The 144,179-nt window shown below is 40.5% G+C and overlaps 1 protein-coding gene and 1 pseudogene across 5 annotated transcripts; both read right to left on the bottom strand.

The window, feature by feature from the left end:
* Nucleotides 1-29,070: 29,070 nt before the first annotated feature.
* Nucleotides 29,071-122,820, bottom strand: ATOSA (atos homolog A; the record flags this gene model as incomplete). Of its 4 annotated transcripts, none has more annotated exons than XM_080708272.1 (12): nucleotides 29,071-29,224; nucleotides 30,440-30,639; nucleotides 33,037-33,105; nucleotides 37,955-38,113; nucleotides 39,342-39,450; nucleotides 40,466-40,545; nucleotides 43,215-43,328; nucleotides 47,544-49,383; nucleotides 51,351-51,476; nucleotides 51,747-51,949; nucleotides 53,036-53,220; nucleotides 122,745-122,820. In XM_080708272.1, 12 exons carry the CDS (start codon nucleotides 122,758-122,760, stop codon nucleotides 29,071-29,073), a joined length of 3,255 nt encoding a protein of 1,084 aa, XP_080564398.1. The 4 variants fall into 4 exon arrangements, with proteins under 4 accessions (XP_080564398.1, XP_080564396.1, XP_080564397.1 ...); XM_080708270.1 differs by lacking the exon at nucleotides 122,745-122,820 and adding an exon at nucleotides 96,220-96,256; XM_080708271.1 differs by lacking the exons at nucleotides 33,037-33,105; nucleotides 122,745-122,820 and adding an exon at nucleotides 96,220-96,256.
* LOC308271507 (S-adenosylmethionine decarboxylase proenzyme 2-like) lies at nucleotides 55,489-59,456 on the bottom strand (annotated as a pseudogene). The gene is made up of 2 exons: nucleotides 59,373-59,456; nucleotides 55,489-56,454 (listed from the first exon to the last, which is right to left on the bottom strand). The product of its transcript is annotated as an S-adenosylmethionine decarboxylase proenzyme 2-like (transcript).
* Nucleotides 122,821-144,179: the final 21,359 nt, after the last annotated feature.

Here is a 144,179-nt window from a genome sequence, read left to right as displayed (position 1 = left end):
AATGTCAGTTGGCCCTTTGTTTTTGTTACCTTTAAGATTCTCTGCTTGGCTTCCACATTGGTCATTTTGACAATTATATGGCGTGGAGATCCTCTTCTCCGATCCTGTCTAAAGGGAGTTCTATAAGTTTCCTGGATCTGTGTATCAACCTCTTGCTCTAAATTTGGAAAATTTTCTGCTATTACTTCCTTGAAGAGATTGTTGATCCCTTTGGTATCACTTTCTTTTCCCTCCTCTATTCCAATTATTCTTAGGTTAGCTCTCTTAAGATGGGCCCATATTTCTTCAATGTCAGATTCCTGCTGTTGGATATTTTTTTCTAGATTAGAAACTATGCATTCATTTTTGGATTGCTCATCTTCTAAGAGCGAGATTCTGTTCCCCATGTGGTCTAATCGGTTGTTTGTGTTTTGAATTGAGGCCTTTACTTCATTAATTGCATCCTTTATCTCTTTTTGGCTCTCTCTGAGTTCTTTTCGAAGCACCTCTATTATTTCTACAGTTATTTTCCTGATTTGATCTTCTAGAAATCTCTGATTTTCTGTTTTATCGGGTTCTGATGTTGTGGGGTTGTGCACATTCATTACTCCAGTGTTATTCCTCTTTCCCATGATTTCGGAGGTTTGTGCCTTCTCTGGGTTCTTCCCTTGGGTCACTATGGCTTCACTTAAGGTGCTCTGGATCTCGAGTCTGTATTATCTCAGACCCCACTACTCCTTTACTGGGTTGTATCACAGAGTCTCCGACCCAGGGAGTCGATAGAGGCTGCTTTAAACTATGGGGGGTGCCAGGTTGCACGTTCTCCTATGGTGTGATATCTCTGCCACCACCACTCCCTCACTGGGTCAAGTCCCAGGAGGCCCAATACTGCGATTTCTCCTCTGTGGCCCGCAATTTGACTCACTGTTCTTGAGTACGCAGATGTAGCTGTACTGGACTCGGTGAATTCACTGCTGCTGCCACCGCCGGTGGCAATATGGCGCCTCTGCCACGCCCTCGGCCATGAGGCTGGCGTATTTTTTCTTCTCTGGTTTTGATTTCCACTCTGAATCCCTGCAGCGTGTGCTGAGCTCAGCCACTGGGAGCTTTAAATGCTGTCTGCGCCGAAAGATCCCGCCTGGCTGTTCCGCAGCGGCTCTCCTGGCTTGCTGTAGCCGTCCGTTGAGTTCGCCGCTGCCGCCGGCAGTATGGCGCTGCTGCCGCATCCTCGGGCGCGTGTGTCTCCTCTGTTGCCCTGAGCTCTGTTCTCAGTCCGCTTTCTCTCTGGAGCCTGGTGGGTTTTTTTGTTTTTCTGGTGATGGTGTTTTCTGGCTATGAAAGGCGCTCTTTTTGTGGTAATGGAGATTGGTTGTTAGCGGGACTCTTAAGCCCCGCTTTTCTCGGTCGCCATCTTCCCGGAAGTCTAGAATAAACTTCTAACAATGTATGAGTTTCTTTGTGTTTTTATTGATGCAAAATAGTCTGACATCATTATGTAAATCATGTTGACAATGATATATATGCATTCCATGTTCATAGCGATGGAAATTCTACCATTGACTGTGTATACCTGTGAATATCTGGGTACTCTTTATGGGGAGGCAGGATGAGTACCAAGTATTATGTGCATATATATTACTGTAGTTCTCTAGTTTCAACCACTTTGGAAAGATACCCAAGAACTAGTTTGCACTCCTACCAACAGTGTAGAAGAGTTCCTGTTTCCCCAATTCATTGTTATTTGACTTTTTTATGATTGCCATTCTGATTGGGGTTAGTCTAAGTGTAGTTTTGATTTGCGTCTCCCTGATTGCTAATGATGTTGAACATTTTATTATATATAATTTGGCCATTTGTATCTCTTCTTTTGTGAAATGTCTACTTTATTGGGTTGTTTATCTAGTGTAAAGTCTTTTTTTATGATACTGGGGATTGAACCCAGGGACATTGTACCTCTGGGCTAATCCTCAACCTTATTAGTTATGGAGAGGCTCACTAAGTAGCTGAGCCTGGCCATGAACCTGCAATCCTCCTGTCTCAACTTCCCAAGTACTGGAATTATAAGCGTGTGCCAGCTAGTATAAATAACTCAAATTCTTTGTATATTATAGATATTAGTTCTCTGTCAGAAGGATACTTGGTTAAGATATTCTACCATTCTGTAGGATTTCTCTTTAGACTCTTGATGGTTTCCTTTGATGAGCAGAAACTTTTTAGTCTGATGCCATTCCACTTGTAAATTCTCGTTTTAATTTCCTGAGCTTTGAAGGTTTTGTTGAGGAAGTTACTACCTGTGTTCATTTGTTGGAGTTGAACCTATGTCCCCTTCCAATAGCTTCACAGTCTCTGGTCTGATTTTCAGGTCTTTGATCCATCTCAAGTTGATTCCTGTGTAGGGTGAGAGGCAAAGATTTAGCTCCATTTTTCTACAAATGGATAGACAGTTTCCCTAGCACCATTTGCTGAAAAGGCTGTGTTTTCTCCAGCATTATGTATTTGGCCCCTTTGTTGAAGATTGACTATACATGTTTGGATTTGTTTCTGTTTCTTTTATTTTGTTCCTGTTTTGTGCCAATACCGTGCTGTTTTAATTGCTATAGTGCTGTAGTATAATTTGGAGTCAGGAATTGTGATGCCTCTTGTATGGTTCTTATTACTGAGAGTTGCTTTGGCTCTTCTGGACCTATGAAGAATGACTGGTATTTTGATAGGAATTGTATTGATTCTGCAGATCACTTTTGGTAAAATGGCCATTTTGATGATATTTTTTCTGCTTATTCAAAAGCAAGGGAGATCTTTCCATTGTCCAACATCTTTGTCAGTTTCTTTCTTTACTGTTTTATAATTTCCAATAGAGAACTTCTACCTCTTTTGTTAGGTTTATTACTTAGGCATTTTATTGGTTTTAAGGTTATTGTAAACAGAATTGCTTTCTGTATTTTCAGATAAATTGGTTATTATTTGTGTTACCACTTTCAAATGGGCACCTCTTTAAATCAAACATCTTTGGGACTCTTAAGTGACTTATCCATTGCTTTTGTACTTTAAAACTTTTTGAGCTGGGCGTGATTCCACATGACTGTCATTCCAGTATTTGGGAGGCTGAGACAGGCTCTTGGTTTGAGGACAGCCTCAGCTACTTTGCAATTCAGTGAGACCCTGTTTCAAAACAAAGAATAAAAATAGGGCTGGAGGTGTATCTAGGAGGTAGAATGCCCCTAGGGTTAATCTCCAGTACTGCCAAAAAAATCTTTTTGAAATTATGCAATGAGCCTGTAACCTAGTTATGATCGAAGCTTGAATTGCAATGGACTTTTCCCTTCAAAGGCCAAAATGAAGAATGTTTGGATCCACTCATAATTCTTATGAACACAGACCTCTTAAAATACAAGGGAGCCGGGCGTGGTGGCGCACGCTTGTAATCCCCGCGCTTGGAGGATCGCGCAGGTTCCAAGCCAGCCACGTGCGCTGGCTTAGGAGACCCTGTTTCCAAATAAAAATGTAAAAATAGGTCTGGGAGTGTAGCCCGGAGGTAGAAGGGCTTCCAGGAACCCCAGTACCACCAAAAAAATAAAAAAATAAAAAATAAAAAAAATACAAGGGATATTTACAGTAATTCACAGTAAAACTCTTCAATCTTTAATGTAAAAAAATACAAAGCAAAATTCATGACTGGAAGGATATTGCTGTCTAGTGTTAAAATGGATCATTAAAAAAATTGGAACTAAGTGCTAAACAGTGAAATATACAATAAAATGGGAAAAAGCAGCTTTCATAAAGAATGTCAACATTTTCTTTCATATGGCTGCTTCAGCTAAAATATATTAATGTGACCATTTTGATAAACTGGGTTTGCTTAATATTTACAAAAGGCCAATCATGTAGAATTTTACATCTTGCACTAGCCACCACATAGATTTTTAGTCTAATGCCCCCTCCTCAAAGTTAAAAAAACACTGATGAATGCTTATGGCCAGGGATATGGATGCTATAAAAATGATACAATAACACACTCCTTTATAAAGTACAGTTAGAGCTTCAAAGGTGGCAACGAATCTTATTTTACTCCTGGAAAATGTATATGTGCCTGAAGTGCATGGAGACTGTCTTTTGTTTCTCCATATAAAGTTTATGACTGAGATTTCTAGATCTATGAAGAAGTGATTCAGGATTTCTAGGTATTTCAGTATATTTTTTGAAATTAAGACAGCACATTAGGCTATTGTGATTTTTTTTTAACCTCACAAATGCAGTTTTCTGTTGGGCATTAGTCTGAGAAATAGCCACATGATACTTTGCCATGTTTATTGTGAAGATGGTTAAGAGTCAAGTGGCCTCTTAATTTTTTCTCATATTTCAGCATTCATTCATTCATTCATTCATTCATTCATTCATTCATTGCAGAATGCTTATTAAGCCCTCAGAAATAGCTGGGCTTCTATTGAGCAACCTGTTTGTTTTTATATCATGAACATTACAGATTCTGTCACTGACTGTATTTTCCTTTTACATAAACTGCTAAAAAGCTCGAATTCAAATCTGACAAGGATATAAGAACTCATGGCACAAATATTTTTAAAAATTAATCTCAAGGTCTGGCATAACTTTATTGAAAGATAAAATTCAGTGAACATGAACTATGTATTTGGAGTTTCTCAGTATAACGAGATTCATATAACAAGACAGGTAACAGGTATTTTATGCATTTTTGAATAATATTCTATATATTGAATATAGAATACTAAACTTCTAATTTCTAAGGTTACAGATTGTAGCCATAAAACCACATTTCTCCACAAACTAGAGAATTGTCTCGCCTCAATTTCTGGCAAGAAAGATGGTTTTCTATAAATTCCAATCATATCATATGGTTTGGTGTGAAATGAACTATCCAGATGCATGAAGCTAATTGCTTAATAGCTCTACTAACATATGCTTTCTGAAAAATGTATACACACACATACAACAAATGTAATTGGTGGAATCCTTTGCTTAAAGGCCTTAGTAGAAAGTTGTAGGCAAACCAAGAAATGTGCATATAGAATTATTCATTTATTCTGCCCTTTGAAGAAAGTGCATGGCAGTATTAATTCATCTCAGAAAGCTGACTGGCTATTTTTTATTTAAAAGCAAATTCATCTGGTGAATAAATATGAAATGTGTTAAGTTTTACCTGTAGGATGCAAAGGTACATAACAGGTTCTCAAGTCTTTACCCAAATCTCAGCATGGAAGAAAGTTGTCTGATCAAAAGCCATTCTTAGAAGTTGGACATAGGCAGTGCTCTATTTTTAAGTACAAATATGATGTGATTGCACAAATATACACTTGTTACTATAAAGAATAGCATTCTAAATACTTTTAAACACAGAAATGATTTTAAAAATAATTTGTTGCTTCTTAGTTGAGTGATATAATGCTGTAGTTTTAAAAGTTTCTGCCTAGGGAGCAAGAAATCAACATAAGTATCTCAGTTATAGAATAATCATCTTCCTCATGAAGTTTCATGAAACAACAAATTCAGTATAATGGTGTCAAGATCCTCTTATTTCTTTCTGTATTTCCCAAAATACTTTGCACAGTATGAGGACATTTATATTTTATAAGCATTTATATATAATTAAAAAGCTTCAGAAATTATATTTATTTATTTATTTATTTTATTTTATTTTTTATTAATTTATTTTTTAAATTGGTGCATTGTAGTCATATATCAATCACATTGGAGTACAAGACTTGAGAGGATATACAAGCACACATCATCCAATTAGCCCTCCTCCAGCCCCCATCCCATTCCCTCCCCCTCCCTCCATCCCACGCTTCTTTGGTGATTTACTTTGATACATTTGTTTATGTACCTCCTGCGTTTTAAAGAGGCTCCGTCCTCCAGCATTACATACCCTCTGATTGGTCACATTAGTTGCTTCACTATAGGGCCCTTTCTATAGCTCAACCTCTTCCTGTTGCCCTTTTCCTCCTAGTTATTGCTGATTAAGAGAAGCATCTGATTTATATTTTCTGCGATATTTCTCTGTGCATGCTGCGTTGCAAGTACCGATCCCACTCTTGATGGTCCCAGTAGTGGCCTGGCTACTCAGTGGACTGATCCAGACCTCGCTGGCTCAAGCAGCGGCCTTGCCTCATGGGAGGCCCCAGTTCTGGTCTCACTGGCCCCTGCACCTGTGTAACCCCTAAGCTGGCTTTGGTCCCGGCCTTGGAGGCCGCAGGAGTGAACTTGCCTCATGCCAGGCTCCGATGCTGGCCATTGGCCCCTGCACCGGCCTAACCCCTTGGCAGGATTCCAATCCCGGCCTCGGAGGCCCCAGCACCAGCCTAGCCTCACGGCAGGCTCCAATGCCGGCCTCGTTGGCCCCAGCACCGGCCTAACCCCTCTGCAGGTTCCGTTCCCAACCTAGGAGGCCCCAGCACTGGCCATGTCTCACGGCAGGCTCCGATGCTGGCCTCGCCTCACGGCAGGCTCCGAGGCCAGCCTCGCTGGCCCCAGCACCGGCCTAACCCCTCGGCAGGCTCCGATCCCGGCCTCGGAGGCCCCAGCACTGGTCATGCCTCACGGCAGGCTCCGATGCCGGCCTCGCTGGCCCCAGCACCGGCCTAACCCCTCGGCAGGCTCTTATCCTGGCCTCGGAGACCCCAGCACTGGTCATGCCTCACGGCAGGCTCCGATGCCGGCCTCACTGGCCCCAGCACCGGCCTAACCCCTCGGCAGGCTCCGATCCCGGCCTCGGAGGCCCCAGCACTGGTCATGCCTCACGGCAGGCTCCGATGCCGGCCTCGCTGGCCCCAGCACCGGCCTAACCCCTCAGCAGGCTCTTATCCTGGCTTCGGAGGCCCCAGCACCGGTCATGCCTCACGGCAGGCTCCGATGCCGGCCTCGCAGGCCCCAGCACCGGCCTAACCCCTCGGCAGGCTCTTATCCCGGCCTCGGAGGACCCAGTACCAGCCTTGCCTCAAGGCAGGCTCCGATGCCGGCCTCGCTGGCCCCAGCACCGGCCTAACCCCTCGGCAGGCTCCGATGCCGGCCTCGGAGGCCCCAGCACTGGTCATGCCTCACGGCAGGCTCCGATGCCGGCCTCGCTGGCCCCAGCACCGGCCTAATCCCTCTGCAGGCTCTTATCCTGGCCTCGGAGGCCCCAGTACTGGCCTTGCCTCACGGCAGGCTCCGATGCTGGCCTCGCTGGCCCCAGCACCGGCCTAACCCCTCGGCTGGCTCTTATCCTGGCCTCGGAGGCCCCAGTACCGGCCTTGCCTCAAGGCAGGCTCTGATGCCGGCCTCACTGGCCCCAGCACCGGCCTAACCCCTCGTCAGGCTCCGATCCCGGTCTTGGAGGCCCCAGCACTGGTCATGCCTCAAGGCAGGCTCCGATGCCGGCCTCCCTGGCCCTAGCACCAACCTAACCCCTCGGCAGGCTCTTATCCTGGCCTCGGAGGCCTCAGTAGTGGCCTTGCCTCACAGCAAGCTCCGATGTCGGCCACTGGCCCCGGCGCCCGCCTAACCCCTCAGCAGGTTCCGGTCACTGTCTCTGTGGTTATTATTTCAAAGGTTCCAGGTGTAATGTATCAGATCTCTGCCTCCCCCGAGTATTGGCCACTAGCATTGCCACTGCCTCCACCGTTTCAAATCCTTCCCAGGCTCTTTTTCCACTCTGAATGTTGTCCAGTGTTCCTAAGCATGCGTGATGGTAGTATTCGACATTTGGTGTAATTTCTCCAAAAAAATTAAGTTGGTAAGATCCGGTTTCTGCTTCTCCTGAATACAAGTCTCCACCACCATCGCGGAGAACTCTTTCAACACCACATTTCTCCTTGGTCTCTGCGAAACTCTCTCCTTATATGTGATGTCTGAGATTCTTAACAATGTAGAGAAATAGCAGTCCTCTTTCACGGCGAATTTTTCCATAAGTTCCAGTGCATTTAGATAAGTTTTGTCTGCATCTCCAGTGTCCTGGCATCCATAACGGCTTTCTTACCTCCTCTCCGATATTTTTCTTTATCTTTTTCTGTTCTGGGCCCGGTTTCTCCAGGGGTCTGGCGTGCTACGCGCAGTTCGGCCCAGGGCCCAGGGTCCCGCGACCCGGGCCCCGGCTTTTGTGCGCTGCGCGCGACCCCCGCCCAAAACCCAGCATCTTACTGGGCCCGGTTTCTCCAGGGGCCTGGCGTGCTATGTGCAGTTCGGCCCGGGGCCCAGGGTCCCGCGACCCGGCCCCGGCTTTTTAGAAATTATATTTAATGTTTGAATTTCATTGTATCATCTTTTGTCTCCTCAAATTCTAGATAAATTTTATACTATCCTTCATTAAATAACCAATACTGTCCATATTATTGGGAGCTTCTTTTCTCGTATCTGGTTCATAGAAATACTAGGGCTAATTTTAATGTTTATCTGTTTCATTCCCCTGATCTATTTTAGAATATATTTTCACATTTAATAGATAATATTTCCTCTTAACAATTACTCCTTGGTTCTGAATTATTATTTTGTAATTAGTAGTATTATTACATATAATAATTATAGTAATAAAATAAGAAATACAATTTATAATAAAACAACTATTATACTTATATATAATAATTTTATAATTCATAATAATGCATAAATTAATAATTACTCCTTAGTTCTAAATCCTACAATTTTAGAATAATATCTTAATCTTCATAAAATAATTCCATTATAAATTTGACCATTATGCTCAAGTTATACCTATACATGTCATCTTTATAATATTGTCTTTCAGAAGCATCATATTTTTTATTTTTATTTTTTTGTGGTACTGGGAATTGAACCCAGGGACATTCTACCTCTGAGCTACACCCCCAGACCATTTTTTATTCTTTATTTGGAAACAGAGTCTCACTGAATTCCTTTTTGGGACAGAAAGTGAATCATATCCAGAATTTGGCATAAGAACTATGAGAAGAAAAACCTCTAGCGATACAGAGTGATAGTCATGCATTTACCATTAAGTATGAACAAACTGTTCAGTTTTGGAAACTTTACTTTTCACCAGGGCAGTGATATAACAATTTTTCCACAAACATAATATTTAAAATAGGAAAGGAGAAATAAAGTCTTCTTAAAACAGCAATGATAGCCGGGCATGGTGGCGCAGCATTTGGGAGACTGAGACAGGAAGATTGCGGTTTGTGGACAGCATCAGCTAGTAAAGGCAAAAAAAAAAAAAAAAAAAGGCCTTAGTAACAAAGAAATACATATGTCTTTTATATTAGAATTTGATTTTTTTAAAGTAGTGATTAAGTGTAGCATGTTTCATTACCACTTAGAAGAGTACCAGTCTTTTATTCTTATCGGTCTTGTTTTTTTTTTTTTTGTTTTTGTTTTTTTGCGGGTCTGCGGATGGAACCCAGGGACATTCTACCTCCGAGCTACACCCCCTACCCTATTTTTTATTTTTTATTTTGAAACAGGGTTTCACTGTGTCGCAGAGGGCCTCACTAAGTAACTGATGTTGTCCATGAACCTTGATCCTCCAGTCTCAGCCTCCCAAATGATGGGATTACAAGTGTGTGCCACCACATCCGGCAGTTTTTTTTGGTGGTACTGGGGTTCCTGGAAGCCCTTCTACCTCCGGGCTACACTCCCAGACCTACTTTTTTACATTTTTGTTTGGAAACAGGGTCTCCTAAGCCAGCGCGCGCGGCTGGCTTCGAACCTGCGCGATCCTCCTGTCTCTGCCTCCCAAGCGCGGGGATTACAAGCGCGCGCCACCACGCCCTGCCACCCGGCAGTTTTGATATTTATAACTGAGTCTTAACTATGCCATTATCCATGCTTCTGATATCATTGGAGCCTGGAGATTTTTGGATTCATCAAAATGTATGAATTTCCTAGGGCAGTAGGAATAAAACCAACATGATTTTGTCTAAATTATACAGTAGAGCATCAATATTGAATGAGGTTTCTCTGGCTAGGTCTAAGTTATGTTGGTTCTCTTGGAACATTATAAGGTATTATAACATTATCAGATAGTTTCAATGAAGTAAAGGTTGGTCAATTTATTCTGTTAATGTAATCATGTTTTCTATTTTTATAACAACCTTTCAAAGAAATTGTATAAAAATTTTCTGTAAAGTTCCTATTTGATTTGTGAAATCAAGCTACCCTTTGAAAGCATATAACTAATTTTTTTTTTTTTTTGGTGGTACTGGGGTTCCTGTAAGCCCTTCTACCTCCGGGCTACACTCCCAGACCTATTTTATATTTTTGAAACAGGGTCTCTTACGCCAGCGCGGCTGGCTTCGAACCTGCGCGATCCTCCTGTGTCCGCCTCCCAAGCGCGGGGATTACAAGCGTGCGCCACCACGCCCGGCTCATATAACTAATTTTTAAAATATTTTATATTGGCTGTTTGGATGCCCACCATCCTACCTTATTTATCAACGAGACAAAAAAACATTCAGCTCTTGCAACATGCAAAGCAGTATGCTAAATGTTGGGAATTTAGTGGTATTAATGAATATAATATGGAAAATTAACATTGAGTACAAATCAAATCATAGTTAAAGAATTTATGTTCTTTTCTAAATAAAATACTAGGCAACCTGAAAGTACTATCAGAGAGTTTATAGCAGTGTTTAAGTATACAAAAGGACTTGATAATAGGAGTTAATAGGTTATTATTTTTTTTGGTGGTACTGGGAGTGGAACTCAGAGGCTTTCTACCTCTGGGCTATCCTCCCAGACCTATTTTATATGTTATTAGAAATGGGGTCTCACTAAGTTGCTGAGAGCCTCACTAAGTAGCTGAGACTGGCTTTGAACCTGTGCAACCCTCCTGTCTCAGCCTCCTAAGTGCGGGGATTACAAGTGTGCGTCACCACGCCTGGCTCAATAGGTTTTTTTTTTTTTTAAATAAACTAAAACAGTGGCAATAGATATTTTGGAATGATTAAAACTATTTTTTTAACTTTACAATTGCAAAAGTAGGGCATGACTAATAGTTTTAAGAAAATATTTAAACATTCAAAGGTATATCTAGGAATAAGTAAAGTCCTCTCTCCCACTGGACTACATTTATTCCTACTAGTGTTAACATAATTTTGGAATGAGGTCAAACATTTGGGACCACACTGCAGTAAGAATACTACACCGGCAGTAATCCTTCCTCAAATGATAATTCCAAATTGAGAAAATAAAACACAATTAGAACTCGTATCATATCATTATGTCCTTATGTTCACATTAGAACATGATTTTATGAAATTTGCTGAGGTAGAAACTAATGCAAGAGGAAAATGTAAAGAGAGTCTGCATGATTACTCTTCCCTCTCTGACTCCTAAACAACAAAGGTGACAGTGGGGAAACTTTTACAGAATCTTTGCTTCTTTCACTTCTGAGATCCTATCTTTAACTTCCTGTGTGCCGCATATATTGTTTTAGCCTTAAAATCTTCAAGACCAAAGTTATACCTTGGTAAGAAATCAGATAAGTAAACACAATGCATTTGAAAGAGAAATGCTCATCATGTAAAGTAATTACTGGAAGGCAATTAGTGCTGCGATTCACAAACTCATATGGTTAAATGGATACATGGCAATGGAATATGTTACTTAATTGTTAAGTTACTGTAGAAATTAAACTACTAAAATTCTGATGTCAGAGTCATTGTATATTTATTATACAATAAATATTTGGAATATTTCCATTTATCAATAATGCCATCTGTCCTGTCCAATACAAACGGACTCCAACCCATATGGTTATTTCTCCCATTGACTACTCTGATGAATGAGGTAGCAAAACCACTCATAAAACCATTATATTCTGTGACACTGTCATTAAAAAGATATGGAGAAAGGAAAAATACAAAATGATACTTAATTTAAAACTGTCAAGTCAAGTTAGTAAAGTTTTAACAACCCACATTATGATTCTGAAATGTATCAGCATGTTGAAAAATGTTGCATCAGTCCTGTGCTCTCTTAACACTGCCAAGGAAAACCAAAAGACTAAAAAAATTCTGGAAAGAATAGCTTATTATGATTTGTTCTGATTTTTATTATTCCAATAAGAATATACTCAAATATCCCTTTAGGCATAAGTGATTTAATTAAAACACCTTTCTTTCACTTGTAGACTCTACCTTGTTAGCCAGTACAGTGCCAAGAAGGCTGATCCATGAACAAGGTGTTTCCAGGTCATTCATCAACAAGCAGCTGTGTGGATCACGTTTAACCAAGAGGAGCACTAAAAATTCTGCAAATGTGCAAGCACATTATATAAAGAGAATTTTCAAGTTTGGGGCACTAATTGTTCTGTTATTTTTCTAATGCCAGATTATTTTAATTGGACCCTTATAATATATTTTAGCATCTGGTAGTGTAAGACTTTCTTATTGTTCCTTCTCTCCTTCCCCATATCCCTCTTATTCCTCTTCTTTTGGCAAAAGTCTCCAGGCTATTTTTTGCCTCCTTTCTTCCCTTTCAGTATCCTTGTGTCAAGTTCATTCCCTTAAGACTTTAATAAAGTCAAATTTACTTTTTAAGTAAAATTGTAGAAAACAGGTACTGTACAAGGGTCTTTTTTCCATTATCTTTTTAAATTGGTTACTTCTGAGAGAAGATAAAATATTTTTCATATTTCCTTCCTATCTAGCAATATCACTAGAACTATTAGTTTTACTGATGTTTTCTGGATATGCTAGGTAAATACTATTAACTGCAATTAATAAAGTCTTTTGTTTATCAGAAACTATTTTGTATGTCTGTAGGATAATGAGATGTTCCAACCTCAAACCTGGGTGCTACTCTCAAACTTCAAAACCAGAATCCGTGTTATATATTATAGAAACATAGAAAGATATGGTCTTTTAAAAAATATTCTTAGAGAAATAAAATGAAACTTATCCCAAGTGAAAATAATTTCAGAAAGCTTATAACTGCCTCCTCATTCCCAGAAAGTAGAGTATAACATATTGACAGAAATATTTCTAAAAAGAGTTTTTTCCAAAAATTTTTAAGAACTCTGCACTGCTCTCAAGAACTCTTAACTTATTGCTTTGGGGAATTAAGATAAAGTTAGTGACGTCTATAACTTTCTATTAAGCAATTTTTTCCCTCAATTGTGCACAGCCACTTATGAGGCAGAATGTAACAGCCCAATCCAACCTTATTATGTCAGATTTAGTTCCAATTCTTATAAAATGCACTAGGGACTGCTTGATATTGTCTGAAGAAAACCTTTTCATAAATCATTCTTTTGTAGGTGAGAAGAACCTTTTAATATGTTAAGTTCTTTGGCCAAGATCCAGAGCAACATATTTTAGGGTGTGGCTTAGAAGAAAGCCACACAAGCCTTCACTGTGCAGGGCACTAGTACAACCTGCAAGACAGAAGACGTCTCTAACCTAAAACAGGAAAAGAAAATTAACTTCTGATATAAAAAAACCACTTCTCTTCATTTAAGCCATCTCCTAAGTTCTGATTTTGCAAGAACTGAGAAAATAATACTTTCATTGTGTGGTATTCTGGAGATTATATCTATATTAATAATTAATATAGATCACTAAATGATAGTATTATCTAAATTGATTTTCACCCCATTCAATATGAACCAGCTCTAAGTAATTAACCACTATGTTTGTTTTGTAGGACAAAATAATATAAAATGGATATATATATATATATATATATTACTGCATCTCAAAATAATAATTTCTGAGTGTAAATAATTAATACTTCTATAATATCATACCACAGTTTTAATTCATTGGATACAGATATCATTAAAACAATATCCTTGAAAAACACTCAAAATAAAATTACAATATAAGATAAGGACCTTCTAGTTGTGTGTCCCTGCATGGGCCCAATAGAGGACAAGAGGACAAAGGGCTGAGGGGTCTGAGAATGATTTCAAATATATGTCCTTAAGTTGAAAATGGATTTGCACCTTATTCATTTAATAAACTAAAAACATGAAATTTTTGGCTCTTAAGGACATGAATAGATCACATTTTTCTGCACATAAGCCACTATAATTGCACATAAATAGATGAGGCCTTTTTACAAGGCATCTGCTTATTTTTTCTTTTGAGACATTTGCTAGATGTTGCTCCAAAAGAGCAAAAAGGATAATAAAGTCTCTTCACTCTCTTCTGATTTTCATTAAAATTCTGTGATTAAGCTGTGTTTTTTTTTTCTTTATTGGAAAAAGAAAACACGAACTATTTAGTATATGTTGATGCCAAATACAGAATGGTGAAACAGTAAAAACTTTTTTTCCTTTTTCATCCCCAGGGTGCATAAATTCTTTAATAGCAACTTTGCTGAACTTTAATATTAACTAAAAATTCTTCAGTATTAAAGTACAGTGAGAAGAAATCTCAGTGCCTAGAAGACAAGGCAATCAAACCATGTGACAGTCCCATATGCGACTCCAGATCTGTCCTCATAACTGTCTGTAGAGCTCACAAGAGTCACACATGTAGCTATTGGAAGAATATCTTACAAATTTGGCACACAAGTCCTAAGATTAGCAGCTGAAGAGGGGGAGGAGGAAAAGAAGAACATAACAGATTAACTGACACTCACCCACTGTCTATCCAAATTGTTTGGAATGTTAAAAATACTGTTTTGATCAATCTATATATCTATATCTATATAGAGATATACCCTCAAATTGAAAGAGAAATTCAAAACATGTTGTGGTTGATAGAACTAGTGGTTTTTAAAAAAACAGTATGAAATATATGTCACTGAACAAGGAGGTCCAGCCAGCTCCCAAGTGGCATGTTAACGTGATGGAGATCAAATCCAGAATGCTGTGAATCAAGAGGCATGGGTCTGTTTTTACAGAGGCCTGTGTCTCCCCACCCTGTTTGCCATATATATATGTATATATGTTTATATATAATAAAAAATTTATATATATATATATATATATATATATATATATATATATATATATATATATATATATATATATACATACATACATACATACATACATATATATTTTTTTAAACCAGCCTCCAAAACAGGTAAGCATTTAAATGTCCTGGGAGTTACCTATGTAACATTTGACCACCTCTTCCCTTTATTAGGCCTTCAGCTCTATGATCATCATCCATGTTAATTACTTGACAAACAGAAGAGCTGTTCAGCTAGTTCACTTCTCCTATTCTTGAACAGATTGTTTGAGACATAATATAAATACTAATTAATGATAAAGTATCTGTGTTTTGAAATATGGATGAAGACAGCACATTTTAGAAATATGCTCAGTTAGATCTTATACAACAAGCCCTACTGGTCATATGAGAGGTCAGAATATAGCTCAGAGACATGAGAACAAAATTGGCAGTTTTTGGCTCCAATTCAGCAGAAGGCTGTGGATTACATTTTTTTTTTTTTAAATAGGGGGACTGGCTTCCTTTTTAACCTTTCTTTCTGTTGAATTGGAAGAGTTAAAATAAAAACCTTCACAGAAAGATGGTGAGAAAAACAGAATTTTGCCAGAGGTAAAGTTGGTGAAATAAGTCTCACTCTAACATTTTTCATATGTGATTAAGGGTCGATATCTGTAGCAAAAGAAATACAAGCAGGTTGAATCTGATCCAATGTTAAGTGTGCAAGCTGACTCAAGATCTCTGTTCCAAGGAACTGGAAAAAGGTCATAATCCTGGGCTGTGTCGGGAGCAGAGCTCTTGCCTAGTATGTGCAGGCCCTGAGTTCAATCCCCTAATCCCCTGGGGTGGGAGGGAGGGAGGGAGGGAGAGAGAGAGAGAAAGAAAGGAGGAGGAGGAGGAGAAGGAGGAGGAGGAGGAAGAGGAGGAGGAGGAGGAGGAGGAGGAGGAGGAGGAGGAGGAGGAGGAGGAGGAGAGGAAAAAGCTTCATTTAAATTCCAAATGGTTTGCTAGAGACTTGGTGAGGGGATTGAGACTGAAAAGGGAGGGAGATGCAGAGAGAAATGCACACACACACTCACTCACACCCTTGCACAGAGAGAGAGAGAGAGAGAGAGAGAGAGAGAGAGAGAGAGAGAGAGAGAGAGAGGAAACGAGCGCAAAAGGAGGGGGAAAATTAATTTTCTATTAAAGAGCAAGAAATATTATTAGGTCTAATTACAAAAGTAATTGAAATAATATTCCTTGTAGTAAGAGTGAAAGCCACTGCCAAATGACTTACAGATAAATACCGTCTCCTTAAAACCTTTGCGCCATCTGGTTTCTGACGCTTTGCTCCTTTAATATACTAGTTTTTGTGTTCTCCTCTTATTTTTATATCTAATGTAAAGGCTTAAAGAGTTTTCTAATTCTTTGAGCTTCAGTAATGGCAATTTGTTCTAATGCCAAATAAAGGAGAAGAGGATTATCTAAGATAAAACATGACAAAAATAATAAAAATAAATAATAATTTCTTGTCTCCCCAAAGACAAAGTTTACATTCCTATGTAGCATAAAGCTAATCATGGTAATTCACTTATTTATTTAGGAAACTTTAACTGAGTGATTATATATGCCAAGCACTGAACTATGGAGAGCACTTATGTCTACTGATGATATTCTGTGAGTAGGACTGATGGCCTGTGATTTTTGATTGGATGCATATTTAGTGATACTAGAATGGAAAGGGTGAGTTTCTACTTTGATCTAGAGGTATAATTTGTAAAAGTGATGTGCTAAAGTAAAATATTTTCTCTTTAAAATCTCATGGGATCATCAGTGATTTTTGAGTCAATAAAAATTTAGGGAATAATGATGTTAATTTTAAAAAGATTAATAGAAAAATAAAATACAAATAAATGCAATTTATTTGCATTTATCACCACCACCATATAAATTAGGCGTAATACTTTACGATGACAAAAATCATTGGAAAAATAGGCAGAAATTTAAGATGACTGGTTTATGAATAACTTTGAATTTTCATTTTACCTTTGATCCATAGCAAATATCCAAACTCCCATGTTAACAGTAGGTTTTCAAAAGGTACAGCAATGTCTTCATTAAGGTGGAACTCAAATGTGGTTATAATCCTTAGCTTGAGATTGGCATGCTAGAGCCATTTTAGCACTTGTGTGCCCAGTTTGCTGCAGTTATGGCAAAGCCACACAGCAGTAGAAAGGATACAGTCATTGGATTGTACTGCTCTTTAGAAAGCTAATTAGCTTCAAGTGCAAGCTACTTTATGAACAAAAATCAGACAAATCAACTATGAGATTTCAACTGAATCTCAAATATTTCACAAAAAGTGATATATTGTTAGTTCAAAGAGAATAAAACACCTGTTTCAAAGAGTGATTCAAGTCAATACATAATAAGCTAAATCTTCGTTATGAATGCATTCTGGTTTCTGAATGACTGTTGCCCTTTCAGAGGGCAAAGTGCACAAAAGATTCAGTGACCTTCTGACTTGACAGTTAAATAACTATCATCATGTTCAGTCAATGTAAAAAGCATGAATGACAATTTGCTAATTGGCTGCCTCTGGTCAATCAAGTGTACTTTTGACTTTAATGAGAACTTTATCAATTAATTTTTAGGGAAATAAAGACCTTTTGCTGATTAAGTTAGAAACATTTTTTTTTTTAAGTACTGGGGATGGAACCTAGGGGCATTCTACCTCTGAGCTACACCTCCAGCCCTATTTTTATTATTTATTTTAAAACAGAGTCTCACTGAGTTGCAAAGGGGCTCACTAAGTAGCTGAGGCTGTCTGCAAACCATGATCTTCCTGTCTCAGCCTCCCAAATGCTGGAGAAACATAATTTTCTAACAGGATAGTGCAGCAAAGTGGCAAACTTTTAATAATATGATAATATTCTCTTTTTCAGACCCTCTTACTAGTTAGCATTGTGACACTGAATGCTAGATCTGTGACTCTATGTGTAAAAGCTTCTTATTTAAAAATGCCAAGCTGTATAATTCAGTTACTAAAATAAGAACTTCTGATGTTTATTTGAATTGAAAAAGTTTCATGTTTCCCTAAAATCAAGAGTACATATTAAAATTCTAGAGAAAATAATGAAATTTTCTAGAGGAAAATATTGGAATTTTAATTTGAGTGTATTTTTTATGGCCACTACTAAGATGAAGGTAGCTAGTTTTCTAGGGCACAATTTTTTTTTTAACTAAAAAGAAAGATTTCACTATTGGCTTTCATGAAGACATGAAAAATGCTCTTAGCGAAGGTTCACTATATCACAAGAGAAATGGTCTGAAGTCACAAAGTGGACTGTTCTCTTCTGACCATGGTCAATATAAAGTAGTATTCTTTCATGTGTTCTGTACAGTAGGTAAATACTGTGCTGAAATGCATCCAAGATATGTAGGAGCTTCTAGAATTTCTTTCTGTTTACAATGTATGATGTCTGAATTGGCAAAGAAATGCTATCATTTTAGAATAAAAATTTATCATTTGCTCATTGTCTATAAACATTTATGATTTTACCTGTCTGAAAATAACTTTGAATACCTTTGGCTCAGATTGAAAGTATATGTATTTTATATAAGAAAGGAGACATAATTTCTTTAAAAATAGTTAAAAGGCAATAGCTATGTATCTTTAATAACTGTTTCATGAGGCTTTTAATACAGATAAATATACAAATATGTCATACTATTTTAATACATCATTTTTACTCAGTATAGTGACTGAAAATAGAATATTCTCTATATTTAGATTCATAATGAGAAGTATATAGTATTCAAAATTGGAATTATTGTCATGTTGTAGCAAGTAATAAAAATATGTTTTTGGATGGTAAATAAAACAAATCTAAATCATAAGAGGAACACTGACAGCGTCCAGGGCAGTAGATGCTCAGATTATACTACAGTGTCATCAGTATTGTTTAAAAAACTACACAGCACTGCTCACATTTTTCTGCTGATGAGATAACAGTTATCACCTAGCTGTATTTCTCAAAAATAAGGCAATTTGTTGTGGAGAGCCATTAAGGTTTTCCCCTAAAAGAATATTTTCTGACTCAGCTGACTGTCCTTTGCCCAGAGTCAATAAGGTTTGGGGTCATAGAAGGTTAAAAGTAAACGGTCTGAGAGAAGATCAGTTGGTGATGTTCAAAGTAAAAGGTCTGAGAGAAGATCAGGTGATGGCAGGAGGGTATTGATTAACCTACCTGTAATGTATGTGCTTTGGATTAGTTTCTATTGTATTCTGGTGGTGATAGCACAAGGATATTGACTGACCCGTATCTGTACAAATTCCCCAGAAGTAGTAGTCAAATGGAAAAGAGAGAGAGATGATATTGACCCAGAAGTAGGCATCAGCCAGTACTACATTTCCAGCCCTATTCTTTTTTCTTTATTTTTAAAAAAACAGGATCTGAATAAGTTGCGAAGGGCCACACTAAGCATCTGAGGCTGGCCACAAACCTGCGATCCTCCTGTCTCTGCCTCCCAGGTACTGGGATTACAAGTGTGGGCCACTATCAGATTCTCTTAAGTATCCTATCCATTTTCTGGGTCTTAAAGGGCTTCCTCCCTACCAAGTCTAGACTGCTTATCAGATTCTAGACTCCCTGGTCTGGGTCTGACCCACTTGAATGGCATACATTTTATAATCTACACTCATAGATTTCTTTTTTTTTTTTTTTTTGCGTGTCTGGGGATGGAACCCAGGGGCATTCGACCTCCAAGCTACACCCCCTGCCCTATTTTTTATTCTTTATTTTGAAACCGGGTCTCACTGAGTTTCAGAGGGTCTCACTAAGTAGCTGAGGCTGTCTGCCTCGGCCTCCTGAATGCTGGGATTACAAGCATGTGCCACAATGCCCAGCTACATAGATTTCTATTAGCATTTCCTTTTTTTTTTTTTTTTTTGCTTTGATATCTACTTTTGCTGCCTACTGTCCCATCACAAACATCCAGAACCAATTTCTTTTTTTTTTTTTTCAAGACTGGGGATGGACCATGGAACCCAGGGGGTATTCTACCTCTGAGCGACACCCCTAGCTTGGTTTTTTATTTTTTATTTTGAAATAGGGTCTCACTCACTGAGTTGCAAAGTCTGAGGCCGTCCTTGAACAGCGATCCCCATCTCAGCCTCCCAAATGCTGGGTTATAAGTGTGAGCCACCACACCTGGCCCTGTTTATTCTAAGAGTGTGGGAAGGAAGGCTTTTTTTGGTGGTACTGGGGCTCCTGGAAACCCTGCGCGATCCTCCTGTCTCCACCTCCAAGCGCAGCGATTACAAGCATGCGCCACCACGCCCGGTGGAAGGGAGGCTTTTGATGCGCTGGGTCAAGTTCCCAACAGCCGTCCAGTGTGATCCTGAACAAGGTGATGATAAGCTCAGACAAGGCTCAAGACAGCTTTCCCCTCCTCCTTGTAGACGTAGAGTTAGAATGGCAACTGCCTGGCGGCGAATTCACCAAATCACATGAATCTCATCCACCCTTGCGGCTCCGCGCACGCGCCGTGCTAGAGCCAGAGGCCGAGCGCGGGACCAGGTGGTCCAGGAGCCCGCTGCACGTGAGACTCCAGCAGAGGGGCCTGGACGTGGAAACCGAGAGGCAACTGGAAGAGGAAGAAAAGACCATTAGTGAAGAGCACGGGTAGCTGGATGTGACGGAGTGGAGAGAGGGTTTCATGACAGAAGAGCAGACTTGCTCGTGACGTGAAGATCTTCTGCACGGAAGAATGGCGTTCGGAGGATTTCATCCCAAAGTTGAGAAATGAATGCTTCATTTGACTGCCAAGAAGGGAGGAGGAGATGAAGATATAGATGGAGAAATGGCTAGAAGACATGAGACCTTGGTCAAGGGGACAACTGGGAAAAAGTTTGCCAAGAAAGAGAGACCGTGCCAACGATGAAGATGAAAACAGAGGCATAAAACCAAGTAAAACGAAGATGATTTTTAAACCCCAAGGTTAAAAGGCTGCTTGGGAAAGCAGAGTTCTTGAACTCATTCTAGAGGCATCTCTGTAGTCGGCAATGCTATAAAGAAACATGTCCACACGGTGTACTGAAACATACAAAAGTAGCTGGGCGTGGTGGGCACCCTTGTCATCCCCAAGCTTGGGAGGCTGAGACAGAGGATTGCAAGGTTCAAAGCCAGCCACAGCTCCTGACAGGCTTTCAGCAATATTAATGAGAGCCTATTTCAGCAATATTAATGAGAGCCTATTTCCAAATAAAGTATAAAATAGGTCTGGGAGTGTAGCCTAGAGGTAGAAAAACCCCTGAGTTCCACCCCCAGTATCACCAAAAAATAAGAAAATAAAAAAAACAAAAAAGGTCAATCACTAAGCCAAGCATGGGAAGGAGGGATGGGGAGGGAATGGGGCAGGAACTGGGTAAGGGCTAATTGGGTGAAGTGTGCATGTATGTCTCCACTATCTTTTATCCCATTAAGATGTACGATTACAATGCACCAATAAAATTTTTTTAAATGTGTAATTTTGGAAACATGCTGGTTTTTTTTTTTAGAATTCCTGTGTTAGCATTTATTTTCACATTAAAAAAATTTTTATTGAACATACATGGTATACATTTACACTATTCTTGATGCTCGCTCCCCCCTCCCACCCCCGTTTTCCCTTCCCCCCTCCCAACAATGATGTCCTGGGTAACCATGCCATATTCATAATTTTACACATATTCGGATGTGGACCCTTGTTAATCAAGATCAGCCTTCATCCTCCTCTATCTTTCCATTCTAGCTTTGCTGGCATTTCCTCTCCATTATCTGGAGTACCACTGGTATCTTCTAGGTTCCCTAGTTTGGGCATATGAGAGGAAACATATGTACCTTCTCCTTCTGTGCTTGGCTGGTCTCACTTAACATAATGCTCTCCAATACTTTCCATTTTCTTGCAAATGGTATGATTTTGTTCTTCTTTATGGCTGAGTAGAATTCCATTGTGTGTATTTCCCAGTTTTGCAATCCATTCATCTGTTGATGGGGACCTGGGTTGGTTCCACATTTTGGCTATTATGAATTGTGCTGCTATGAACATAGGTATGTATGTGTTGCTATAGTTCTCTGAATTCAACCCTTTTGGAAAAATACCCAGGAGTGGTAGGGCTGGATCGTATGGTGGATCTATTCCTAGCTTTCTTATGAATCTCCACACGGATCTCCATAGTGGCTGAACTAGTTTGCACTCCCACCAACAGTGTAAAAGAGTTCCTTTTCCCCCACATGCTCGCCAGCATGTATTGTTATTTGATTTCTTTATGCTTGCCACTCTGACTGGGGTTAGATGGAATCTCAGTGTAGTTTTGATTTGCATCTCCCTGATGGCCAATGATGTAGAACATCTTTTCATGTATCTATTAGCCCTTTGTATCTCTTCTTTTGTGAAGTGTCTATTTAGTTCATTTGCCCATTTCTTGATTGGGTTGTTTGTTTTGCTAGTGTAGAGTCTTTTGAGCTCTTTGAATAATCTGGATATTAGTCCCCTATCAGAGTGGTGGCTGGTAAAGATCTTTTCCCATTCTGTAGGCTTCCTCTTTAAGTTATTGATGGTTTTCTTTGATGAGAAGAAACTTTTAAGTTTGATGCTATCCCACTTGTTAATTCTTGCTTTAATTTCCTGAGCTTTGGAGGTTTTGTTGAGAAAGTTACTGCCTGTGCCAATATTTTGTAGTGTTGAACCTATGCTTTCCTCTACTAACTTCACAGTCTCAGGTCTAATTTCTAAGTCTTTGATCCATCTTGATTTGATTCCTGTGCATGGTGAGATATAGGGGTTTAGATTCATCTTTTTACAAATGGATGGCCAGTTCTCCCAGCACCATTTGTTGAAAAGGCTGTCTTTTCTCCAGCATATGAGTTTGGCCCTTAGTCAAAGATTAATTGACTAAAGATGTGTGGGTTTGTTTCTGTATTTTCTATTCTAATTCACTGGTCAGTGTATCTGTTATTGTGCCATTACCATGCTGTTTGTTTTTTACTACTATTGCTCTATAGTATAATTTGAAGTCTGGGATTGTGATGCCTCCTGCATGTTTCTTATTGCTGAGAATTGCTTTGGCTATTCTGGGTCTTTTCTTTCTCCATATAAAGTTCATGATTGATTTTTCTAGGTCTCTGAAGAATGTCACTGGTATTTTAATGGGAATTGCATTGAATCTATAGATCAGTTTTGGCAGAATGGCCATTTTGATAATATTTATTCTGCCTATCCATGAGCATGGGAGATCTTTCCATCTTCCAAGGTCTTCTTCAATTTCTTTCTTTAATGTTTTATAGCTTTTGTTGTAGAGGTCTTTTACATCTTGGGTTAGGTTTATTTCTAGATATTTTATTGGTTTTGAGGTAATAGTGAATGGAATTGTTTTCTTTGTTTCTTTCATCGTGGATTCATTGTTGGCGTAAAGAAAAGCCATTGTTTTCTTTAGGTTGATTTTGTATCCTGCGACTTTGCTGAATTTGTCAATCAGCTCCAGAAGTCTTTTGGTTGAGTTCTTTGGGTTTTCCAGATAAAGGATCATGTCATCTGCAAATAAGGATAATTTTAATTCCTCTCTTCCTATGTGAATTCCTTTGATTTCCTTCTCTTGTCTTATTGCTGCAGCAAGGGTCTCAAGGACTATATTGAAAAGGAGTGGTGATAGTGGGCATCCTTGTCTTGTTCCTGACTTTAGAGGAAATTCTTGCAGTTTTTCCCCATTCAATATAATGTTGGCTTTGGGTTTACAGTATATTGCCTTAATGATGTTGAAGTACATTCCTTCTATCCCAATTTTCTGCAGTGTTTTTTAACATAAATGGGTGTTGGATTTTGTCAAATGCTTTTTCAGCATCTATTGCTATGATGAAGTGGTTCTTGTTCTTGGTTCAATTTATGTGGTGAATAACATGTATTAATTTACGTATGTTGAACCAGCCTTGTTTTTCTGGGATGAAACCAACTTGGTCATGATATATTATTCTCTTGATATAGTTTTGAATGCGTATAGCTAGTATTTTGTTTAGAATTTTTGCATCTATGTTCATTAAGGATATTGGTCTGTAGTTTTCCTTTCTTGAGGTATCTTTATTTGGTTTGGGGATTAATGTGATACTGGCCTCATAGAAGGAATTTGGGAGAGTTCCATCTCTTTCAATTTCCCGGAACAAGTTCTGAAGTATTGGTATTAGTTGTTCACTGAAGGTTTTGTAGAATTCAGCTGGAAACCCATCTGGGCCTGGGCTTTTCTTTGGTGGAAGAATTTTTATTGCTGTTTCTATTTCTTTGGTTGCTATTGGTTGGTTTAGGCTTGCTATATCCTCTTGGCTGAATGTAGGTAGGTTAACTGTGCTTAGAACTCTATCAGTTTCTTCCATGTTTTCAAGTCTATTGGAGTATAAATTTTTAAAGTAGTTTCTGATAATTTTTTGAATTTCTTCACTATCAGTGGTGATATCTTTTTCATTTCTAATTTTGATATTTTGAGTTGATTCTCTTTTTCTTTTGGTTAGGTTGGCCAGGGGTTTATCAATTCTATTAATCTTTTCAAAGAACCAACTTTTTGTTTTATTGATTCTTTGAATTTTTTTTTTGTTCTCGATTTCATTTATTTCTGCTCTAATTTTAATAATTTCTTGCCTTCTGCTGGCTTTGGGAATACACTGTTGCAGACTTTCTAGGTCCTTGTGTCATTAGGTTCTTTACTTGGTGGTTCTCTGTCCTTCTTATGTGGGCACTCAATGCAATAAACTTTCCTCTTAATACTGCCTTCATAGTGTCCCATAGATTTTGGTAGGTTGTGTCTCTGTTTTCATTTGCTTCCATAAATTTCTTTATTTCTTCCCTAATTTCTGCTCTTACCCATTCATCATTCAATCTCCATGTATTTGAATAATTTCTTTTGAGTTTCCTGTTGCTGATTTCTACTTTTATTCCATTATGGTCTGAAAAGATGCAAGGAATTATATTACATCTTTTGAATTTGCTGGCACTTTCTTTGTGTCCCAGTATGTGGTCTATTTTGGAGAAGGTTCCATGGGCTGCAGAGAAGAATGTGTATTCTGTAGTTCCTGGCTGAAATATTCTGTAAATGTCTATTAGGTCCATTTGGTTTACGGTTTTCTTTAGTTCTAAAGCGTCTTTACTCATCTTTTGCCTTGAAGATCGATCCAGTGGTGGAGGGGCGTATTAAAGTCTCCCAGAATTAATTATTGTATTTGGGTCTATTTGGGATCTGATGTCCATAAGGGTTTGTTTTACAAATGTGGTTGCACCCACGTTTGGGGCATAAATATTTACTATCATTATATCTTCTTGGTGTATTGTTCCTTTTAAGAAAAGGAGGTGCCCTGATTTGTCTTTTCTGATGTGTTTTAGTTTAAAGTCTGTTTTGTTGGATATCAGGGTTGCTACCCCCCTGCTCTTTTTTGGTCTCCAATAGCATGGCATATCTTTTTCCATCCTTTCACTTTCAGTCTGTGAATGTCTTTGGCTGTGAGTTTCTTGCAGACAACATATATTTGGATTATGTTTCTTAATCCACATTGCCAGTCTATGTCTTTTGATTGGTGAGTAAGTCCTTTGACATTAAGAGATATTATTGAAATATGATTTTTGTTTTCTGCCATTTTATGTTCTGTCTACTATTGGATGGATTGGTCTTTCTTCTTTACTTAAATGGCCCACTTATTGACTTCCTCTTATCTGGTTCTGAAGTCTGCTTCTTTTTTCTTCTTTATGGTCTTTTTTTAAGAATTTTCTCTAGTGTAGGCTTTGAATTCATGAATTTTTTAAGATTCTGTTTATCCTGAAACACTTTTGTTTCCCCATTGATTTTGAATAGTAGTTTTGCTGGGTAAATAAGCTTTGGTTGGAAGCTATTTTCTTCCAGGGTCTGAATCATGTCATACTAGTCTCTCCTAGCATTCATGACCTGGGTTGTATATAGTCTGGGGTGATTCTTATTGTTTTGCCTGTATATGTCACCCGTTCTTTTGTTCTCACTGTTTTTAGGATTCCTTCCTTGGCCTCTATGTTGGTCATTTTAGTTATTATGTGGCATGGGGAGGTCCTTCTTTGGTCCTGTCTCAATGGAGTTCTGTATGCCTTCTGGACATGAAGATCCAAGTCTCTTTCCATGTTTGGAAAATTCTCTGAGATCATTTCTTTGAAGAGATTACGGATGCCCTTGGTCTGTACCTCTATCCTTCTTCAATGCCTATTATCCATAAATTAGGACGCTTCATATTATCCCATATTTGCTGGATGTGTAGGTTTTGTTGCTGTAAAGATTTCTGTATATCGCTGACCGTGTGCTTGGTTTTGGATGTACTGTCTTCTAATAGTGATATTCTGTTTTCCATTTCATCTAATCTTCCAGAATTTCTTTCTATTGCTGTCTTCATTTCACTTATTGACTCTTTCATTTCATTCCAGACCTCTTTCTGATTCTTAGTGTTTCTAACTCATCTTTCATCTCCACTAGACTTGTTTTAAATCCTTTCATCATATTGTAGATCAAGATTCGGAACTCCCCTTCTTGCATTTCTTGAAGGTCAGTATTCGTGATTTCTGTTGTTTCTCTGCTATTCCTGGTTCTCATATTTTCACCATTCTCAGGCCTGTTCTTCTATTGTCTTCCCATTGAAGTGGTACGGACTGGGTGATGGTGGAGTAGCTGGCAGCCCAATCAGAAGCTCTGACGGGCTGGTAGTTCTTCCGTATCTGGTTCTCCGGGAAAAAAGCAGGTCTATGTCGGGGATCCTGCAGGTTTCCCAGTGTCTCTGTGAATGCCTCTTCTGTTGCACCAACAGTGCAGCTCCGGGGTTTGGCTAATCTCAAAGTTTGGAATGTCAAAGCTCTATGATCACTTTCAGACTCTTAGACAGTTCACAGGGCTGCAGTGTTGCCGTTCCCCAAAATCCTTTTTAGGTCTGTGGTTCGATATGTCACCTTTTGTGGGTGTTGTAGAGACTCTCGCAGGTTAAAATTACTGATTTTTTTTTTTTCTCAGTAGTTGGGTTGGGCCACGCCTTCTCCTGGCTGTTCCTCAGATCCTCTGGATGGGACTGCGCAGGTTTGGGCCTAGGCCAGGTCTGTGCTGGGGTCTACAGCTGTAGCCTCTGTGAAGATGCTCCTCCAGTGCTGGGCGGGGGCTGTGCTGGAGCCTGGGGCTGCTGCCTCTGTGAAGGTGCTCCGCTGGTGCTGGGTGGGGGCTGTGCTGGAGCCTGGGGCTGCAACCTCTGAGAAGGTGCTGTCTGGTTCTGGGCCGGGGCTGGGCTGGGCTGGGGCCGGAGATGGTAGCAGCCCAGGGGGCTCTGGAAGGAGCGGAGCCTGAGCCTCGGGGCCCCAGGGCGGTTTACCTGCAGCTGTCAGTCAGGCACAGAGGTGATTCCTGGGTCTCTGAAAGAGCTTTAGGATTTTATTGCCACGTTGGTGTATGTCAGGTCCCGGGGCTATGGTTTGGGCTGGTGCTCTGCTGGTGTTAGGTGGGGGCTGTGCTCAAACATGCTGTTTTTGAAAGAGATGCGATGGATGTCATACATCCTTTACCTGATGGTATTCAGCAAGAATGGGGTGCCAACTTTGACTTCCAGGCCTACATAGGCACATAGTCGATTTCTAAAGGTTTGTGCTTCTGTTTTTTTTTTAATTAATTGTGTCAAGCAAATTCTTAAGTTCATTTTGTAATCAAATGTCATGAGCATTTATTTACCACAAATAAACCTGCCACTCCAGCCAAAGTATTTGTATACTACTAGGTCATGTCAGCTCATGGTATTGTGTTTTTTCTTTAGGTATTTAATTTAAAAAAATGTTCTATAGCCAGGTGTGGTGGCGCACACTTATAATCCCAGCATTTGGGAGGCTGAGACCGGAGGATAGTGGTGGTTTGCGAACAGCCTCAGCTACTTAGTGAGCCCCTTCACAACTCAGTGAGACCTTGTTTCAAAAAATAAAAAAGACGCTGGGCGTGGTGGCGCACGCTTGTAATCCTCACGCTTGGGAGGTTGAGACAGGAGGATTGCACGGGTTCGAAGCCAGCCTCAGCTACTTAGTGAGGCTTTCAGCAACTTAGTGAGACCCTGTTTCTAAATAAAATATAAAAAAAGGTCTGGGAGTATAGCCCAGAGGTAGAAATCTTCTGGGTTCTACCCCCAGTATCACCCAAAAATAAATAAATAAATAAATAAAATAAAAATAAAACAAAAATAAAAAAATAAAAAAGACTAAAAAATAGGGATGGGTGTAGCTCAGAGGTACAATGCCCATGGGTTCTATCCCCAGTATCCCCCAAAAAAGTCCTATAATAAAAATCTATTTCCACAATAAATAAATATCTCATCTATAAATAACAGTCAAATACACATCTTTTAAGTTTTTTTTGTATATATTTACAATATAAATACTAATTTGTTTTCAAAGTACATATTCTTTCAACAACTAGAGAAAGTATCTAGCATGAGACAACAATTTAACACCTGTACAGTAATGATTAAGGAAAAATAGAACCATTTGGGGGATAAGGAACCCTGAAGGGAATACGAGTGGGCATGGTGAGCTGAGCCGCAAGGGACATGTGAAGCAGCGCAGGCCACACCGCGGGTGAAAGGACTGCGGGGTGCGAGAGCAGCCTGGACGGAGTCTAGTAAAAACCAGACCCACGAGATACAAAAGTGCACATGCTGCTCGCATGGCGCGTCAATCTTAGAGAAGCTCCACATTTCACCTCATCTTCAGTAGCTTCAAGGAATATCATTTAAAACATATCACAGAAGAAAAGACTTGTGCATATATTTCAGATTTCAACATTAATGTCAAAAATACACATTATGATTTTACATAGGATTTGTGCTACATTAGAACACTAAAGACAAACATCACTTGAGCATTAAGGAAAACATTAAATATTAAATAACTAATAAAATGTGTAAACACTAATCTAACCAGGGATTTTGTTCTTGCAACATGTCCAGTGAAGTGGTTTCAACAGTACAAAAAGGGTCAGGACATGGGTGTTTCCAGTCTACTTGGAATACGTGGATCTCACTTTAGGAATCCTTTAATAAAAAGTGGTCCAGGGTAATAGGAGAGGACCCACTCTCCTGATTGTTAATTTGGTACACGCCATTCTACACAAATTTTTACTTTCAAATTTGAGTACTGAGCCAATACTTTAAACTGTCGCTCCTTATCAACATCTTGGTGAAAACTGAGGGTTTGTTGGTGATTCAGTGTAAGATTTGAGTTCATACGCAGCACCGCTATCAACCTCCATTGACTTTCTAGAGAACAGGAGCCGTACATCTCTATGGAGGTAGATCTTTCCAGATTTAGAACTCTGGAACCTAAACAAATAAACAAAAAGATTAATCATTTCAGGGAAGGAGTCTTTAAAATAAAAAAAAAACTTGAGTAATTAAAATGTGAAAGTAGGAAGAATTAATCTTGCTGCTATACTAGATTAACACTAACTCTTTTATTTATTTTTTTGCAATACTGGAGATGGAACCCAGGGGCATTCTACCTCCAAGCGACAACTTCAGCCCTATTTTTTTTTCCTTTTTTTAAAAAACAGTTGCAAAGGGCCTCACTAAGTAGCTGAGGCTATCAACAAACCACAATCCTCCTGTCTCAGCCTTCCGAATGATGGGATGGCAAGTGTACACCGCCATGCCCAGCTATATACACTAACTCTTATACATAATATATATATATTATGTATATCCCCAAGCACGGGGATTACAAGTGTGTGCCACCACGCCCAGCTATTCATAATATTTAAGGTCTTAAATTGTCAAGCCGGGTGTGGTGGCGCACGCTTGTCATCCAAGCATTCGGGAGGCTGAGACAAGAGGATCCAGGTTCACAGACAGCACTCAGCTACTTAGTTAGGCCCTTAGCAACTGAGTCTCATTCTGTTTTAAAGAATTAAAAATAGAGCTAGGAGTGTAGCTTGGAGATAGAATGCCCCTGGGCTCCACCCCAGTACCACACACACACAAAGTCAAAGCGTGTGCTTCTCATCTAAGTTCCGTTCCCTATTTCCTACGCACGCTGCGTTCCTTTTCAGCAATGCCTGAGCTGCTGCTTCTTGGGAGGCCAGGTTGCCAGGCTCAGTACATGGCCTTCTCCTCACCCACAGTGCCAGGTTTCCGCTCATGCCAGCCAGTCCTCCTGCCTCAGCCGCCCAGGACTGGGATCACAGGTGTGAGCCACTCTTCTAGGCATGGCTAGTTCAAACTGATTTCTGCTCTGGGTGTAAAATATAGAACTATGGATGGCTGACATTACATTTCTTTTGGTCAGCATTGCTTAAAAGTGTGTCTTACTGCCTCTGATATAGTCGGATTTGTTTTGACATAAAATATTTTAAGGAGCTACCAAGGAAAGCATGCCTAACTCAGTATGTAATAACGCTGAGGGAGGACCACATGCTTTCTGGAGACTGGCACAGCATGCAGGGTTCTGAGGCTGGGCAGAGTCCAAGGGCTTTGGTCCAGCTACAGTCACAGGGTTTTAAGACGCACTAAGCCGCCGATCTTGGAATGCAGTGACAGTACCTCAGATGTATGAGGTAGCGCAGCAGTCGTTCCTCTGCGTGGCGCATGGCCTCTTTAGTAACACTCCTCTTCATCTCTGGTTTAACGGGTACAGAAAAAGTTCTTTGTCGCAGGAACGTCTGATGGTTGGCTGGCATGTCTCGCAAGTCATAGATCACCACAAACATCTTCACCACAGTCTTATTAGGATTAAATAAGGTCTGAAGAAACAATATAGAAAATATTGTTTAAAAAACTGTGGTTAGCGGATGTGACTCAGATTGATTGCGCAAATAATTAAAGAGGCTTTTAATAATAATTTAATCCCACTGGATATAACTCAGTTTCAGGGACTAAAGTTTTAAAATTTGAAAGTTTGTAATATTAAATATTCTTTTAAAGGCTCAAATTATTTTTTACTTTATAATGGTACAAGTTCCTGTAATAAAATCTTTAGTCATAAACTTCACATTAATAATATATAAGCTATAACTTTCACTTATATATATTTTAAGATTTAGTGCCACTAGATTAAGAAAAACACATCCTTACTGGGTCAAAATATTCTCATTTCCTTATTTCAAACATTAGCTTCACTGAAGACTATTAACTGCAAAATGCTCAAAGTGGAATTTTAATTTTTCTCACATTTTTACAGTGAGTAAACAACTTTTAAAATAAGAAAACATAAGCTCAGTAAAATAAGAAATTTTGGTGTTTTAGGTAGCTGCAGTTATTATAAAATTTAAAATGAAAAAGTGGAAGTCTAAAAGGAGAGATTTTTCTATTTGAATTATTTTGAAATAAGGCTTATTATTATTAAATCCAAAGTAGGCCAAATAATACTTCATATTCTCAGACTTGGAATAATTTCAAATTTTTTAGTGACACTAGGGTTGTTTTTTAAATTCTCAGTATATCATGATAGACCACAATATGTAATCTTAGAGAAGAAAAAATTGAACTCAATTGGTATTTGGCTATGAATAATTGAAGGAATGGCATTTTTAAAAGTAATGATTTTTAAACAAAACCCCAAGCTACTGATCTGACTTTAACCAAATTACCAACACGTCAATAGGTAACTTGGTGCCCAGGCTTTCAGAAGCTCATCCGTGGCAATGGACATCACTCACTGAATCAAAATGAGAAGTATATCAATATTATGATCCAGATTCTGCATTCTAGTGAGTCTTAAGATTAAAGGCTAACAACATTCAACAACCATGACAACTAGCAAGCTTGGAGTTCAAACCATGATTATTCATAGTTAAACCATATCTGGAATAGAAGATGTATCCAAATTCCATATTTGAAATTAACCACTGGCGTCAGCAGCCTCCAAAATGAGAAGTGATATGCTGCCTCTGGGTGAGTGCCTCATTATTTCGACAACAGCAGCTGGCTTTCCAGGGACCCGCACTTTCATGCACTACGCACCCAGGGGCAAGAACACAGATTGAAGGGTTACTGCTCCCTTCATCCAAGTCCATTCATATACAAGTCATTCTTGGATGCAGTGGTTCTTCCTTAAGAAATGCACATATGGCACTGTGCTGTCTAACTCCTGTGGTACACAAAATCAACCAATGTGCTCACTCCTCTCCATGCTAGATCAATGGTGGTAAGCAGAAGTATGTGCCAGAGCACTGAACACTCTGAGGCCAAGCATCTTAAGAAGACCTCTTGGAGCCGGGCATGGTGGCGCACACTTGTGATCCCAGTGCTTGGGAAGCTAAGACCAGAGATCACGGGCTCACGGCCAGCCTCAGCTACTTAGTGAGGCCCTGTTACAAAGTTAAGAGCAAAAATAGGGCTGGGGTTGTAGTTCAGCGGGAGAACTCCCCTGGGTTCAATCCCTAGTATCGCATGAAAATAAGAAAGCCTTGTTGGACTAGACTAGGTTCTGGGTGTAAGGAACGAGCGTGAGAACACTCTTTTCCAGTTTGCAAACTCCATAAGAGACTTGAGGGCTTGCATGATTATTCTGGAGCAGAGTTGGAGATAAACTCAGTTGGAAACTGGTCTTGACATCCTATTATGTTTCTGAGTACCCTAGCCCATGGATGCGGAAGGGGTTCTCCTGAGCCAAGATATAATCTACACTCAGACTAAAGGAATGATGTCTTCTCTGTCCTGACATCCTTAGAACAACACTGCTCCCAGGTGTGTTTAACTCATTAAATCAAGTTACAAGTCATTACACTAGGGATAATTTTATTTCCCAGGTTTTCTCACCATGGCAATACTAATATTTAGGGCCTCCTTATAAACAGGTCAGTGGCAATATGGCTTTATTATATGGAACAGAAGGCACTGGCAATGCTAGGCCCTATTTATGCTGAAAACAGCACTACTTAAGTTATGTAAATGGCCAGGAACTGTTTTTCTAAAGCAATCACCTTGATCAGCCTATTAATGCTTTCCTTTTGGGGAGGACCCCAAATGGTCATTCCTGGGGCAGAACACGGAAACTCCAAATAAAGCTGCAGCCCCGCTGTTACTTACCAAAGTTGTTGCAGCAGCAGCAGCAGCAGCAGCAGCAGCAGGAGAAAGGGCTAAGTTCTATATGTATGTGAGAGAATGATTATTGCAATTGTAGACTATAAAACACATACCACTTGTATTGTTCCTGAAGGAGGTACTCGATAACCCCTTTTACCAAGGGACTCTAAAGTAATCACACCCTTGAAATAAAAGAAGAAAAAATGAGTAAGTGTGTATGAAAGATGAAAATAACAGCATATCACGTAGTTAGTGAAATTTCAGAATTCTATTCCTATGGAAAAACATTCAAGTTAAATTAAGAAATACATTCTTATGTATGAAATAGTGAGGTTTCCATCCCTGAAGAAATAATGTAACGTTCTTCCCAAAGTTGCTACAATAAACATATAACATCAACGGCTACACTGCTGAAAATTTCCACTGAGTCACAATATATGAAGGTTAAGAAGTTTCCTAACCAAAATGGAAATAAAGCAAGTTATAGGATTGTTCCCATGTATCTTTGGAGAGAGGAGAAATGAAGAAGGAAAACAACTTACTGGTTTTTGAGCAGGGAAAAAGTATGGGTTTGCCTTTGTCTTGGCCAAAGAGTAAGTTTCAGTCAGGGAGTTAGAGTACATTTCTGAATCTCTGGCCACAGCCAGAGAGGGGCAAAGGAAGCACTCGCTGAAGGAAGCAAGAGCATCGGCTGGTCAGCAACTTTCAAGACTGGTTTGCTTTACATAAAATCGCAAAACTCTATTTTCCAAGGATCGAATGTTTTTCAGAAAGAACTGTTTGTCACGTTGTGTCTTAATCTGGGTTTAATAGGCATTGCTTTTTAGAAGTGCATTTATTAAGGAATTTAAGCATCCAAATTGGTTCTATATCAGAACACAATTGAAAGTCTGAGGGCTGAGGTTCACGTCAAAGGCAAAGCTGTCCTGGAGTCGTTCTCCTGGAGACACTCAGGGAGGGCACGAAGTCCTCTAGTCTGTACTCAAAGGATGCTCCTCTGACCAGCACCATCAACATCGCTTATAAACCTGTCAGGAATGTAGAATGTCTGGCCTCTCCTCAGCTCTATCAAGCCAAGTTCTCATCCCAACAGGATTTCCCAGATAATTTCTTATGTACATTAAAGTTTGAGAAGCACTACTCTAGTGTGGAGTAGCTCTGCTGAGAAGTCCTGACGATGTATGGAAAGTATAAATTTAAATGAGGTCAGGTCAGACTGAAAGTATAAAAGCTCTCAATGACCATCATGGCCAAATGACCACAAGCTGTGATAGTGATAATTAAGTCTTAGGCAGCTTTATACATAATTAATGCTTATTTATTTAACAGGGTAATGCTTTTCAGTAGTTAAGTAGAATAACTACATGCTCTACATTTAATGATTCTATCATTATACATTATATGTACCAAAACATGTTAACCTCATGTAAAAGTAAATATAAAATAGTACTATCCCATTAGGTTAAATCTCTGTTGGGTTTAGAAGTTACTGGGTTTGGAAGATAAAAATATGTGGAAAAAGGTAAAGAAAGGGTGAGATTCTGACATATGAATCAACTCCAAGTCCACAACACTTGACATTAGAGGATTAAAGTAACATATTAGTAATAGGAAATGTCCACGGAAAGGGGCACTGAAGAGACATACGTGGCTCTTAAGAAATACAATTCATCACATGGTCATTTAAAGTACGAAGCAGCAGCCATCCACCTGCAACCCCAACGAAGACAACAGTGACGCTGTCCCTGGATTTCCCACTCAGTGTACTGTAGGTATACCACTTTTTAAGTATGAACAACGCATGGATATTTACATGAAAATGGCACGGTATATAATACTCCCTCTTCCTAGTTCCAAAAGAAAAAAGTGAAATATCCCCAAATCACAGCTACTTTTAATATGTTACTATAGGCAATACATAACTGTCCTTCCTTTCCACCTCTCCCCCTCTATAAACACATACAGGAAAACTGGTAAGGAAAAATGATTACCATGCCTATGCTGATTTCTTTTAATGCATGTAATTATGATAGCTTTTAGAATATAATAATAGTAAATAATCAATTTAATTTAAAAAGACCAGATTTCTGAGTTTTAAGTTTAGAGCAACACTTTTTTGGGGGGAAGGCATTTGACTCTAGCAGCACTTTACCACTAATTGAGCTATATCCCCAGCTATTTTTATTTTGAGACAGGGTCTAAGTTGCACAAACTAGCCTTGAACTTCTGATCATGCTGCCTCAATCCAATATTATGCCCAGCTAGGGATAACAGTTTAAAAACAATTTCTATTTTCTTCTTTTTGCAGCCCTGGAGATTGAACCTAGGGCATTGTGCAAGCTAGGCAAGCACTCTACCACTGAGCTACATCCCAGCCCAAACAATCATTTCTAAAGTAATGTAAGAACAGTAATAACACTGGCAAGTTAGAGATTTTATAAAGGGACTAGGAAGTGTTTTGGAATTCTCTTAATAACATTAAATTAACATTAATTTATCAATTTTATTATTTAACTATTCAGGATATTAATATTTATATCTAGGGAAAGTTGAAAATATGTAAAAGTGGCCAGACATGGTGGTGCACGCTTGTCATCCCAGCATTCAGGAGGCAGAGACCAGAGGATCTGGTTTGCAGTTCGCAGACAGCCTCAGCTAGTTTGTGAGGCCCTTCAAAACTCAGTGAGACCTTGTTTCAAAAATAAAAAGACCAAAAAATAGGGCGGGGGGTGTAGCTCCAAGGTACAATGCTCCTGGGTTCAATCCCCAGTACTATAAAAAAAAATACACACACACACACACACACACACACACGTGGAAAACTGAAAGAAGTATACCTTAACTTGGATTGCGAAGGGATGAATACAGGGCCCTGTGAATACAGTAATAATGCAAGCCACACCCCAAACTTGGTACTGGCACACCCGCTCTACTTACTTCTGCCTGGTCTTAGTATAGTTTCTAAGTAGCTCAGTGCTGTAAGAGCACTTTGAGAATATTTTTACCACTGACTCCCATTTGGGGGAGAGGTATTATATAGCTTTGAGTGAATCATGAAAGAATTATTTAATGAAATATCTTGTATCACTTCTAGAGTGGAAAGATAAAAATTTTCCCTGCTAAAATTTTGCCTTTCTGATCTCATTTGTACAATTCATGTGAATCTCAGTTTTGTTGCTCTGTGATATATGACATAATCAGTCCTCTGAAAGCAGACTGATCTACCAAAATATAATATTTCCCAAAGAACAAAAATCAACCTTATTAATTTACAGTAGGAAAGACTTTTTCGGTCTAAGATTTAGACTGGGTCATCTGCAAAAGGAATCTATTTCTAATACATAAGTTGATGTAGGAAAAAAAAAAACCCAGATAACTGATTTTAAGATTATCAAAGAAAAGAAAGTCAGGGATTCTTGAAAAGATAAATTAATTCAGTAACCTTATTTATATCCTTTCCAATATCTATATAAAATCTGCAATTGTGTGTACTTTTGTACTTTCTGGGGACAAATTGACAGAGTTTTTTTTTTTTAATCTCCTAATCATTCACTTTTAGATATCAAAGTCGGAGAGTAGTGATACTTTACAGCATAGTTCAAATGATCCCTGCCTCATGAGTTTCACTCAAGGATGTTTTACTCATTTTTCAGCCAATTTATCCTTTTGTCTCTAACACATCCTAATGGCCATTAGGCGCTCTATTTACTATTTACTGACTATAGTATTCTATTTATTTATTTATTTATTGGTTCTGGGGATTGAACCTAGAGGTATTATATCCCCAAAGCTACACCCCCTGTCCCTTTTTATTATGAAACAGGGCCTTGCTATGTTGCTGAAGGTCTTGCTAAGTTGCTGAGGCTGGCCTGGAACCTGCAATCCTCCAATCTCCACCTCTTAAGTACTGGGATTACAGGCATCTACCTGTATCTTAAGATCACAGCATTTAAGACGCTATCTTTCCATTCTCTTTTACTGTGTGCAAAGAGATTATGCAAGTGATAAGATTTCTTGATGTTCTAGTAATGCAAAATGGGCATCTTTGCAGCTATATTTTACGTTGGTAAGTATTTCAAATGCTAGGCATTTACTCTGGTCCTGCACTTGTTTCAGCGGTACCTTCCACAGATACTTCCCCCCAATGATTGTGAGAATATGGGTACATCTCTGTATGGTAAATGAAAAACAGGTGTTATTTGTGCTCTCTGGGCAGGTCTGAGAAGGGGAAGGTACCTTTCTTTTGATGATAACCAATGTTGTAAATTTTCTTGATTATGGCCCACAAGAGTAAATATAATTGGGAAAGAAACTGAATAAATGAGCACGCAGAACTATAGGTTTTCTATAAAGGATGGAACACTGGTCAGATTCTTGATAAAAGCTTCTGTCTTTAATCCGGGCGTGATGGCGCACGCCTGTAATCCCTGCGGTTAGGAGGCTGAGACAGGAGGATTGCACAGGTTCAAAGCCAGCCTCAACAGCTTAGTGAGGCTCTCAGCAACTCAGTGAGACTCTGTTTCCAAATAAAATATAAAATAGATCTGGGAATATAGCCTGGAGGAATAAAACCTCTGGGTTCCATCCCCAGTACCACCACCAAAAAAAAAAAAAAAAAAAAAAAGTTTTGTCTTTAGAATGGAGTAAACCTCAACAACTTTTTTTTGAACAAATGGGGCCAATAATGAGTAAGTCATATTTATAAAGTTTATCTTCCCTTCTCTGTTGTTTCTCAGTTTACATAGCAGTACCTTTTCATGGCTTTTATTAATAGCAAAAGACAATGTTAACAGGTGGGAATGGGGAGCAATTTGGCCATGTAAGTTAGTATTCTTCAATAAATCACACACAACTACACGCACAGTTTTAGCACCATTCTCAGATGCAAAAGAGGGTTTCTGTTTTTTAGTTAGTCTGTATTCAGTACTTGATATTTCTTAGAATATGCTTTACACTTTCAAGCACTGTACCAAAACACTTAAAGTGTTTAAGTTGGCTGACTACAACAACACATATTTGAAAAATACTTGCCATATAAGGAGAGGGAGCATTGTCATCTGAGACACTGTAGAATGACACTTCAACTGGAAGAGTCAAGTGAGTGGGGCAGAAAATACCACTCGCCCCAACCTCAGCAGTAAAGCCATCTACCACGCCGAGAGGCTCTAACCGGTAGTTCAAAACAGACTCCTGGAAGACAAAATAATTTGTTAAATTATGAAATCTAAAAATAAATCTAGAAAAGTTTCACATTCATTTCATTTTTTATTTAAAAATATATCACTGTTCTTTCTAGCACTAGAAAAGTAGTTTTTGCCAGTGTCATGTTCTCCATCTGACTTGAAATCAACTCCATTTCCCATCAGTCTTCTGCCCTCCTATAAAGTTTCTTTTCCTCTCACTACTCCAACCAATGCTGAACTCTCCTCAAACTTCACCAGTAGTGATACCTAATTGTGCAGTATGTTATTTTTACATCTACAAGTCAAATATGCTCTACCAGAGAAGTATGTTTATCCCTCACAAATCAAATTCACTTTAAAAATGATATTTACAGGTTCACATTTATGGTTAAATTTATTTCTAATTCAAGACAGTTAGCCAGGTGGTATATGCTTGTAAAATCATATACTTAGAAAGCTGAGGCAGGAGGATTTCAAGTTCAAGGCCAGCCCAGGCAATTTAGCAAAACCCTGTCTTAAAGTAAAGGCTGGGGATGAAGCTCCACGGTAGAGTGCTTGCCTAGCACGGGGAAGGCCCTGGGTTTAGTCTCCAGGACTGCATATCAACCAAAACAAACAGTCAAACCCATGACACACTTGATCCCAAATAGAAATGTCCATATTAAATAATTACATGTATCAGAAATCCTTAACCATTTGATTTAAATAACTTTATTATTTTAGAATAGATTCAGATTTACAGGCAGTACAGAAACTTAGTTTGCAAATCAATTTTCTTGACCATAACGAGGCTCGGATCAGATGCCATCACCTCCTGGGTCTGGGTGTGCTGCCCAGTTGCTCACGTGTTTATTCTGCCTCAGTCTCCCCGCAGCTGAGACCACAGACATGCATCACCATGCCCAGCAATCAGGGCCAACTTGACCAGAGAGATGTGGCCAAACCTCTCCTTTTAGCTAAAATGAAGATGCCTCCCTTTCAGACTGAGGTCATCCAAGTCTTCCACTTCCTTTACCACTACACAATTCTCATATGTCATTGCAAACAATTATCCCAGTTTTTTCTCATGAAAATAAAACAAAACAGAATTTTAAAAAAAGGTAATTCCAAGGCTTTGGAGAAAGACAGTTGATTTATCTATCTCCTCCTTTTTATAAAGAAAGTTAAAGACAAAAATGATTACCTGGCTTAGTTTAAGAAACTTCAACTCTTAAAATAGTTTCAAAACACATTACCTCAAAATTTCCTAGGAGACTAAGACTTGTTATAGGTGGAGCACTTGAACTCAAAAAAGGCTTTTCATGAATATCTGGATCATCTTCAATGTTGAAACTTGGTTGAGGACTATTAAAATATCAGCAAAACAATACATTAATCATAATTTTTGTACAGAATTAAACTAGACGAATCTGAACAATTTTACTCAAACTACCACAATAAAATTAATGTAATTTCAGAATATAAAACTTCTGGTTTAAAATCTGGTTTACACCTTATATTTGTTATATAAATATATTTTATATTTGTTATATAATATATTCAAAAATAATATACATAATATGCTAAAAGGTTCCAAGGTGGAATTTACAATATAAACAGTGGTAGTTACTGGAAATATACACTAATCATATTTCTAGATCAATCTTCACTCCTGCCTGCAAATGAAAGCACAATTATGTGACTAAAGAATAAAATCAGAGGACTGGAGATTGAGCTCAGGGGTAGAGCAGTTGCCTAGCACATCTGAGACCCTGGCTTTGACTCCCAGCATCATTAAGACAAAACAGAACAAAACGCCAAATAGAATCTGAGTGTTATTTGCCAACAGGAAACACACTGCGAAGGCTTCATTCAAATAGTAGAAAGTAGAGTTATTGATCATTAATGCACTTAATGTTAAAGCCAATGTAATGATTATGCTGATCAAAGTACGGCCGTGACTCTCTCGATTTTTTCCTTAACTGTGGGAGAATGATGTTATATGAAAATAAGACTCCTGTTACAATTTTGACTTTTATTTTTATTATTTATTTATTTATTTATTTATTTATTTATTTATTTATTTGCGGGTCTGGGGATGGAAGCAGGGGCATTTGATCTCCGAGCTACAGCCCCTGCCCTATTTTTTTATTCTTTATTTTGAAACCGGGTCTCACTGAGTTGCAGAGGGCCTCACTAAGTAGCTGAGGCTGTCCGCGAACCTGGATCCTCTGGTCTCAGCCTCCCGAATGCTGGGATTACAAGCGTGTGCCACCACACCCCGCTACAATTATGACTTTTAGAGTCAATATTTTTTATGTGAAAGACCAGAACTTTGTGAAATACATACATGCATACAAATAAATGTTAATATAAATACCTTCTAGATGATAAGTTTTTCAGATGCAGCAATGAAGAATCCAGATCAAAGCAACCTGATTGTGTCTTTCTTTGAGGAACCTAAGGCCAAAATAATCTTTTGTGACATCGAAAAAGACTAATTTTTCTTGAATTGAGACAAATTTTAAGAAAAAGTTATGTATATATTTAAAATAAAATAATAAAACTGTAACCTGACTTCAAACAATGCTGTTTTTTATTACATTTTTATTATGTTATTTTGTTAACTACTATGAAAAACTCAGATAATTAATAAAAGTGCTTTTACTAGGTTTTGAGTTTTCAGGAAGTGGAATCAGTTTTTTCCAAAAATAAATCTTACATGGAATTCATATGTATATATGTACCATTCATTTTTGTTATTAATAAGATTTTTTTTTTTACTTTCTATACTACCATATTTTGGGGGTAGAGAATACTTATGGCTTTAAAATAAAAAAAGAAAAATAATTAACTAGAGCTAGAGACCTGGGGCCCTGCCAGCTCGGCCTCCTTTGCCCATCCCAGGCACTGCAACAGCTCCAGAAAGCCTACAGCTTTATATTCAGAGCACACTGAAATATTCATAGCCTAGATTTCCAAACACCACTGTATACCAGAGTACATTTACAACAAACGACCACATACCTTAAGATGTCCTAAAAATAATTTAAATACCCAAACCTGAAATAAAGGTAAAATATACACCATAAAAGCTAATTTTATTTCTAGAATATTAAATATATGTAAAATATCTGTTAACTAAGAAGAGACAGATGATACTGGAAACTCTAAAAACATTTGGAGAGTTGAACAAGGGTGTCATGTTATTTACTGTAGTCAGACCTGATTTGTAAAACTTTCAGTCCAAACATGATTTCAGTTCTGGAGAGTTCCCCACCTCCATTCTTCTAATGCCGCCTTTCCTTATTTCATGTAGAGCGTCTCTGAGAACACCCACTGGACTCAGCATGCGCACACCAACGGCCTCCATGGTCTTGGTCTTTTCCTTTCTGTGCTTCATTCTTGTGCCTAAGTATTTGTCTACTCACCCAATTTGATCCGGTTGATTCTAGTCTACTGTTTCACCCAACTGAATGTGTATACACACTTCAAATGTATTTCATGCCCAGAATTCCTATTTATTTTGCAAGCCCACGTGTTCTTTCATTTCAATTCCCTGCCCCTGCCTTCGTTTAGCCCCAGAACGTTTAAACAGAATTATTTGTAACTCCCTTTCAGGGTGCTCTGGTAACAGGCTCCTGTTATAAAAATTCTCACATTTCTTGTTTCTGATAAGTCTTTAAAGGTGCTATATAATTTTTTCCTCTGAGATGATCTTCAAAAAGAGGTAATTTTTAAGAAAATAAGTCCTTAGTGCCCTGGGTTATAGATGTGGGATAGTTTCACATTTCCTCTTCTGGTACACAATAGAGGTCCGAATTTAGTTTTATGGGTATTTATTTTATAGGATCTCATAGATAGGATAATTCAGAACCCCTACGATGAGTGGGTTAGGTTTCTTTTGGGGGCTTCCTTACTCACCTCCCTGATACATGTCTCTGGGTAAACAAGTGGGTTTCTTTCTTCTCTTCCCACTGTCTGCCTCTATGAAGGGTTTAGTTTTGGGTTCTGGCTATGTTTGGTGCAGAGTTGCAGCCCTGACTTTTGTCCTATCAGGGCATTAAGCCAGCACTGCATTAGGTTCAGATAGCCTAGAGGGCTGTAGCTTCCCCCAGTCAATACTCAGGATTGATCTTTCTTATTGTTAGACTCTATCATCTATTTAGTCTACTGTTTGATTGGAAGTCTACAGAGGCTGAGACAAGAGGATCACAATTTTGAGGCCAGCTTGGCAACTTAGCAAGGCCTTGTTTCAAAATACAAATGGGTAGAGCACCCTGGGTTCAGTCCCCAGTACCAATCCCCACACATATGAAAACAGTCTGTAGAGCTTTTCACACGGCAGCACGATACTGATAAATTGTTTCCTGATAACATGAACATTTTGAAAACACCTCACAGGTAGGTTGCATATTCGGGATTGTTTTAAATTGTTTAAAAGTTCAATTCTCTAAAATAAATAGCTAAAGTCCAAAGTATAAACTTAAATTCTAGATCTCTTATCAATAGTTATTTTGAACATATGCCAGATATACAACAACAAACCTATCGTAATTTCGTAGCAAAATACACAGGTCTTAGTTCTGCTGTGATACTGACTGCTGAGCCTCAGCTTTACGTGAAATGGCCGCCAGACCAACTAACTACGAAAGCTTCCTGTGTACCCTGAGTGGTGCTGGCCAGCATCACACCAGGGAACATGTCCTCCTTACTATTCCAAACGAAGAAACCGAGGATCTGAGATGATCGCTTACCTAATGTCACAAGGCTACGGTAAAATTGGCATGACTGCACAGTACTTACTGAGATACACACACTATTAATATAAATCCTCTAGACATCAGTGGTTTTTTTACATTTAAATACAATAAAAATGTTAGGTAAAACAATTTCAGGAAAAAATTTAATCCTAATGCAATAAATTTAATTTCTATTCAGTTTTAGTCTTTGTTTCTATTATTACCTGGCTGTTAAATGTACTAGTAAAAATGAAATTTCAAACTAAAATCTGATTTCAAAAGCATTTAAGTATTTAAGTTTTTTCAGTTAAAACTTGAATAATATTCCCTGCACATATTTAAGAGGTTTGCAGGTTTTCAAAGTGAGATAAGAGAAAAACTCCTTACAGGACTTGAAAGAAGAGGCAATCCAGTCTGAGGATGGAAGGCTCTGGTCGAGGTCCCATCCAGGGAAGGAAAGGTATGTTTTCTCCAGGCACTTGCATGCTTTAGTGTAGTCCTCTGTAAAGGAAAGACTCAGATTTTAATGCTAATATTTAAATACCATTCAAAGGTCATTTAAAGGACTTTTAAACTTTTTTTTTTTTTACTTTATATTTTTGGTAGTACTGGGGGTGGAACCCAGAGGCTTTCTACTTCCGGGCTATACTCCCAGACCCATTTTATATTTTTATTTGGAAACAGGGTCTCACTAAGTTGCTGAGGCTGGCTTCGAACCTGTGCGATCCTCTTGTCTCAGCCTCCCAAGCGTGGGGATTACAAGCGTGCACCACCATGCCTGGCTACCTCAAGTTTTAAATTAACTTGCTACACAAGTTAATGAACACTCATGCTAAAATGTGTGCAAAAATTTTATAGCTTTTAGTTTTTACATTCATTTTATAGCTTTTAGTTTTTACATTCATTCCTAATGCATTTTGAAGTTTACATTCCTGGTAGAAGCTGGTAATATCTCCAATTTTATGTCTACACACACAACATTCTAATTGCAAAACAATATATAAGGTTTTGTAATATGCCAAATAAACACAAGTATTCTAAATTATACCCAAATACAACTGCCTTACCAATATGTTTGCTCAGAATCTACATCTAGTAAGTTACTATTTATTTTAATTTGGAAAAGACAATTACAGGTAGAAAAACTTAGTACAATATGTACAATATTCTAAAATATAAAATGATGTTAATATTAAGAATCATTTTCAGAGGATTTCATTTGGTGACATAGAAACATAAGAAATGCTATAAATCTAGAAATGCATATAGTATAGTCACAGCACTGTTTTTGATAGGATTCAAGAAATAGACAAGCCAGCTGTGCCTGTAGTCTCAGCTTCTCAGGAGGCTGGGGCAGAAGGAGGGCATTAACCCAGGAGTTGGAGGCCACCCTAGGCAACAAACCAAGATCCTGTCAAAAATAAATAAACGTGGCTTATTCTTAAATTGTTGGTGAGATTGCAAATTAGTGCAACCACTTTGGAAAACAGTTTGGAGGATCCTCAGAAGAATGGGAATGAACTTAACATTTGATCCAGCAATACCACTTCTGGGTATCTGCCCAAAAGAAAGGAAACCAACCTACCAAACTACTGCATGTGTATCTATGTTCATAGCTGCACAATTCACCACAGCCAAACTATGGAACCAGCCAAGATGTCCATCAACAGATGAATGGATTACAAAACTGTGGAGTATGTACACAGTGGAATTTTACTCAGCCATAAAGAAAAACACAATTACATCATTTACAGGGAAATGGATGGAACTGGAGGACATTATGCTAAGTGAGATTAGTCAGTCACAAAAAAATAAGAAATCAGATGCCCTCCCTAATAATGTGGAAACTAGGGAGAAAAAAGGTCATAGGATAAACTCTAGACGAAGGAGGAGAAACCATAGATGAGTAAATAAAGCAACCTAACTGGGGGAGACGGGAGGGGGGAAGAGAGACAGTCCCTAATGTACATCATGTACATTCACAAACACAGCAAAGTCAGTCACTAAGCCAAACATGAGAAGGAGGGGGGAGGGAATTGGGGAAGGGCTGAATGAGTGGTGTAGTATGTCTCCACCATCTTGTACTCCATTAAGATGCATGACTACAATGCACTAATAAAAACTTTTAAAAAACTTTTAAAAATTGGGCAAATTTATATCCAAAGATTAGAACTCATAAAGGATAAAAACATAAATTAAAATTTTAAGAAGACAAACTTACATCCTGGTGCTACCACTTATTAGCTCTGTAGCCTTGGACGAGTTACTTTATCTCTCTCCAGCCTGTGGCTGTCATCTGTGCTTGGGCACACAGCAAGTGGTGAAGGATTATATTTTTAAAAAGCACATAAAAAAATGTAGTACCTTGAAAAATACTATGGCCAGATTAAGCTTTCCTATAAGGTACCAAAACAGACCAAAAGGGGAGACTAGGAAAAACAGACCAAAACGGGTAATATTCTTTTATTTATCTTTTTTTTTTAAGATGAGGTCTCATTAAGTTGCCCAGACTGGCCTTAAACTTGTGATTGCCTCTACCTCCTGAGTAGTGGGATTACAGGTATGTTCTGCTGCAGCCAGCAAAAAAAAAAAAAAAAAAAAAACACCCCAAAAACAATATTCTTTAGGCCTGAGCAAGTTTTTGTGACGATTTATAGTTTTAGGGAATCTCTCTTGTGTGTGTGTGTGTGTGTGTGTGTGTGACTTGGGATAGAACCCAGGGGAATTCTATCTTCAAGCTACACCCCCAGCCCTATTTTTTATTCTTTATTTTGAAACAGCATCTCACTGTGTTGCAAAGGACCTAAGTAGTAGTTGAGGCTGTCTGTGAACCGTGATCCTCCTGTCTCAGCCTCCTGAATGCTAGGATTACAAGTGTGTACCACCATGCCCGGCAGGGAATATCTTTTAGATAGTACCTCAAGCTTTATTAGATATTTTAAGATCTATTATTGATCATTACAGCTCTGAGATAGGCAGAGGAGATTTGGCATCCCTGTGAAATTGAGATGGAGGGAGGTTTCCAGAAGTTCTATAACTTATTCAGCATAACTCAAGGACTACATTGTGAAGCCAAAACTGAAAATAGGTTTTTTGGCTAATAGCTTAGTGATTCTCTTTTGGATAAGCCAAAAATCACTAACTGAGGGATGGTATAACGAAATGGGTACACCATGCACATAGGCTAGAGCTGCTAACAACAACAACAACAACAACAACAACAACAACAACAACAACAACACACGAGTTCAACGGGACTTTTATTTTCTTTGACTTCTTTTATTCTCCACCAATTATTCATAAACACTGAAATTAAAAAAAGAGGAACAGGAAAAATTCGAAGGAGCCAAGGATGTGAATAGTTCACAGATCCTGATTCTGGTCAGGTAGTACAATGAAGCCTGGATTACAAGTCAGGAGGCTGGGGTGGCGGGCTGGGATGCCAGCTCAGCCACTAAGAACTGCATAGCTACTGGAGCATCAGCCAATTCTCTCTCGGCCTCAGGCTCCTCGAATCTGTCCTACCTCTCGGACAGTGAGGTTCCAAAAAGATCCAAGTGTTCTCTAGTCATGTGTTGCAATGGAATGCAATATATAAAAACATACAAAATCAAAATATGTTATACATATTAAATAACATTCATTCTCCTGAATCCACAGACTAAATATTAAAACCCTAGTTTATTCTGAATATAAGAAAAAGTAATAGACCGGGTATGGTAGGGCATGTCTACCATCTCAGTACTAGGGAGGCTGAGACAGGAGGATTTCAGGTTCATGGTCACTCTCAACAACTCAGCAAGACCCTTTGCAACTTTGTGAGATTCTGTTCCAAAATAAAAAATTAAAGGGCAGGGGTGTAGCTCAGAGGTAGAATGCCCTTGGGTTCAATCTTGATTACCCCCCCCCCAAAAAAAATACCAGGAGAAGAAGAAAAAGTAACAGATCTTTTAGAATGTGAAAGAGGGGAAAGAACAAAGCTAAAGGATCTAAATATTAGACCTACTAGATTATGAGAAAAAAAAATATTTCCAAGGATGGTGACACTGGCCTGTATTTCAAGGATGGTGACACTGGCCTGTACTGTAATTCCAGTGCTTGAGAAGCTGAGAAAGGAGGACTGCAGGTTTGAAGCCAGGCTCAGCAACACAGCGAGATGCTGTTTCCAAATGAAAAGTAAAATAGGGCTGAGGGTGTAGATCAGAGGTGGAGTGCCCTGTGTTCGAACCCTAGCACCATGCGCAGACACACCCACGCACACACCCACGGACACACCCACACATACACACACCCACGCACATGCGCACACACGCACAAATGCGCACATGCACACACATGAACACATACACGCACACGCACACACACACAATAATGCCATAATATCATTCTTTAAGGTACTACACCCTATTTTTTTCCTGGCCTTGAATCTGATTCTCCTGTCTCAGCCTTCCAAGTACTAGAATTATAGGCCTGTGCCATCACACCTGGCTTATTCCCTATTTTAAACCACATGATCTTTGTTTATTCTATTTACATAGCATTTTCTCTTAAGAGAGTGTTATTTGTGAAGAAGTTAATATTTCTGTAGAAGGTTTATCACAGTGTGTGTTCTATTGATAATGAACACCTTGGGTCTTATTACTAGATGTCCTGTGAACAAAATAAAAAGTCATTACACACAGCTGAGTTACATTTGAAATGTGAGGTGTTACCTACCAACAACTCTGCCTTGTTCAGCCGTTCACACATCGACAAACAGCCTTTCAGATGCTTCCTTTGAGAACAGTTCTGAGGTTTCCCATCAGCCGAGTCTCTCTCATCCTGCTCATTTTCTAACTTGTCTGTTTTCGTGTATTTGAAACCTTCATTTTCTTTACTGAGATAACTGTCCATACTATTCAGCTGAGTACTTTGTCCACATGTCTTTGGCCATTTTGAGTCTTCATTCAAGCAATTATTTTCATACTTGTCCAAATATTTAGACATTTCCAATATGGCAACTTTTAGCTTAGAATCATTTTGTTTTGAATTATCATATTGAAGATTGGCAAAGGATCCCATGTTACAATTTTCATTTTTTACTGTTTCTTTATTCTTACTTGTGTAAATCTGTTCATCAATACTGTTGCAATTCAAACACTGTTTATTGATATTGTTGCTAATTTCTTGCTCCTTAAAATGTGACTCAGAATTTGTATTTTCCAATCTCCTTATCAAATCCCCATTATTTTCACTGCAATGAGATGTATTTGAGGAAGTCAATAAACTAGTAGCCCTGTTCTGTGTCTTCTGATATGCACTTGGGATGATTTGATGAGGACTGTTCTGACACTGACTTCTGACTTGAGGTTTCAAAGAAGACGTTTCTTTACTACTGCATTTCAAAGAACTATAGGATTCATTAGATATTAAGTTGTTCCCATGACTGCTGTCTCCTCCTAACAAGGAAAATTTTGTATGAGAAATGGAAACAGAAACATCATCCTTATTCCTCTTCAGTAAGTTTTTGTCTTCATATGAACTCCTGAATAATTTAGAAGGAATCGAGTTGGAGTCACGCACGTTGAATGATGGCCGAGGAATATGTGATGCTGTTGGACCGATGTGCTCCAAGTGATGAGCGATTCTTGCAATGACATCCTGTCGCTCCTGGAGTAAAGAGCCTACCAAAGGGTTCGTCTCTCCAACAGACTGACGAGAATAAGGACTGTTAGAAATGCAAGTTTCATTTTGAGGAGTTTCTGGTTTTACTTGAATATTCCCCTCATTGGTATCTTCGGAGGAGGCAATCTCGGGACTACCAAAAGAAGCAGAGAAAGTTTCTTTACATTTGCTCACATTTTCATGTTCTTGTGAAACCCGGTAAAGTTTTGAATGAAGGGAGCCGGACTCTCGAGTAGTAAATGGATGTTCAGAGACACGGGAAGTGCTTGGGTCACAATGAATCAAATGCTGAGCGATTCTGGCGATAACTTCCTGTCGGTCCTGGATCAAGGAGTCTATTAGAGGGTTAGTCTCACCACCTGACTGCCAGGCACTCTGGTGGCTAGAGACACGAGAATCAATCATTGAAAATGACTTTAAAGTTCTCACTGATGCTTCATGTGACTTTAAATCTATACCTCTGAAGCCCAGGATGTTGGCTTGAGATGCCCCATAGTCAGATTTACTGCTGGTACCTGGATACAGTTTGACATTTTTAATGGCTGCATTATACTCTGGAGTTGTGCCCTTTTTTACATGTAATACACTTTCAGGTGCCATGGTCCAAGCTGTTTTGCTACACAGATGCCGTGAACTGTTTGGACTACACTGTTCTGCTTCATTGGAACTGCGATGTGGATGAGTTTTAAGTTCATGTTCTTGAATCCTTTTCTCATAAAGGCTAATATTAGTGTGAATACTGCAGGTCAAAACTGGGTAATTAGATTGCCTGGGTAAGGACTGAACACTGACTTTCAAGGCCACATTGTGAGAAACGTTGGGAACAGGAAACACATGTTCGGTTGGAGTCTGTGAGAAATTCCACTTTAGGTCCACATCAGCAGCACTGACTCTAGAGTCAAAGAGGAAAATACGGAATTAACAGATTAAAAAAGTTCTATCTTTATCACTGTATATTATTTCAAAAATGTAAAGAAGCCATATACTTACATTTGTTTGCATTAATGACCATAAGGTTTATTTTTAACCACTTTACCATGCATATCATTCTGATAAAAACATAGTGGTGTAAGATATTATATTTGAAAGAAATGATCTTTTTAAGAACATCACACTGAGGGTACTGTGGTGTACAACTATAATTCTAGTACTTAGGAGACTGAGACAGGAAGATCCTAGGTTCAAGAACAGCCTCAATGATGTAGCAAGACTCTTAGGAACCTAGCAAGAACCTGCTTCAAAACATAAAAGTAAAAAGGGCTGGTGCTGTATCTTGGCTGCATTCCTGAGTTCAATCTCCAGTAAAACACACACACATACACACACACCAAAATACAAAACACCAAGTTGGTATATATCTGTAATTCTAATACTTGGGAAGCTAAGACAAGAGGATAACAGATTTAAGGCCAGTCTCAGCAATTCAATGAGATCCTTAGACGCTTAGTGAAACACTGTTTCAAAATAAAAAAGGGGGGAATTCAGGATATAGCTTAGAGGTAGAATGTCCCTGGGTTCAATCCCCCGTACCACCAAAAAAAAAAAAAAAAAAAAAAAAAAAAATCACCAGAACACTGGATAACTTAATCTTCACACTCAAAAATAATATAATTTAAAAGCATTTGTCAAAATAGAAAGAAAAAAGGACTTGTTATTTATTAAGAAAGTAAATGCATTCACCTAATTTTATTTAGCAAGATAATTAAGAGAAACTATATAATGGCCACCTACCTATAGAGACAATTAGTTGTTTTACAGATAGGCTATATATTTATATACAAACAAACATGTATGTGTTATGTATGTGCATGCATGTGTGTGTCTGTGTGTGTATATATATATGTGTTTATATATTTTTATTTGTTTGTTTTTTGCAGTACTGGAGATGGAGCCCAGAGGCATTCTACTTCAGAGCTACACTCCCAGCCCTAGTGTTTTTTGTTTTTGTTTTTTGTGGTACCAGGGATGGAACCTAGTTTTTATTCTTTGTTTTGAAACAGGGTGTCACTGAGTTGCAAAGGTCCTCACTAAATAGCTGATGTTGTCCAGGAGCCACAATCCTCCTGTCTCAGCCTCCCAAAAGCTGGGATTACAAGCGTGCACCACCATGCCCAGCTTTGTTTTTGAGACAGAGTTTTGCTATGTTGTCCAGGCTGGCTTTGAATTCACTGGCTCAAGCAATCTTTCTATATCAGCCTCCTGTGTATCTACGACTACAGACATACACACCACCATGCCTGCTTATGTTCATTTTTTTTAAAGATGTTAAAACTTAAGATTGACCCTGGAGTGGTAGTACATGCTTGTAATCCCAGTACTTGGGAGGCTGAGGAAGGAGGATTGCAGATTCATGGCCAACCTCAGAAACTTAGGTCATCCCCAACATAGTGAGACCATGTTTCACAAAAATAAAGATGGGGGTATGGCTAGGAGGCAGAGCACACCAGGGCCAATCCCCACATGCACACATGCGCGCACACACAAGCTCAGAGGCAGAACACACCAGGGCCAACCCCATATGCGCGCGTGCGCACACACACACACACACACACACACACACACACACACACACAAGCCCGTAAGGTGTCTCCACTTTACAGTGGTATCATTAAGTCCATTCTAAAGTATGCTTGGAATTAAGTCCATTCTAAAGTATGCTTGGACTATTTGACACCAAATATAATCCAATCAGCAAAATTCTTAGCAACTCAATCTAAATTTCTCTAACTTGTTTTGAGAAAAACCTCATTAAAGTATATCTACACATATTTCAAAATGAAGGAAAGAAACTATCTTAAAAGTACCATTTGGTAAGTTAAACAATGTGGCGCACACCATCCCGTTTCGCACTAGACATACCTGTAGAGAATATTTCTTGGAACAGCACCATGAGAAATACTCAGCCACGCACTCAGCTGGGAGAAGAACACAAAGGAGCGGACAGCCAGCAGGAGCGCCTTCTCTTCTACAGCCCGCTCTCCACTCCTAGGGAAGGCACAGAGCATCAGCTTACTGTCAGCAGGGAGAGGACTGGAGTCCAGGAAGACAGCAGGGATGTGTGCTTTCAGGAGCACAGAAATGCATGTCCCAGTGTCCTTAAATTTGCACTCATGTCAAACAAGTATCAACCCTCTAAGTTTTAAGTTTTACTACATAAATAGAGGGATGCGAAGACATGTCACAACATTAAAATAACTTGTAGGAGGCAGTGGAAAACTTTGTCAGAAACAACTTTAACACAGCCCAACAACTTACTGTCGAGGCACGGGTTCTAGGGTCCACCTTTCCAGCAGCAGTGCGTCCTGCTTGATCGCGGGATCGTCCAGGTCGGTGCCCTCTGCGGTGGGCCCCCCGTCGCTGTAGCAGCAGTCGGGCAGCAGCATCACTTCCACCATGACCGGAAGGTTCTTCTTCCACAGCAACGTGACATCAGACCTGGTTCGTCTGGCTTGGCGACACTTAGAAAAGGAATATGAAAATGTCTTAACCTGCCCAACTTTTTATGTAAGCTTGAAAACTGTAACTGTCTAGTGGATATCATTATGAGAGATGAGTCACCTACTGCAGATCTTTGCTCAGGCTTGGCTCTTGAGATTTTCTCATTAATGTACTCAAGCTAGTGAGCTCTAGGGTACAAGATTACTACTGACTATTTATGATGCAATTTTGTTGGGGAGGATATCTTTGTTCTGTCTTGTGCAAAGACAAACAGACAAAGAAACTGCCATACACAATGTCCGACAGGTGTCTGAGTTGGCCCAGCTTTGCCTAGTTTGTTAATTTCATCACCCTTTCACAAGAAAGATTAATTCTTAAATCTGGAAGACAAAGCTATCACAACATTATTTTCAGCTGGCCGTAGTGGCCCGCGCTTGTAATCCCAGCATTCGGGAGGCTGAGACCTGAAGGATCATGGTTTGCGGACAGCCTCAGCTACTTAGTGAGGCCCTCTGCAACTCAGTGAGACCCGGTTTCAAAATAAAGAATAAAAAATAGGGCAGGGGGTGTAGCTTGGAGGTCAAATGTCCCTGGGTTCCATCCCAAGAACCGCAAAAAGAAAAAAAAAACCCACAAAACATTATTTTCATTAAATACTCAAAATACGTAAGATTCTTTTTAAGTATAAAATTTGGACTACATTTGAGGAAGTAAAAATGGAGAAAAATTCTTAAAGCAAATTGTACTCTACATACCAAAATACTTTAATAGTATTATTCTAAAATATTAATGTAGGAACAAGAATATTTTCTTTTTCTTAAAAAAATACAAGAGACTAATGGGTTAACCCATCAATTTACTGACTGGACAAGAACACAAAGTGGAAGAGCCAGGGCTAAGACTCTACTTTAAACATAAAGAAAACTGAATCATAACAAGGATGGTCAACTTGAGACTATGAGAAGGCAGGTGTGGAACTACTCACCTCCCCGGGACCACACGGCCACCTGCCCTCAAGAGCCTCTGTAAGAGCCAATTTTATATTTAAATGTGGAAATTATAACTGTAATGAGGATTCTAAAAGGCATCCAACACATGGTTCTCACCTGGGCCAGCTCGTCACTGCATTCGTGCTTGGTAGTTACTGGGTGACGAGACTGTGCTGGAGGGCAATGGAAACTTTCCGTTCGACCTTTTACAGAACATTCGGGTGTTCGTCCTTCTGTTATTAACAAGGCCAAAGAGACCAAGAACTCCTCGGCATCATACTCAAAATATTCATCTAGAGTATCTGGTAAACAAAAAAGAAAGTTCTGTATCATGTTCAAAATATGCATAACTATAATATCTTATTTGTACAGTGTCAGCAGCTGAAGGCCTCTGTATGTCAGGCAAGCTCAGTGTCCCTGGGCTATACCCCTACCCCTAAAGTTCTCTCAATATAACTCATCTTTGGTGCCTAAAATAACTAATGTCACATTACATACTAAGAGTAAAACTAAAAATGAGACATAGTAAAACCTTGATTCACAAAATATACAGAACTATAGATGATGTGGGATTCCAAATTCCTGTTCAACAGAATTGTTTAAAGTTATGGCATAAAATTGCTTTTACAAAAACCCCAGTTTAGCTGAGCGTGGTGGCGCACACTTGTAATCCCCGCGCTTCGGAGGTGGAGACAGGAGGATTGTGCAGGATCGAAGCCAGCCTTGCTGGCTTAAGAGACCCTGTTTCCAAATGAAATATAAAATAGGTCTGGGAATATAGCCCAGAGGTAGAAGGGTTCCATCCCCAGTACCACCAAAAATAAAATAAAATAAAATAAAATAAACCCAGTTTATATAAACTACTTAAGATTTAAGAAAACATTTATCATCCTAGAAATACTCAATTTTAATGTCAAGTACAATAGTTTTTTTATTTTTTGTTTTGTTTTGTTGTTTTTGTTTTTTTTTTTTTTTTGGCGGTACTGGGGTTCCTAGAAACCCTTCTACCTCTGGGCTACACTCCCAGACCTATTTTTTATACTTTTTTAAAATTTGGAAACAGGGTCTCTTAAGCCAGGGCGGCTGGCTTTGAACCTGCGCAATCCTCCTGTCTCAGCCTCCCAAGCGCGGGGATTACAAGCGTGTGCCACCACACCCGGCCAGGTACAATAGTTTTAATACAAAATATCGCTAATGGTGAAAAGGTTAAAAAGTCTTATATGTCCCATTATAAACTAAGATGTTTTATTGTTATTATTATGTATTAGAAAGAAAGTGCAGGCCCCACTGCCATCTCTTCCTTCGCTAGTTTCTTGCCCTCTCCCAGCACCAAATCTGCGACATGGACGATCACAGCCTCGGGGTCCTGCTACCAGTTACAAGGCGCTGGCAGCTTCAAAGGAAAGCGTGCGAATCAGGGAGCATCAGAAGGGCTGGTGTGCAGTACAAGGAGCACTATATTTGATATTACACAGTTCTAAACACTCTAACCTATCAAGGTTTTCACTGAGTTGTGGTGACTTAAAATTTCTCACAAGTGCTCTAATTTTTAACTCAAGTTTATTATTTTTATTTTTGGTGGTACTGGGATTCCTGGAAACCCTTATGCCTCCAGGCTACACCCCCAGACCTGTTTTTATATTTTTTTTATTTGGAAACAGGATTTCTTAAGTCAGCGAGGCTGGCTTCAAACCAGCACGATCCTCCTGTCTTTGCCTCCCAAGCGCGGGGATTACAAGCGTGCACTACCATGCCTGGCTACCTCAAGTTTTAAATTAACTTGCTACACAAGTTAATGAACACTCATGCTAAAATGTGTGCAAAAATTTTCACTTTTTTTTTTTTTTTTTTTTGGTGGTACTGGTGGTGGATCCCAGAGGCCTTCTACCTCCAGGCTACACCACCAGACCTATTTTATTTTTAATTTGGAAAGAGGGTCTCACTAAATTGCAGAGGTTGGCTTCAAATCTGCGATCCTCCTGCTTCAGCCTCCCAAGTACTGGGATTATATGCATCTGCCATCATGCCAGTTTCTTTGCAATTTTTAAAAAGTTCTGATCTGTCACTGAAACAACTCACAGTGTATATATTTCATAATTTTTAAATTTACTTTTGGTACTGGGGCTAGAACCCTGGGGTACTGTACCTCCAAGATATAACTCTGCCCCTTCTTTTAAAATTTTGAACAGGGTCTCACCAGGTTACTGAGAGCCTCACTACATTGCTGAGGCTATCGTCCTTGAACCTGTGTCCTCCTGTCTCAGCATTTTTCTTTGAACTGTTTTCACAAGAGTTGTAAAGTTTCATATAGTAAAAAGTTTTTTCCCCATGCACTTCGATTTCACAGAAAGAATGGCACAGTTTCTAAACAGGAGACAGCACTAATGCGAGCTATCGAACTCCTTGATCTAATAATGCGCCCTTCACAACGCTCACTCTGCCTGAGGCCTAGGGCTTTCTGCAACTACAAGCTGGTGGTCGTGGAAAGCGCGCCCAGTATCGACACCTAGTTAGCAGCCCCCACCGTCTATTTGTGTTCTCTTTTTGCATCTTTTCTTCCTCTTTCTTAATCAACTTTGCTGTTTCCTAGCAGAACTGGTAAAAACAAAACGGCAATCATTGAACAGAGCACCCTAGCGATCAAGACATTTAAAACTCTCCATCTCCTGGGGTAAAGAGCCCTGTGTGACACTGAAAACTCTAATTAACAAGGTGGCTACACATTTTCCTGGCTTGAAGCCTTCCACAACCTTCCTGATCAGGTAATCACAGGAGGTTTGACTTAATTTTCCTTCAACGCTAACATAAGAAAATTCTGGTTCTGGGGTGATGTGAATAGTCCAGTAAGTTCATCTGATTTCATTCCATCCATCGAATACCCACAAGTTGACCAGTGTGACATCAAAGGCAGATCTGGGATCAGGTCATAAACTCCACTCCCACGAGGAACACCCTTTGCAGTAACACCATCTTCCATGCAGAACTGGTCCATAACTGCTGGGTCAAGCTCACTCATCAACATTTCCAGGGTTGATTTGGTTGACGGATTACCTGACCCTTTGGAAAATCCAGAGCATCCAAGCACCAACAGTCAGAATCCACCTGTTCCATACAGTGCATTGCTCCATTTGGGACAACTGCTTCAGAAGCTCATGTCTTCCCGGAAATTTCAGTGTGGGTGCCCTTGGGAAGAAGGCTTCACGAAATTCTTACGAGAATAAAAGAAGCTTTGAACTGAGTCAAACCCACTGTAATCCCTAGAAAGCTTAAATAGAGGAACCAGTGCTTTCAGCAAGAGGGTGGCACCACGTGTCTTCAGAATGAGTCATCTCTTGGAGACGAGCAAGCTACTCTCACTGAGTGCATGAGCGTCCTGCTCGTCAGTGTGGGTCACACTTGCCACTGACCACTGCTCGTCTTCAGGAGTACATCCCACTCAGGTCTTGGGATAGTGCGGAGCTCCCTGGATACTTGGCTTGTGTCTGGTGCACCTGGCAGAACCAAACCTCCAGCAGCTTCTTGACCCCTTTGAAAAACTGCAGCTTCCATCACTCATGAGACTCGTGAACAACCAACAACCACAGAAAATCGACTAAATTAAATCTCTTCTCCAGCCCCTGCTGCCGCCACCACCGTGGACTGGTCCAGCCGTGGTGCTGAGTTCAGGTTCCTTTTTTTTTTGCTATAATTTTATATTAACTTTGTGTGTGTGTGTGTGTGTGTGTGTGTGTGTGTGTGTGTGTGTGTGTGGTACTGGGGTTCCTAGAAGCCCTACTACTACTACTACTACACCGGGCTACACTCCCAGACCTAATATATATATATAATTTTAAATTTGGAAACAGGGTCTCTTAAGCCAGCAAGGCTGGCTTTGAACCAGTGCGATCCCTCTGTTTCTGCCTCCCAAGCGCGGGGATTATAAGCGTGAGCCACCACGCCCGGCTATATTACTTTTTTTTTTTTTTTTTTGTGGTACTCGGGTTCCTGGAAGCCCTTCTACCCCCAGGCTACACTCCCAGACCTATTTTTACATTTTTTTTTGGGAAACAGGGTCTCCTAAGCCAGCACGCGCGGCTGGCTTCGAACCTGCGTGATCCTCCTGTCTCTGCCTCCCAAGCGCAGGGATTACAACCGTGCGCCACCACGCCCAGCTGTATTACCTTTTTTATTTTTTATTTTTTTTTTTTGGTGGTACTGGGGTTCCTGGAAACCCTTCTACTTCCGGGCTACACTCCCAGACCTATTTTTATGCTTTTTCATTTGGAAACAGGGTCTCTTAAGCAAGCGCACATGGCTGGCTTCAAACCTGTGTGATCCTCCTGTCTCCACCTCCCAAGCGCGGGGATTCCATGTGCGGCACCACGCCCGGCCTTTCCTGCCTTTTTTTTAAGTGAAAGTTGAACATGAGTCTGTTGGAAATAGAGGCAGATACAGTTCAGTCTCCTGGAGTCCGCTGCTTTCCTGTTAGAGAGCAGAGTGAGCACTGGCCACATGTGGAAGCCCGTCTCTAGGTACTGGGGTCACAGGTGTGCGCCGCATCTGGCTAGCAGCGCCATCTGTGGAAGCCCGTCTCTGCGCTCTAGGTACTGGGGTCACGGGTGTGTGCCACACCTGGCTAGCAGCGCCATCTGTGGAAGCCCGTCTCTGCACTCTAGGTACTGGGGTCACAGGTGTGCGCCGCATCTGGCTAGCAGCGCCATCTGTGGAAGCCCGTCTCTGCGCTCTAGGTACTGGGATCACGGGCGTGTGCCGCACTTGGTGAGCAGCGCCTATTTTCAGCGCTTATTGCACTGTACTGGGTGATGGGGACAAAGAGTTACAATCAAAGGCTTTATGATTCGGAGACTTTAACAACAAACAAAACAGCACAGTGTGAAATGGGTAGGAAGTACAACTTAGAGAATTTATGCAGAGAAAGTATGAGAAAGAAAGGACTGAGACAGACTATGAACAGACTTAAAGGTTAGGATGAAGAATGCCTATTTTAGCATCAGGAAGCCTATCAGAAGAAGGAACCTTGGGAGCAAACTTGATTGAACTGGTATTTTAAGACCTTTCAGAAAAATTTCTCTAAAATGACCATCTGCAATATGTAACATGCCAGCCAGCACTTAGCTAGTAAGCCATCACTGCCAAGCACCACCACATACTCCCTATGTATCATTTAATTCTCAGAGCAATTCTGGAAGACAGGACGACACTTCAATTTCTAGGTAACTGGCACAGAGAAAGAGGAAGTGACTGGCCCGAGGTCACCCAGACAGAAGCAGCAAAAGCTGGAGTTGGAACCCAGTTGGCTTCAGAGCTGCGGCTTTTAATGACATGCACTGTCTTTCACCATGGCCTTAAAACCACGCTTATGAGCCGGGCGTGGTGGCGCACGCTTGTAATCCCAGCATTCGGGAGGCTGAGACCGGAGGATCGTGGTTCGCAGACAGCCTCAGCTACTCAGTGAGGCCCTCTGCAACTCAGTGAGACCCGGTTTCAAAATAAAGAACAAAAAATAGGGCAGGGGGTGTAGCTTGGAGGTCGAATGCCCCTGGGTTCCATCCCCAGACCCGCAAAAAAAAAAAAAAAAAAAACACAAAACAACAAAAACACGCTTATGTGCTTCAATGCTTATTTTGAAATATAAATGACAACTATATAGCTCAGATACATTTTCTGGTTGTTGTTGTTACTGTATTGGGGGTAGAACCCAGGGGCTTTCTACCTCCAGGCTATACTCTCAAACCTATTTTTATATTTTACTTGGAAACAGGGTCTAAGTTGCTGAGAACCTCACTAAGTAGCTGAGGCTGGCTTCGAACCTGAGCAATCCTCCTGTCTCAGCCTCTCAAGCGCTAGGATTACAAGCATGCGCCAACACGCCTGGCCTAGTTCAGATACATTTTAATAATCAGTTTCAGTACTTATATGATATCATGCCTATTGGAACAGAAAGGAGGTCTCCACTTTCCTCCAGGAATAAAATCAGGCCATGAATCAAAGATTTCCTGTGTCCTTCATAAAGAGGGAAACAAATGACACACGCAAGAAATTTGTTCCATCCATCCCTGGTGGGCTTCGAGCTCTTCCAGGCATGCCATGAGTTACATGGCATGAGTCTGGTTCCCAGGAGGGTCTCTGGGCTCATCGCTCCCTCCCCCAGAACGTGGGTAACCCTAGAGAGCTGAGTGCTAGAGCAATGCCAGGACGTCAGCTCTGCACGTCAGTGTCGGGGTGGTCCACGGGTTAAGTGACCTCTCACAGCTGGGCACTAGTCTCTAGTAAAGAACTACAGGTGTTCCTTAACTTTACGTCATTATGATTTTATTAATACCTGCATAACAGTAGAACTCCTACAGTATGGGTGTTTGCTTAGATCACTGTCCTCACACGCGCCAAGTTTAGGGACCGCTGCTGAGGAGCACTACTCACTTGGTTATGGCTGCTGAGCACTCAGACCACTCACAGGGACCCTAGTCGCACTTAAGGTACATAAATGGGAGCTCTCATCTCTCTTGTGAAGAACCACATTGGAAAAGATGCTCTCCATCATCGCACAGAATGCAAGCTATTATCAAAAAATTGGCTAAAAGAGTAATTTAATTATTCTTGGGTTCTAAAAGTAATGGCATCAATATACCATACGGGGAAAGTTCTGGTCTTAAAATGAGGAGGCCCGAGTTCTAGCCTCAGTTTTTCCAGGTCATCGTCCAGTCCCCAACCAAGGTAACAAGATACACTTAAAAAATCCTCAAGCTGGCCAGGCGTGGTGGCGCACGCTTGTAATCCCCGCGCTTGGGAGGCAGAAACAGGAGGATCGCGCAGGTTCGAAGCTAGCCCCGCGCGCTGGCTTAGGAGACCCTGTTTCCAAATAAAAATGTAAAAATAGGTCTGGGAGTGTAGCCCGGAGGTAGAAGGGCTTCCAGGAACCCCAGTACCACCAAAAAAAAAAAAAAAAAATCCTCAAGCTGGTAGACAGAGCCACTAGATACAAATGATAACGCACTATGATAACCATTATGCAGAGGTCAGCAGTGTGGGCTGAGACAGCAGAGACAGGCAGCCACGGTGTGGGCCGTGTGGTGGAGGACAGCGAGAAGGCTCCCCAGCAGTGGGCTGCTACTCAAGGCAAGACGCTCAATGTTTCCTCTGTAAAATCAAAGCTGTACCAGCCTGAAAAAGTGTTAGGAAGACCACACAGGTGTGAGCTTTAACCACCAGCATCAGAAGCGCACACTCTGGCTTGCTCTAACAGCGTGACGTGTGCCTCAACCCCATCCTAGCCAACAGGCGCCAAGCAGACCTACCTCAGCGGGCTGAGCTCCCTTCCCAGGACGCTGGAACCAGGGCTCGGCTGCCCACTGCACCTGAGGCGAGGCAGTGTATGCTCGGAGCCCTAGGATGCTCTGGCTATGCAGTAGCAAAGCAGCAAATAAAACAAGACAGACCACAATTGGCTACCAAATCACCCCCCAAAGATAGTTGCCTGATTTTCTGACAATGTTCCAATCCCCCATGAGGCCTATTAGAGAAAATTCTCATCCCTACTAATCAGTTTATTTAAGCTTCTTCAGTGGGTTATTTGTAATCACAAGACTTTCATTAAATGTACTGTTTTGGAATTATAGAAACCACTTGTCTAAAATAAAATATTTAAGTCAGGCATAGTGGCGTGCCTGAGTCCCAATCCCAGATGCCCGGAAAGCTAAGGCAACCTGGGAATACTCATGGCAATCCTAAGAAGTGTAGTGAGACCTTGTTATAAACAAACAACTGGATGAGAAGGATGACTTGTGTCCCAGCAAAATTCCTGTGCTGAGGCCCTGACAACCATGCGCCTGCTTTGGAGACAGAGCCTGAGCGGGATCAAGGTAAGGCAAGGTGAGGCCCTACTCCAACTGAGCTGGCAGCCTTAAAGACCCGTCTGTATCCCCCTTCCCTCCTCAGGATTCCAAGATGTCAGCAGGCCCTGCCGACACGGTTAGGGCTGCTCTCTCCTGGTGCATCCCTGGAGGACAAGCCATGTGAGTACCTGGGGTAGGCAGCTGCCTGCAAGCCAGAAACAGAACCTCACCACGACCTGGTCAGGCTGGCATCTCACCTTGGACTTCCAGCCTCACAACTGTAGAAAATAATTTTTTGATGATTATGACACCCAAGTCTATAGTAATTTAAGGCAGCCTAAGCAAAGTTATACATTGAGGAAAATTAAAACTTCAGAAAGTATAACTATAGTCTGCCTATAACCCCAGGTACCTGGCAGGCTGAGGCAGAAAGATCTCAAGTTCAAGGCCAGTCTAGGCAACTGAGGGAGACCCTGTCTCAGAATAAAAACAAAAATAAAAATAAAAAGGGCTGGAGTATAGCTCAGAGGTAGAATGCTTGCCTATCAAATGTGAGGCCCTGGGTTTGCTCTCCAATACTAAAAGAAAAAAAATTTCTTTAAAATATTAAACAGATTTTTCTAGTTAAAAAGTAACTGAAAAATTAAAAAGATTCAGAGAAAAAAAAGAATAAAATAAAAATAAATTACATTACTCATGAACACGTAATGTTAACCTTCAACCTTATATTAAGCAAAACAAATGAGCAGCTGCCTTCCAGTGCCTCCCCAGGCAGAAGTGCTATGGATTAGTTGTGGTGCTGCCGCTCGGGCAGGACGGGGAGCTCAGGCTTGGCTCAGCTCCCTTCTGGCACTGAGATGCCTAAGAAAGCTGGTGCCCAAGGGCAAAAGCCTGCTAAGAACCAGAAGGCCCACTTCCTGCCTGGTGATCCTAAGGTTCTGTCCCCATCAAACTGGCTTCAAACAAAGGCTGTGACAGATTTAACAACCGAAGCTGTGAACCCAGTTCTGCTGCACCTCCGTCAAGACGGGAGACTGAGGCTAAGTGCTTCCCAAGGTCCTAGGATTAAAAAGAATGGTATGGATTTGACTTCTACAATATTAAAGAAATCTTAGAGAAATGAAAAGAAGAAAGTTAATAAAGAGAAAAAAATGAAAAATACGTCTTTTTACTGCTAAAGATTATGAGGCTGATAAATAGTTGAGAGACTTATTCAAGATCACACCATGCAAGATGGCAACTAGAATCCATATCTTGACTCCTGGCTGGATGCATATTACTGGTTATAAACTAAAATGATAAAACCTCCATGATCATCATTTTCTGGAATTCTCAAGACTACCTTTTTTTTTTTTTCTTTTTTTTGGGTGGTACTGGGGTTCCTGGAAGCCCTTCTACCTCCGGGCTACACTCCCAGACCTATTTTATATTTTTGAAACAGGGTCTCTTACGCCAGCGCGGCTGGCTTCGAACCTGCGCGATCCTCCTGTTTCCGCCTCCCAAGCGGGGGATTACAAGCGTGCGCCACCACGCCCGGCTCAAGACTACCTTTTTAATAGAGTTTACAAGTGACAAAGAAAAGCCGTCACACTGCTTTGTAGTCTGGCCTTATATTTTTAAATGATTATCTATATGCAAAAATATTTAATACCTTTTAAAAATACAGTGTGCATTTTGTGAGGAAGTAAAGAATAGTCAAGACAATTAACTTAATTGTTTGGGGGAAGTTACTACATTTTCTTCCTTCTCCATGATAGCTTGCAATAATCAAATCCAGTGGCTTTTATGTGTTTCTAGGGCTGGGAACGTGGCTCAATGGTAGGAAACTTGCCTAGCATACATGAGGCCCTGGGCTAGATCCCCGGTACCTCAAAAGAAACAAAAAAGCAGACTCATGGATCTCCAAATATTCTTTAAAGGGGACAAAAAAAAAGAGAACCTGGAAGCAATTTCCATTATTTATAAAAGCCTATCAGATATCAAATCTATTAAGGCTAAAAAGATAATACATTTCATATACAATAAACAGGTTACACTATACAGCTTTTTTTTTCTTTTCTTTTTTTTTTGCAGGTCTGGGGATGGAACCCAGGGGTATTCGACCTCCGAGCTACACCCCCTGCCCTATACAGCTTTTTTTTTAGTATATGTTTTTTATTTTAATAGACACATAATCATTGTATATATTTTTGGAATACAGTATGATAATTCAATACATGTATAAAATGTGCAATGATCTGTAAACTTATGTAATCTACACTTTTCATTAGTATTAATCAATTTTTTAAAATATAAAATTAAATTTGTAAGAGAGTCTATAATTATTTTTTTGGTAGTACTGCAGATTGAACCCAGGGGCATTTTACCTCTGAGTTAATACTCTCAGCCCTTTTACTCTTTGTTTTGGAAGCAGGGTCTCACCAGGTTGCTGAGCCTGCTTTTATGTTGCTGAGGCTGTCCTTGAACCTTCGATCCTCCTCCCATCTCAGACTCCCATTACAACTAGTTCCACCAAGCTGGCTAACAGGTGCTTGATTCTTTGAAGGCACACAACTGGCTAACCACGTCTACATCAGCACCTTAGGAACATCTAACCGGGGCATTAGCAAATATAACTCTCAATCTTGTATCCCGAGGCCTAGCTAAGTCATTCCCTCATCAAACTGTCTTCACTCTCAACATAGGTATTTCTTCCTTTTTATGGCACTGGGGATAAAAACCAGGGCTTTGCACATGGTAAACAAGCATTCTGCCACTGAGTATCCTCAGCCCCCGGATAGCTCTTAAAACTACTTTTAATCACTACCACTAGCCAGGCCTGGTGGCACGGCTTGTAACCCCAGACATCTGAGAGGCTGAAGCAGGATAACTGCAAGTTCATGGCCAGCCTGGTGAGACCCGGACTCCAAATTTGAGAAAAAAAAGGGAGAAGGGAACCTGGGGATGTATGACTGCCTAGCAAAACACCACCACCACCACTCTACATATCCTAAAACAGTATTTCTGTGCTGAGAATTACGGTAAATTACCAGGTCAGATAAAGGAAAAAGAAAGTGGGAGCCGGGGAGAGCCGGGTGTGGTGGCGCACCTGTAATCCCAGTACTTGGGCGGCTGAGACAGGAGGCTCAGTGGTTAATGGACAGCCTCAGCTACTCAGTGAGGCCCTCCGCAACTTAATAAGAGCAAAAAATAGGACTGGCGGAGAGTGAGGCTTGGAGGTAGAATGTCCCTGGGTTCCATTCCCAGTATTACCCCCCCAAAAAAAAAGTATTAGGGGAAGATGGTGAAGAGGGGAGGGGAGGGGGAGCCCCCTGTGACTTGTTATTCTTATGTCTGCAAAACTATAATACATTTCCAAAAGCCCTAGCAGAAAGCGGCTTACACAGCACTAGGATCATCAAATTAAAAGTGACAAAAAATAAACTTTTTTGAAAAAGCAATTTTGAATAATATAACATTTGGATAATATTTGGTTGTTTTGATCACTATCTCCCTAGAAAGTAAACCAAATAAACTCCAAAACCATGATTGGAGCTCACAATCCTTTGGATGACTCAATGAATTTAGGCAAATGTGTTAAATAGTTAAAGTGTGTGTGTGTGTGTGTGTGTGTGTGTGTTTGTGGTGCTAGGGATAAAATCCAGGGGCCTTCTACCTTCGGGCTACACTCCCAGACCTCTTTTATATTTTATTTGGAAACAGGGTCTCACTAAGTTGCTGAGAGCCTCACTAAGTAGGTGAGGCTGGCTTCAAATCTGTGCGATCCTCCTATCTCAGCCTCCCAAGTACTGGAATTACAAGTGTGCACCATCACACCCAGCTTTTTAAATAAAATTTTTGGAATAAAAATTAGAGCTAGTAGTTATCTATTAATTGTATACATAACCACTACACAAGTATTTTAAGGAATACTGCAGATTATATAATAGCATTATTAAACACATAAAATACTACACTACAAGTACTATATGACGATAACTTTTAAGAATCTATTAGAAAAATATCTGAATTTTAATAAAACATAATATTTCAATCACAGTAGTAGTTAGAAAAGTTGCGCAGTTAAAACAGAAGAGAGCAGAATTTACTGAAGGTTTTTTCTCAGGCTTCTTTTTCCATTTCATATCATGGTAAGAGGGGCTAGGAATCTCTCTGCTCCCTTGGCAGGCTTTAAAAATAATTAAAACAGAAAATATAGCAGTCCAGACCTGGAAAAAGATTCTTCTTCTATTCCCCCCTAGATAGAGCTCTGAAGTAGCTCTGAACTAGCATGGGTTTCGATTCTAAACCAAGGGCCCAGAGACACCAGTAGTATGTGTACCTGAGAGTACGAGCTTAGAAGAGCTCTCCACTAGGGTATCTTGAGAAGGAAGAAATGACTGCAGGCTCTCTCCTAGGGTTCCCTAAACTTCTTCTAAAGAGCAGCAACTTGTACACTCTCTGGCTTCAAGAATCCTGAGAACATGTCTAATTCAACTTGATCCCTGGAAAGTGCTCATCAGCCTGTCTTTGAACTTACGGTGATGAAGAATTTAGTTCTCACATTAGTTCATTTCATCTATGGATCACTCCAACTCTTCAGTTTTCCCAATGCCTATGATGTTCACTTTTCTTCTTGGACAGAGAAGATGGGGAATTTTAAGAATTTGGTTAAACTCCAGGCCCTGAAGGGCTACTTCTAAAGAGGAGCAAGTCAGCCAGGCATGATGGGCACGCTTGTAATCCCAGGATTCAGGAGGCTGAGACAGGAGGATACGGGTTCACGGACAGCCTCAGTTACTTAGTGAGGCCCTCCATAACTCAGTGAGACCCTATTTCAAAATAAAGAATAAAAAATAGGGCTGGGGGTGTAGCTTGGATGTAGAGTGCCCCTGGGCTCCATCCCCAGTACCACAAAAAAAATTAAATAAATAAAAAAAGTAGGAAGTCCAGTCATAGCTGCCAGTGGGACTGGTCTGAACACAGCCCTCACTGAAGTCATGAAAGCAGACGGTCACCAGAACCAATCATTAGTCCTTATCTATCTTATACCCCAATACAGATTAGTCTTCCTGAAAATCCATTCCATCACAGTCCTCAGAATCTGGTTTTTGTTGTTTACAGGCCCCTAACTGCCTAGTGAATCCAGCATAAACTCTTAAGCTTGACACTAGGGCCAGAGCCGCCTTGTGGAGCTAGCGACTGGGCCGAGCAAAGGCAGTCTCTGGCGTGCAGCCGCTCTCAAGTTACCCAGCTGACCCGTCTCCACCAGGTCTCTCCAGCTCGTGTCTTACTGATCCCCGCACGTCCTCTCTGTTCCAGCCAGATCCCCGTCTCTACCATGCTCTATTCATTTCCCGTGTGTTGTGGCTTTCTTTTTCATCTTTGCTTTTTTATTTTGTTCTTTCTCTTTCTTATTTTTTTATTGCTGCATTATATTCATACATCATATTGGGGTAAAAAACTTGTGTGTAGAGACATGCACACATCACTGATTTAACCCCTGCCCGATTCTCACCCCATTCCCCCCCTCCCTCCCTTGCTTGGCTTAGTGGTTGACTTCGATATGTTTAAATACATTGTGTGTTTTAGAGATTTTCCTCTTCCCCCTCCTTTCTCCTCCTTTAGGTTGTCTTGTTTGCTTCTCCATAGGATTTTTTTTTCATCTAGAGTTCCTCCTAAGACCCAATTCTCCCTAACTCTCACATATTAGGGAAAGCATCTGATTTTTTATTTTTTGTGACTGACTAATCTCATTTAGCATAATGTCCTCCAGTTCCATCCATTTCCCTAAAAATGATGTAATTGAGTTTTTTTTTTTTTTTTGATGGCTGAGTAAAATTCCATTGTGTACATATCCCACAGTTTTGTAATCCATTCATCTGTTGATGGACATCTTGGCTGGTTCCATAGTTTGGCTATGGTGAATTGTGCAGCTATGAACATAGATACACATGCATTAGTTTGGTAGTTTGGTTTCTTTTCTTTTGGGTAGATACCCAGAAGTGGTATTGCTGGATCAAATGGTAGATTTGTTCCCATTCTTCTGAGGATTCTCCATACTGTTTTCCAAAGTGGTTGCACTAATTTTCAATCCCACCAACAATGTTTTAGAGTTCCCGCTTCTCCACATCCTCGCCAGCATCTATTGTTGTTTGTATTTTGAATGATTGCCATTCTAGTTGCAGTTAGGTGAAATCTCAGGGTAGTTTTGATTTGCATCTCTCTGATTGCCAGTGATGTTGATCATTTTTTCATGCATTTATTGGCCATTTGAATTTCTTTTGTGAAGTGTCTATTTAGTTCACTTGCCCATTTTGTTACTGGATGCTTTGTTTTCTTAATGTTGAGTTTCTTGAGTTCTCTGTATATTCTAGATATTAGTCCTCTATCGGAGGGGTAGGTGGCAAAAATCTCCCATTCTGTTGGCTCTCGATTGAGTTTCTTGACAGTTTCCTTTGGTGAACAGAAGCTCTTCAGTTTCATGCAATCCATGTATTGAGTCGCCTTTTAATTTGTTGTGCCTTTGGAATCTTGTTGAGAAAGTGTTTATCTGTGCCTATGTGTTGCAGTGTTGGACCTATGCCCTCTTCAAGGAGCTTCAAGGTCTCTGGTTTGATATCTAAGTCTTTGATCCATCGTGAGTTGACTTTTGTACAGGGTGAAAAAGTGGGATTAATTTCCAATTTTCTGCATATGGTTAACCAGTTTTGCCAAAACCATTTGTTGAAGAGACTGTCTTTTTTCCAGTGTATGTTTTTGGCCCCTTTGTCAAAAATCAATTGGCTGAAAGTATGTGGACTTGTTTCTGGGTCTTCTATTCTACTCCATTGGTCTATGTATCTGTTTTTTTGCCAGTACCATGCTGTTTTCAAAGTATCTGGATACAAAATCAACCTTAAAAAGTCAGAAGCTTTTCTGTACACCAACCATAAATCCACTGAAAAAGAAATTCAAAAAACACTTCCACTCAGGATCTCCCACAAAAAAATAAAATACTTAGGAATAAATTTGACCAAGGAGATAAAAGATCTCTACAAAGAAAATTATAAAACACTGAAAAAAGAAATCGAAGATCTTAGAAGATGGAAGGATCTTCCATGTTCATGGATTGGCAGAATAAATATCATTAAAATGGCCATCCTCCCAAAAGTGATCTACAGATTTAACGCAATGCCCATTAAACTACCAAGATCATTTATCACAGACATAGAAAAATCAGTTCTTAAATTTTTCTGGAATTAACAAAAAGCCCAGAATAGCCAAGGTAGTTCTCAGCAACAAAAACCATGCTGGAGGAATCACAATACCTGACTTTAAACTACACTACAAAGCCACTGTAATAAAAACTGCATTGTGGCTTGTTTTTAAGCCTATCAAGCACGCCTTCTTGCTCTCCTCTCCACTAAACCACAACTTTTTGAAGCACCTTCCTGACTTTTGAACCTCTTTGAAAGGGTACAAAAGAACCCTTTCCTAAGGCCTCTCCACCCTGATCTTTCATGACTTTGGACTCTTCCCCAGAGCTTACAGAAGCCATCTAAGGCTGTGAATGGTCACTGGCGCACAATCCTAAGGTCATGAATGTCACCTCTGCATGGTTACGCTGCACTATGGTCCATGGACAAACTGTACTGCTAATTTTAGCCAAGCTTCCCCAAAACTTGTGACACCAACCACAACCGTGATCACGAAGAAGGAAAGGACATATCAACGCAAACCAATATTCACTTTAGGTAAAATCCAGCACTAACTACATAGCTCCACAGTTATACCAACCCATCCATTCTTCACAGCAGCATTCTTAACATTTCATATGTGTACACTGACTAATGAGTTGGGTTCCACAGTCACTGAAATATTCTTGATTTCCTAACACTTAATGTTTCAATCTCAGGTGTGTGTTTATATTTGTTTTTTTTTTTTTTTTTTTTTAGTACTAGGTATTAGACTCAGGGGCATTCTATCTCTGAGTTACAGTCCAAATTCTATTTTATTTTTATTTTGAAACAGGGTCTCACTAGGTTGATAAGAGTCTCACTATTTGCTGAAGCTGTCCTTAAATCTAAAATCCTTCCGTCTCAGCCTCCCAAGCACGGATTATAGGCATGCACCACTACACCCAGCATATATGTTTCTGTTTTAATTGAGAATTATAAAGGATCTTAGAAATAATTTTGTCTAATTTACTTTGTTCCAGATGAGGAAAATAAGAGACAAATGCATCAATCTCCCGGTTCAAAGTTGTAATATTATAAAATAAAATACAGTTCTTTGATTCCTAGTATAGTTCATTTAAGTACTGCAAGATGTCTTTAAAAAGAAAAGTGGCAAAGCTGGCTTTACTGACAAGAGTAAAAAGCAGTGACTGTGGCTGTAAATGAAAGAAAATTTTGTATATGTACTATTATTTGCATATCAATTATAAATATTCTTACAGAAAAATATATTCAAATGCTATAAGAATATTTTATTTTTGTTCTCAACCAACACAAAACTTAAACCAAATTTCTTAAATTCTTCAACACATTATTATGAGAAAAATAAGTAATATATAAAGAGACTTATCATGAATTAACTTTTCAAGGCAATTTTTTGGATTTGAATATGGTTTATTTAAATTCAACTAAATATCTCCACTCTACATACTCTGCAGTAACCACCAAAGTTCAAAATTATGAATAAATCATTGTAATTTGGGTAAATCTGAAAAAATTAGGTGTTCAAGTATTTAGGTACTTTAGAAATTGGCTATAGGTTTTCATTGTCACCTGTGCAAACATTCAATTAACATTCAATTAAGATGATCTCTATCATCTTGAGGTGTGATGTGTTTTATCAAGTGCTTCATTTTAATTCTTTTTTTATTTTTAAGTACTGGGGGTGGAATTACCAGAGAGCTATTTTTTATTCTTTGTTTTGAAACAGGGTCTCATTGAGTTGCAGAGGGCCTCACTAGTAGCTGAGTCTGTGCTCCAACCCAGACCCTGAGGTCTCAGCCTCCTGAATGCTGGGATTACAAGCTCACGCCACCACGCCCGGCTTTCATTTTAATTCTTATGCAGCATAAAGCAGTTAAGAGCTGAATGATGGCTTAAAGAAACCAGTTCTGTTACTGTTTGGCTTTATATGAATTATACAATCTCTCTGAGTTTTTCACTTCATTAAATGGGGATAATAACAGTATCAATGTGTACAGGGTAGTAGCAGGAATTAAATTACTTGTAAAAACGTTTAGAATACTGTATGGCACAAAAGAAGCATAGATGTTTGTTAAATTTTAAAAACATAAGTCTCTCCCCATTTTATCTTTCCCCATTTAAAGAAAGTAAACTTGTACAATCACTTGCCCAAGGTCACACTCCTCTCAGTAAGTGAACAGCTGCCTGGAAGCCCACTTTCAAATAACAATAGTCTGTAAAATTCAAGTCCAGAGTGCATACTTATTTTTATTTCAGACAAAAACGACTCACAGATCACTCTCCCAACTCAGGCATAGATTGCAAAATGACACATATATTCTCAAAGATTCCTAGTCCAAATTCAAATAATTTGGACTGTTAACCCCCCTTTCTTTGCTGGGGACACAACCCAGGGCTCTCCACAAGGCACGCAGTCTACCACTGAGCCATATTCCCAGCCCTTCTGTTTCTTTTTCAAGCTCTAAACCCAGTGAAGTCTTTATCACCCAAGAAAAATAAGCAGCTTCTCTGGGCCAAAAGGCAGGAAAAGTTTAAAAAATGGAGAGACAGAGTATTCATTTCTGTATAGAATTCAGGAATTAAAAGCTCTAAGGAACTTCAAGAGCATGCATTCTCATTAATTTACAGATCAGGAAAGGGACTTCAGAAGGTAAAGCACCCTGCTCAGACATCTAACCTAACAGTAAAGAGGCTGGCTGAACACATTAGCATTCTGCTGCCACTGCACAGGCCAGAGCCTTCACAAGGGAAGTGCTCCATAAATACCAAGCCAGATGGAAACCGGCCCAGGCGTTATTCTGCTTATCTGTCACTTGAAGATCAACTTGAGATCTATGTTACAGTCTGCCTAACTCTAAGGAAGACAGGTATATATAACAGGGCTGGTCAGCTGAGACTATGAGCCCTGCATGGATGGGGGGGGGGGTTACAGAAATGACAAGCTGAGGGGGTCAGAACATCAATGCACAAGAAATCTTTTTGTTTTAACATTTATTTTACTATGATTTTTAAAAAGAGAATTTACAGCCAGTGTGTGGTGGCACACGCTTGTAATCCCAGTACTTGGGAGGCTGAGACAGGAGGATCCAGGTTCAGAGCCAGCCTCAGCTACTTAGTGAGGCCCTCTACAACTTAGTGAGACCCTGTTTAAAAAAAAAAAAAAAAAGTACAGCTGGGGGTGTAGTTTAGAGGTAGATTGCCCCTGGTTCATCCCCCCAGTAACACACACACACACACACACACACACACACACACACACGATTTACTTACACCGAGTAGAGTTGTGCATATACACACACAGAAATCATTGTATTCAGGTGTTTCGGGGCCTCAGCTAACAGTGTCTCAAGAGAATTTATGTCCTTTTTAGTCAGACTTGCATTCTCATAGTGTCTCCACTAAGATGCCGAAAGGTCTTCCACCTAAAGTAATTCTAAAGGGCAGGTCTCACAGATTTTATCACACTAGAGCTCCCAGCAGCCAAACGAAAAACTGTGGCTAATTTCTCTAATCACTTACACTCTTCATGGAAATAAAGGCAGCTGTATTGACTTGACAGGACCTGAGGGAATTAGAAATTTCAATTATTTACAGTACTCTTAAAATGATTCTCAAAAATTTTAACGCTGTTTCTCATGTTTATAGACATTGTGACAGACCTAAAATTAGTTTTCTCTTTCAAAAAATATGTATACAAAGCCAGGCGTGGTGGCGCACGCTTGTAATCCCTGTGCTTGGGAGGCTGAGACAGGAGGATCGCACAGGTTCGAAGCCAGCCTCAGCTACTTAGTGAGGCTCTCAGCAACTTAGTGAGACCCTGTTTTCAAATAAAATATAAAATAGCTCTGGGAGTATAGCCCGGAGGTAGAAAGCCCCTGGGTTCCACCCCTAGTACCACAAAAAAAAGCAAAAAAATTATGTATACATATACATACATATATATAACATATGATTATGACAAAATATATGTAAAATATTCAGTCATTATAATATTTAACATTAATACAGGTTGAATATCTCTTACTTAAAATATTTGGGATCAGAAGTGTTTCAGATTTTGAAGTTTGTTGGGTTTTGAAATATTTTCATAGGCTTTACCACTCAGCATCACTAATCCAAAAATTCAAAATCCAAAATACTTTTGAGTGCGGACAGGATACAAGTGGGCAGTTCTACACTTGACTCATATGACAAGTCATAGTCAAACTCAAGCACACTAAAGATGTTGTATAAAATTATTTTCAGGATATGGGATAAAAGATGTATTTGAAATATAAATAAATTCTGTGTTTAGATCTGAATTTCCATCCTCAAGTTATACATCAAGATTTCCATACTCAAGATATGTATATGCAAATATTCAAAATCCAAAAAAATTAAAAAATCTGGAACACTTCTGGCCTCAACGTATTTCTGATAAGGACTACTGTACCTGTACTCAATTTACAGTATTATTTAACTTTCTATAGGATACAAAGCTAATAAATTCAAGTAATAAGAAAAACACTAGGTGCCTAATTTTCTCACATACTATTTCTAGGATGAATTTTAATTTTTTTATATTTTTGGTGGTACTGGGGGTGGAATCCAGGGGCTTTCTACCTCCGGGCTATACTCCGAGACCTATTTTATATTTTATTTGGAAACAGGGTTTCACTAAGTTGCTGAGAGCCTGAGTAGCTGAGGCTGGCTTCGAACCTGTGTGATCCTCCTGTCTCAGCCTCCCAAGCGCGGGGATTACAAGCGTGCGCCACCACGCCCAGCTTGAATTTTAATTTTCATGCAGAAATTAAGTTTTCAATTAAGAAATATATCTTGAATTGAACACCAAAACTGAAAGTGACTATTAATGAAAAGTTTCCTGGCTGGTTGGACAAATAACTGAAATGTTCTAAAATATAGAGCTGGCCTAAGAAAGTCCTTGACTCAGCATGTTTTATTTTTGAAATTTAATAGGCAGTCCTTTGCTTCCACATCAATGCAATATTTGCCTTTGGGTTAAGTAAATGTCACTAGATTTGCAAAAGACCCAGTGTACAGCAAAGCTATACACAACCACTTGCTTCTCAAGGCAGCTATTTTGCATTTGGTAATGAAGTCCTTAGAAGTCATGACCTTTTGTTTGTGGCAGAATTTAATCCAGTTCTATGAGCAAGTTAATCCTTATTAGCTATATGATTTAGTTATTTAATATGGTTATTATCTGTCTGCTCCCATAAATATCACAAAGGGACTTTGATCAACTCTGTTGACTGACAGCCTTCAAACTCAGGATATGATTGGCACATAATGGGCATTCAAATAAACTAATATATACCCTAGAACAGAACCATATGCTAATGCTTAAATAGCTCTTCATTATAGGAAGTTAGTCAGATATTTCTTGATTAAAAATGCTTCCAAAAAGAAAAGACTCATTTCACCAGAGTTTTGGTTGAAAATAGCATTCAAAAGTGATAGTACTTAGCACTGGGTACATAGCTCAATGGGAGAACCCTTGCCTAGTATGCTTGAAGACCTGGATTTGAACCCTCGCACCCTATCAATTTAGGGGGCATAAATTTTTTGGGGGGGGTACTGGGGTGGAACCCAGAGGCCTTCTACCTCCGGCTATACTCCCAGACCTATTTTATATTTTATTTGGAAACAGGGTCTCACTAAATTGCTGAGAGCCTCACTAAGTAGCTTCGAACCCATGTGATCCTCCTGTCTCAGCCTCCCAAGCACGGGGATTACAAGCGTGTGCCACCACGCCCGGCTAGGGGGCATAAAATACTGATCACAACTTAGGCAGTTCCTTTTAATTCTTATTTCTCTGTTAAGAGATGACCGACTATTTGACTACAGTGTTGGTTTTAGGTAACTGATATCTTAAAAATTAACTTTACTAAGAGTAAAATATGATACCAAAACTATAATTTTAATTCTAAATATGAAAATGTGATACTTTTTTACAGAACTGAGATAGTAAAATTTTGTGGCATTAACTGGGAGGAAACAATGCAGGCTTTATGATCAAACAGATGTGAATTCAAACACTGAGTGACTCCAGGCAAGCTAAAGTAATATTTTTTCCCCAACCTGGTACTTGGGATAGAACCTCCAGCCCCACACAAGCTCCCACTCTAAGCTCATGAAATAATAATTCTTATCTCTGAGAAATTTCTGAGGAAAAAAAGACTCTGCCCTTTTAAGCTTTGGCACACCTTGTTATGGTAGAAATTATCAGTCTTTTTTTTTAAATTAGTATTTAACTTTTAAATAGCAAACCCAGTTGTAGTAAGTATTTATAAAAACGAATGCAGTACTTCATCTGGTCAGATAGCATTCTTAGTGATGCTTTCTTATAAAGGACCAAAATATAAATTTTGTCACTCTACACTCCAATATAATATAAAATTAACAATGTACCATAAAAAATAAATCAACAAATTATTGATTTCAAAGGAGAATTTTCCTTATATTGTATTTGATTCAAGAAATGTCATTAAGTTTAAAATTTTCATACTTAACAAATGAAATGAGAATATATACAATATAACTGGTGCCCAAAGAAAAGTAAAAATTAAAATTCATGTAAGGAAATTGTTTTGAAAACAAAATTGACCTGTAATACTAAAATATGCATTGGAGAGTTCAGTTTTACAAAAAAAAAAAAAAAGCAGTAAGTCCAGTGAGTCCAATCTTGGACAAATTCAGGCATGCTCTTAGTTTGTTACTTATGAAACTGAAATAACTGTTATGAGGGAAAGGCATTTTTACTCGGGCTGGATCTCACACACAGGGAGAGGAGGACTTTCCAGTCTTATCTTCCCAACAGGCAATGTGGTAGAGGGAAACCTCCGGTTTTTACACTCGCCCAGTGTTTATGCTTCTCTTGGGGCACCGTAATCATGCATCGCAGTGAGGTTCAGAGTCACACACATGAACGTGCGGGCCCTGCTGTGCTGGCCGCAGGCCCGCCGATCACCAAGGGGTAAGTGCTGCAGATGCTTTCCTCCACACAGGCACAATGCCGACTCTCATGCGTTCTCCCTTTCCCTGGCCTCCCTCCTCCTCTCCCCATCCACTGTTCTCTTGGTTCCTCTCATTTAGCTCAAGCCCTTCCATTTTCTGTTTTTGCTGTAGCTCCTCTGTAGGAGAGAACATGAGCCTGACTTTGGAGACGGGCTGGTCTCACTCGGCATTGTATCCTGTAGCTCCCGGACTGTCCTGCAGATGATACGATTTTGTTTTTCTATGTGGCTGAGTAAAACTCCATCATGTGTACAGACCACATTTTCTGTACGTACTCATCACCAAGGCTGGCTCCGAAATGTGGCTATTATGAATTGTGCTGCTGTGAACACGAGTGTGGTATCGCTGTGGTGTTATAACTTCAGTTCTCTCAGGAAGATCCTGAGGAATGGGATAGTTCACGCAGATGGTGGTCACATTTAAGACCCTTTGAGGAACCTCCATACTGATCTCCATAGTGGTTTTGCAGGTTTAGAAAAAATATCAATAATGAAAAAAAATCTATTCATTTACCCTAAGATTATATTTAAGAAGTTTCTCTCAGAAATCATGGATTATGAAGAAGGCACAAAAGTTACAAGAAAAAGTAAACTTCGAGCAAAAAAAAAGTATCAAAACTAAGTACTTAGTATGCTAGACCATCCCCAAAAGGGGGGGGGGTTTACATACAGATTCAGATTCAATAGTTTATCGTGTGTGTGTGTGTGTGTGTGTGTGTGTGTGTGTGTGTGTGTGTTTTACTGGGGATCAAACCTAGGGGCACTTCTATCTCCAAACTACACCCCTAGCCCTATTGTTTAATTTTTATTTTATTTTTTTTTTTGGCGGGCCCGGGGATGGAACCCAGGGGCATTCGACCTCCGAGCTACACCCTCTGCCCCATTTTTTCTTCTTTATTTTGAAACCGGGTCTCACTGAGTTGCAAAGGGCCTCACTAAGTAGCTGAGGCTGTCCTCGAACCAAGATCCTCAGGTCTCAGCCTCCCGAATGCTGGGATTACAAGCGTGTGCCACCATGCCCAGATCTTAATTTTTATTTTGAAATAGGGTCTCACTAGATTGATGAAAGTCTCACTACTTACTGAGGTTGTACTGGAACCTGCAGTCCTCCTGTCTTAACCTCCCAAGTACTGGGATTACAGGCATGCCCAAATCCCAGTTTATCTTTTAAATTAAGCATTTACAACTTAGTGAGGCTCTCAGCAACTTAGTGAGACTCTGTTTCCAAATAAAAAATAAAAAGTAGGTCTGGGGGGTATAGCCCAGAGGTAGAAGGTCCATGGGTTCCATCCCCAGTACCAACAAAAAATACATATAAATAAAAAATTAATAAAATACAATAGGTCTGGAGGTACATCTTGGAGGTAGGAGTCTCATGGGTTTCATCTTCAATACACAAATGAATAAATAATTCTAATGCCAGATACATATGAATATATCCTACTTACCAGTCTTTATTGCCTGAAAAACAGATGAGGTTAAGTTTGAGAAGGGAGAAGTGCTACGTCTATAATATGTTACTAGGCTTGCTTTACAAGCATCAAACTGACAGGTAATTAAGGAAACATGGTTCTTATGACTGACACTTTCAGTCTACTGAATTTAGCTTTGCTTCTCAAATAACATCTGACCTTGAATTTCTGGGACAAATTCCCCAGGATTAGGCTATTGAATATCTATGTTAAAGTTCCATATTTTGGAAATAGGCCAAAATAAGAGTCTTTAATGAGCAGTACGCTACAGTGTATGATAGCTTTTAGCATTCTATAAATGGAGTAGTCTGGGAAGTATCAATTTCATGTTGATAAAAGGACTTGGTTTTAGAAAAAGGCTAAAAGAACAGTCAATTTCTTTCATCCATCATGCAGGGTTTTTTTTTTTATGTATGCAGTACTGGGGATAGAGCACCACACCCCTGTTTTTTATTCTTTATTTTGAAACAGGGTCTCATTGAGTTGCAAAGCGCTTAAGTAGCTGAGGCTGTTCTCAAACCTGCAATCCTCCTATCTCAGCCTCTCAAATGCTAGGATTACAAGTGTGTGCCACCATGCCCGGCTTATGCAGTTTTAACACTGTTATAAAGTTGTAATAATGGCTGACTCTTAAATCTGTACCCAATGTTATGTTTTATCTTATTTAATCTTCACAACAGAATTAGTACTTGCCTGAAGACTCCAATATATTTAACCATTACACAGTTTGCCATCATTATGTATGTAAACAGTCATAATAGATACAAGTGCAAGTAATCTGATTTAGGAATTTTTTTTTTTCTGGTGGTATTGGGGGTGGGACCCAGAGGCTTTCTACCTCCGGGCTATACTTCCAGACCTTTTTTTTATATTTTATTTGGAAACAGGGTCTCACTAAGTTGCTGAAAGCCTCACTAAGTAGCTGAGGCAGGCTTCGATCCCGTGCGATCCTCCTGTCTCAGCCTCCCAAGCGCGGGGATTACAAGCATGCGCCACCAAGCCCAGCTGATCCAGAGATTTAAATATAGAAAATGTGTACCTTAAAATCAACCAAATATGGTAACACCAAAGTTATCAATTGTAACAGATTCTGGTTTAAATGCAACATATCCCCATAGTCCTGAAAACAGTGTGAGCAAACTATAGTAGCTGAAGGCTTCTCAGTTTCTTTGAAGAGAGATTCAGTCTTGGAGAATGGAGCCATTTGGCCAACCAGCTTCCTATTTGAAGGAAAAAAGGGAGCCAGCTATAGGTGAACTGCATTCACATGTTATCTGTTTTTAATGAAACAACGTACATTAGCTAAAATAGAAATGCCATCATCAAAAAGTGTGTTAATAAGCTGGGCACAGTGGTGCACATTTGTAATCCCAGTACTGGGAGGCAGAGACAGAGATCAAGGTCAACGTGTGGCAATTTAGCAAGACCAGTTTCAAAATAAAACACAAAGGTAGAACATTCCTGTGTTAAGTCCTCAGTACTGCACACAGGTGCACTCACACACACATGTATGCTTAATAAAGACTGAAGTAAATCATACTGGGAAAATGGGGTAAAATAAGGCTGGATATTTGTTCAAATTATAGTTTTACCATTAAGAACACGACTAATGGACAACTGACACCCTAGTTCTGCTTCTATCTATGCAACCTAACAAAACCTGTTTAGTCTCTACTTTCTAGAGAAATGGGGCATGTTCTTATAGCCTTGTTCATTTCACAAAGTAAAATGTGTTGTAAACACAGCACTGGCATACAGTAAGCACTATTGCGCGACAGAACATTACTGATCCTTCATAATTTTGGTAGAAATTTTAGCAGTTCTAACTCGTGTGGTTTTGAGTCCTAGCCACACATGGAACAAACTGGAAGCCTCCAAACAGAAACACGGGACTGGAGCGTAGCGAGGCTAAGCTGCCACAGAGCTAAGTTAAAAGCAGACTTAGCATTCAGATAGTTTTTTAACCATACAGAGTTCATTTTTCGACAGTGTAATTAAAAACATAACTTATGAGCCGGGCCTGGTGGCACATGCATGTAATCCTAGCATTCGGGAGGCTGAGACCGGAGGATCGTGGTTCGCAGACAGCCTCAGCTACTTAGTGTGGCGCTCTGCAACTCAGTGAGACCCGGTTCCAAAATAAAGAATAAAAATTAGGGCAGGGAGTGTAGCTCGGAGGTTGAATGCCCCCGGGTTCCATCCTCAGACCCGCAAAAAAACAAAACAAAAAACATAACTTCCGTTAGCTGGTTCAATTTTTTCCTTCACAGTTGTGTGAAGCCTTAAAGACTGAACAGATTCAGATCAGCTCTCTAAATAATGGGGAGGCTTTCAACTTTTCTTATAAAATTGTTAAGACCTTCCTCCCTTCCTCTGCTGTTACCTTAAAGTCAACAAAAAGTCGTAACTGGCCTAAGTATATGACAGAGTTCCTGATATGGCCCTCAATGTGCCTCCAAGTTTCATAAGTTGAAACCTAAGCCCAAATATAACGGTATTAAGAGGTGGGGTCTGTGCAGCTGTTAGGAAAAGAGGCCTAGAGTGCTTGCTCCTCCATCTGAGGATGCAGCCACAGGCGTATCCATGCGCAGAGGGTGGACCCACCGCTCTTAAGTCAGCTGGTGCCTTGCTCTTGGGCTTGGCAGCCTCCAGTACTATGAGAAAGAAGGTTATCTGGTTTATAAATTATCCAGCCTAAGGCACTCTGCCACTGCTACCCACAGGAATTAAGACGGTCCCTAAACCAGCCAAACTCCACAATTAAAGTGACTTTTCCTCACCTGCTTCTTAAAGTCCATTTCAATGACAAAATAAAATTTCACATTTTGGGGTAATATTTTTAGAATCAATATGGTTATTGCATTTAAGTCAATATAGCACTTTCTTAGCCGGGTGTGGTGGTGCACACTTGTAATCCCAGCATTTGGGAGGCAGAGACTGGAGGATCGTGGTTTGCAAACAGTCTCAGCTAGTGAGGCCCTTCGCAACTCAGTGAGACCCTGTTTCAAAAAAGAAAAAGACTAAAAGAAATAGGACTTGGGTTGTAGCTTTGAGGTAGAATGCCCCTGGGTTCCATCTCTAGTACCTCAAAAAAAAAAAAAAAAAAAAAAAGAATAGAAAATAGGGCTGGGAGTGGGAGTGTACTTGGAGGTTAGAATGCCCTGGGTTCCATTACTGAAACTATATATATATATATATATATGTATATATATATATATATATACACATATATATATATGTATATATATATACATATATATATGTATATATATACTGAAACTATATATATACTGAAACTATATATATACACACACACACATATATATACACATATATATTTCTATATATTATATATATTATATATTATATTATATATATTATATGTTATATATATTATATATTATATAATATATATATATTTCTACTTATACTGTGATTTTTTTCTGACTCACTGACATACACTAATTTTCTCTGGTGAAAGTTTTAAAGAAGGATCAGAAAAAGTCTGGAGGGGTTATATAATCTTCAAAAACACATAGAAAATGTGTCCTACGCCAGACCCCTGGAGAAACCAGGCCCGATTGTCAGACCCTGGGTCCCGGGCAGGGGTCGGGCGGGGCACCCTGGACCCCAGAAGAGCCGGGGCCCAGGTTGCAGGACTCTGGGCCCCGGGCGGGATCGCGCAGAGCATGCTGGACCCATGGGGAAACCGGGCTGGGTCACAGTTATACTGAGTGCCTGATCCCACTACCTCCTCAAACCACACATACAGTCTTCTCTTATTAAAAAAAAAAAAAAGGAAAAGAAAAAGAAAAAAGAAAAATATCGGAGAGGGGTCAAGAAGGCCAAGGCAGATGCCAGGATACTGGAGATGCAGACAAAAATTATCCAAATGAACTGGAACTTTTGGAAAAATTCCCCATGAAGGAGGACTGCTTCTTCTCTACATTGTTAAGAATCTTGGACATCACCTGTAAGGAGAGAAGTTAGCGGAGACCAAGGAGAAAGGCGGTGTTGAAAGCAGTCTCCACGATGGCGGTGGAGACTTGTATTCAGTATTCAGGAGAAGCAGAAATCGTATCCTACCAACCTTATTTTTTTGGAGAAATTACACCAAATGTTGAATGCTACCGTCATGCATGCTTAGGAACACTGGACAACATTCAGAGTGGAAAAAGAGCTTGGGAAAGATTTGAAGTGGTGAAGGTAGTGGCAATGGCAGTGGCCAGTACTCAGGGGAAGCAGAGATCTAATGAATTACACCTAGAACCTTTGAAGTAACAACCACAGAGGCAGAATGCTACCTCCACGCACCCTCGAGAACGGGGGACAAATGGCTGGGCGAAGAGGGTGCTTGGATTGGAGCCAGCCCAGGGCTGGTTCTGGGGCCAGCAGACCGGGATCAGAGCCTGCCATGAGGCAAGGCCAGTGTTGGAGCCTCTGAGGCCGGGATCAGAGCCTACCAAGGGGTTAGGCTGGTACCGGGGCCAATGGCCAACATCGGAGCCTGCAGTGAGGTAAGGCCATTACTGGGGCCTCTGAGGCTGGGATTGGAGCCTGCTGAGGGGTTAGGCTGTTGCTGGGGCCAGTGAGGCCGGGATCGAAGCCTGCCATGAGGCACGGCCAATGCTGGGGCCTTCAAAGCTGGGATCGGAGCCTGTCGAGGGGTTAGGCTGTTGCTGGGGCCAGCAAGGCTGGGATCAGAGCTTACTGTGGGGCAAGGCCGGTGCTGGGGCCTCTGAGGCCAGGATCGGAGCCTGCCGAGGAGTTAGGCCGGTGCCGGGGCCAGCGGCCAGCATCGGAGCTTTCTGTGAGGCAACGCCACTATTGAGGCCTCCGAGGCCAGGATCGGAGCCTGCCGAGGGGTTAGCCCAGGGCTGGGGCTAGCAAGGCCGGGATCGGAGTCTGCCATGAGACTAGGCTGGTGCGGAGGCCTCCGAGGCCGGGATCGGAGCCTGCCCTGAGGCTAGGCCGGTGCTGGGACCACCAAGGCCGGGATTGGAGCCAACTGAGGGGTTAGGCCGGTGTCGGGGCCAGCAAAACCAGAATCAGGGCCTCCCATGAGGAAAGGCTGCTGCTTGAGCCAGAGAGGTCTGGATCAGTCCACTGGGTAGCCAGGCCACTACTGGGGCCGTCAAGAGTGGGATCGGTACTTGAAACGCGGCATGCACAGAGAAATATCACAGAAAAAAAACCAGATGCTTCCCCTAATCAGCAATAACTAGGAGGAAAGGGGCAACAGGAAGAGGTCGAGCTATAGAATGGGCCCTATAGTGAAGCAATTAAGGTGACCAATCAGAGGGTATGGAATAGGGGAGGATGGAGACTCTTTAAAATGCAGGAGGTACATAAACAAATGTATCCAAGTTAATCACCAAACAAGCATGGGATCAGGGAAGGGGAGGGAATGGGATGGGGGCTGGATGAGGGCTAATTGGATGATGTGTGTTTGTATATCCTCTCAAGTCTTGTATTCCAATGTGATATATGATTACAATGCACCAATAAAAATAAATTAAAAAAAAAAAGAAAATGTGTCCAACTGACATATTCTGGCTCCCCCTCAACACTTACTTCCCTAGTCAACACTGCCTCTGCTGAGTCAAATGCAGCTCTCACTACAAATTTTCTGTCTTTAACAACTGAAAAAGAGCTGGCCCAGATGTCTAAAAACTCAGAAATGTGTTAATCCTAAATGTCATTACTACATTTGATCATTTGAAACCACTGGAATTATCTTAAGTATTTAAAAACAAGAAAACAAATACTTTTCCAGAATTTTACTATTTTTGATTAAAATTTTAATTAGTTATACTACATTAACCAGGCCTTTTAATGTTGCTGAAATGAGCATGAGAAACTGCTAACATATCACTGAGTGAAAGAGCAAACTGTAAGACAGTGAATGAACCATGATCTTTTATGTAAAAGACGCATATAGCACTAGTTCTGTTATGTTATTTATAGGAAAACAAAACAAAACCCCTCCAAACATGTGCCAGACTGCTTGCTACAGTTATCTGGACTGTAAGGCAGGATTACGGGGGAATTCAGGGCTGCCCAATTTAGCAAATAAAAATAAAGGATGTCTAGCTAAATTTGAATTCAGTGTGGGACATACACTTAAAAGTTACTCATTTATCTAAAATTCAAATTTAATTGGGGTATGATAATTTTTTTTCTGTACTAGGGATTAAACCCAGAGGCATTCTACCTTGAAGCTACACTTGGTCTTATATTTCGAAACAGGGTCTTGCTAAGGTCTCTCTAAGTTACTAGGGCTGACCTTGAACCAGTGACCCCCGTCTCAGCTCCCAACGTGCTGGGATTGCAGGTGTGCACCACCACCCCGGAATGGAGCATCATATTTTATTAGAAAATCAGCTCAGCATGCCTATGTTATAAAATATCCAGTGTCTGAACTTATGCATTTACATGTTGCATAGGATTTGAGGATGGAGAAGGAGCTATTAGCCAAGGACTGTAGCAGATTCCAGAAACTAGAAAAGTCAAAGAAACAGATTCTCCTCTAGAGTCTCTAGTACACAGTCTCCCGGGCCCATTTTAGACTTTTGACCTCCACAACTATGAGACAATAAATTTATGTTGTTTTAAGTCACAAAGCTATGGCAACTGGCTTTAGCAACAGTAAGATCCTCATACATAATTTTAGGGCCAAGTCCCAGAGATTCTGACTCAGGTGGGATGCCCATTTAACAAGAACGCTCTATGACTCTGACGCGGATGCCCTGTGTAAACCTCACTTTACAAAACCGCACCTTATATCATATACCAAAATAAAAACCTCAAAGAAAAAAAGAACTCACTCTAAAGTGTGTGCGTTTTATTGGGGAGTGAACCCAAGGCTGTTCTAGCTCTGAGCTACACCCTCAGCCCCTATTTTATTATTTTATTTGAATAGGGTACCATTAAGTTACCGAGGACCTTGCTAAGTTTCTGAGGCAAACATCAAAATGTGATTCTCCTGTCTCAGCCTCCCAAGTCCTGGGATTACAGGCATGTGCTACCACACTGGGCTCCAAAATATAAAGGGGAAAACTAGCAGAATATTAAATATGTACTTTTTTGACCTAAGGGATACTAAAAATTTCTCAACTTTGAAATTATAGAAAATATTAGCAGGTTAAAAATTTATAAAATATAAATATTTGTAAAAGACAAAAGGTCATAGGAGAGGGCTGGAGACATGCAGTTCAGTTGCAGAGTATTTGCCTAGAATGTGTGAAGCCCTCGGCTTGATCCCCAGACCAGAAGGAAAGAAGGAAGGAAGAAAGAAAGAAGGGAAGGAGGGAAGGCAGGCAGGCAGGCTTCTGTCATATATAATCAATAAAATATTCCTATTTTTGTATTTTTCTAAAAGCTATTTTAAACTTTCATTATCTGAAAAGTTAAATGAAAAGAGAAATGAACTAAACAGCAGAAGCTGAAATAAAATGAATAAACACATAAAAATGCCTGATCTAATAATCACATGAAGCTGGGCATGGTGGTGTATGCTTGTAATCCCAGATTTTTTTTTGTTGTTGTTTTTGTTTTTTTTGCGGGTCTGGGGATGGAACCCAGGGGCATTTGACCTCTGAGCTACACCCCCTGCCCAATTTTTTATTCTTTATTTTGAAACAGGGTCTCACTGAGTTGCAGAGGGCCTCGCTAAGTAGCTGAGGCTGTCCCCGAACCGCAGTCCTCTGGTCTCAGCCTCCCAAATGCTGGGATTACAAGCGTGTGTCACCATGCCCTGCTGTAATCCCAGTATTTAAGAAACTGAGACAGGAGGATCTCAGATTTGTGGCCAGCCTCAGCTACTTAGTGACGCCTTCTGCAACTCAGTGACATTCTGTTTCAAAATAAAGAATAAAAGCCAGGGTGGCGGCCCACACTTGTAATCCCCACACTTGGGAGGCGGAGACAGGAGGACTGTGTAGGTTTGAAGCCAGCCTCACTGGATTAAGAGATCCTGTTTCCAAATAAAAAAAATATAAAATAGGTCTGAGAGTGTCACCCACAGATAGAAGGGTTCCATCCCCAGTACCACCAAAAATAAATAAATAAATAAATAAATAAATAAATAAATAAGTAAATAAATAAATAAAGAATAAAGAATAAAAAATAGGGCTGGGGTGTAGCTCAGAGGTAGAATGTCCCTGGGTTTCATCCCCAGTAGTGCAAAAATAATAAAAGTAATAATCACATGAATAAAAATTAGGTTGATATTTAAAACTCATGTTATAGCTAATATGAGGAAAGTTTATAAAAGCTTGAAAAGAATTACCTAAGAATGGTTTAAGTTATAACAACATTAGAAAATATCTTCCAGCTATTAAAAATTCAAGAAAACAGATTCCTTGAACTAGAATGAGTAGTATTTAGAAAATACATAATAAAACCCATTAACTATCAACATTATAATTTTATGCTTATTATAATTCTCAATACTATATAAGCTTAAAGATGTGTATGGACAGCATGAAAGCTGAAGTAACTTGGTAAAGGTCCAGGGTTGGGAACCTCCACTGAGAACCTCCCTGGCCTCCCTCCTGGCAGGGCAGGCGGAGCCAAGGGGCGCCAAGACCCGCCTGCTCACAGGTGGAGGGGGCACACCCTGCCCCCACCCCCCGGCGGGGGTGGGCCTGAGACCTGCAGCCACTGGCCACGGGATTGTGAAGCAGCCCCCTGCTGAAGGTGGAACCAAGGGAGGGCAGTGGGCCCACCCCTGCCTTGTCTGGGCCTCTGTTTATTCAGATTAAATGGGTTTCATAAAATAAAAAGAAACTCAACTGAAAAAAATTGTGATATCTTCCTAAATAAATGCAAAGTTAGAAGAGCAAAAGAAGATACCATGTATATCTTATTTTTACTTTTACTGCCACCACAGTTTCATAAAAGAAAAGGTATCTAAAAACAAAAAGTTGGAAGGAGTGATCACAGATGAAGAACATTCCCTTGGCCGTCTTTGCAGTGGACAGGTAAAGACTTGATGTCCAGCAGGAGTCTTTGGAAATCACCCCTGAAGTTCCTCAGCTGCGATCGACTTCAGGCTGGAGACAGCAACTAAGAGCTCAAATACCGTAATGTGGGCCCTTCTGCTTCTCCCAAGACTGACCCACCAGCTCAAACACGCTCGCTTACCACGCGGAGAAAGCAGAGGGCATGCTCCACAAGAATAGAAAACTAAAGAAAGGGCAAAGGACCAAAAGCCTGGAGAGTGAATTTCCCAAAGAGAAACGACGGCATCCTGGGGTGATTCACCAGGCGATGCAGGCCAGGCCACACTTGTAACACTGTTCGTGTGTGGGAGTGGGTTCACTCATTAATCTCTATGCAAAGTTGGGGAGAACACTTATTTAGGATGGAAATTATAATTGTAATAGGTTTTATAAAGATATCACCTGACTATAAGGTCACTGAGAACAGAAACGATATGTTTTCTAATTTTTTTCTGCAAAGGGAGTTTTGCTCTATTTCCTCTTTGAAGTGGTCACTGACAAAGCAGCAGCCTTTGATGAAGACAATCATCCAGCAGTGGAATTTGGTGCACAGCGATGCTTTTAATCAAGGTGCTGCTGGTGACGCAGTGGCCTTTCTCATCAACTTTAGGCAGACAAGTAGAGAATATTTTCTAGAACCAGATTAAATTGGTTTTAGTTCAGCCAATTCACATACAATTAGAATTATGGTCAAACGAGCATGGGTACTATGATGAAGCAATAATTTAGTGTTATATTATTCCAAAACCTGTTTAGATAAAAGATAAATTTGCCAATCTGCTTAAATTCCATATTTAACTTAGATTTTTTCCTAAAATTTGGTAGCAGAATAATAGGTTTTTAGATCAGCATTTAGAGTTGTAATAGATCTTGAAATTCATAGATGTCTCAATAAAACAAAAAACAAAAATATTAGGCAATTTGCAAAAAATATGAAAAAGGCTACACGAGAAGCTAGAAGACCTGTATTCTAATTCCAGTTTTGTTACAAACTAGACCAAGTCCTTGGGAAAGGTCAGTTACACTCTATGACCCTCAGCAAACTCACTTGTAACATAAAGGTATGTGAAACTGGATGGCCCCTTCCAATTCCAGTTTCATTTGATTCTACTTAAGCCATTGTTTGTGATCATCAAGTGTTCCTCTCTCATTTGTTGTTACTATCACTTTGACAACAAGTACAGGCTGACCCTTCATCTGGCTGGTGGCAAATTAAAAGTAATCATGTGGGTGCTGGTCAAGTGCTAAGCTTGTCTCAGCCACATCTATTTTTGCTTCTTGTGACTGGAAACCTCGGAGCCATCGAGGCCTCCTCCTACTCTTGTCCCCAGCAGCCATTAGTGCAGTAAAGTCTGACTGCCTCTAGCTTCAGCAGCCTCCAACACTGATGCCCTTCCCAGGAAGGCTGTTGAGAGCCCTGCTGCCTAGAGATGAGGGATGAGGGGGGAATAGAAACCCCACCTCCCACCACCCCGTTGGCATCCAGAGCTGCGGCCAAATTCGCTGTCTCTTCCGGCCACCTCTGAACACCCCTCTTGGCATCCCACTGAATCCCTGGAATCCTCCTGCTTCCAGCACTCCACTTGAGAAGCCGGACCATGGAGAACTACAGTCCGACGGTCAGAAGGAGACCCATCCTTCTGTGTTCCAACTCTCCTAATATCCTTCCTGCCTTTGTAATCTTCAGATACCTTGAGATCTTATTGGTGGCCCCCAAAATTATATCTAATGACTCAAAGACCACTGGAAAGATCTTTTTTAAGACCTGCAAGTCAAAGGTTTAACATCTTACCATTTATGCAAGACTTTTAAAATTGTCTTTCGGGGAGGTGTGTGTGTGTGTGTGTGTGTGTGTGTGTGTGTGTAGTGCAGTGCTGGGGGTGGAACCTAGGGGCTTTCTACCTCTGGGCTACACCACCAGAAACAGGGTCTCACTTGGTTGCTGAGAGCCTCACTAAGTAGCTGAGGCTGGCTTTGAGCCTGTGTGATCCTCTTGTCTCAGCCTCCCAAGCCCGGGGATTACAAGTGTGCGCCACCACGCCCAGCTGGAGGGAGTTTAAATCTGCATCAAGTTCCTGACTCTATGAAGTTTATTCAATTTTTAATTTGTTTGTTACTGTTATGACTTTTCCCTTTATATTTTCTAACATAAATTCTACTCTATAAGCAAAAACTTTATCACTTGATCATATTTCTACAGATTAAAAATATAGGGTAGGAAACAGTCAGAAGATCTTTTTCGGCTGATATATAAAATCCTTGGTTAGGTCCTACCCCGCTCACCGGAACCCATTACCATCTCCCATGGCTTCTCTTGTTTTTAGGAAGAAAGGTCATCGCCACTTATACTGTCCTTCCTAAAACTTAGTACAAATGAAACTGAATCACTATTTGAGGACAGTGAAATGAAAACAAGACCAGTGACTACTCACATAGTACTTGGTTGGCATGAACAGGCACTAGTAATGCTCAGTGTTTCATTCTGTTTTGTCATTATATTTTCAGCTTATTTCTGGTTTAACAATAAAGTCTTGCTATAATTATTATTTTATTCTTCTCTTGGATTTCATATTTTAACTGCCAACTATTTTTCTATCTTGCCAATATAATTCTCCTAAATAAGACAAGGAAACATTTGTTTTAAATAGTGAAACTGAGCTGGGTGTGGTGGTGCCTGCTTGTAATTCCAGCATTCAGGAGGCTGAGACAGGAGAATCGTGGTTTGAGGACAGCCTCAGCTACTTAGTGAGGCCCTCTGCAACTTAGTGACACCCGGTTTCAAAATAAAGAATAAAAAATAGGGCAGGGCGTGTAGCTCGGAGGCTCAATGCCCCTGGGTTTCATCCCCAGACCCGCAAAAATAAATAAATAATAAATAAGTAAACAAACAGTGAAAATACAGTAGGCAATTTCTCAGGAAATTTCTAGCTCAAGGGCAAAGTGTTTAAATTATAAAAAAATATAAAAAAAATAAATTATAAAAAATAAGAAAGAGAGCGAGCACTCCGAGTTCTTCTTTCCATGTTGATTGCTGAAATTTCTATCTCTCAGCCGTCTCCACAGGGATCACAGAGCCACCACATCAAAGCGCCCTTCTGAACGCCTAAGAGAGAGGTCGGGGGCAACCGAAGTCCAAACAGAAAACTAAATTCAAAGTAATGAGAGACTGGCTGAAGGTCAAAGTGGAAAAAGAACCATTTGATATGTGTGTGTCAAAAAACTGTCCATGCAACTCAGCTGTGCTCTAGAAAGCAATGGAGAACAACTTACTGTCACTACCTTCAATCAGGGTCGTCTTATGGTAAAGACACACACATCTAGTTTATGGCCATGGGATAAATGAAATGGGTGGATCCGGATGCTTTGGGAATAGTTAGGAAGGACTGATCTCAGGCATCAGAGACGTCCCTAGAGGACATAGTTCTAAGAGTTAAGATTTCAAGCCAATCAGGGTTACTGAGGAGATTTATTGGTGTCCTTTGTTTAGCTCTGTTAAGTTCAGACTGCCAGAATTACGCTTTTGGCCACGTGTCAAAGATGCATGGGCACACACTTGGGGGTCACACAGATTTATCTTAACTGCAGTAACCTCGTTTGGTTTATTCCTCTGTGCTCAGTGTAAAACATCAGGACTAATTCGTCCCTGTTTCAGAGTCTGAAAACCCTTGAGCAGAAAATACTGTCCTTCATATACCGGCCCTTTATGAGAGCACCCTGGGTCAGCAGGTCGTTACTCCTCACTGCAGGCAGAAAGGCCAGTGAGGTGGGAGCGCCATCACAGGAGGACACCCGCTCCGGCCTCGGAGCCACGGCTTCTAGATTCAGCTCAGAAAAGCACTGGCTAAAAGGGCAACTCTACTACTCTAGTAATGTTTTGTTTTGTTCCAGGTTTACTAACCTTAAATAACTGGCACATAACTTTCCCTTATTAAAATTATCCTTACACCTACCTAATTTACTCTTCCATTTTTACCACATGGAATATGCTTACAACACAGGCTGCTCCTCCCAGCTACCTCCTGTGTGACCCTGCACTACTAAGTACTCCCAGCATTTATACTTTCCACTGTGATTATATATATATATATATATATGCAAAACCCAAAACTCCTGGAGAAAAGACATGGACACAGAGATGTTTTTAATTAAGAGTTTCAACACTGGAACACACACAGTAAGTCAATTCAGCTTTGCTCTCTTCAGAGCAGTGGACTTATCATTTCCAGTATAGGATGATTTCTGGAAAGATCCCAGGTGGCACCTACACCAAAGGAGGTTTCTTTTAGGTCTCTAATCTCCATCTGAAACTCAGAGACAGGAGCACTGCCTTCAGCCTGGTCTTCTGTGCTAGGTCTTTGTCAGAAGCCTATCCAGAATATAGGTGTCAGTGCAGGAATATTGGGTATTCATCAGGACTCACCCATCTGCAAGAGTAATAATTTTGGGAGTGTAAAAAGGCACATTTGCCATATCTTCTGACACTAAAAGGACAGTGCCCAGGTTCACACCAGTAACACTGCCTGTATGCACACCCTGAAGCCCTTCTCCAATCTGTTTTAAAGCTCAACTTAAAATGTTAATGCTTTCAGACACTGACTAAAATAAAATTATGTTTGGTAAAGTTCTTACCTATGGAAATGTATGACCCTCTGGATCAGATGGTTCCCCTCACCCCCCCATACCGGGGTTGCTAATTTCCAGCAGATTCTCAAAAGGGTCAATGAGGTTCAAGCAGAACAATCATATCTTTCCCTATGTGGATATTTTTGAAAAATAAAATGATTTGAAGTAAGCATGGGATGCTCCAAACAAATAAACCAGTGCAATACAATTAGGTAAAATCAGAACACTTATTTCTAAAACTGTTCCTCTCCTCTTTTGCCAATTCCAAAGTAGTCTCTGGGCCCAGAGCAGAAGCCACTCTAGCAGTACTACTAGACTCAGAGTGATAAAATGAAGTACGCTTGGAAAAAAAATATGTTTTACATTTGCTTGTTCTCTAATTCTCAATAAACTAAACTATATTTTTATAAACTAAAGGGCTAAATGATGTTTATTTAGGAATAAAAAGATCTTAGCACTAGATGAAATATTTAAAACTAGGATGAAGCCCAGATTAAATCTTTCCTCCCATATAATAAAAAATTATCATTGCTCAAATAGTAAAAATACTGTCATCAGCTGAAATTTTGCGTACTTACGGAAATGATGAATGAAAGAACATTTTCTGAACAATTTAGCTTCGGAGTGTGAGTTTTCACAATTTAGCTCTGTGCCACCGATTTTTTATTCTGGAAGTTTTCATATTCGAAGGCAGTTATACTAATCATATTTAGGATATTTAATTTCTTTGTCCCAGGCAGCTGGCTTCTCCCTTGTCATTAACATGGACAGAAGTTACAATATCATCTTTAGCTCAATCCTAGCTAAGGATTTCAAAAGAAAACTCAGAAAAACGACTTCCCAGTTAAAAAAAGAAAGACCTCCAGGGGAGTTAGCAACTGACTGACCAATCAGCTCAGCATGGGGACACGGACACACACACACACACACACACACACACACACACACACACACACACACACAGAGCACCAAGAGCAACACAGGTACCCGCACCAGGCAGAACGGGGTCTCTGACTTTCTCTTCTCCTTTTGCTCATCTGTACTTATTGTTGCTGGACGTGGATGTTATCCATCTTCAGATGTTTAGTCATATACTTCAGCGTCAATCCTGCCTTTTCTTTCTGCCTCACCCCCCATATTTCCATGGCTTTCTAAGACTATGAAGTATCTTACAAAACTGAGAAACTTAGAAGTATACCCGTAAATGTGAATGAAGTTCTAGAGTAATATCTAAAAAATCATAATTAAAATTTCACAGTACTAAGAAAACACAACATTTTTACATTTTAAAATGTAGAATAATTTTAAAGAAAAGGAGCAGGGGATGGTAACACATGCCTGTCATCCCAGTACTTGAGAGGCTGAGAAAGGAGTTCTGCAGGTTCAGGATCAACCTCAGCAACCTAGCAAGACCCTGTCTCAAAGCAAAAATATAATAATAATAAAAAAGGACTGGGGGTTTAGTTTGGAGGTAGAACACCTCTGGTTCAATCCCCAAAACGAATTTTAAAAAGAAGTTTCCTTTATAGTAAACTCATATCTCAAATCTCAAACTCAAATCTCGTATTTTGCTAAGTGTAAGCACTGGGTCATTAATCTAAGTAATTTTTACATAACTTTTCATTTAAACCCAGCAATCACCCTCAAATCTCATTAGAATGCTGAGGCAATGAAGGCCCAAGCAGGTGAAATCATGCCCAGTACTCCATCGCTAAATGGTAACCATATAGGCAGGCCATTGAAATTTTGAACCTCAACAAAAAAACCTTCAAAATATTAAGAAAAGAGACTAACTTAAAGTAGAGCCACATATTTAGCCATACCAGCTAAGAAGAGGGACATAACACGTATAATTGAGGGGTGTGGCTTCCCGCTTGTACACTGGGTGACAGGAAGTGTATAAGCAAAGTCTGAAGCCCGCCTCTGCCTGAGGCTTAGGCCCAATTATCTCTTTATCCTACCTTGACTACTTACTGTAGTTTATCATTTTACTATCCCCTGCTTATTATAAACCTTCTCAGTCAATTCCTTTCATGTTCAGAAGTCTTAGAATGAGCAAAATTGAGACCAGTGAAGAAGATAATTTGTTTCTCAATTAATAGTGCTATATTGCCATTTTTATCATGAATCTTATAACAAAAGACTATATAATCAAATATAATTAATACTACAAACAACAAATTTTATTTATTTATTTAATTTGGTGATACTGGGGATGAAACCCAGGGGCTTTCTACCTCTGGGCTACACTCCCAGACCTATTTTATATTTTATTGGGAAACAGGGTCTCACTAAGTTGCTGAAAGCCTCACTAAGTAGTTGAGCTGGCTTCGAACCTGTGCGATCCTCTTGTCCCAGCCTCCTAAGGGCAGGGATTATAAGTGTGCGCCACCACGCCTGGCACAAACAACTAATTTTATAACTATAAACAATTATATTTTTATAACTCAGGTCTTTGATTTTAGATGCAGTGGCATCCGAGTATTAAAAAAAGATACTATATCCTTGTAAAAGCAATTAAGTTATATAATAGCACCACTGATACATGAAAATGCCTGACGATAACAAGGCACAGTGGCACACTCCTGTAATAACCAGCTACTTAGAAGGCTGAAATGGGAGGATCACTTCAACCTGAGTTCAAGACCAGCTGGGACAACATAGCTATACCCCATTTCAAGAAAAGAAAGAAAAGAAAGAGAAAGGAAGGAAGGAAGGAAGGAAGGAAGGAAAATGTCTGACAAAAAGATGTTAAGACCAAGCCAGGCGTGATGGCACACACTTGTAATCCAGTACTTGGGAGTCTGAGACAGGAGGATCACAGGTTCGAAGCCGGCCTCAGCTACTTAGTGAGGCTCTCAGCAACTTAGTGAGACTCTATTTCCAAATAAAAATATAAAATAGGTCTGGGAGTATAGTACAGAGGTAGAAAGCCTCTGGGTTCCACCCCCAGTATCACCAAAAAAAAAATAAATAAATAAAAATATATTAATAAATAAATAAATAAAATGACCCCAGGTGTCAAAAAAGAACTACAAATGATAGTAGTAATATATTATAGGTGCGTATGTGTGTGTGTGCGCGCGTATGTGTGTGTGTGTTGTTCCAGCATATAAAACCTCTGTAGGTACTGAGCCCAGGGAAAAAGTCTGCGATTCTGCCAAGAACACTCCTGAACACAATGGCAAAGCCTTCTTGTGACACAAGAGTACATTCAACTTTCTCCCAGCTTCAAGTTCTTCCATCTTTTGCAACAGAGGAATGAAAATAATCTGATTTTAGAAGTTCTATTAATTCTTAAATAAGCCAAAAGAAATAAAAACTTTGGTTCCTGTGATTTTAAAATTAGAAGATAAAATTAGTAATTGATGGAAATGAGCTAAAAAAATGCAAACAACTGTATTTGTATTTGTTTGCATTTTTTGAGCTCACTCTGAGACTGGAGTGGTCCCATGCAGTCAGTCGCATTTGCTCAGCCCAATCCTCTCTCCAGCCCTCTGCCTCCCCCTCTCCTACACTGTCCCCACTCCTCACAGGCTCAGCGCCTCTTCTGAAAACGAGTGCTTTGAATTGTGGAGGCCAACGGGTCCAAAAAATAGGACTTTCTTTGTTTTGCTAGAAACTATTATAACTTCTATCAACTCTTAGTTGTAACTAGAAAAACTAAGAAGCATCACTCTTTTAAAGTTCAACAACATCATCTAGCTGGGCGTGGTGGCGCACACTTGTAATCCACGCGCTTGGGAGAAGCCAGCCTCAGCTACTTAGTGAGGCTCTCTGCAACTCAGTGAGACCCTGTTTCCAAATAAAATATAAAATGGGTCTGGGAATATAGCCCGGAGGTAGAAAGCCTCTGGGTTCCACCCCCAGTACCACCAAAAAATAAAAATTAAAAAAAATAAAGTTCAACAATATTTAGGTCCACATTAAATACAATTTTAGATCAGTTTAACTCAGTACAAATACATATGGTCAGGTGCCATGGTCCATGCCTGCAATCCCAGTACTTGGGAGGCTGAGACAGGAGGATGGCAGTATGAAGCCAGCCTCAGCAACCTAGCTGGGACTCTTAGCAACCTAGTGAGGTCCTGTTTAAAAACAAAAAATGAGAGCCGAGCGTGGTGGCCCATGCTTGTAACCCCAGCATTCGGGAGGCTGAGACTGGAGGATCGCAGTTCGTGGAAAGCCTCAGCTACTTAGTGAGACCCTGTTTCAACATAAAGAATAAAAAATTGGGCAGGGGGTATAGCTTGGAGGTCAAACGCCTGGGTTCCATCCCCAGACCCACACACACACAAGAGAAAAAAAAATGAAAGGGATGGGGCGGTAGCTTAGAGGTAGACACCCCTGGCTTCAATCTGCAGTACCCAAGAAACCCAAACACACACACACACACACACACACACACACACACACACACACACACACACAAGCGCGCGCGCGCGCAATAAAGATACAAAAACATGGATTTATTTTGAGTTGTTTTCACAGAAAAGAAATAGTTCTTTCATTAAAAACTCTAGCATTGATTGACAAGACTTTCTAATATTTATTTTTTGAAAAGAATAACAAAATGAAACCCATCCCAAAATATAACATTTGTAAAAGTAACAAAGCTCTACTATTAACTTTGAATTGAAACTAACTTTACTTACCAGATATAAGTTACTGAGTGAATTAAAAGGACTACTTGGCAGGGCATGGTTTGTCATCCCAGTACTTGGGAGGCCGAGACAGGAGGGTCGCAGGTTCACAGCCAGCCTAAGCAACTTAGTGAGGCCCTCTGAAAATTAGTGAGACCCTATTTCCAAATTAAAAAAAAAAAAAAAAAAAAGGCTGTGGGTGTAGTTCAGAGGTAGAATGCCCCTGGGTTCAATCTCTAGTATGACATAAATAAATAAATAAATAACTTAGATAACTATGTGAAACTAAGTAAAAGATATCTTGTTATTAGCTCAATACTGATTGTTGATAAAATTGGCAATGTGCAACTTAGTTTTAACAATTTGAAAGAATCATTATTTAATCAATTATGTAAACTTATTTCATATTATTTGAGAAAATTTAAAAAACCTTATTTCTCAAAATATTTTAAAATTTTCACATAATCTGTCAGATAAATCACTTTTCCATATCCCATACAAACCGCAACTTAAGTCTATTTAATTATTATAAATATTGAATTAGTGTGGTTTAAATTAATAAGAATCTTACTATATATACAGCACTAAGTTAGAAATAGAATTATTGCATTTAGAAGGCCTGTTTTCATTTAAAAAAAATTTTTTTTGTGGTACTGGGAATTGGGCCTAGGGGCATTCTACCTCCAAGCTACACCTCCAGCCCTATTTTATTCTTTCATATTGAAACAGGGTCTCACTAGGTTGAGACTTTCACTACTTGCTAAGGTTGTCCTTGAACCCAAGACCCTCTGTCTCAGCCACCCATGGCTTAGGATTACAAGTGTGCACCACCATGTCCAGCTCTATTTTCATTTTAAAATTTTACCATTCATGGTAGGTTACCCTCAAAATCCTTCAATCTTTAATTCTCTAGATGGACACTTATTAATAAGTACCACACTGAATTTGCTGTTGAATTATATTACTGTCTTTTATCTGAACTGCACAGAACTAATCCATGGTACAAGTAATTAAAATATTGTACAATCTGAGGTAGCATCTTTACAAATAATTCATGATAAGATCATAACAATTCCTTTATGTCAAAATCTCACTAAGCTAAATTTTGACAATCTTTGTCAAATACAATTAAAATGTTACTTATTTTAAAAACATTTATAAGAGCTTTAAGAACATCTTCTGCCCCCATATACAGTTAATACTTCTGGATAACTCACATTCTCTTCCCAGTATTCTCATTTCGAACATTTTTTCTCCATTTAAGTGAGCCCTTTTATTGTATTTGGTTTCTTTTCTTTCTACTCGTGTTCAGATTAACATTTTAATAATCTTTTAAACAATGCTAGTCAAAGAAAACAAGCTATATGAAGCCAAAGAAAATCCCCTAAGTCCAATGTATTTCAAAGTGAGATAATTTTTTCTAGATATATTTATTTAAAAACCCATGCAAAGCAAGCTCCACAACTGGTAAACAGCTATAGAAAATCGGAAGCTAAAGAACAAGGCCATTGAAACACTGCATTACACACCTTCTCTGCGGTGCCCTTTGTTTCCACTGAAAACCATACTGAAATCTTTGCATAAAAGCAGTGGCCTCTGGCTCTCGAGCTGTGCTGTCAGTAACTGAAGGATGCAGATGTCTGCAGCGATGGGCGCTGATTCCCGCCCCCCCTCCTGGAGGTTTTCACAAAGGCAGCAAGCAGGAGCCACATAGCAACAGCGCTCACAGCTGATTGGACAGGGTTGTGCTCAGCGGCCGCGGCTTCCTGTCTACTTGGCAGCACTGTCTTGTTTACTCTGCTCCCTTAACTCTGCTACGTTGAGGCAACTTGAAAGCAAAGGACAGCAGACGCGTAATGACAAAGTAGTCTAGCATGAGCCCTTAGAGCACTTATTTATAGTTGCTTTAAAAGCACGTGTTAAGACAAAAAGATTTATATTTCATTACTTCACATAAAACTGAGGACAAAGGATAGTGAAAGAAATCAATGTATTACTTTACATTTCAAGTAAGTCTAGTTTCTCAAATGAAAACTGCTAAAAATACAGAAATAAGAAAATTTACAAAAATCAGAATAAAGTATCAACCTCCATCTACCTAGAACTATGGAATACTTGACAACAAACTTCACAAATTCCTAGAACAGCGCAACCAGCCAGATATTTAAAATGGGAGCAGGCCTGAAATATTCTCTCCTCAATGGTAAGCAGTGCCTTATAAGAAGGCAAGAAAAACAGGTTAAAAAACTAACTAGGAAAAGGTTTTCAAAGGAAAAATAATCAGTTTCTTAGCAAACTCAGACAATTAAAAACTTAGTAAGGTATTTGCTGTGAATGTCTCTTATTACATAAAACTAGTCACTTAAAATTTACTTAATTTTCTTCATCTTAAAATTACCTGGAAGTTGGGCATGGAGGCTGAGACAGGAGGATTGAAATTTCAAAGTCAATCTCAGCAACTTAGCATGACCTTGCTTCCAAATAAAAAATAAAATAGGGCTCAGGGTATCTCTTGCAGGTAGAATGCTCCTGGGCTCAATCTCCAGCACAATAATAATATATAAAATAAAATAAAATAACCTGGAAATATGAAGGCATTGTTTTTTAGGTTTCAAGTACTGGAGTTTTGTGTACAAGTCCACACTTTCTCCACAAACTTTAACAGTAAGAAAAATCTTGCCCAAACTTAAAAAGTCATTTGGAAGAGTCAATGTAGGTAGGAGTGGACAAATAGATATCAAGGATCAGAAAAGTTTCTTATATCAGAAATATTTCCCCTAAACATCACATCAACCAGGAGAATGGGTTTCAAACTTGTAAAGCAATGGGAACTTCTCAGTTGCAGTCTTAAAATGCATTATGAGCGGCAGCCCTAGAATGCCTACAGAGGAAAGGTCTGAGGGAGTAGCCAAGGCCGCAGCAGACACATGCTGTTTATTACTCAGAGCTTTGTTTATCTGGAGTGTCTTGGGTGGGGGAAGTGCAGGGTGATGGAAACCCTGGCACCAGGAAAGCACCCCACGAGCACCATCAGGCTATTTTTAACAGAGGCCACAAACAGTACTGCAATTTCATAACAGCCCATAATCCACAAGATTACAGCCCCTGAAGAAGATTCCAAGATCTCTTGTGCGTTTTGATACTCAAGTAAAAGTCAGCAGAAGAATTCAATCTTATTATTACTGTAAGGCAAGAACCTCATCCTGGCTCCACAATTAGCCAGAAGCAGGACTCCCAAGCCCTTCTGAGAACAAGAAGGAAGGTATGTTTGGGAGCACAAGAATCCTGTGAGGTAGGGTCACTCAGAAAAGACCAGGATCTTAGAAGGCAAGGTTTCTGCAGTCAGGTCAAACTGGGCTCGCAACACGGACTTGCCATTTACCCACACATGAAGTTACTCAGCCACTATGAGACTGTTTCCCCCTCTGGAAAGCTTTGCCTCTCAGGACCCTGGTACTTTTTCTTAGTGCTTGGCTCAGACAATATTAAACAATTACTTACAAAATGACTGGCTTAGCGAGTCTTCCCCACCACATTCTTGAATGCTTTTGACATCTGTCCTCTTAACTGCCTAGCACCATACTTTACATCTTATGTCCTACTTAACAACCACAGTAGGTGAATACAATAAGTAACATTATCTTCTTTGCTCAAGTAAGGAAATAAGTTCTAAAAGTTTATTTATTCAAGTCAAAGGGAATGCATTTTCTAAAAAAATTTTATTTGTTTTAAAATTATCTTTTTCCCAAGCATGGGAGAGAGGAATGGGGAGGGAGTGGGATGGAGACTTGGTGGAGGCTGGCTGGGTGATGTGTGCATTTATGTCTACACAAGTTTTTTTTACCCCATTATGATGTATAAATACAATGCACCAATAAAAATTAAAAATAAATAAAAAATAAAATTATCCTTTTCCTATCATTCAAAAGTTGAGGAATAAACCAGCCACAGTGGCTCACACCTGTAATTTCAGATATTTGAGAGACTGAGGCAGGAGGATCGCAGGCTCAAGGCCAGACAATGTAAGTGAACTTTCAAAAGCAAGGCTGGGAATGTAGCTTAGTGGCAGGATGCCCTGGTATCAAGCCCCGATCCCAAACGGGGGGATAAAAGTCTTTCCTGTTGTTTACAATACTCATTCTTCTTAACTAAAGATTAATGTTATACATCTATTAATAGAAAACTACAGATTAATATCATAAAGAGAATTTATAGAAAAGTATTAACCTTATTTTAGTCAGAATATGTAATTATAAACAAATAAAATATACTCTAAAACATGTGCTCTCTTAACTAATAACATTCAGCTGGGTGTAGTGGCACATGCTTGTAATCCCAGTACTTAGAGGGCTGACAGAGGAGGACTGCAGGTTCAAGGAGAGACTCAGCAAATAGACTTTTATCAAGTCTTGTGAGACCCCATTTCAAACAAAAATTAAGTAGGGTTGGAGGTGGCTCAGAAGTAGAATGCCCAAGCTCAATGCCAGTTCCACATACACACAGAAAAAAAAAAAAAATCAACAGAGAACTTTCTAGTGAAATGTTTCCTGTGTAGCTAGTTTTCCAGTTAATTTCTGAATGGCATGTTATGTATTTCTGATCAAATCTTACTTCCCTGACATGTCAATTTTGGTAAACAAAGTATGATGGTACATTACCTACTTTGTAAATCTTAGAAATCTACAAACTAATAATTTGAATAATGGGAAATTCCACATAAACGTTAGTCCCAGGTTCTCAGTTTTCAGCCCCTAAACAGAACAAACCCCTTTCCCTGCTGGACTCCCCCCCACCCCCAGTAATGTGCTCTCCAAATGAACCAGTTTAAGAAGTTACTCATATTATCCAAATCTAAGGAAACAAAAAAGTACTATCCCAATGTAAGAAAACAGAAAAGTATAACTTTCATAAGAGGGTTTTTTTTTTTTTAAGTGTGTGTGCATGTGTGCATGCCTGTTACTGGAGATGGAACCTAGGGGCATTCTACCTCCAAGCCACACCCTCAACCCAGCCCAATTTTTTATTCTTTATTTTGAAACAAGATCTCACTAAGTTGTAGAGGGCCTCACTAAGTAGCTGAGGCTGGTCTTCAACCTATGATCCTTCTGTCTTAGCCTCCCAATTGCTGGGATTATAAGCATGCACCACCACACCTGGCTTCATAAGAGTTTTTAAAATGACATATTCCAAATATAAATTGGAAAAGCTTTAGAAATCAACTGTTTCAGATCACCTATGCTTTCTGCTAGCAGAAACAACTGAGATCTATCTACTTATACTAAGATACTTTAGATATAAAGCTACCTTTGATACTTTTTAAGCAAAAAGAAATATTACTGGTAGAACAAAGAATCTTTTGAAATAATGACATAGTAACTACTATATGCTACTAGATATACATATATATTAAACAGACACTTCATACTGGCCAGGTCCCTTTACATATCCATTTCTCTGACCCCGGGGGAGCTGTTATCTCCACACATGAGAAAACTGGCTTGCTATTTGACCATGTAACCAGAACCAGGTAGTCAAAGCCCGGATTCAAATTTAGGTCTTCCTGAATCTAATGTGTGCTCTTAACCACTACTATCTTTCCCTTAACAATTCTTTTCTTACATATATTTCCATAACAGAAATTTGGCATCACACAAGAATAAAGTTTAAATACAGAAATCTCACATTCATATTTCCCATGCATTACTCATTTAGAAACCACAACTAAAGCCGGGCGTGGTGGCGAATGCTTGTAATCCCAGCATTTGGGAGGCTGAGACCAGAGGATCACGGTTCACAGATAGCCTCAGCTACTTAGTGAGGCTCTCTGCAAATTAGTGAGACCCTGTTTCAAAATAAAGAATAAAAATCAGGGCAGGGGGTGTAGCTCGGAGGTCAAATACCCCTGGGTTCCATCCCCAGACCTGCAAAAAAAAAAAAAAAAAGAAAAGAAAAAAGAAAAAAGAAACCACCACTAATAGCCAAGACTATCTGGGGACAACAATAAAAGACTCAATCTGCAAAGCTTCACTACTTTATGAACAAACAACACTTACTTAATCCAGAGAGTGAAGGGAAAGGACACTGACCTTGGGACCAAAAGGCTGAGTTCTGCTTCCAACTGTTTTTTTTTTTCTTTTTTTTATTGGTGCATTGTAGTCATACATCTTAATGGAGTACAAGACGGTAGAGGCATACATGCACACGTCACTCATTTAGCCCTTCCTAATTCCCGCCCCATTCCCTCCTGCTCATGTTTGCTTAGTGATTGACTTTGAAGTGTTTGTGAATGCACATCATGTACATTAGAGAATTTTCCTCTTCCCCCTCCCATCCCCTTCCATTAGGTCGCCTTATTTGCTCATCTATGGTTTCTACTTCTTTGTCTAGAGTTCCTCCTATGACCCATTTTCTCCCTACCTTCTGCATATTAGGAAGAGCATCTGCTTTCTTATTTTTTCTGTCTAACCTCACATAGCATAATGTTTTCCAGTTCTATCCATTTCCCTGTAAATGACATAATTTTGTTCTTCTTTATGGCTGAGTAAAATTCCATTGTGTACTATCCCATAGTTTTGTAATCCAACTGTTCATAACCATCTTTGATCTTAAGCACTTCTTTGAAATTCCTCTTTTTTTTTTGGTGGTGGTACTGGGGATGGAACCCAAGGGCCTTCTACTTCCGGGCTATACTCCCAGACCTATTTTATATTTTATTTGGAAACAGGGTCTCTTAAACCAGCTGAGGTTGGCTTTGAACCTGCACAATCCTCCTGTCTCAGCCTCCTAAGCGGGGGGGATTATAAGCGTGCGCCACCACACCCGGCTGAAATTCCTCATTTCTTTTTAACTGCAGTATTAATATGTTGTAAGTAAGGGTCAAAAAGGATAGAATAAACTGATCTGAATACAATAATGTGCTATACTAATAGGATACAGCCATCCCTGATGGTCTTTCTAAGGGGTTGGGGGGAGGTCCAGATGTGGCAGAGCAACATGGTTGGTCCTACAAAATCCAATCTCATTACTGGAAAGATCCTTGAAAGCAGAAAAACATAAGGGAGAAGAGCTAAGTAGTCTAGGGGTTCAAGTTCTTTCCATTTACAAGCCATGCTATCGAACTACTTAACCTACCTGAGCCTGTACCTTCATCTGTAAGATGGGGATAATAATTTTGCTAAGTGCTATAAAACTACCTAGCCCAGCACTTGGCTCTGAGATCATTTAAGTTTCTTCTTAGGCTGGTAACTGTAGCTCAGTAGTAGAGCACTCACCTACCACGTGCAAGTCCTTGGTTTGGATCCCCAGTACCGCAAAAACACTCTCTTTTCCTTCGCATATATCAGGTCTACAATATGATAGAGAGCTTCTGACATGCATGGTCACACATGTGCACATATTAAAAAACAAGCAATATATTAATAGTAGCCCACTTTAATACAATGGGGATGAAGCTTAAATCTCAGCAAGGATTTCTATAGCATTCCTATTTCTTAAAGTTCCTTAAACAGTGTCACATTTATAGCTCAATAAATAGTTTTCAAGAGAGACTATACAATAGCTAAAATTAGACAGTTAATAGCTGTGTGACATAGGGAATTTATGACTTCATTAGACCACAGTTTTTATTAAAAAACAGAATGTGATGTTAGATCAGTAGAGGGATAAATTAAGCCTTAGGTTACATTAGCGTCACTAGCATGGAGATTCCTACCAAACATTTGTTGCGGATTATCCAGTGATTTGTTTTCTTTGTGACAAGGTCCAAATAAGCCAACTAGCCAAAGAGCAGCCCCAGATACTGGGTTTTTAAGAACTAAAATATATTCTTAAAATGAAATTATTGAAAAGTAGAAGAGATTTAATTAGCATTTTCATCTTTCAAAAGATTTTGGATTCGATGACCTAGATTAATTCCAGGAGCAGTGCCCTCAGAGCTGTGTTTACAAAATCTAAGATCTTGGAGAGAAGAAAATGTTCTAGCCTGGTTTTTTTTGGCATCATTCATACTACATTGTTTAAAATGAGATAGAACGAGAGTTATTTTAAGATCTTATACATATATTGGTCAGATTTAACAAGCACCAAGACCAGGCATCAGGATTTTTCAATATCCCACAGCACTTCATCTTTGTAAGTTGATAACACCATTATTACATAAAATGTGTGTCAAGGCGAACACAGATTTACCTTAACCACTACTTCTTTAAAGACATATTCAGCCAGGAATGGTGGCGCTGGCTTGTAATCCCCCCCAAAAAAGACATGTTCTGGGATATGATGTCTTGCTATATTATATAATAAAGAATGTTATGGTCAGTTTAATCTTAAAGATCTAGAAACAACTGTGAATTTTTATACTAATAAATTGATGTTTTACTAAAAGTTTTTCCATAGAGATCACTGATTCTGTATTTATTGTCTTTTTTGTTTTTGTTTTGTAATACTGGGAATTGAACCCAAGGGGTTTCCTATCTCTGAGTGATACATCCAGTCTTTTTTATTATTTATTTTGAAGCAGGATCTTATTAAGTTGCTGGGAGTCTTGCTAAGTTTCTGAGGCCTCAAACATGCAATCCTCCTGTCTCAGCCTCCAAAGTGCTGGGATTACAGATCTGTGCTGCTGTTTTTGTTGTTTGTTTGCAGTCCTGGGAATGGAGCCCAGGGACATTCTACCTCTGAGCTATTCCCAAGCCCTATTTTTATTCTTTATTTTGAAACAGGGTCTCACTGAGTTGCAAAGGGCCTCACTAAGTAGCTGAGGCTGTCCATGGACTGCAATCCTCCTGTCTCAGCCTCCCAAGTGCTGGGATTACTAGTGTGCGCCCCCATGCCTGGCTTTGCTTTTGTTTCTTTTTAGCTGCACCACCTGGAGGGGAACACCAGTAAAGCCTCATGAACTCAGCACCTCAACTGAAGCCTGAGCTGAGAATAATCTTCCATTTTTCATTCTCAAAAACAAAACCTCTAACACACACACCCTCCCCCACATTAAAGCCAACAATATCTGAGACCACCATAAGTAGAAAAGGAGAATAAAGAATGGGTGCTCTATAGACCACCTGAAAACTCTCACTCCACACCAGTTCCCTTATCTTCTCCCACCCCTTTCCACATAGCAAAGGCAACCTCAGTTTCTGATTCATCTGCTGACTCAGGAAGAAAGGGCTTTCCATTTTTTTAACTCAAAGTACCTATGGGAAGAAGCCATGTTAGTTTTTGCTCATCCTTGTATTCCAAGCATGTATGTGCCAAGAACTGAGCAGGTGTTCTATGAGTATTCCAGAAGACAGGGGGAAGGGTCCACATGTCTAAAGTTTTACTAAATCTAGCAATACATTTAAAAACTATTAAGTGATATATATAACCAATATAACTGTATAATCACTAATTATTGCAAAATAACTCTTTATAAGAATTAGCATTTCTTTAAATAACAACATCTTTTCAAAATATGTGTTCACAGGATCAGAGACTGCTGTGAGGCAAGGCTGGTGCTGGGGCCTCTGAAGCCGGAATCAGAGCCTGCTGAGGGGTTAGGCCTATGCTGGGGCCAGTGAGGCGGGGATCAGAGCCCGCCGTGAGGCAAGGCTGGTGCTGGGGCCTCCGAGGACGGGATCGAGTCTGCCAAGGGGTTAGGCCGATGCCGGGACCAGCGAAGCCAGGATCAGAGCCTGCCGTGAGGCAACGCCGATGCTGGGGTCTCTGAGGCCAGGATCGGAGCCTGACAAGGGGTTAGGCTAATGCCAGGACCAGCGAGGCCGGGAATGGAGCCTGCCATGAAGCAAGGCTAAATGCTGGGGTCTCTGAGGCCGGGATTGGAGCCTGCCAAGGGGTGAGGCCTGTGCTGGTGCCAGCGAAGCCAGGATTGGAGCCTGCCGTGAGGCAAGGGCTATGCTGGGGCCTCCGAGGCCAGGATCGGAGCCTGCTGAGGGGTTAGGCCAATGCTGGGACCAGCAAGGCCGGGATTGAAGCCTGCGGTGAGGCAAGGCCGGTGCTGGGGCCAGCAAAGCTGGGATCGGAGCCTCCTGTGAGGGAAGGTCAGTGCTGGGGCCTCTGAGGCTGGGATCAGAGCCTACCAAGGGGTGAGACTGGTGCTGGGGCCAGCGAGGCCAGGATCGGGGCCTGCCATGAGGCAAGGCTGGTACTGGAGCCAGCGAGGTCGGGATCAGAGTCCTCTGGGTGGCCAGGCCAGTGCCGGGGCTGTCAAGAGGGGGATTGGAACTTGCAATGCGGCATACACAGAGAAATATCACAGAAAATAAAAAACCAGATGCTTTCCCTAATATGTAAAAACTAGGAAGAAATGGGTAATAGGAGGAGGTCTAGTTGAAGAAAGGGCCCGATAGAGGAGCAATTAAGGTGACCAATCAGAGGGGATGGGATGGGGGAGGATGGAATCTCTTTAAGACCCATGATGTACATAAACAAATGTATCAAAGATAATCACTAATCAAGCATGGGATTGAAAGAGGGGAGGGAATGGGATGGGGATTGGATAAGGGCTAACTGGATGATGTCTGCTTGTATACCCTCACAAGTCTTGTATCCCAATGTGATGTATGATTACAATGCACCAATAAAAATATATATATTAAAAATATGTGTTCAATAAAACTTTGTATTATTTTGCAGTACTGGCAAAATAATAAAACCTTTTTTATTACTTTGCATTCTGCCTCTGAGCTACACCTCCAGCTCTACTGTTTATTCTTTATTTTGAAACAGGGTCTCACTAAGTTGTAGAGGGCCTAAGTAGCTGAGGCTGGCCATGAAACTGCCATCCTCTGGTCTCGGCCTCCCAAATGCAGGGATTACAAGTGTGGGCCACCACGCCTGGCTTCAATTAAATGGTTTTTAAAACATCTTTAAAAGCCAGTTCTGTGCCAGGCCCTGTGACAGGTGTGAGGAAGCAGCAGGAGAAGTCAGACGCATGTCCCTGCCCTTGGAGAATGATCAACAAAGGGAAGTACAACTGTGTGCGGCCTGGTCTTCTCCCAGTCCCTAGAGCATGCCAGTCTCCACATCCAGGGCCTCTGCAGTCTAGCCCCCGCTGGCTTTGACTGCCTCCCTCACTTTCCCACAGCTGGCCTCCTTTCCTCTGCTCAGAGCTCTTGCCAACCATCCCAGGAACAGACGGCTGCCTGGCTCGGCCACTCTGAGCCTCGAGGGCTTCCTGCAGAGCACTTGTATATATGCTTACCTTACTTACTGAAGGGATGCTAGCAACAATACCCAACACTTGCTGAATATACGACTTACCTCACTGAACATTACAGCAGGAAATTGTAAAAATGAAACTCACACTCTGAGAACTTTTCCAACCCTGATTCCTAGCAATAGAATAATTTTGAAGAATATTTTCAGAATAAATAGAAGTATATTCGTGTCCTAAGCTCTGCACAGTGGGATTTAGTCTATAGCACTGTGTAACCTAAGGATTGAGTTGTCAGCTCCCTTTGTCAGCCATTCAGATTACTTTGGTAGGTACCTGAACTCTGCAACATAAATTACAAGAAAAGGCACAGGTCGAGGTTAGACTACCACCTCCTGAACTGCAGAAGTGTTCCTCTGGACCGACAGTGGGTCAACAGAATCATTACTAAGACTATACTTCCTCAAAGGCATAGATGTGCTCCGTCCCCAGCTTCTGAGTAGGGAGTGTGCCTACACAAGGACACACATGCCCAGAGAAACAGTGTTCAAGAACAGTTATGAACAGTAGAACCTTATACCTAGAGGGAACTCTGAAATAATCTTGGGCCAAATAATGACCAAAGAGTTGGTGATTATTCACAGATACAGAACTAAGACCAGAAATCAGAACTCTAAGCCCACTTCTACCACAGTATGTTAAATGAACCTCATCTACTATTCCCACTCCACACCATTTTTTCTTAAAGCTCTGGTATAAAAGTGTCCTCTGGCTGGAGGGAGGGGAGCTAGGAAAGCCTGTCAGTACTGGGGTGCCCCTTTACTCTAGCTCAGATTAACCTGGAGGGTATAAAGGCTCCAGTCCCACAGAGTTTATTAAGCTTCTGTCAGCAGTTGAGGAGCATGGGACAAAGAACCTCTAATTTTACTCTGCATTTTTTCTTCCTTCTCCTTTTCTTTGACAGGGTCTTGCTAAATTGCCCAAACTGGCCTCCTGAGTGGCTTAGACTGTAAGTGTGGGCCACCACACTTGGCTCCTTCTAAGTGACACTGTAGTGTACTACTGTTAAACATCACTTCAGTTTACTACTCTGACAAGATTGTCCTAAAACAATAAACAAGGCATTATTAATATTATGTGCCGCATTAGTATTCTCAAAAAACCTTCATAAAAAGGAATAGTAATCCTTCATATGATGTATACAAGTATATAAAGAATGGTGGCAAAGAGAAAAATAAATGGAGAAGAATCAGCTAAAGCAGAGATAAAAGGTAATTTTTATAACACAAAGTCACGTTATTCTGAGAGCAAAAAACATTGATGTCAAATCTATCAGTTAATAATATTCCTGGTTTGGGCTTATGGTGAATTCAATAAATATTTTTCCTACAAAAAGTTCTCTTTAATTATACCACAGTCCATGACAGAGCCCAGAGGTCAATGACGGAGCTCCACTCCTTAGGTGGTATCCGAGCCCCAATCCCCTCCCTTCCTTAACCACCTCTCCCATCCACATTATTCATCCCAGCCTCGCTCACACATCTGAGTTCTACCTGCACACCATCACTCATCCCTCCTCTCAAAATGTCCTTTCAGTTCCCTAAACTCCTAATCTTTATAAATTTTACCTAAACCATACCTGTCTTTTAAGGTCCAATACCTGAAATTGATCATTCCCTATGAACTTTGATAGTAAGCACTGTTTGCCATCCATTCAGTTATGAAATATCTCGCTTGTATTTACCTTTTCTTGTATTATACTTTCAGTAGGTCAGAGAATACAATATTTCAGAGGGCAGTTCATAACGCACCAGTAAATACTACTGAAGGTAAAGAAAAAATAGCACAATACCAGTTATACTTTTTCAGATTAACTATTTGTTGCAAGATAAAAGTAATAGTACCCTACATTTAACCATAAGTTTTCTTAGTGAGATCTCAAAAGATTGAGAGGAAAAACCTGGGGGGATGTCTATTCATTTACTCAAAGCATATACATGTATATACATAAAATTTATGCTCCTGAATCCAAATTCATTACATATCAAATTTGAATTCTATCCATTCAGGGAAGGCAGAGTTTCTCTTTTTATCTTAAATTATAATAAGCTAAAACACTGATAACCAACAAAAGAAATTCCTGCAAGGGTTTAAGTTCACAGAAATCTCTGCTCTGAGTGTCCCTGCTCTGGCAGGAAACCAGGGACTGAAGGAATGGTGCAGCTGAACACAGAGGGCACAAGGCAAAGTCACATCTACGAGGACACAGCCCTCAAGACTCCAGAAACTACCCCACATAGATTAAATTGGATCAGATGTAAATCCAACTCACAAAGCTAGTGAACTTGATTCTATTTCCAGAATCCAAGCTGAGAAAAGCGGGATTTAAGAGATGCTGGCCGTGCCCTCAGCAAGGAAGGTGGCCTTCCCACAGGAAGCCGGTCTCACTGCGCACAGGCCCCTTCAGCTAGATGCACAGGCACGCCCTTGCATTCAGCGTTCACAGCAACCTTTATAAAGATAACAGCTACTCTTATTTTTATAGATTTTAGGGTAATGAAGGCCCTAAATTCATCCACCCAGTAACAATGTTGATGTTTGCTCAATGAGCTGTCTAACTCTGATACCACATTCTTGCCACTATACTAGTTTTCACATTCTTATTCCATCAAGGATACAAGTTAAACTGGACCAAAAGAAAAACATATAGAATGTAGTGTTGTGAAAAGTAGGGAAAATTGACTACTATTATCCTTATACAGTATTGGTGGGATCATAAATTGGCAAAAAGCCTCTGAAAACTGATTTTATAATAATCAAAAACCTAATTCTGTATAAAATTGAATCAAATGATTCCATTTTCAGAACTTTACATGGAGAAAAAATAAGGATATGTGCTAAGATTAAGTTAAAGGAACATTAATTACAGCATTATTAATAATGGACCAAACCTTAAAACAGCTTAAATGTCTAACAGAAAGACACTTAAGAATGGTTAATGCAGCAATTTTTACTTTATGTATATTTCAATTTTTAAAAATAAAAATGGCCTGGCATGGTGGCACACAGTAATCCTAGTACTTGGGAGGCTGGGACAGAACTGTAGGCTTGAAGCCAGCCTTAGCATCTTAGTGAGACTCTCACAACTCAGCGAGACCCTGTTTCCAAATAAGAAATAAAATAGGTCTGGAGGTATATCCCAGAGGTAGAGGTCCCTAGGTTCCATCCCCCATACCACAAAAAAAAGGAAGAAAGAAAAATGATTGGTTAAATGATACATGCACACCAAACTTAGCTATATTAACCATTAAGGATACTATAAATGTAAGAATACTTAGTGACATGAGATTACATTCAAATGTACTAAGTAAAAAAATTAGTGTGCTAACTATTGTGTGTGGTTTAATTAAAAATATAATGCATAGTATGTACATATATAAATTAGAAGGCTATATACAAAATGTTAACTGTCCAATCACAGTGTGGTAGAATTTCTATTATTTTCTCTCATTTTGGGCTTATCTGAATTTTGTATTTCTTCGACAGTCTCATGTTACAGATATAATTTTTAAGAGAAATGGGTAAAAATTCCTTACTACATCATTGGAGTTTGAGGATGTTAATGTGTTTAGGAAGCCAAGCCTATCTGAGAATATAATTTCCTAAATCACAAACACAACACTAGCAAGAAAGAGATATTTCTCCACAAGTCAAGATTTTTTGCATCCTTTAAAACTGAGCTTCTCAATCATGGCCTTAAGAGAGCCCACCCCCCAAGATTTCCAAGGAGTTGAGTGTTCTCCTGGGTTTGCTCCCCACACTCTGGTAAGAGTGCTATGTCACGGTCCTTACTGGTTTGTTAGTCTTTTGTCCACAAAGTTCACAGTGCCTTGACTTGCTCATCTGTATGTTTCTGAAACTTAGCACCATAGCTGACATTTAAATATAAATGACTAGATAATGGCCACTTTATTTATTTTGAGGTACTTATTTTGAGGTATTCTGTCTTTTATATGCAGAGTCAATATATATAATTTTATTTATCTCCCAATAACCTTGTTAATTGGGAATAAATATCCCCACTTAGAAGCCCAAGACTGACACTAGAGAGGTAGATCCTAGGGTTATGGGTTACAAAGCTAATAAATCACACACACACATACACACACACACACACACACACACACCAATGCATAAAGTTTTCCTTTCCAATAATAACAAGCTCTATGCTACACTACAACAATACTAAATTGCATGCACACATCTGTTTCACACTAAGTATTTACTGAGCAGCCACTAAGTGGCAGACACCAGTCCGTACTTAAGAAAATACAGCTGTGAACAGATGCCATTATGTCCCTGTCCTCATGAAGCTCACAATCCTATTGGAAAGAAGAATTAAAAAGTAAATAAATAAATATAGCTTCAGGTGAAGCAGGATAAAGGCTATGAAGGAGAAACAATGCAGAATAGAGAGGAAAGAAAAGGGCAGTACTCCTGAGCAGCGGGAAAGGCTTCTCAGAGGGGACCACTGAGCAGAAAGCCAAATGAAGTCAGAGGCAAGGCCAGCACGTAGAGCTCCAAGCTGCCAAGTATGTCTCTGAAGAACTGCAAGACCAGCTAGGCTGGGGTCAGGAAACCCTGGAGAGGGCTGCACATGAGGCCACACAGGCAGCGTGAGGCTTTACGTTAAAAACACAACTGAAGGAGTTCTGTGATTTCATCAATGCTCACCTTCTCTTAAATCTATTTTGTCTAAGTAATGTTTTTTAGAATGTTAAATAAGAAAACATCTGCTAAAATATTACTTAACTGTCCTATTTACATAATCTAATTTTTATCATATTCTGACAGTGTACCCCCAAACCTTTAGAAATGTAATCTAAGATCAGGATCTGACTCCTTTTCTGTGACAGAAGGCAACTTACTTAAAAGGCAAAATGAAGGCAGGCGTGGTGGCACATACTTTTAATCCCAGTACTTGGGAGGCTGAGACAGGAAGACTTCAGGTTCGCAGCCAGTGTCAGCTACTTATTGAGGCCCTCCGTAACTTAGTGAGACCCTGTTTCAAAATAAAGAAAAAAAGGCAATGTGACTAAAGAAGTTATTGGGACAGCAGGGGAAGTATAAATTATATATACATTAGATAGCAACAGTATGCCAATGTGAGATTTCCTGAGTGAGATAACTGAATTGTAGGCATCTAGAAGAATCTCTTATTTAGGAAGACATGTGCAGTGGTGTGAAGGTGATGTTTAACTGACTCCCAGAAGAAAAAAATCCCTGGCTTGTAGCACTGCTGATTTTCATGGTGTAAATACTCCCACCATGGCTGACTTCCAGCAATCAAATGGATAGGAGTTAAAAAGAAATGAATACAATCAGCTGTTGCAACCTAGCTGCTAGATGTAGTATATAAGACTTAAAGTGCCCTGACACCTGCAATTTACTTGAAATAATAAAAACTAAATATTGAAAAACAAACTCCTATGTCTGTCTACCTATCCATCTCATCCATAATCCATACACCACTCTATACACTCATCCATCTATCCAAACATCCACCCAGCCATCTCCTATTTACCCATCCATCTAGCCAATCTATACCATTAACCTACAGCAAGCTAAAGCAAAAGTCTCAAAATGTGCATAGTCTAAGAAAAGGATATATGAGTGTTAACTGCAATATTCCAAATTTTTTGTGGAAATAAAATTTAAAAATTAGATGTATTTAGCCGGGCGTGGTGGCGCACACTTGTAATCCCCATGCTTGGGAGGCAGAGACAGGAGAATCACACAGGTTCAAAGCCAGCCGCGCTGGCTTAAGAGACCCTGTTTTTTTTTTTTTTTTTTTTTTTGCGGGTTTGGGGATGGAACCCAGAGGCATTTGACCTCTGAGTTACACCCCCTACTCTGATTTTTATTCTTTATTTTGAAACAGGGTCTAAGTTGAGGAGAGCCTAAGTAGCTGAGGCTGTCGGCGAACCGTGATCCTCCGGTCTCAGCCTCACAAATGCTGGGATTACAAGCATGCACCACACTCGGCTAAGAGACCCTGTTTCCAAATTAAAAAGTATAAAAACAGGCCTGGGAGTGTAGCCCGGAGGTAGAAAGGTTTCCAGGAACCCCAGTACCACCACCACCAAAAATAAATAAATAAATAAATAAATATATTTTAAATTTTAGAGCAAAGAAAGTAGAGAAGTTTTAAAAAATCCTATGGCAAATTATTTTTTAAACTGAATAAATCATAATTTTGATAAGAATCCTTGTCAAATGTACACCAAATATGATATAGACCTTTAACCTAAAGTTACCTTAAGAACAGAACCTACGACAAATTTCCAATATTGAGGACCACAATTACATAGTCTCTTATCATTATAAATAAGTAGAAATAATAAACCACAATCTCTCTTCACATAAGAAAACTGCTTCTTAGGTAAAAAGTAGAAAAGAATCTTCGAGATATCAAGATAAAGTTTTATAAAGGCCTTAATTTATTAATACTAAATTAGTTCTAATCCAGAATATATGTTTGGTGAGTAGGAAAATAAAATGTGGAAACTTCCTATCAACTTAAAATGCTAATTCCTAAATATAATTTTGTTGTGCTCCCAAAAGGCATACATTGTTAATGGATGTTGGATGATGGTCAGAGTTAGAGTAAGTATTACTTATAAGTCACACATTATTGTGTCTAGATTTTCAGACAAGCCTACCAAAAGTTTCTTAATTTCTAATGGCCATTACTTGTAGGATCATGGAACTATCCAAATTTTGGTTTTACAGAAACAGAAGGGTCATGCTCCAAACACTGAATAAATCACAGGTAATTCTGAAATAAATGCAGAGGCGATTCTGGCACAAGCCGCCCAACACGCTGTACTCTCATCAGCTCCCTTCAGGTGTCCCTGGGGTACAGCCTCTGCCCTAAGGCTACACGGCTTGCAACGGCTCCCCTCCCCCGCCTTCTCAGGACACTGTGGGTCAGTGCTGGGCTTGACTTCTGGCTGGCACCTTGCAGAAGACAAGATTCGTAAGAGAATAAGAGGCTGTTGGTCTCTGATGCCTGTTACAACTAGTTTTAATAACAGAGCATGTAAATACCCATTTCCTCAGAGGGGCTGCTCCAAATTGTGTATGTGTGGAAGAAAGTTAGCCAGATTCCTACCCTGGACTAGGAGTCGGCTAGATGCCAGACTATACGTTCTGTTCACCTTTCCCACAGGCTTCCGGTCAGGTGTTAGAGCAAAACTGGCACTCACACAGGCTGCAGAATTTGATCAAGGTTCTTTTCCTGGTAAGTGAGGAAGTTAGGACTTCAATCTAAGTGTGATCCCAAAGCCTTGAGGTCTTAACTCTTCTTACATAATGTCATGCTAAGAAGAAACCATCTGAGCTAATAAAATATGGGGCAACATGTCAATACTTCTGAAAAAGCAAATAACTAAACATACCTTTATCAATCCAAATGAATCTTCAGTTGACATATTTCAGCCAGAGTAATAAGGGGAAACCTTATTTGTAAAATAATAAAATTTTCACACTGTATAACTGGATACTTTTTAGATAGAGTGATCCCAACTAAGATTTAGATTACTGTGTCTGGGAACACCTGGCCCTTGGCTCCATTGATACGAATGACTCTGCCCTTAAGGTAAATTAGTCAACAATTATATAGCATTTCACAGTTTACAAAATTCTTTGACACGTTTTCTCACCTGAAGCTCAAAAGCAACATTCTGAGCCAGATACATTTTACAGACAACAAAACAAAACATGCATTAAGTGACAGAATGGGTCCCAAATCTAAACTATATCCTTTGAGTCTTCTCCTAGTACTCTATTCTACTTCCGCCTTGTCTTGTGAACCTGAGGTTTAGCTCCTCCCTCTCTCTCTCTCTCTCTCTCTCTCTCTCTCTCACACACACACACACACACACACACACACACACACACACACATAGGACGAGGAACAAAGTCAGCATGGTAGCTGGAGGTTAGAGAGCTTCAAGATGTCTGTATGTGTCTCGTTGTTAATCAATAAGAATCAGGTATAAAGTTGTGATAATGGCCTATGGTCACTAATTGAAGCAAATCCTTAGCATGGCAGCAATTCAGCTGCTGTCAGTAAAACAATGATTCCTGACCATCTGCTCCTACTACTATTTGCTCTACAAATACTGAGACATGCTAGGCATTCGTTTGTTCATTTGTTCAACAAATATATATGAAGCACCTGCTGTGAGCCTACCACATCCAAGACTGTGCTGGGTGATGGGAATACAGCTGTGAAGAAAAACAAGGTTTTTGGCCCCACAGAACTTAAAATCTAGCTGTACAGAGACAATAAACCAGGAAAAAAGTTAATTATACAATTTTGCAAGTGCTATCAAGGAAACAGACTGCTAAGACAGAACAAACGACATCCAATTTAATAATTAATATCAGCAGAAGCACACTTAAGAGCAGTCAGAGGCAACCTCCGGGCTACAGGGGAGCACCCTCTACAAAACTCATCTGTTTAATACTCAGGGTTAATATGGTTGTCACGGATGGCGCTCTCACTATGGTGAGAACCCCCAAATCTCCCAGCACTCTCCTCTAGGTTGCATGGTCCATACTGGCATTGCAGTTCTGAGGATGTGGACCAAGGTGCCTTCTTAAGGTGCCCTCAGCTGGAGGGGTGACAGAGAGCCGCCCACTGACAGCAAGGTGGGGAAGAACCTTTAGGCAGGGGGAGTGTGCAAATAAGCCCGAGTGGTAACACAAACCCCCAAGGCAGCCAGAGGGGTGGGCATGAAGAACGTGGGAAAGAGTGGAAAAGCCTTGTTTTGATTTTACCTGATGAGTATCTGTTGTATGGAAAGGAAAAGAACAAGAATGCTCAACGCAGACGCCTGCTAGTAGTTTAGGTACTATACACAGGCTCTAGTCTAAGGTTGGGACTAGTTGCTGGCATTTTTACCCGGTCCATCCTGTTTCAGGTGAGTAAGTATAAGTCAGTCTGACATAACCAAGGAACTACTCTTAGTTTTCACCTATTTGAGCAAAGACAGAATTAACCATTGACACATTAACTTTGCTTTACCTACTAAAGAAGAAGTACTGTTCCAGGTCTAATGGTTTTCTCCTTTTTCACAAAAACAAAAAGGTCAGCATTAAGTTACTCCCAGTTTTTAGAATCCTTAGCCTCAACAGGAGTGAAAGCACTAATGATAATTAGGTATAAGATGAGAAGAGCAAAACAATAAAAATACTAATGCTCTTTGTTTAAAAGTTAAATATTATTCTATACCTGTTCACAATGCAAAATGCTTAGAGCCCATGTTTCTTCAATTTTTGAAAATAAATTTTAAGTCAATCTATATACATATTTAGCCTCTCAATTCTACCTTCCAGTTACCTTTTTTCTCATCCTTCATAGAAAGGCAGCGTTCAGTTCACTAACTCGCTTCCTTCTTGCTCAATGACAGGCACAAAGAGAGACAGGGCCCTCTAGGCCATCCCTTTAGTATCTCCAACACCATCCCTTTACTATCTCCACACCATCCCTTTACTATCTCCACGCCATCCCTTTAGTATCTCTACACTATCATTTCAGTATCTCCACACCATCCTTTTAGTATCTCTACACCATCCCTTTAGCATCTCCACGCCATCCCTTTACTATCTCCACACCATCCCCTTTAGTATCTCAGTTGCAGAAGCTGAATTTATCCAGGAGCTATGTGACAGCTAGTGATGTGAACGATGGCAGCCAATGAACAGCAGCCAGCGTCTAACTTGAGAGCAAACCCCACAGCCACGCTGTTGAGCTGGCCCTTTGCTTTGTCCTTCGTGGCATTCACTAAATGATCGTCTTCTTCTTTAGGAAAATGTCCAAAAATAACAGTGACGGTTCACACTTGCATTCTTGCTGTCAGCCACTGTTCTAAGCATATACATTAACTTACTTCTCAAAATAGCTGTAAGCCGAGATATTATTACTTCTCCCACTATAAAGATGAAAAAGCTAAAGTAAGGGGATGAATAAATAGCTTCCCAAGATCACAAGATTTGCCAAATGCCTGTGCTGAGTTTTCCTTAAGCCGATTTTAAATCAACTTGGCCAAAACATCTTATAATATTTTAATATAAATTACTGCTACCAGTCACAAGAGCATATTTGCAACTGACTTCAAATTGGGGCTTGCGCTTTTATCATCTGTGTATCTTTGGGTAAGAAATTAAACTTCTGACTCAGTTTCATTTACCTATGAAATAGAAGTGATAGCAGCTCTGCCTTCCTGAGTAACTGTGAGGCTTAAATGAATAGCATATGTACATGATCTAGAATAGCACCCGAACATAGTGCGCCTAAGTAACGGCTTGTTAGTGGTCACTGCTACTCTACCTGCGGGTTTAGCAAAAGATCAGTCTATCTCGTCAACATTTCTTTTCCTCCACCGTTTGTCGTTTGTTGTTTGATTTACAGGGTTAGCAATGACCCGTCCTCGACAGGTAAGCAATGCACCCAATTCCCAGCCACCTTCTCTAGCTCTCATCACTGCTTTCTTCCCATTTCAGGTACCCAGGAAGAAATCACTGAAGTTAACAGGATTGTGTTACACCAGAACTAAGTTCATATGCCACTGTAATTCTTGGGATAATGCCAAAATAATAATAATTTTCCTGTTCTGATAATGTAATCAAAACAAGGAAAAAAACCAAGAGGGCACTCTCCTCAGTTTTAACCTTGAAAAACAAAAGTCAAATTGTTTGGTATTTTATCTATGGAACAGGTTTTGCACTTATAGTTTTTATTTGACCATCATAAATGTCCCATGTGTGTAAATATGAATTGAAGCAGTATGTGTTCAAATTAATAATTTGTGATTAAGTATTTTAGGTCTTAACCTTTCATAAGAGTTTTGATAACCTCACATCAAATTTAAAAATATTTTTTTGCAGTACTGGGGATGGAACCCAGGGGCATTCTACCTCCAAGCTACACCCCTAACCCTATTTGTTATTTATTTATTTATTTATTTATTTATTTATTTATTTAATTTATTTTTGTGGTACTGGGGGTGTGGAACCCAGAGGCCTTCTACCTCCAGGCTACACTCCCAGCTGTAGTTAGCGGTTAACACCATTTAAAAATCTACCTATTCTCAGAAAGCTTATTTCACCCAATACAGAAATTAAGCTACAACTGCAACAGCAAATGAGAGTATAAAAAAGAAATTATACAAATATTTCAAGTATCCTTTTGTAGGCTTTATGTTGTCCTAGACAACTATATATTAAAGGTCTATTAAATTTGCTTCAGCCCTGGCAGGTTGAAAGCTATGAATTAAAAAAAAAATAGTGTCAGGTTGTTACACATTTGCTCATTTCCATACCTCTGTTCAGTACATTTTGCAACTGACCAATATATAAGCATCTGGAATGCTTTAACAAGACAAAAGGTATTTATTTAATACCTACTACGTGTCAACAACTGGCATATTTCATTCTATTAATTCTAAGAAGTTGGAATCATTTCAATTTTATAGAAAAGCACACTGAGATAGAGATTAAGGTGATAAGATTACATAGTAAGAAAGTAATGGAATAAGCATATAAACACAGATCTGATTCCAAAGCCTGTAGTAATAAAATAAGAGACTCATATTTAGCAGCTGCCTAAAATTTTTAAAAATGTTTCTACCTTAAAATATGATAAATAGCCAGGCGTGGTGGCGCACGCTTGTAATCCCCGTGCTTGGGAGGCGGAGACAGGATCGCGCAGATTCGAAGCCAGTGGTGCTGGCTTAAGAGACCCTGTTTCCAAATAAAAATATAAAATAGGTCTGGGTGTGTAGCCCAGAGGTAGAAGGGCTTCCAGGAATCCCAGTACCACCAAAAAAAATTATGATAAATACTATTGGTGACTATGAAATATAGCCACTGCGGTATTCAATAACATTGTAATTATCTATAAGTATAATAAAAACTCTAACTGACCTTCAAGTAATTAATTGGCAGGAATGACCAATGTATACCCACCATAAAAACAGAATATTGCTGATACCAAACATCAGTGGCTAATAGGGTATTTTCTAGTTGCCTGCACACTTCTGTCCCTACTAGTTGAATTATATGCTTAAGAAGATACTTGTCTTTGTTCCTAAACCTGTTTATAATGCCATTATAATAAACCAATAGCAAAAGTGCAAAAATTATTTGAGAAAATGAAATTGAATAATTTGAATAAAGCATATTTTAATAAACAACTTATTTTTTGGTCATGGTAATCAAACCCAAGGCTTTGCACATTTTAAGCATGTGTTCCACAACTGAGCTATACTCCTAATCCTGATAAATATAATTTGATGAACATAAATTTTATCCAAACAAATTCCTATGGAATTATGTGCACATTCAATTGGGTGTAAGAAGTTTAAACATGTGTGTGTGTGGTGGGGGGGGTACTGGGTGGAACCCAGGGGCTTTCTAACCTCTGGGCTACACTCCCAGCCCTATTTTATACTTTATTTGGAAACAGGGTCTCACTACGTTGCCGAGAGCCTCATTAAGTAGCTGAGGCTGGCTTCGAACCTGTGCTATTCTCCTGTCTCAGCCTCCCAAGTGCTGGGATTACAAGCATGCACCACCATGCATGGCTAAACATTATTTTTAAATAATTAAAAATGTAAGCCGGGCGTGGTGGCGCACTCTTGTAATCCCAGCATTTGGGAGGCTGAGACAGGAGGATCATGGTTCGTGGACAGCCTCAGCTACTTAGTGAGGCCCTCCACAATTCAGTGAAACCCTGTTTCAAAATAAAGAATAAAAAATTGGACAGGGGGTGTAGCTCAAGAGATCAAATGCCTCTGGGTTCCATCCCCAGACCCGCAAAAAAAAAAAAAAATAAAAATGTAAGATCTCCCCCTTCAAACTGCTCTGCAAATTCTCATTTCATTTAAATAAAAACTAGAAACCTTAGGTGTACATTAATGATACCATTTTACAAGAAGGATCATGTCCAATTCTCTGCGTGTGGTGCTGGGGACTGAGCCCAGGGGCATTCTACCTCTGAGCTACACCCCCTGCCCTATTTTTTATTATGAGTTGCAAAGGGCCTCACTAAGTAGCTAAGGCTGTCTGCGAACCTGGATCCTCCTGTCTCAGCCTACCAAGCACTGGGATTACAAGCACATGTCATCACGCCTAGCTAATCATGTCCAAATCTCAGAAATTAAAAAAAAAATACAGACCCCATCAGATCTTCATAACGAGTCATAGGGACTGACAGTGTAGCTCCAATGGTAGAGCACATGTCCAGCATGTGAGGAAGTCCCTGGTTTTATCCCTTCCTTCCAAGAAAAAGAAAAGAAAAAAAAAAAAAAACAGAGCAGTAGGAGTAACATGATCTTATATGAACTGATTTCCCACTAAAACTGCCTTGATTAGCCAACTTGCCAATACACCCAACTGCACTTACTTAGAAACTTTTAACTATTTGAAGCACAGCTATATCCCATTAAGAGCTAAACTTTATATTAATCCTTCCTTTACTCATACTGAGTTAACATCTGAGAGGTTCTCTTAATCGTCCTCATATTACAGAAAACTCAATGTTAAGTACAGTTATTTAGTTCTCTAGTCTGCAGAGTAGGAATAGAAAATCAGAGGAGGCAGGAATCAGTATATTAACACTGAAGACTGGATATCAAAGGAATATAAAAGCATACATCTAAATACATACGTGTGATAAACTGGAGACAAAACCAAGTCTCATTTCTAGATTATGACCCAGCACTAGGATGGAACAGAGTGATGTCTCTTTATCAGCCACTAAAGGTTAAAATACATCCACTCTTTGTATTCTTTTCCTTTGTATTAAAAAAGCAGAGGAACTAAACTTTCAAAGTCTCTCCATATATCATGATTACAACTAAAAATATTTTGTCACTTAAAGAGTGATTTTTTTTTTCAGTACTGCGGGTGGAACTCAGGGGCATTCTACCTCTGAACAACACTAATTGTTTAGGAAATTCACTAAAATGATTCCTTAGAAATCAGTGCAAACAGAGCCAGGGATGGTGGTACACACTTTGGAGGCTGAGACAGGAGGATCGCACATGTTTGAGGTCAGCCTCAGCTACTTAGTGAGGCCTTCTGCAACTTAGTGAGGCCCTGTTTCCAAATAAAACATAAAAAATTTGGTCTGGGAGTGTAGCCCAGAGGTAGAATGCTCCTGGGTTCCATCCCTAGCACCACACACACACACACACACACACACACACACACACACACACACACAAATAAATCAGTGTAAACTAACAAAACAACAACAAAAAAGAAGCATTAGTGTTTATAGCTAAGTGTGCCTTTCAAACTGCAGATCATGACCCATTAATTGGTCAAGAAATCAATTCAACAGGCTGTGACCACCATTAAAAAAGTAAAACGGAAAATACAAGACTACATTGCACATGTAAAGGATGGTATATTTGTGAAACCCTTAGTTCAGTATTTCTGTACTAGTTTACTAAGTAAGAGATATTAATTTCTCTGAGTTCTAACACAGAGAAGCTGCAATTCAAAGGCTCGTGTTATATGGAACATAATCACAGTGCTGAAGTTACAATCGAGCCCGGCGCATCAGCTCACGCTAGGAATCCCAGTACCTGGGAGGCTGAGACAGGATGGTTGCAAGTTCGAGGACAGCCTCAATAATTCAGTGAGGCCTCTGAGCAACTTAGCAAGAGCCAGTTTCAAAAAATAAAAATAAAATATAGCTGGAGGTATAACTAGGAGATAGAATGCCTCTGGGTTCCACATCCAGTACCAAAAACAAACAAAAGATACCAAAAAGGAAAAAAAGCGTATCATCCCATCATCTTTTTTTTATCATTTTTACCTGAGAATGCTAAAGAAAGCCACAATTTTTATGGGGAACAGGTCACTTTCTTCAGGAGTCTTTTCTGTTTCAGGGCTGGGGATTGAATCCAGGTGTCACACATACTAGAAAATGCTTTACTACTGAGCTACATCCCCAGTCTTTTTATTATGGCCTTGAACTTGAAATGCTCCTGCCTCAACCTTCTTAGTATCTGGAATCCCCGGCATATGCCACCAAGCCTAGCTCTTTGGGAATCTTGATGAACAAACTTATTCTCTCTAGTAGTCTGTATCAGTATGTATCAAAATATTTTACTGTTTTAGCACTAGTTTTTCCTAAAATAGATACTACTTTTAAACTGCTATTGCAAATACCATTTTTAAGTTGCTATGACTTTAAAGCAAGTTAACAACAATCCAAAACAAACAGTGACTTTGATTTTATTTGCTTGTTTATTCTGAGATGCAATTAGTGACCTTGGTGCCATTTTTCCAAAGTCACTAATGTAAACTTAACATTAAAAATCTAAATCTTAACATTGTAAGCAAGTAACATACTCAACAGCAATATAATTGCTAATACTTCATATATTTCTTGTTGCTTGATTTTAAGTTAACAGCCAAACAGTTAAAACTAATTTAAAACCAGGTGTGGTAGCATATGCCTATAATCCCAGTAGTTGGGAGACTGAGACAGGAAGATCACAGGTTTAAGGCTAGCCTCAGCAACTTAGCAAGACCCTTGATAACTAGCAAGACCTTGTTTCAAAATAAAATATAAGGTTGGGATGTGGGTTGGAGGTAGAATGTCCTTGGATTCAATCTCCAGTGAAACGCACATACGCACACCCCTAATTAAACCACTAAACTAAATATAGCATCTTTTACTTCTTTCTAGTGCATTTGAGTAGACACTATGAAGACATATTTTAGCTAGACAAATTTGTTTTTTTTCCTTTGAGAAAAATATACATGGAAAAATAACCAGTTTAATATCTTCTTGTAAGTAAGCATCTAATCTATAGGATAAATTACCTTTTCCAATCCCAAATTCTCAGATGTGGAAGACACTGTGTCACCTAGTCCAATTCTCTAACAAATACAGTAATGCCCTCCTTAACAGTGTTCCTTAGATCAAGCAATATCTGATTAAAACGCATTACTAACCGCTACTGCATTAAAACCTAAAATCAGTCCTTGCTGTTACTCAGAAGACTACCATACAATTTTTAGGTCGTTGAAAAGTGTGGTGTGTATAGTATCTTCTTGAGTTCTGGAAGAGCAGATGTAGAAAAGAAGTAGCATTTACCTACCACTAGGAATTCTAGAAGCCCTAACTGTCCATCTGATACACAGGTGGCAGGCCTTTGCTTTGTAAACTTTTGGAGTTTGCTAATAGAAACAGAAATAATGATAAAATAGCTGTCGGCTCAACCTTGTTTTCTCTTTATCTGGTTCAAACCTCCCTGTTTCCCCCCCACCCCCACCCCGTACTGGGAATGGAACCCAGGGGCATTCTACCTCTGATCTACACCCCCTGATCTACACCCCCAGCCCTATCCTTTTTATTCTTTATTTTGAAACAGGGCCTCACTAAGTAGCTGAGGCTGGCCGGAACCCTGATCTCCTGTCTGAGCCTCCCAAACGCTGGGATTACAAGTGTGCACCACCACGCCAGGCTCCTCAAACCTTCAAGTTTTAAAAGCTTGTAAAACTTTTAAAAGTTGAAGACTGACTTTACCTAAAGAATGAGTGACTGCAACTCTAAAATGATACCGAGGACTGTCACAACAGATGCACATTTTGACACACTCTAAATTCTGTATTGAAACTACAGCTCTCTAGATGTCCCCCATCTAGATCCTAACCCTGTCTTCGTCCTCATCAGCTGGAATCTGTCACAGAAACAGATAATCACATACGATACAGAAATAATTGATCGTGCCGCAGGATTAGGTTAACACCTCTGCTTGGAGGCACGGAAAACAAAACAAGGAATAAGCTCTACTTAAACAGATCATTTACCTCGATCTGGCTTCATTTTCGCATCCGATTTCCACCCGGAGGTCTGGGCAACACACGTATGGGCTCTTCCAACAGGCTCGCCGCCGATTCAAAGGCTTCTGCTTCCTTTTCAAAAGTTTAAAAGGAGACCCAAATAAAATTAAACCGCCCCTGCTCCAACACTCGAGACCGTGCACGCCACCCACGGCCCAGCTGGGCCTCGTCCTGGGCCCGCACTGCGCTGACAGCAGCCTCGCAGCTCCGCACCGCCCGCGGGCCTCTCCGCCCGCCCCCAGCACGCGGCGGCCTGCCGGACACGGCCTCGGAGCCCAAGCCAGCTGCTCACAACCTGGAGGTACCAGCCAGCCGGCCGGCCCGGGGCGGCCCGAGACGTGCGCGCCGCAGCTGGCCCGCGCGGCCTCGGGTGCGGCGCCTCGCGCTGGAACCACCCTCGGGCCAGCCTTCTGCAGGCAACTTTCCACAATGAGAACGCGGGGCACATCGAGCGCCCGCGCCCGCCGCCGCCCCGCCGCCCGCCGCCCCCGGCGCCCCCCGCCTCGCCGCGGCGCCCACCTCACGCCCGCGGCCCCCGCGGCCATCCGCGCCGCCCGCGCCCGCCGGCCCGCTGCCCAGCTCTTTCTCTGCTGCTGTTTGCCCTGTCAAAACACTGCCCGGTCACGTGTCCCAACAACAGCCAACCCAGCGCGTCACTTCCGGCCCCGATGGCGGCCTCTGCCGCGCGAGCGCCCGGTTGTTATGGCGACGCCACCGCCGCCGCCGCCGAGCGCGCGCCCGGTGGGGTTTGGGGCGTGGTCGCCGTGCGGGGATGGGCTTGTGGGCGTGGCCACCGTGGCCGGGACGCAGTGTGAAGGCGTGGTCTCCGTGCCGGGGTGGGTTTGGGGCGTGGTCGCCGTGCGGGGATGGGCTTGGGGGCGTGGCCACCATGTCCCGAACGGAGTGTGAAGGCGTGATCTCCGTGCCGGGAGTGGGGTTTGGGGCGTGGTCATCGTGCGGGGATGGGGCTTGGGGGCGTGGTCACTGTGTACGGGACGAGGTGTGAAGGCGTGGTCTCCGTGCTCAGGATGGAGTTTGGGGGCGTGGTCTCCATGCTGAGGATGGCTTTGGGGGGCGTCGAGGCAGCGCGGGTTTGGAGTTTGGGGGCGTGGTCTCCCTGCCCAGGATGGCGATTGGGGGCGTGGTCTCTTGCTGAGGATGGAGTTTGGGGCGTGGTCTCTGTGCCAAGGATGGAGTTTGGAGGCTGAGACTCCTTGCCAGGATGGAGTTTGGGGGCGTGGTCTCCGTGCCGGGGGTGGGGCTTGTGGGCGTGGTCTCTATGCGGAGTGTGGAGTTTGGTGGTTTGGTTACAGTTCCGGAGATGGAGTTTGGAGGCGTGGTTTCCGTGCTGAGGATGGAGTTTAGGAGTGTGGTTTGGGGATGTGGTCCCCGCCGTGTGTTCACCGTGGAGAGTATAGAGTTTGGGGCGTGGCCTCCTGTCCGGGTAGAATTTTGGGGCGTGGCCTCCGTGCAGGCGGCCCGCGGGCCCCCGAGGTGTTGGCGGGGGCTGTATGAGCTGAGCTGTTAGAGCGCGGGGGCGACCGGGGTCGCTGTCATTCGAGGGCCTGCCCCAGGCGTGGAGGGTAATTATAGTCTCCTCCTCCACGCGGGATGCTGGCTCAGAGCTGTGACCTAGCCCCAAATGGCTCGCAGCGCCTGTTGAAACCAGGATTGAATGTGGCCCCACAAGGAGGTGGGCAACCTTTCCCATCGAGTAGTGGGGAGTTTAAGAAGAGGAAGCACCCTGTCCAGCTTAGATTTTCCCAGATTACTAGTTCTAGCAGGATTTAGAACCCAAGCTTTAGAAGCACTAGTGCTAAAAATAACTCATAACTTCTAAGACACTGACTCATGAGCAAGAGGATACTTTTGACACGGTGTTGTTGTTGGAGAGCTGTAATTTTGTTGTTGTGCTATAACAATGTGACATGATGACATTTCGTGTTGTGATACTGTGTCATCACTTAAACACAAACAGATGTTAAGAATCTGCTGTAGTTAAAAAAGCATTCCTAACGAGGGCTACAGCTCTTAGCTACTCAGTTTATAGCCAAAGTAAACATATGAGGTTGTGAACTCAAAGGAAGACAAGAAGTACAACTTTTGCAAGACTCTTTGGTTTCATTAGGAAAAAAAACTATTTTAGAAATAATTTTGCATACAAGAATCACAACAGGAAAGTACTAAAACAGTTCTAACGGTAATGTTTTTGTAAAGCACAGACTGGCAATTCAATTTTTGCTTTTTGGCTTCGGATCCAATATGTGAATTTTCTATTATGAAAAATATTTTCTAGATGCTTAAATATTTACAATGAAGTAGCATGCAGAATGCAATTATTAATTTTACCTCCAAGGTTGTACCTCATTGTCAGAACAAGTCCGAACATTCAGAAGGGTAACATTTCATTTGAACTGAAATATTCTGGCACCAAGAAGATGAAATTTCTGACAAGTGGCAAAAGTTCTTTAATCTATAGTGGCTACAGATGTTAACTCCCAGAATATTTGACATTGATATTATTGAATACTGCATTATGTTATTCTTTTAAAAAATGAACTGAAGTTTTACTTTTCCTACAATCACTTCTCAATCAAAATCAATCCTGGTAATGGAAGACCAGTTACAACGAATTCAAAATCCTAAATTTAGTACAACAGCGGGAGTCATATAAAAGCTATTGTGAAAGGCTCGCTGGGTGAGTAGGCAGCAGGAGTGTCAGGTTAGCTCTTCTCCTTCTGGCTAGTTGAAAGACTTTAAAGGCCAATCAGATGCTGAGAGGGGGCAAGGCAGGAATCCTGAGCACAAAGTATTCTCTTTTAAATAGCTGTTTGGCTGGTTGGTTTTTTTGTTTGTTTGGTTGGTTTTGTTTTTTTGTTTTTTGGGGTTTTTTTTTTTTTTTTTTGGTACTGGAGATTGAACTCGGGGACATTCTATCTCTGAGCGACACCTCCAGCCCTACTTTGTTTTGAAACAGGATCTCCCTAAGTTGCTGAGGGCCTTGCTAGGTGGCTGAGTCTGGCCTAGGACCTGTGCTCATCCTGTCTCAGCCTCCTAAGTAAATGGATTACAGGTGTGTGCTATTACGCCTGGCTTAAATAACTAGGCTTTAATAGCACATAGATAAATGACGACTGACCTTTGTTAGACTAACAGGAAGTTTTTAAACCAGGGCGTGGTGGCCCAGGCCTGTAATCCCAGTACTTGGGAGGCTGAGACAGGAGGAGTACAGGTTCATGGCCAGCCTCAGCTGCTTAGTGAGGCCCTCCACATTTTAGTGAGACCCTGTTTCAAAATAAAGAATAAAAATAGGGCTGAGGATGTAGCTTGGAAGTGGAATGCCCCTGAGTTCAATCCCCGGTATGCAAAAAGAAGTTTTTACCGGGCGTGGTGTCGCACACTTGTAATCCCCACGCTTGGGAGGCAGAGACAGGAGGATCGCGCAGGTTCGAAGCCAGCCGCACGCGTTGGCTTAGGAAACCCTGTTTCTAAATAAAAATGTAAACACAGGTATGGGAGTGTAGCCTGGAGGTAGAAGGGCTTCCAGGAACCCCAGTACTTTTTTTTTCTTTTTTTGGTGGTACTTTCCAAGATGCCAAGTCCTTAAGCACTAGAACTTCTAATTGCTGCATGAAACTTAATCTGGTTGCTGTAGTACTGCTGTGGAAATTCTCTCTTTTTTCAATTAAATAGGGTGCAGTTTATTCCGGGCATGGTGGTTCACACTTGTAATCCCAGTGCTTTGGAGGTTGAGACAGAAGGATCCCAGGTTCAAGGACAGCCTCAGCAAGTAGTGAGACTCTCATCAACATAGTGAGACCCCATTTCCAAATAAAAATAAAATAATAGGGCTGGGGGTATAGCTCAGAGATAGAATGTCTCTGGGCGCGCGCGCACACACACACACACACATACACACACACACACACACAGCAATATAAATGTCTGGATCTCTCTGAGAACACAACATTAGAAATTAGGGAGATAGAAGCTGGGCGTGGTGGCACAGGCTTGTAATCCCAGCATTTAGGAGGCTGAGGCAGGAGGATCGCAATTCGCGAAGAGTCTCAGCTACTTAGTGAGGCCCTTTGCAACTTAGTGAGACCCTGTTTCAAAATTAAGAATAAAAATAGGGCTGGGGGCATAGCTTGGAGGTAGAATGCCCCTGGGTTTCATCCCCAGTACTGCAAAAAGAAGAATGAATGAATGAATGAATAAATAAATAAATAAATAAGGGAGATAATGTAACTATTTTTACAGAATCTAACTTTACTGCAGAAAATTATTTATTTATAATTTAGACTTGAAAATAAAAGCAAATGGATGATTCTAAGAAAATTATAAGTCATGAAATAGAATTATAATTAGGAAGAGAACTGAATAGATCAATTGTTGTCTAAGAACATGAAAACCTAATGAAAGATCTATTGCTAAGAAGAAGTCTAGGCCCATAAGACTTAATAAGAGTCTCCTACTAAACCATCCAAGACCAGGTAATTTCTTTATTATAAATATAATCCCAGAGGAAAAGGACAAAGAGCTTTACATTTCATTATTAGACCAACATGATTCTGATAAACCAGAATAGAAAGTACTCCTTAATTAGCATTCTGAAAACACATGAAACCAACCCTGCTTATGAATGCAGAAGCAAAAGCCCTGACTACAATATTAACACAGAATCTAGCCAGGGATTAAACAGGTATCACATCATGACCAAGGTAGCCCATTCTACAACTACAGGTCTGCTTTAACATTATGAAATCTACTAATACAAGTCACCATACTGTCTGCTTAAAAGAAACAGAAACCAAATGATCATCCTCTGCTGAGAGAGTCGCTTGACAATTGTGTGTGTGTGTGTGTGGGGGGGTAACTGGGGATTGAACCCGGGGTGTTCTACCTCTGACCTATATCCCCCACCCTACTTTATTTTTTATTTTGAAACAGGGCCTCACTAAGTTGCGGGGGCTGGTCTTGAAACTGTGATCCTCCTCTCTTAGCCTCCCAAGTACTGGGATTTCAGGCATGCACCACTACACACAGCTGGCACTTGACAAAATTTAATACCCATTCTATTAAAATACCTTGGGGAGCTCAGAAGAGAGGAAAAATGACTTACAGAACATTTATTACAACATTATAGCAAACATCACACCAAAACATTTGAAGCAAATATCCCCTTGAAAGTTCAGAACAAGATAAGAATGTCTACTTCCACCATTACCATTTGCTATTTAAAGTTTCAGCCAGAATGCTAAAACAGGAAAAGAGATGTAAAATACAAGTAAATGGAAAGGTTGAGACAAAACTCAGAGAGTATAAATTACTAGAACTAACAGAATTCACACCTGTGTTTGAATAAATGATCAACATTTTAAAAATTAATGGCTTCTCGTATACTAACACCAAGTAGAATGCTAAGGGAAAGGGATCCGTTCACACTAACAAAATCATGCCATCGTCCAGAAATAAATCTGATAAAATATTAAAAACTTACATAGAAAAACCAGTAATGTAGAGCCAAGCGTGGTGGCACACCCTTGTAATCCCAGCATTTGGAAGGCTGAGACAAGAGGATCATGGTTCGCAGCCAGCCTCAGCTACTTAGTGAGGCCGTCTGCAATTTAGTGAGACCCTGTTTCAAAATAAAGAATAAAAAATAGGGCTGGGGGTGTAGCTTGGAGGTAGAATGCCCCTGAGTTCCATCACCAGTAACATACACACACACACACACACACACACACACACACACAATCAAACAAAAAACCCCAGTAATGTAAAGCTGGGCGTGGTGACACGTTTGTAATCCCAGTACTTGGGAGGCTAAGACAGAAGTATCATGTTGCCGACTAATCTCAGTTGGGTCGTTATTGTCAGCTCCCGGTCAAATCCTCAGAAAGATGGGGCAAAAGGCAGGTGATGTCCTGCAGAAACTTATCTGCAGCGATTCTTTCCCCTCTATGAATTCCCTAAGTTTTTAGGTACGACGTTTGGGAAAGAATCTGAGGCGGACAAAGGCTTCTTGAGCCAATGACACTTTATTACAAAAACCCCAAGAAATTTATACCCTTCACCAGTAAAGTTAATAGTAAGAGGAAAGGAAGTGAATGTAATCACTGTGAAACAATAGTGAATGACACGTAAACAGAGGTAAAAAAACTAGTCCGGTTTTCAGCTGGCTTTTGGCTTTCAAGGGATTAACTCTGGCTCTCTCCCAGATCTTGCAGTCAAGCAGTTCCAAAGGGCAATCTTTCAGAAGAAAACGGGCACACCCAAGGCTTGGAGGCTTCTCGGGGAATCTTCTTTAACTTTCCTGGAACCTTCCATCTTTTGTGCTCAGTTCCATATAGCAAGTGTGGGGAGATGTGGTGACTCAGGTGGATGTGATAGAGTTTCTCCAGGTGTTGGCATTTTACCTTCTAAATCTGAAAGCTTAAACAAACTCACAACACAGTTTGGCAGACAAAATACCACAAACAACACCACAAAGTTCTTGGTTTTAACTGTCAGATGTATTTCCTTAACTGCTGAACACTCTTCTTTAGACAACAACTTTAATAATCCATTTTCCTGTCACAAGCCCTCTGCAACTTGCTCTTAACCTTCTAATTCCTTTCTTTCCCAGTTGGGACTTTCTTATGATAAGCTCTTCTTCATGCAAAAATGCCTTTTTTCTTCAGGAATATTTACACTGGGCATAAAAGTCAACAATCTTTTTCCTTGGCTCTATTGTATTTGGGCAACTAAGTTGTTCATCAACTAAATTGCTTCGAAGTCACACACAAAATTTTATCTTCTCTGTCTCTAGGCAGGATCTCAAGGGTAAGCAAAGTTTCCTTAAACTGAGCTACCGGTTACCGGAGTTAACAGCTTAACCTAGTGATAGGAGTGAGGGTCGGAGACCCTTGTGATTGCTGCAGCTGGAATGCTTATCACAGCATCTGAGTTCTGGCCAGTTTTTTCATTACTATTGAGCAAAGCCAAGGGCGTTTAGACAAATTATTAGAGAGTTTATTTCCACGGACTCAGTTTCTATTTATAGTCCTAATTTCACATCACTGGAGCAATTCGTGTAGAGAGTTAAAAGGATAATAGTAAAAGTGGGGGGTACTTTGGCCAGAGACGACACCTCCTTCTCGGGGCTTTTTGCCGAATTAACTATGTGAAGTGGGGTCTCAACACATAGATGCCGAGGTAACAGGATGTGTTGGCAGTATCACATGTTCAAGGACAGCCTCAGCAAGTAGTGAGACTCTCGGCAACCTAGTGAGACCCTTTTTCCAAATAAAAATTCAAAAAATAGGGCTAGAGGTGTGGCTAGGAGGTAGAATTCCCCTGAATCCCATCTCCAGGACCAAAATAATAATAATAATAATTAATAATAATAATAATAATGTAAAAGAAGATTTAAATAAATGGAAAGATAGACCATGTTCCTGGATAGGAAGTGTGCGTGTGTGTGTGTGTGTGTGTGTGTGTGTGTGTGTGTGATGCATGTGGCACTAGGAATTGAATCCAAGGGTCTCACTAGGTTAATGAGAGCCTCATTACCTGTGGGGGCTGTCCTCAAACCTGCAATCTTCCTGCCTCAGCTTCCCAAGTACTGGGATTACAAGTGTGCACCACCCCATCCAGCTCGGAAGTTAATGTCTTAATCTACTTTCTTTTTCCTCTTCCCCCTCCTTTTCTCCTTCCTTTCTTTCTTCCTTCCTTCCTTCCTTCCTTCCTTTCTTCCTTTTTTGGTACTAGGGATTGAACCCAGGGGCATTCTCCCCCTGAGCTATACCCTCAGTGCTTTTTATTTTTTTTTTGTTTGTTTGAAGATTTAAAGAAGTTTATTAGAAAGATAGAAATACAGCCCCATACCAGAGTGGCATGGAGGGGTGACTCGAATGAATACACCCTGCTTTTTAATTTTTTATTTTGAAACTGGGTCTCCATAAGTTACTGAGGCTGGCCTTGAACCTGTGATTCTCTTTTCTCAATTCCCCAAGTACTGGGATTACAGGCATGTGCCACCACACCAAGCTTTGTTTCTGCTTTGAGATTGGGTATGGCTGTGTTGACCAGGATGTCCCTGAACTCCTGGGCTTGAGGATCTTCCTGCCTCTGCCTCCCGAGTAGCAGAACTGCAGGCACCTGCCACCACACCTGGATAAGAATTTAATGCTTTAAAAAAAAAAGCACAAGTCTTCTCGATTTATAAATTCAATGCAATCTCAGTCAAAATCTCTGAAACAATTTTAATGGAATTTAGCAAGTTGATTCCAAAGCTTATGTGGAAGAGTAGAATTATACCTAACCCAGTGAAATGCTTCCTCTAAGACAGACACGTGAAAACTAATACCAACTAACAGAATAGCCTTGCTTCTCACGCTTAAGAAAAAGATACCAAGCAGTTGGACAGGATGGAAGGTACGAGAGCCCACAGCGCTTAAACTGTTCTTCCTCACACCTCACAGTCTTCTCTCTTTCACTCAATAGATGAAATGGGCCCACTCACTTAAGTGCACTATATGATATGTCTGCTTTACATTCTGATAAAGTTCCTTCCCGTACCCAACTTAGAATTTTGCTACTTGGCATATCAATGGGTTTGCATAGCTTTTTTTTTTTTTTTTTTTTTTTTTTGGGTGGTACTGGGGTTCCTGGAAGCCCTTCTATCTCCGGACTACACTCCCAGACCTATTTTTACATTTTTATTTGGAAACAGGGTCTCCTAAGCCAGCGCGCGCGCGCGGCTGGCTTCGAACCTGTGCGATATTCCTGTCTCTGCCTCCCAAGCACGGGGATTACAAGCGTGCGCCACCACGCCTGGCTTGCATAGCTTTTTAATTAATTAATTAATTATTTGTTTGTTTGTTTACTATTGTAGTACTGGGGATTGAACCTAGGGGCATCCTACCTCCGAGCTACGCCCCATACACATTGGGCAAGAGACTTGAGGTAAAACTTGAAAAAAGACACTATCTACACCGTCAAAAGAAAGAAAACTAAAAAAGAAATAAAACTCAACAAATGACCTATCAGGATAATGCAACTTAAAACCATACTCCCAACCCAGAAAGGCTAATTATTTTATTTTATTTTTGTGGTATAGGTGCTCAAACTCAGGACCTTGCACATGCTAAGCAAGTGCTTTACCTCTGAGCTATATCTCCAGCCCTTTAAAATAAAAATTATTTTGAGACAGAGTCTTGGTAAATTGCCAGGCTGGTCTTGAACTCTGATCCTCTTGCCTCAGCTCTGTAGTAGCTGGAATGACAGATGTTCACTGCCGAGTCTGGCCAGAAAGGTTAAATTGTAAAAGAGTGACAACATCATCTGCTTTCAAGGATGTCGATCCCGTACACATCGCAGGTGGACGTGTTAAATGATGTGATCTCTTTGGAAATCGACATGTTGGTTTCCACCAGAGTTTAACATACGTCTGTCTTATTATTCAGCAATTCTAAACTTTATGCCCCAAAGAAATGAGTACATATGTCCTCTCCTTTGCACAATAATATGGTCACAGAAATTTTATTCAGAATATCAAAAAGATGAAATAACCCAAAGCTTAACAAATAACCAAGTTATGATAATCTTAAATAATAGAATACCTCAATTTAAAAAGAAATAATCAAGCCAGGCAAGGCGTGGTGGCTTAAGCCTGTAACCTCAGCTACTCAGGCGGCTGAGGTAGAAGGATTTAAGTAAGAGACTAGTCTGCAATTTAGCAAGACTAGTCTCAAAAATATACATATTAATGAAGATAGAGCATTTGCCTACCCTGTATGAAACCTTGGGTTCAGTCACCAGTGGTTATCCAGATATACACATATGCACAAATCCAAACTACACACTTAAGACTATACACTTTACTGTTTAAAGTGCATTCTATACACTTTACTGTTTGTACTTATTTTTCAGTAAACAATAAAAAAATGAATTAAACACGGACAAATCCACAGAAGCGATAGTGATTTTGGAAACGGAGGCCAGGGCAAAACTTTGGAAAATAGTTTTAATGTATTCCAAAACAAACTGCCATTTGACCCAGGGGAAAGAATGAGAAAGTTATTCTTGGATGAGTAAAGAAGAATTAAAATAGTAATATTTTGAAAATAAAAGCCCTACACAAATGCAGCGTGTTAGCTTAAGCCTGCCTGCCTTGGACAAATAAAAACTTGGGTTAACTCAGGCATAACGGCCCCTGCCTGTAATTCCATCTACTTGGGAGGCTGAAGCAGGAGGATCACAAGTTTGAGGCCAGCCTGAGCAACCTAGCCATGACTCAAAATTTAAAAGTAATAAAAAGGGGGGAGGGGAGGGCTTGTGGTTTGGTGTTAGAGCACTGTTGGGTTCAATCCCTAGTATTGTAAGATAGAATCAAACAAACAAAGCCAACTCATCACCAACCTGGCTAAAAGTGGCTCAGCAATCACTGTGCACCATAGTACTGAAGCCTCCTAAGAGCCCAATGCTTTTCCTACTTTCTACTTCCTTTCTTGTCTGTAGCTCCACACTGGCAGCACTTGGAACTCGAGCACATTTTATTTCTGTTGCAGTCAGTCAGGAGATGGAAAAACGTCTTGGTGTGTGTGTGTGTGTGTGTGTGTGTGTGTGTGTGTGTGTGTGTTGCTGGGGATGGAACCCAGAGGCATTCTACGGCTGAGCTACACCCCCAGCCTGATTTTTTATTTTTTATTTTGAAACAGAGTCTCACTTAGTTGCAGAGGGCCTCACTAAGTAGCTGAGGCTGTCTACGAGTGGCGATACTCCCGTCTCAGCCTCCCAAATGCTGGGATTACAAGCGTGTGCCACCAGGCCCAGCTCTTTATTTTTATTTTGAAACAGGGTCTCTCTAGGTTGTTGAGGGTCTCACCACTTGCTGAAGCTGTCCTCAAATCTGTGATTCTTCCTGTCTCAGCCTCCCAGGTACTGGGAGTACAAGTGTATACCATCACACCTATGTAGGCAACTATGCAACATAACAAATCCTTACTCAGCTGCTAAATCTCGGGGCATTTTACAACTCTGCACCACCATACCTCACAGAAACATGTCTTTGAGGGAGCTCCTTTGGCCAGGGAGGAAGAGCCTTGATCGCCGAGGTCCAGCACTCCCATATTCTTAAGTGGGTCCAGCCAGCCTTGATGGGCCCCCTCCCAATTCAAACCCCAATCCCTTTTGTCCTGGCTTATGGCTGCGCTGTCTTTTAAGGCACTCGCTCTTGCGCTAAGGCAGCCTTCTTCTTGCCTTAGAAGGCCTTTTCATCTCATCCCCCAATTTGACTCTCCAACAGAGTGATTTAACCCCCCAAAAATCAGATCTTACCATGCCATTCCATTTAGTGATTCCCTTTGTCTCAATAAAACCCAGACTCTCTGGTGGCGGACAAAGACTTTCACGATGTATCCCCACACGCCACCCTCTCTCCCAACAGGCATCCTGTACAACAGGCTTCCAGAATGTGGCCCAGTGGGGGCCACCCAGGGCGGTTTGCAGAGGACTGCCATTCCCCAGAATCCGAGGGCTGCCTTCCTGCTGTCCCTTTCCGCAGCGTTTGCCTTTAGCCTGTGAGAGTCTGAAGGGCTCCAGTGGCATCAGTAGTAGTGAGGTCTTGGGCGTCCCTGCCTCCATCTTGTTGAAGTCTTAGCCCTGGAATGGGGTTTCCTTGGCCCAAGGGAGAGGAAACGCTAAACCTGGGGTGGCACGAGGCACAGCTTCCTCTTTCTCGACATACGCTGTGTTGTCGAGTACTTCTGGTGGATGACGTGGGGACTGTGCCTGTTGAACCACATCTCCAGCCTCTGTTGTGTTTAAATTGCTGGTTTTGGAGATTCCTAAGAAAGGTGGGAATAGATCCACCATATCATCCAGCTATACCACTCCTGGGTATCTTTCCAAAGGGGTTGAATTCAGAGAAATACAGCAACATATGCATACCTATGTTCATAGCAGCACAATTTGTAATAGCCAAAATATGGAACCAACCCAGATCTCCATCAACAGACGAATGGATAGCAAAACTGTGGGAAATACACACAATGGAATTCTATTCAGCCATAAAGAAGAACAAAATTATATAATTTGCAAGAAGATGGAAAGCCCTGGAGAACATTATGTTAAGTGAGATCAGCCAAGCACAGAAGGAGAAGGTACATATGTTTCCTCTAATATGCCCAAACTAGGAAACACAAAGGATACCAGTGGGACTCCAGATAATGGAGGGGAAATACCAGCAAAGTTTGAATGGAAAGATAGGAGAGGAGGAAGGCTGATCTTGATTAATGAGGGTCTACACCTGAACATGTGTAAAATTATGAATAAGACATGGTTAACCTGGACAACCATTGGTGGGAGGGGGGAAGGGAAAACGGGGGCGGGGGGGAGAGGGCACCAAATATAGTTTAAATGTATACTATTTATGTTCAATAAAAAAATTGTTAAAAGAAAAATAAAATATCAGGAAAAAATAAATTGCTGTTTTTTTAATAGGAAAGAAAGTAAGACATGCTTTTGTTTTTACCTATCTAATGGAAATAATTTCTAGTTCAGTTTTTGGGTTTGTTTCCTCAAATATATTTATTTTGCTAAAGAAGACTATCTACAGGAAAGGTGAAGGTGTATGTGTGGCAAATCCACACAGTGAAATACTGCTCAGCAATAAAAAGGAAGGGGTTACTGACACACAACACGGATGAGTCTCAAGATCCTGTGCTGAAAGAAGCCAAACAAAAGATCACATTGTATGATTTAACTTTTATGCAAGTCTAGAAAGTGCAAACTAATCCATAAAGACAAAAAGCAGATCACAATTGGTTATAAGCGGTTGCTCATGGTCTGTTACACTGTGGTTGGCAAAGACTACTTGCAATTTTCAAAACAATTGGTAATGATTTGGAATATTCCCACACAAGAAAATAATCAACATCTGAGGTAATAGATCTAATCTGGTCTTATCACTCCATAATATATATATGTATATGTATATATTATGTATATGTATATGTATATATACGTATATATGTATATGTATATATACATATATACGTATATATACATATACATATATATATCCCATAATTATATACAATGAATGCATCATTTAAATATGTATACATTTAAGACAGGCATGGTGGTGCACACTTGTAATCCCAGCATTTGGGAGGCTGAGACAGGAGGATCACAGTTTCGCAGCCAGCCTCAGCTACTTAGTGAGGCCCTCTGCAACTTAGTGAGACCTTATTTCAAAATAAAGAATAAAAAATAGGGCTGGGGGGTGTAGCTCAGAGATAGAATGCCACTGGTTCCATACCCATTGCTGCAAATAAATAAATATATAAAATAAGTACATTTTTAAAAGATCAGTGGTTGCCTGGATATAGGGATAAAAGGTAGAGGGAGGGATTAATTTAAAAGAGCAAAAAAAAAATTGGGGGAGTGATTGAAATATTTTGTACTGATGTGATAATGGTTTATATACTGGTCAAACATTATATTTTAGGTATATGCAGTTGAAAAAAATAAATATATGTAGTTTATAGGATTTCCATTATACTTCAGTAAAACAAAAAACATGCTTAAAAGATGTCCAACTTCATTTATAATAAGTAAAATACAAATTAAAGCACTGAGATTTTTCACTTATTAGATTGAAAAAACGATGATATGTCCTGTTGGAGAGGCTTTGGGGAAACATAAGCCATGCAAAGGGATTTTGCCATATCTAACAAAACTACCTATATGTTTAAACATCAGCCAATAATGTTTTCCGCTAATCTACTTAAAAGTAGACCATTAAACAGAGGAAAATATATATGCACAGCATTGTTGTGCAGCACAGAAGACCAGCTGACTAAAATATATATTCAATAGAGTACTAAGGCAGTGCTTAGGAACTGCCCGGCAAGGCTTCCAGGATATATCATTAAGAGAAAAAAGGCAAAATGATAATATTTTAGTATGCTACCTTTATATAGAAAAAATGGAAGAAAACACATAGATCCATTATTTTTACAAAAAAAGAAAAAGAAGCCAGGCATGGTAGTGCATACTTATAATCCCAGCACTTAGGAGGCTGAGACCAGAGGATCACCATTCGAGGCCAGCCTCAGCTACTTAGTGAGGCCCTCCGCAACTTAGTGAGACCCTGTTTCAAAATAAAGAATAAAAGCCAGGCATGGTGGCACATGCTTGTAATCCCAGTCTTGTAAGGTGGAGACAGGAGGATTGCGCAGGTTCGAAGCCAGCCTCGCTGGCTTAAAAGACCCTGTTTCCAAATAAAAATAATATTTAAAAAGTCTGGGAGTGTAGCCTGGAGGTAGAAGGGTTTCTAGGAGCCCCAGTACCACCAAAATAAAATAAAATAAAATAAAGAATAAAAAATAGGGCAGGGGTTGTAGCTCGGAGGTCAAATGCCCCTGGGTTCCATCACCAAACCTAAAAGAAGAAGAAGAAGGAGAAGGAGGAGGAGGAGGAGGAGGAGGAGGAGGAGGAGGAGGAGGAGGAGGAGGAGAAGAAGAAGAAGAAGAAGAAAGAAGAAGAAGAAGAAGAAGAAGAAGAAGAAGAAGAAGAAGAAGAAGAAGAAGGAGAAGAAGGAGAAGAAGAAGAAGAAATACAGACCAGAAACTAGTTACCTGCATGGAGTGAGACCTCTCTCTGGGTTAGGAAGGACAGGTCCAGGAAGTGACATTAGTATGCCTTTTAAAATAATTTCAATTTTAGAAGTATATTAATATTCTCCATATTAAACTAAGGCTAAGGCAAGATGGGGCATAAAAATATAACTGAACACAAGCAGAAACAAATGAGTCAGTGAACCCAATTCTATTTCAAATGAGTAATAAAACCCCAGTGAAGGGGAAAGAAGCAATTCAGCCGACCTGTGAACACAGTGTTTTGACGACAGGCTCAATCTATGGAAAAGAATTATGAAGAAATCGTGCGCTCCAGCTAGTATGTTGGCATTCCACTGCGCACCGGTCTAGCAGTTCTGGAATCATTTATGTGTATTACAAGATAGAGTGATAAGTAAATACAATGATGTCATTGGGAGCTAAGGTTTTCATTAGGGAAGGAGGGAGACAAAAATATGGAACGATGGAGACAAACCCTAAGAGATTTACATTACGATGGAGAATTCATGGTTTCTGAAAGGGGAGAAAAGTACCGGCATCATGGAGGCAAGGAAGGTGCCATAGCTTGGGGGAAAGGGAGTGACTGCTAAAGGGTTAGGGTTCCTTTTTGAGACGATGAAATGTTTTAAAATTGATTGTGGCTATACATCTCCATGGCGATACTAAAACTCACTGAATTGTACACCGTGAAAGGTGAGTTGTATGGTATATAAATAATATCCTCAAAGCTGTGAGCAGAAAACAGGGGAAGACTGACTTTCTTACAACAGCATGCCATTTGGAAAAACCTAAAGGCAGTGGTAGTATAATTAGAAAATTACCATGTACAGCCCTCATGTAAAGACTGGTTTGAACACGAATGAATGCTAAGTCTAGGGAGAAATTCTGCTGAAGAATAGGGTATTTACAGGGGCTCATTGTCTCTCCATGGTTGTTTATGGGTTGCCAGGGAATAAGGAGGAAACAGACGGTGAGAAAGCAGACAGTGATGGGGTGATTAGAACCAACACGAGCCAGGCGTGGTGGCGCGCTTGTAATCCCAGTGCTTGGGAGTCTGAGACAGGAGGACCGCACAGGTTCGAAGCCAGCCTCGGCTACTTAGAATCAACATGATCTAATAGGGAGAGAGAGATATTGCGCGTCTCCGAGGGAGTGGTAAGGACACACACTTATCTATGTAACAATTCAGACAGGCTCAATATAAGGAAATACCATGTAAATCAACTCAAGAACATAGAAAATAATTGGCCCACATTCTTCAAAAATATCACTGTCGTCAACAACAAAGACCAAGGATCGATTCCAGATTAAAGAAGGTGAAAGGAACACGATTTAATACTACACTGGTGAGGAAAGTTTTGATCACTTGGATAAATGACAAAATTGGAATACAGACTGCAGATTAGATAAAAAAAAAATAATGGATCAGTAACTACTGCCAGGTGTGGTGGTATGCTCCTGTAATCCCAGTACTGGGGAGGCTGAGATGGGAGAGTTGCAGATGGGAGGAAGCAAAGATAGCTTCAGCAAAGAGAGAGACTGTTTCAAAACAAATATATATATATATATATATATATATATATAATATATTATTATATATGTTATATATAAAGTTACATATAAACATAAAGGGCTGGGAGTATAACACAGGGGTAGAATGTCCCTGGGTTTAATATCCAGTAACACACACACACACACACACACACACACACAATTAAACTAGTGTAATGTGAATTATATTGTGATATTAAAAGAATACTCATTTCAGCAGGGCATGGTGGAACACGCTTGTAATCCCAGCATTGAGGGGGCTGAGACCAGAGGATTGTGGTTTGCGGAGTGGACAGCCCCAGGTACTTAATGAAGCCTTTCACAACTCAGTGAGACCCTGTTTCAAAAGAACAAAAAAGTAATAAAAAAAAAAATAGGGCTGGGGGTGTAGCTTAGAGATAGAATGGCCCTGGGTTCCATCCCCAGTACTGGAAAAAGAAAAAAAGAATACTCATTTCTTAGGAAATATACACTGAAGGACCAAGATATTTGCCATTTATTTTCAAATGGGTCAGAAAAAAATAGTCTAGGGAGGCAGTGGGCTATAAGGAGGGAGAGAGAAGAGAGACAGAGGGAGAGAGACAACAGTTAAAACAGATATGGCAGTTGTTGAAAAACTGGTAAAGGACAGAGTACACAGTAGAAGTTGTCTCTACTAGTCTTACAAGGCTTCTGGAAATAAATGTTTAATAAAACGGTGCTCGTGAGAAGGAGAAACACTCAGTGGAGATGAAAGTGACATTGCTAAATTCATTTGCCTTTCACAGGCGAGCTCTAAGTAGCAGTCCTGCTTTGGATGGCCCAGAAATTCCTAGTCCTAAACCCACACGGCCCCGACATCACAGAAAACATGTCACCAGAGGCCAAAGGCACAGGGGCCTTAGGGGTGTTTTCTGGGACTTCTGAAAAAAAAGAGTGGAGTTATCCCGGGGAAATCCTCGTGAATATGAAATTAAAACTGTCATAAATAGGACGAGAGGAAAAGCAAAAAACACAGGTTAAGTGAGGCTCGGGCCAGCCCTGCTTTGGGCAAATATGAGAAATGTTCTCAGTCCGTGGAAACCATCCTTCTCCCTTAAAGCCAGTGGCTTTGCAATGATAGGTGAGCGGTGAGAGCGGAAGGGCTAACCAGTCCTGGGAAAGAGGCCCCAGACCAGTCTTGGACAGACGTGAAATTCAAAACGCCCACAGAATTTGGGAGCTGAAAGGGAACTGCACATCTTGAGGCGGCCCACTGCTGGGGACGCTCACCTGTACTTTCTCCTAATTCATTCCATTGCAAAGCTGTGGCCCCTTGTCTTCTGCAGTCTCTTCCTTCCCCCGCTGAGCGCCCCCAGACATCCCTTCCTCTCTTTTATCTCTTTATTCTCATTGACCCCTTTCCACTGCCCAATTTTTCCAGACACATACTTACGAGGTCATGTCCACACCAGCCAAGAACTTTCCTTGCCTCTGCAGGGAGCGCTGAGGACCTGAGCCCACACAGCAGGGACTGCAGCAGAGTCGGTCCTGCTTTTCCAGTAAGTAGAGCAGGGCAGCAGCAGAGGCTGGGAGGGAGGAGCCGGGAGGGAAGTTCATTAAAGATATTCGCCCACCAGGGAGCCGTAGACTGTCACAGACTGGCTAACTCAAAACAGTTTTGCTGTTATAGCCAGATTCCCAATAAGGCAGCCTGATTCTTCCTGGGCTGCTTTTCTTTGGTGTTATTATGACGATGTTGGACCATCTTACCTTGTGCCCTTTAGTCAGTGCCTGCCTTGCTAGAACTCAGGACTACAAATGTCTAGGGACGGTGTGAAGCTGAGCAGTCCCTCCCTGTGGTATTGCTGGTCGGGGATCCCAAAGAAAGACGACATCGAAGTCAGCTGTCCTGGAGTTCAGGGGATCGAGGGTGTTTGAGAGTCAGCACCTGGAAGAGCGCAGCTGCGGCTTCAAATTTCTGTTCCTTTTCTGTTGTGTCTAGATTATTTGGGGGTCCACGAAAGGCAGGCCCGGGCCTACCAGCAACTCTGTTATTACCGTTTGCAGTTCTGCACCCTCTGGAATCCAATCTCTCATCAAGGCCTACAAAGCCCTCCCAGCTCTGTCCCTGACAGTTCTCAACTTTAACCGCTTAAAACTGTCTTCAGACTGTCTTGTGTCTTGTGGCTTAGGTAACCAAATGAGGTCTGCCTCAAGGCTACTCATTGGCTCTTTCTGCTCCTGGAGCATTCTTCTGACTGGCCCTCGTTTTGGGCCTGGACCCGTCTTTCACTGGTTAGCTCAGAGGTCACAGTCTCTCTGAGGTTTTTCCCAACCCTCCCTCCTTCACAGCACATTGTTCTGTTCATAGCTGTTATTAACAAAATTACTGAAACGATTCAGTTTATTGACTCATTCACTAGTTCCCCTACTTAGGAAGGCAGAGTTTGGTCTGTATTGTTTAGCACATTATCTCTAATTTGAAGGATCAACACCTGAACACGGTGTTTAATGTGTGTGCAGTGTGACTACATGAATGGGACATCAGTCATCCACTGAATAAATAGGATTGCAGACTTAATGTGTGTCAGGCACTGCATTGAGCGCTAGAGATACAGCAGGAAGTAACATGGGCATGTTGGGTTGAAGCTCGGTGGCTGGGAATGTGTGAGGCTTTAGGTTCAATTCGCAGCACTGCAAAAACAGAATCAAAACACAAGCTAGGCCAGGGTTGCCCAAGGAGACTTCTGGTCTAGAAGGGAGGAAAACCATTACACTAGTAATCAACTAATCACAATTATGATTTTTTTTTTTGTGGTACTGGGGATGGAATCCAGGGATATTCTATTTCTGAGCTACACCACCCAGCTCTTTTTTTAATTCTTTATTTTGAAACAGGGTCTCACTGAGTTGCAAAGGGCCTCATTGAGTTGCTGAGGCTGTCTGAGAACCGTGATCCTACTGTCTCAGCCTCCCAAATGCTGGGATTACAAGCGTGCCCACCACACCCAGCTCAAAATTATGTTTTTAAAACATAAATAAGTACATAGCAGGGCACAATGGTCTATGCCTGTAATCCTAGTACTTGAGAGGCTAAGGCAGGAGGATCGCTGTTGCAGAGGCCACCCTCAGCAACTTAGTATGACCCTCAGCAATTTAACAGGACTCTGTTTCAAAATAAAAGATAAAAAAAGGCTGGGTATGTTTCTTGGTGGTAGAACACGCCTGAGTTCAATCCCTACTACCAAAGGAAAGAAGAAAGGAAGAAAGTACATGTTTGTTCACAAATTGCTATGAATGGGGATACCAGAAAGCATTGGTGAGTGTGTGTGTGTGTGTGTGTGTGTGTGTGTGTGTGTGTGTGTAGGAGTGAGCTCTCGGTCACAGAGCCCAGAATTCTCTGGAATCAAAGCCATGTGTATGAATTGATAAAGGAATTTTATTCCCAGAAACTTGATGGGATCCCCTGGAGTCAATGACCCCTGTCTATTTCTCACGCTAATTTTTTTTCCCTGAGGAATCTAATTAAGCCCGCCCTGTAGCACCAGTGTATTTACCAGGCATGGAGTGTTTTACTTGAGAATAACCTTTGAATCCACATTTCAACATCCAGAGAATACAGATTCTGGGAATGTGTCCTAGGGTTCCGAGTGTCCTTTGGAGCTTATAAAAGAGATCTGGCCTGAGGCAGGGTTTACGGTAGGCCAGTGGGACACTCTTTAAAGTTTCAAAAGTGCATTGGGACCAACCTGCTTCCCTCTAGAAGTCAAACGCTAGAAATCCTGCTGGAACCCTCTCGTTTCCCCACACCTCCAAATCTCTGCGTGGCCCATGGTCTGTCTAGCCCTAAAGACACTTAACTTTGTGAGCTCTGCACTAATACATTGGGTTGGGCATTCTGAGAATTTTAAAATTCTGAGATCCCTGGATTTTTTTTTTTTTTTTTTTTTTTTTTTTGGTAGTACTGGGGATTGAACCCAGGGCATTCTACTTCTGAGCTATACTCCCAGCCCCATTTTTTTTAACAGGGTCTCATCAAGTGCTGAGGCTGGCCTTGACCTACGAGCCTCCGATCCTATCTTCTCAAATACTGGTATTACAGGTGTGTATGATCATGCCTGGCTCCTGGAAAATTTCTGTTGAACAAATACTATTACTTGGGTCCTATACCTTCTGAGAAAGCTTAGTTATAAAAGCCTTCACTACAAAGAGGTCTAAGATTCTAGAATTATTCATCTTAAATCATAGATACTCATAAAATAAGCCAGGCATAGTGGCATATGCTTATAATTCCAGTACTTGGGAAGCTGAGACAGGGGGATCCCAGATTCGAAGCCAGTATCAGCAATTTAGTGAGACCCTGTTTTAAAATAAGAAATAAAATAGGACAGGAATGTAGCTCAGAGGCAGAGTGCCCCTGTGTTCAACCCCCAGGACCAAAATAACATAAGTAAATAAAATTAATTAATTAAAACTTGGGTTACAATTTCTTACCTTTGTCAGCAGTTTTATCCTTTCCTGGTGGGTTGTTTAGTTATAATTGCTGCCTAACTAATCATCCCACAATTTAGGAACATAAAATAATTATTTTATTATGCTCACAGATTTTTGGGGGGTTAGGAAATCTGACCAGGCCAAGAGGGGACAGCTTGTCTCTGCTTTGTGATATCTGGGTCCTCTGTTGGGAAGAGGGGTTGGGGTGAGTCAGCGGCTGAGGGTTCTGCCCGGCTGTTGATGTGGCGGTTGCTGGGGCGCTCTGACCCATGGCTCTCTCTGTCTTAGTGGGTGTCTCTGCGTAGGATTGCTTGGGCTTCCTTAGAGCATGGCCACTGGATTCAAAGGGCAAGTGCAAGAGAGAGCTATGACAGACTATGGCCAGGCGCAGGGCCTCAAAGTAAAGAGAGAACATGGAGCGCAGTGTCTTTGAAAGATACAAATGTCCACAGCAGTAGACTTTATGTAAAAAATAGTTTTAAAAGTCTTTTGTTCAGCTGGATGAAAAATGTAGGTGAATGAAACTGTTTGGGTTACAAAATGAGGATTATAACCATGGGATAGTAACAACATTTTATTTTCCTGTGGATCACATTCAGTCCAGAATATAATTTCAAAAGATTACTTCCAGAGCCTAGTGTGATGGCACACGCTTGTAATCCCAGTCCTTGGGAGGCTGAGACAGGGAGATATGGGTTAGTGGCCAGCCTCAGCTACTTAGTGAGGCCCTCTGCAACTTAATGAGATCCTGTTTCAAAATAAAGAATAA

The sequence above is a fragment of the Muscardinus avellanarius genome, assembly GCF_963383645.1.
Source record: "Muscardinus avellanarius genome assembly, chromosome: 12".
Lineage (NCBI taxonomy): Eukaryota > Metazoa > Chordata > Mammalia > Rodentia > Gliridae > Muscardinus > Muscardinus avellanarius.
This window is presented reverse-complemented; position numbering and strand designations above follow the sequence as displayed.